Below are 137,956 nucleotides of genomic sequence, written 5' to 3'. Positions count from 1 at the left end.
GGGCTGAGGAATATTTTGGCACTTCCTATTGCTTCCACTAGATGTCACCAGCCTTTACAAAGTGTTTTGAGTCTTCTGGAGGGAGATCTGACCGAACAAGAGCCATGGAACGATGATGGCCCATTAGACACCTGGCGCGTGAGTTCATGTTGGGTACCCTCGTTCCAATACGTTATAAAAGAGAATGCATTCGTCCACCTTGAATATTATTCATGTTCTGGTTAAAAAGGCCCTAATGATTTATGCTATACAACGTTTGACATGTTTGAACGAACGTAAATATATTTTTTCCCCTCGTTCATGAAGTGAAGTCCGGCGGGCTTAGATCATGTGCTAACAAGACGGAGATTTTGGACATAAATGATGAGCTTTTTTGAACAAAACTACATTCGTTATGGACCTGTGATACCTGGAAGTGACATCTGATGAAGAGAATCAAAGGTAATGGATTATTTACATAGTATTTTCGATTTTAGATCTCCCCAACATGACGGCTAGTCTGTATCGCAACGCGTATTTTTCTGGGCGCAGTGCTCAGATTATTGCAAAGTGTGATTTCCCCAGTAAGGTTATTTTTAAATCTGGCAAATTGATTGCGTTCAAGAGATGTAAATCTATAATTCTTCAAATGACAATATAATATTTTACCAATGTTTTCTAATTTTAATTATTTAATTTGTGGTGCTGACTTGACTGCCGGTTATTGGAGGGAAACGATTTCCTGAACATCAACGCCACAGTAAAACGCTGTTTTTGGATATAAATATGAACTTGATAGAACTAAAAATGCATGCATTGTCTAACATAATGTCCTAGGAGTGTCATCTGATGGAGATTGTAAAAGGTTAGTGCATCATTTTAGCTGGTTTTATGGTTTTGGTGACCCTGTCTTTGAATTGACAAAACATTTACACACAACTCTTGTAAATGTACTGTCCTAACATACTCTAAATTTATGCTTTCGCCGTAAAACCTTTTTGAAATCGTAAAACGTGGTTAGATTAAGGAGATGTTTATCTTTCAAAGGGTGTAAAATAGTTGTATGTTTGAAAAATTTGAATTTTGACATTTATTTGGATTCAAATTTGCCGCTCTTGAAATGCACTTCCTGATGAACCCAGTCACTGAGTCAGTGTACTGTATACATCGATACTATTCCAAGAGGCGACCTGGGACATTTCCCAGTCAGTGTGATCAAAACAGTCCTGAAGAATAGATTCTGATTGGTCAGACCAACATTGAATTGACCTTACCACAGGTGCATCCTGTTTAAGTTCCTGCCTATAGGCAGGGAGGAGCAGGTGGAGGTGTGATCTGATTTGGTGAAGGGAGGGCAGGGGAGGGTCTTGTAGGCATCCCGGAAGAGAGAGTATCAACGGTCAAGTGTTTTCTCTCCGCATGTAGCACAGGAGAATTTCGGGGGCATTTTCCTGCAATTTCCTTTTTAAATCCCCAATTACAATAAATACAGCCTCAGGATATGCGGATTCCAGTTTGCACAATATCCAGTGTAGTTCCTTGAGAGCTGTCGAGGAGTCGGCTTGGGGGGAATATACACGGCAGTAACAATAACCAAAATTATATTATCTCGAGGTAATGCAGTTGGCATTTGGTGTTGAGGCATTCCAGATCGGGAGAACAAAAGGACTTTAGTTCCTGTAGGTTACCACAATCACAACATGAGATAATCATGAGACATACCCCTCCACCTCTGATTTTAACGGAGCGTTATTTCTTCCTGTTGGTGTGATGAATGGAGAACCCCGCTGGCTGTATGAATGGGGACAATATATCTGGAGAGCCATGACCGTTAAACATAGTATATTTCAATCTCTCTCTGAACAGAGATCCTCGCCCTGAGCTCGTCTACTTTATTGTCCAGGGTCTGAACTTAAGAAAGTAATATACTTGGATGTGGTGAACTGTTTTCTCGCCGCCTGAGCCCCACTTCTCCTCCCTCTTCTCCAGATTTAATGTTTTCGTCTGGCACCCGGCATGAATTTGGTTGCCTAGTGAAGTCCAAACAAAGGATCCAGGTCAGGGAAGTTTAATTTCTGGTCAAATTTCTGGTGAGTGACCACCGATCTAATATCCAAAAGTTATAACACTAGAAACGTTCTGAGCAAATATTGTAAGAAATAAAATAAAATAAATACTTCAACGTTGGCTAGGAGCTAGATCTTGTTTGTACCACAGAACAATAGAATCTATTTTATTCCAGAAGATAGCCATTACAGACATATTGACCAATCACAAATAAGACATGATCATAGCTCAATATAAAGTCCATAAGAATACAACTATAATTGTGTAGATCTTTTCAAATATATTTTTTAATAAATAAAAAAAACTGCAAAAAAAATATTGAAATGTGATAGGAAACAATATCCAAGCTCTTACATAAAAATTCTAGGCAAAAAAAACATCTGGGTAATAGAGAAAGAATTGGACAGACCAGCAAATGATGAAACCACATGACAACAGATTCATGCTGATCTCCTTGGACACGTAGAAGAGAAGTTCAATTCACTACAGACATGGAGAATGACTGGTCTCTCATAGAGAAGTTCAATTCACTAGAGACATGGAGAATGACTGGTCTCTGCTTCTTTTCTGGACTTCCCTCCTCTCCTTATGAACTTCTGGTTTTAACACAACAAAACACAACATGTAAAACCGGTTATCACATCACTGTAGTTGTTGAAAAATTAGGTTGATATGAGAAGCCATATGTCCTGACTGGGGTTTCCGTTAACCGATAATAGCTGGCTTTTGACCGATAAAAAATTTGAAAAGCAAATAAATAAAATTGAATACCGACCAATTGTCTCGGAGAAGAATAAAAAATCCTGGTTGTATGAATTTGGGATCTATCGTCCCACAACTGTCCCAGAGTCTGTTTGGAATAAGCTATTTCTTTTCTCTGCAAGCTGACCAATAGAATAGGTCAACTTTTCTACAACTCGTCTTGTTGGCTGAGGGAAAGTAAATGTCTTCAAAGTGCGTATCAGAATTAGGGAAGAAGGACCACACATTGTTGCATCCTTGACTTGCATGTTCTGTTGATATTAATTACCATAATATAAATATGATAGTCATTCTGAGCACCGTGTTTGGACACCCTAATCAGGTTACACACCCAATGCATATGGGTCAGGTAAATTTGCGAAATGTTCGGTAATTTCAAATGTGGATGTCAAATGTCTGCAGCCTAACAGAAACCCTGGTCTTGAGACACCGTGTGTGTTCCATGGCCCAGAAGGCAGCAGGAATGAGGAGCAGAAACAAAGCTTTGGAGGCCACCATCAGGACCCAGCTCAGACCACAGTCGGCAGACACACCACAGTCAGGACAGTCACATGATGTGATGGTGGGGGAGTCCTCTGTACAGTAGAGAGGAACAACATCACTACACAGCTTACTGTGTATGGTTAATATAACCTATCATCTAGTCCCCTGGATACAGTTACTACCAACTACGTGTTGTTTTAATATGAACTTTAAAAAGCTTCAGAACATGTTCACTACCAGAGGAACATGGACTTTACTGGATGTTCACACATGAAACAAGGAACACATTTTTACCAATTAAAATCCAAGTGGTGACCTTTCCATAGTGGTAGACCTGAATCTCCTCTTCATCATTCATCTCCTTAGTCCCACAGTAGTAGAGGCCCAGGTCATGACCCTTCGTTGGGAGGATGGTCAACAGTAGTAGACCACCTTTACTCCACACAAAGAGTTGCAAACAAATCTCTCCCTCGCCTTCCATTTGGCAAATTTGAACATAATTCTATCCTCCTGATTCCTGCTTACAAGCAAAAACTAAAGCAGGAAGCACGAGTGACTCGGTCAATAAAAAGTGGTCAGATGAAGCAGATGTTATTAACCTCTATGGGCAAGCGTCCCACCCGTGGTGCACTCCATCAACAGCAGGTGCATTTCAAGAGCGGCAAATTTGAATCCAAATAAATGTCAAAATTCAAATTTTTCAAACATACAACTATTTTACACCCTTTGAAAGATAAACATCTCCTTAATCTAACCACGTTTTACGATTTCAAAAAGGTTTTACGGCGAAAGCATAAATTTAGAGTATGTTAGGACAGTACATTTACAAGAGTTGTGTGTAATGTTGTGCCAATTCAAAGACAGGCGTCACCAAAACCATAAATCAGCTAAAATGATGCACTAACCTTTTACAATCTCCAACAGATGACACTCCTAGGACATTGTGTTAGACAATGCATGCATTTTTAGTTCTATCAAGTTCATATTTATATCCAAAAACAGCGTTTTACTGTGGCGTTGATGTTCAGGAAATCGTTTCCCTCCAATAACCGGCATTCAAGTCAGCACCACAAATTAAATAATTAAAATTAGAAAACATTGGTAAAATATTATATTGTCATTTAAAGAATTATAGATTTACATCTCTTGAACGCAATCAACTTGCCAGATTTAAAAATAACCTTACTGGGAAATCACACTTTGCAATAATCTGAGCAATGCGCCCAGAAAAATACGCGTTGCGATACAGACTAGCCGCCATGTTGGGGAGATCTAAAATCGAAAATACTATGTAAATAATCCATTACCTTTGATTCTCTTCATCAGATGTCACTTCCAGGTATCACAGGTCCATAACGAATGTAGTTTTGTTCAAAAAAGCTCATCATTTATGTCCAAAAATATCCGTCTTGTTAGCACATGATCTAAGCCCGCCGGACTTCACTTCATGAACGAGGGGAAAAAATATATTTACGTTCGTTCAAACATGTCAAACGTTGTATAGCATAAATCATTAGGGCCTTTTTTAACCAGAACATGAATAATATTCAAGGTGGACGAATGCATTCTCTTTTATAACGTATTGGAATGAGGGTACCCAACATGAACTCGCGCGCCAGGTGTCTAATGGGCCATTATCGTTCCATGGCTCTTGTTCGGTCAGATCTCCCTCCAGAAGACTCAAAACACTTTGTAAAGGCTGGTGACATCTAGTGGAAGCAATAGGAAGTGCCAAAATATTCCTCAGCCCCTGTGTTTTTCAATGGCATAGGTTTAAAGGTAATACAACACATCAGGTATCCACTTCCTGTCAGAAAATGTCTCAGGGTTTTGCCTGCCAAATGAGTTCTGTTATACTCACAGACACCATTCAAACAGTTTTAGAAACTTTAGGGTGTTTTCTATCCATATATAATAAGTATATGCATATTCTAGTTACTGGGTAGGATTAGTAACCAGATTAAATCGGGTACATTTTTTTATCCAGCCGTGCAAATACTGCCCCCTAGCCCCAACAGGTTAAGCTACAGGACTGTTTTGCACAGACTGGAATATGTTCTGGGATTCTTACGATGGCATTGAGGAGTACATCACATCAGTCACTGGATTCATCAATAAGTGCATCGATGGTGTCATCCCCACATTGACTGTACACACATACCCCAGCCAGTAGCCATGGATTACAGGCAACATCCGCACTGAGCTGAAGGGTAAGGCTGACGCTTTCAAGGACGGGACTCTAACCCTGACGCATATAATCAAATCAAATCAAATGTATTTATATAGCCCTTCTTACATCAGCTGATATCTCAAAGTGCTGTACAGAAACATATAAGACATCCCGCTATGCCCTCCGACAAACCATAAAACAGCCAAAGCATCAATACAGGACTAAGATCGAATCGTACTACACTGGCACCGATGCTCGTCGGATGTGACAAGACTTGCAAACTATTACAGACTACAAAAGGAAGCAAAGCTCTGAGCTGCCCAGTGACAGAAGCTTTCAAGACAAGCTAAATTACTTTTATGCTCGCTTCGAGGCAAGCAACACAGAAACATGCATGAGAGCATCAGCTGTTCAGGACGACTGTGTTCACGCTCTCTGTAGCCGATTTGAGTAAGACCTTTAAACAGGTCAACATTCAAAAGGCTGCAGGGCCAGACGGATTACCAGGAACTCGGAGCATGTGCTGACCAACTGGCAAGTGTCTTCACAGTCATGTTCAACCTGTCCCTGACTGAGACTGTAATACCAACATATTTCAAGCAGACTACCATCGCCTCTGTGCCCAAGAACACTAAGGTAACCTGCCTAAATGATTACCGACCCATAGCACTCACGCCTGTAGCCATGAAGGGCTTTGAAAGGGTGATCATGGCTCACATCAACACCATTTTCCCAGAAACCCTAGACCCATTCCAATTTGCATTCAACCCCATCGTGCCCTCAAAGCTCATCACTAAGCTAAGGACCCTGGGACTAAACACTTCCCTCTGCAACTGGATCCTGGACTTCCTGATGGGCCTACCCCAGGTGGTAATGGTAGGTAAAAACACATCTGCCACGCTGATCCTCAACACAGGGGGCCAGGCACAACTCCAACACCATCATTAAGTTTGCAAATGACACAACAGTAGAAGGCCTGATCACTGACAACGATTAGACAGCCTAAAAGGAAGAGGTCAGAGACCTGGCTGTGTGGTGGCAGGATAACAACCTCTCACTTAAACTTATCAAGCCAAAGAAGATGATTGTGGACTATAGGAAAAGGAGGACAAAGCACGCCCCCATTATCTTTGAAGCGGCCATATTGGAGCAGGTTGAGAGCTTCAAGTTCCTTGGTGTCCACATCAACAACAAGCTATCATGCTTCAAACACACCAACACAGTCTCTGAAGAGGGAACGACAAAGCCTATTCCCCCTCAGGAGACTGAAAAGATTTGGCATGGGTCTTCAGATCCTCAAGATGTTATACTGCTGCACCATCGAGAGCATCCTGACTGGTTGCATCACTCCCTGGTATGGCAACTGCTTGCCACTGTCATCACTGGGGCCACTCCTGCCATCCGGCCCACAGTTCAAAGACTCCAGCCACCCTAGTCATAGACTGTTCTCTCTGCTACCACATGGCAAGCGGTAACGGAGTGCCAAGTCTAGGTCCAAAAGGCTTCTTAACAGCTTCTACCCCCAAGCCAAAAGACTCCTGAACATCTAATCAAATGGTTGCCCATACTATTTGCATCGCCCCCCCTCCTACTCCCCCCTTTTGCGCTGCTGCTTTTCTCTGATTATAATCCATGCATAGTCACTTTAACTCTACCTACATGTACATTACACCTCAATTACCTCGACTAACCAGTGCCCCCTCACATTGACTCTCTACCGGTACCCCGTGTATATAGCCTCGCTAATGTAATTTCACTGCTGCTCTTTAATTATTTGTTATTTTCTACTTAAAGCTTATTTTTCTTAAAACTGCATTGTTGATTATGGGCTTATAAGTTAGCATTTCACTCTTATATTTGGGCATGTAACTGTTGAGGTAGGTTCCTTGTTCCTTGTCAATCATTGGCTTATTGTTGTTGCCGGGGTAAGTTCCATGTTCCATGTCAATCATTGGCTTATTGGTGAAATCAGCATTCTGACAATATCATCTTTAAGTAAATTAATCAAACCTTTATTAATGCAATTGCACACAGCTAACAGCTAACAATGGAAACACATAATGTATGTTTCAGAGTAAGTTCTGCACCCCACCTAAAGGCACAGCTGATTATATACATGTGATCACTACCTGGTGGTATAATCACCAACGTCAGTGTATGTGTGCAGCAGTAAACTGAGGTTACCTTATAAAGTAACCTAGTACAGTAGCTTCTCTGAATTCATTAGCATTGTCCACTGTCACACAAGATCAACATGTCAAAACCAGACAGTGGTTACTTCTCTTTATCTAGTTTCAGTCTGACTCAGACTCAGTCTGACTCAGACCCAGCCTGCAAGCACACTCTCACAACAGCCAGGGCTTAACCACAAAGACTAATATACATGCTTGTTCAACATATAGTGGCAGAGTTTTAGACACATAGCAACAGTATCTATTATAAGGCCTGCAGCAAAACATATGAATCTTAAAGTCCCTTTAATACATAATGGGGAGGGTCTCTGTATTTCCGTGTGAACGACTAGATGTACTTTACCATGAAAGGACATACAAGCAGCGATTGGTTCGATTGAGTGGAAAGTTTTCAGCTCGTGGTCCTTTTCTCTGAAACCCATGTTGTGTGACATGAAGTAGGATTGTCTAGCATCGAGGTAAACCGGTTTGGAAAATATTCAGCTTCTTTTCTGTGGTCGTTGTAGATAGCAACACCTAAATAGCAGCACCTGGTCAAGTCAACCTGCTGCAACATCATCAAACACAACATGAAGAACCAAATACTAATGTTGATGTAACTGTTGACCCTTGAAAGAGAAGACACTTCTGACAGAGACCTATCATGAGACAGAGACCTATCATGTGACAGAGACCTATCATGAGACAGAGAGCTATCATGTGACAGAGACCTATCATGAGACAGAGGCTTATTGTTGGCCTCTATAGCTGTAGCCTGCCTGTATTAATGTTTGATTTATCAAATTATGAACATCCAGTAATCATAACATTTAAATCTCAACATAATCTGTATGAGCTAATTGAGGCATCCCAAAATGTAGTATTTATCCACAAAAAATCTTGGCAACAAATATGACATTGAAAAAGTGAGAAATGCCCTCAGTGTGAAATGTGAGTTCATCATCAGGAGAATAGCTGCACCATGGCAACAGAAACAGGAATTAAGTGTGGGTTTCCAATGTGGTGAGTGTGTCTTCTCAGACAATCATGAGTTGTTCTTAAATGAGTACTGGAATTCCAACATCATAATATCAGACTTATCAACATTAGTAGTGGTCAATGTATGTACATGTTTACATGTGTTTATATATATATATGTATATATATATATATATAAGGACTATGCATGATATACAATCATATGGACACACCCCCATATACCCAACTCTCACACACACACACACACACACACACACACACACACACACACACACACACACACACACACACACACACACACACACACACACACACACACACACACACACACACACACACACACACATACACACAAATATATATCTGTATGTGTGATACTGTTAAAGGTGTGTCCATATGATTGTATATCATGCATAGTCCTTTTTGTGTTGTTGCTACTCTGATACTATTACTGACAGTCCCAGCTACTCTGATACTGTTACTGACAGACCCAGCTACTCTGATACTGTTACTGACAGACCCAGCTACTCTGACACTGTTACTGACAGACCCAGCTACTCTGATACTGTTACTGACAGACCCAGCTACTCTGATACTGTTACTGACAGACCCAGCTACTCTGATACTGTTACTGACAGACCCAGCTACTCTGATACTGTTACTGACAGACCCAGCTACTCTGATACTGTTACTGACAGACCCAGCTACTCTGATACTGCTCCTCAGACCTGAAACCCAGGCCCCCTTAACCCATCCCCTACAGAGCAGCAGCACTAGCTGAGTAAACCACAACAACACACATAGGACTATACATGATATGCAAATGTATGGACACACTACCATATACCCACATACATATATATAAACACATGTAAACATATACATACATTGACCACTACTAATGTTGTTAAGTCTGATATTATGATGTTGGTATTACAGTACTCATATAAGAGCTAGTCACTGATTGGCTGAGAAGACACTCTCAGTACACAGGAAACCCACACTGGCGTCCTGTTGTTGTTGCCATGGTGCTGTCATTCAGCCTGAGGACGAGAGACCAAACATTGTTATTACAAGTTCGTTTGTCACATATATCTCTCCCCTTCACACATATTGACCAGAGTGTGGATGTTAATTGATTGTCCACTGTTCATTGATAAACACAGAGATCATTCATCAAAGGGTATCACAAGAACTGTTTAACACTGGGTATATTGCACATCTTCCAATGCATCTTGGGTATTGTAGTTTAACTGTATTAAAACAGAACATTTAATGTTCAGTTAAGCGTGCATGAGGTCAAACATGATTTCTACTGCCTGACTACAGGATTAAAGTTCTATAGTTCAACTGAGCCTCTCTATAAGTGTATTTTCTTTAAGGTTTAAAGGTCAACTCTATCATCAAAATGTTTTTTGATTCTTCTTAATGTCTACACGTCTCTTAAGGTGTTGCTATCTAAGGTGAACACCTAAAATAAGCTGAATTTTTTCCATTGACGTCACGTTGGTTTGAAACCTGTTTACCTCGATGCTAGACCCTCCTCTTCCTGTCACAACATGGGTTTCAGAGAAAAGGACCACGAGCTGAAAACTTTCCACTCGAATGAACCAATCGCTGCTCGTATGTCCTTTCATGGTAATGTACATCAAGGCATGAACACAGAAATACGCAGCAAAGACCTTGTTACTTAAAGACCCAGCTACACTCTGACAGTCACCATCAGACCATCAGACCACCAGATGGACAGGCTGTGTGTCACTTTTTTTACTGTGCCTTATAGCTGGATGATAGATGATTTCTTGATGTGGTTTTATGGTTGACCAGATTCGTTATCTTGTTGTTGTGATACTGTGATGACTGTGGTAAAGACATGACGTTTATATTTTCAGGTGGAGAAGTTTATGATGTCAAACTGACATTCTGTGAATCATCCTAACACTGTTCCTCTGCTACCTGTAGGTGCTGTTTCCTCCAGTCAGTTCATCCTAACACTGTTCCTCTGCTACCTGTAGGTGCTGTTTCCTCCAGTCAGTTCATCCTAACACTGTTCCTCTGTTACCTGTAGGTGCTGTTTCCTCCAGTCAGGATGGGATCTCTGCAGCAGAGGTGGAGCTGAGAGTCAGACCAGGTGACAATGTCACTCTCTACTGTGACTGTATCATAACTACTGGAGTATACATTATGTGGTATAGGAACTGTTCTCACAAGTACCAGCCTCCTCTAGTTATTTCAACTAAGTTTTTAAGTTCCATCTCTCTCCCTGGATATAATGTGGTGTGGAACCCCTCTAACAACTCCTATGATCTACTGATTGAGAACATCACTGAATCTGATCTGGGACTCTACTACTGTGGGACTGTGGAGACGAACCTGGTTGGAGAAGGAAAACCATTTATACGTAAAGAGTTGTACCACTACGGAAACATCACCACTAGGATTTCATTTGGAAAGAACAGTTATTATTCTGTCTTTATCTTCCTGCTGTATCTTTGGTATTGGTTTCTTTGAATGAGAGTTATGAAAATGTATCTTATTTTGAATCAACCCTCTGAGACTTATCTCAACTCATAAAATGTCTCCTCAAATTCATTTTTAAACAACCAAGAGTCATGATTAACAACAGATTATTGAGAAGACCTTGATTGTTTCTAAGAGAGTAGTTCTGTTTTTATTTCATCTTTATTTAACCAGGTAGGCTAGTTGAGAACAAGTTCTCATTTACAACTGCGACCTGGCCAAGATAAAGCATAGCAATACGACACATACAACAACACAGATTTACACATGGAATAAACAAAACATTCAGTCAAAAATACAATAGAACAAAAGAAAACAATGTTTATGTTTAATGTTTTGTCCAGAAACCAGTCCTCCCGAGCACTCCTCTTCCCCTCCACCTCCTGAAGACTGTGATGATGTCAGAACACCTGTTGTTGACTGTGGGCTGTGTTGGATGTTGCTGTTCAGTCTGTGTCCTGTGTCTGCTCTCCTCTCCTCCCTCCTCTCCTCCACTTGCGTCTACTCCTTCTACAAACAACAGGTGCACTGACTCTCTCAGTCAGGAATAACTTAATAACTCATTCATGTTTTAAGTCTGGGTACCTACGTTTTTAACCTTCTTTATTTAAAGCATTTTGACCACAATATGTAAACATCTACTAACTATTAACTGAAATGTCCTAGTTTAACCTGAAACTTGGTGTTTTAATGGTGATAACTCTTCCTCTGCAGCTCCAGCTGAGACTCCACCAGGGGAAGTGACAGCAGAGAGCAGACTACTTTCAAAATGGGTGTTGTAGTTTTATTATGGGTAGCCATCTTGATTTGTAGTCCATGTATTAGGTAACCCTGCCCTTTTCAAATAGTTTTTTTGATGCCGATTATAGTCATTAATAACAGTAGATTAATATATATATATAAGTTGTAAAATATTAATGTTCACATATCACTAATATTAAAATATAACATATAATCTCTCACTCTGTCTTTCTCTCGGCCTCTTTCTCTCTCTCTCTCTGTCTCTGTCTCAGTCTTGGCCTATTTCTCTGTCTGTCTGTCTCTCTCTCTCACTCTCTCTATCTGTCTCTCAGGAAGAAGGACCTGTTTTATGCATTGTTGGATATCCGTCAGGAACAGAGGAGACCAAAGAAGAAGAAGAGAGTCCAGAACGCTGACTTCAGTACCTACTCAGCCATCAATACCAGCAGAGTGTGAGACCTATACCAGTCATCAATACCAGCAGAGTGCGACCTATACCATCCATCAATACCAGCAGAGTGTGAGACCTATACCAGCCATCAATACCAGCAGAGTGTGACCTATACCAGCCATCAATACCAGCAGAGTGTGAGACCTATACCAGCCATCAATACCAGCAGAGTGAGACCTATACCAGCCATCAACACCAGCAGAGTGTTAGACCTATACCAGCCGTCAATACCAGCAGAGTGTTAGACCTATACCATCCATCAATACCAGCAGAGTGAGACCTATACCAGTCATCAATACCAGCAGAGTGTGACCTGTACCAGCCGTCAATACCAGCAGAGTGTGAGACCTATACCATCCATCAATACCAGCAGAGAATGAAACTTACACCATCTGTCAATACCAGCAGAGATTGAGACCTTTACCATCCATCAATACCAGCAGAGAAGAAGACTTACACCATCTGTCAATACCAGCAGAGTGAGACCTATACCAGCCATCAATACCAGCAGAGTGAGACCTATACCAGCCATCAATACCAGCAGAGTGTGAGACCTATACCAACATTGCTGGGAGGACAAGGTGTAACAACAGTAATTTTGATATTTTTTAGATTTACTTAATTTTTAGGGGAAAATGTTTTGCTTTTTAAAAACCCTTTCATGCAAATTGTTTATGTTTTAACTTTTGTCTGTAACCTTTTCATAATAATAACAATATTGATTTAGAAAATGTTTTGAAACTCAAGGAATAATGTTTAAAAATCTCTTGTTTTAGTTTGTAATTCTAGGTGTTAAAGTTCATTGTTTTCCATTTGTAAGTGTATTGATATGTCTTAATGAGTCTGAATAATTATTGATTCAGTTTAATTAGATGTTATTTCATTATTTATTTGTCTCCCCCTAACTTCTCTTAGAGCACGAGGTCGTCGTATTTTGTTTGACAAATGCTTCAGCAAACCAATCAGAGCTATCTGGGGGTGTGAATTAGATGTGAAGGGGTGTGACTTACAGGTGAATAAGGTGTGGCTTAGAAATAAAGAGGGTGTGGCTTTAGAGGATGACAGAGATGCATATACAGAGCATGAAGGCTAAGGGGTGTGGTTTATATGTTAAGGGGTGTGGCTTATATGTTAAGGGGTGGGGTTTGTATGTTAAGGGGTGTGTTTAACCTCTTGACGTTCACCTAGGATAGGGTGCATTATATGCATATCACAGCGCATTTTGAAAAAAATTAATGCCCATTTTAAACGGCCTACTACTCAAACTCAGAAGCTAGGATATGCATATAATTAATACTTGTGGATAGAAAACACCCTAAAGTTTCTAAAACTGTTTGAATGGTGTCTGTGAGTATAACAGAACTCATATGGCAGTCAAAACCCCGAGACAGATCGAAACAGGAAGTGGAATTCTGAATTGCGAACTCAAATTCATCACGTTGCCTATTAATCACACCGTGAGCTATGGTTCATTGAGCACTTCCTATTGCTTCCACTAGATGTCCCCAGTCTTTACAAAGTGGTTTGAGTCTCCTACTGTGAAAACTGAATGAATGAGACGCTGTTGAAACTGGTCACACGAGGAGGGCCATCACCACTATGACGCCGGCGGCCCTGGCTTCCCTCCCCTTTCGAAACGTTTTGAAAGACAATGCAATCATCCTCCTTGAATCTTATTGGCTCTCTTGTTGAAAAACGCCCTGAAGATTTATGTTATACAACGTTTGACATGTTTGAACGAACCTAAATGGGAAAAAAATGCATTTTCTCGAAATGGCTGTCCCGTGGCCGACGGAGCATTTGAATCAGCTTTCAGATGCGCTAACAAGAACAAGCTCTTGGAACATAAAGGAGTAATTTTTTCGAACGAAAATACATTTGTTGTGGACCTGGGATTCCTGGAAGTGCTTTCTGATGAAGACAACCAAAGGTAAGGGATTATTGACAATAGTATACAAGACTAGATGTGATATCCAATTGTTCCAAGATGGCGCTGACCTGTAACGTTAGCCTATTTTTCAGAGTATCGCATCCCCTTTCATCGCAAAGTATGATTACCCAGTAAAGTTCATTTTAAATCTGGCATTGCAGGTGCTGTCAAGAGATATTCATCTATAAATCTTAGAATGACAATATTACATTTTAACCTCTTGACGGTCGCCTAGGATAGGGGCGCCACAGCGCATTTTGAAAGAAATTCGTGCCCATTTTAAACGGCCTACTACTCAAACTCAGAAGCTAGGATATGCATATAATTAATACTTGTGGATAGAAAACACCCTAAAGTTTCTGAAACTGTTTGAATGGTGTCTGTGAGTATAACAGAACTCATATGGCAGTCAAAACCCCGAGACAGATGGAAACAGGAAGTGGAATTCTGAATTGCGAACTCAACTTCATCACGTTGCCTATTAATCACACCGTGAGCTATGGTTCATTGAGCACTTCCTATTGCTTCCACTAGATGTCCCCAGTCTTTACAAAGTGATTTGAGACTCCTACTGTGAAAACTGAATGAATGAGACGCAGTGGAACGTGGTCACACGGAGAGGGCCATCACCATTATGACGCCGGCGCCCCTGGTTACCCTCCCCTTTCGAAACGTTTTGAAACACAATGCAATCATCCTCCTTGAATCTTATTGGCTCTCTTGTTGAAAAACGCCCTGAAGATTTATGTTATACAACGTTTGACATGTTTGAACGAACCTAAATGGGAAAAAAATGCATTTTCTCGAAATGGCTGTCCCGTGGCCGACGGAGCATTTGAATCAGCTTTCAGATGCGCTAACAAGAACAAGCTCTTGGAACATAAAGGAGTAATTTTTTCGAACGAAAATACATTTGTTGTGGACCTGGGATTTCTGGAAGTGCTTTCTGATGAAGACAACCAAAGGTAAGGGATTATTGACAATAGTATACAAGACTAGATGTGATATGCGATTGTTCCAAGATGGCGCTGACCTGTAACGTTAGCCTATTTTTCAGAGTATCGCATCCCCTTTCATCGCAAAGTATGATTACCCAGTAAAGTTAATTTTAAATCTGGCATTACAGGTGCTTTCAAGAGATATTCATCTATAAATCTTAGAATGACAATATTACATTTTAAAAATGTTTTCGAATAGTAATTTAGTAAATTGTAGCTCTGTTTCATCGGATGCATTTGAGGGAAAATAGTTAGTCAACGTTACGCACCGATGTAAAATGCTGTTTTTATATATATATATGAACTTTATCGAACAAAATAATGCATGTATTGTGTAACATGATGTTCTAGGTGTGTCATCTGATGAAGATTGTCAAAGGTTAGTGCTGCATTTAGCTGTTTTTTGGTTATTTGTGATGCATGTGGTTGGTCGGAAAATGGCTATGTGGCTACTTTTACGATATACTCCTCTAACATAATCTAATGTTTTGCTTTTGCTGTAAAGCCTTTTTGAAATCGGACAACGTGGTTCGATTCAGGAGAGGTGTCTCTATAAAATGATATAATTTGAAAAAAAAAATTAACCACCGTCCGCATACGGGACGGAGGCCGCACAGGGGTTAATATGTTAAGGGATGTGATTTATATGTTAAGTGGTGTCAATCATTGGCTTATTGGTGAATTGGCAATTGCACACAGCTAACAGCTAACAATGGAAACACATAATGTATGTTTCAGAGTAAGTTCTGCACCCCACCTAAAGGCACAGCTGATTATATACATTTGATCACTCCCTGGTGGTATAATCACCAACGTCAGTGTATGTGTGCAGCAGTAAACTGAGGTTACCTTATAAAGTAACCTAGTACAGTAGCTTCTCTGAATTCATTAGCATTGTCCACTGTCACACAAGATCAACATGTCAAAACCAGACAGTGGTTACTTCTCTTTATCTAGTTTCAGTCTGTCTCAGATCCAGCCTGCAGGTCACTCTCACAGCAGCCAGGGCTTAACCACAAAGACTAATATACATGCTATAGTATAGTGGCAGAGTTTTAGACACATAGCAACAGTATCTATTATAAGGCCTGCAGCAAAACATATGAATCTTAAAGTCCCCATAATACATAATGGGGAGGGTCTCTGTTTTTCCGTGTTAACGACTAGATGTACTTTACAATGAAAGGACATACAAGCAGCGATTAGTTCGATCGAGTGGAAAGTTTTCAGCTCGTGGTCCTTTTCTCTGAAACCCAAGTTGTGTAACATGAAGGAGGATTGTCTAGCATCGAGGTAAACAGGTTTGGAAAATATTCAGCTTCTTTGATGTGGTCGTTGTAGATAGCAACACCTAAATAGCAGCACCTGGTCAATTCAACCTGCTGCAACATCATCAAACACAACATGAAGAACCAAACACTAATGTTGATGTAACTGTTGACCTTTGAAAGAGAAGACACTTCTGACAGAGACCAATCATGAGACAGAGACCTATCATGAGACAGAGGCTTATTGTTGGCCTTTATACCTGTAACCTGCCAGTATTAATGTTTGATTTATCAAATGATGAATATCCAGTAATCATAACATTTAAATCTCAACATAATCTGTATGAGCTAATTGAGGTGTCACAAAATGTAGTATTTATCCACAAAACATCTTGGCAACAAATAGGACATAGAAAAAGTGAGAAACACACTCAGTGTGAAATGTGAGTTCATCATCAGGAGAATAGCTGCACCATGGCAACAGCATAAAGGAAGTAAGTCTGGGTTTCCTGTGTATTGAGTGTGTCTTCTCAGCCAATCAGTGACTAGCTCTTATATGAGTACTGGAATTCCAACATCATAATATCAGACTTATCAACATTAGTAGTGGTCAATGTATGTATATGTTTACATGTGTTTAGATATATATATGTATGTATATGTATGTATATATGTGTGTGTGTGTGTGGGGGGGGGGGTATATGGGGGTGTGTCCATATGATTGTATATCATGCATAGTCCTTTTTGTGTTGTTGCTACTCTGATACTGTTACTGACAGACCCAGCTACTCTGATACTGTTACTAACAGTCCCAGCAACTCTGATACACTCAAAAAATTTAGAACTAGTAATATATATATTCCTTGGTTCACTCCAGACCTGTCTGCCCTTGACCAGCACAAAAACATCCTGTGGCATTCTGCATTAGCATCGAATAGTAATAACTCTGATACTGTTACTGACAGACCCAGCTACTCTGATACTGTTACTGACAGACCCAGCTACTCTGATACTGTTACTCTGACCCAGCTTTCCCTGTGGCTCAGTTGGTAGAGCAAATCTAATCAAATCAAATGTTTTTATATAGCCCTTCTTACATCAGCTGATATATCAAAGTGCTGTACAGAAAACCAGCCTAAAACCCCAAACAGCAAGCAATCCAGGTGTAGAAGCACGGTGGCTAGGAAAAACTCCCTAGAAAGGCCAAAACCTAGGAAGAAACCTAGAGAGGAACCAGGCTCTGAGGGGTGGCCAGTCCTCTTCTGGCTGTGCCGGGTGGAGATTATAACAGCACATGGCCAAGATGTTCAAATGTTCATAAATGACCAGCATGGTCAAATAATAATATTCACAGTTGTCGAGGGTGTAACAAGTCAGCACCTCAAGAGTAAATGTCAGTTGGCTTTTCATAGCCGATCATTGAGAGTATCTCTACCGCTCCTGCTGTCTCTAGAGAGTTAAAAACTGCAGGTCTGGGACAGATAGCACGTCCATTGAACAGGTCAGGGTTCCATAGCCGCAGGCAGAACAGTTGAAACTGGAGCAGCAGCACGGTCAGGTGGGCTGGGGACAGCAAGGAGTCATCATGTCAGGTAGTCCTGAGACATGGTCCTAGGGCTCAGGTCCTCCGAGAGAGAGAAAGAGAGAAAGAGAGAATTAGAGAGCATACTTAAATTCACACAGGACACCAGATAAGACAAGAGAAATACTCCAGATATTACAGACTGACCCTAGCCCCCCGACACATAAACTACTGCAGCATAAATACTGGAGGCTGAGACAGGAGGGGGCCAAACAGGAAGGATATAACCCCACCCACTTTGCCAGAGCACAGCCCCCACACCACTAGAGGGACACTTCAACCACGAACTTACCATCCTGAGACAAGGCCGAGTATAGCCCACAAAGATCTCCGCCACGGCACAACCCAAGAGGGGGCGCCAACCCAGACAGGAAGACCAGGTCAGTGACTCAACCCACTCAAGTGACGCACCCCTCCTAGGGACGGCATGGAAGAACACCAATAAACCAGTGACTCAGCCCCTGTAATAGGGTTAGAGGCAGGGAATCCCAGTGGAGAGAGGGGAACCGGCCAGGCAGAGACAGCAAGGGCGGTTCGTTGCTCTAGAGCCTTTCCGTTCACCTTCACACTCCTGGGCCAGACTACACTCAATCATAGGACCCACTGAAGAGATGAGTCTTCAGTAAAGACTTAAAGGTTGAGACCGAGTCTGGATCTCTCACATGGGTAGGCAGACTATTCCATAAAAATGGAGCTCTATAGGAGAAAGCCCTGCCTCCAGCTGTTTGCTTAGAAATTCTAGGGACAATTAGGAGGCCTGCGTCTTGTGACCGTAGCGTACGTGTAGGTATGTACGGCAGGACCAAATCGGAAAGATAGGTAGGAGCAAGCCCATGTAATGCTTTGTAGGTTAGCAGTAAAACCTTGAAATCAGCCCTTGCCTTAACAGGAAGCCAGTGTAGGGAGGCTAACACTGGAGTAATATGATCACATTTTTTTGGTTCTAGTCAGGATTCTAGCAGCCGTATTTAGCACTAACTGAAGTTTATTTAGTCCTTTATCCGGGTAGCCAGAAAGTAGAGCATTGCAGTAGTCCAACCTAGAAGTAAAAAAAAGCATGGATTAATTTTTCTGCATCATTAGTGGACAGTAAGTTTCTGATTTTTGCAATGTTACGTAGATGGAAAAAAGCTGCCCTTGAAACAGTCTTGATATGTTCTTCAAAAGAGAGATCAGGGTCCAGAGTAACGCCGAGGTCCTTCACAGTTTTATTTGAGACGACTGTACAACCATCAAGATTAATTGTCAGATTTAACAGAAGATCTCTTTGTTTCTCGGGACCTAGAACAAGCATCTCTGTTTTGTCCGAGTTTAAAAGTATAACATTTGCTGCCATCCACTTCCTTATGTCTGAAACACAGGCTTCTAGCGAGGGCAATTTTGGAGCTTCACCATGTTTCATTGAAATGTACAGCTGTGTGTCATCCGCATAGCAGTGAAATTTAACATTCTGTTTTCGAATGACATCCCCAAGAGGTAAAAAAAAAATATATATATATATATATATATATATATATATATATATATATATATATATAGTGAAAACAATAGTGGTCCTAAAACGGAACCTTGAGGAAAACCAACATTTACAGTTGATTTGTCAGAGGACAAACCATTCACAGAGACAAACTGATATCTTTCCGACAGATAAGATCTAAACCAGGCCAGAACTTGTCCGTGTAGACCAATATGGGTTTCCAATCTCTCCAAAAGAATATGGTGATCGATGGTATCAAAGCAGCACTAAGATCTAGGAGCACGTGGACAGATGCAGAGCCTCGGTCTGACATCATTAAAAGGTCATTTACCACCTTCACAAGTGCAGTCTCAGTGCTATGATGGGGTCTAAAACGAGACTGAAGCGTTTCGTATACATTGTTTGTCTTCAGGAAGGCAGTGAGTTGCTGCGCAACAGCTTTTTCAAAACTTTTGAGAGGAATGGAAGATTCCATAGGTTTTTATATTTTCTGGGTCAAGGTTTGGCTTTTTCAAGAGAGGCTTTATTACTGCCACTTTTAGTGAGTGTAGTACACATCTGGTGGATAGAGAACCGTTTATTATGTTCAACATAGGAGGGCCAAGCACAGGAAGCAGCTCTTTCAGTAGTTTAGTTGGAATAGGGTCCAGTATGCAGCTTGAAGGTTTACATTTACATTTTAGTCATTTAGCAGACGCTCTTATCCAGAGCAACTTACAGTAGTGAATGCATACATTTTTTTTTTTTGTACTGGCCCCCCGTGGGAATTGAACCTACAACCCTGGCGTTGCACACACCATGCTGGTGAAGGGAAGGCTATGATTATTTTCATCATTGTGTCAAGAGATATAGTACTAAAACACTTTAGTATCTCCCTTCATCCTAGGTCCTGGCAGAGTTGTGCAGACTCAGGACAACGGAGTTTTGGAGGAATACGCAGATTTAAAGAGGAGTCCGTAATTTGCTTTCTAATGATCGTGATCTTTTCCTCAAAGAAGTTCATGAATTTATCACTTCTGAAGTGAAAGCCATCCTCTCTTGGGGAATGCTGCTTTTTAGTTAGCTTTGCGACAGTATCAAAAATAAATTTCGGATTGTTCTTATTTTCCTCAATTAAGTTGGAAAAATAGGATGATCGATTAGCAGTGGGGGCTCTTCGATAGTGCACGGTACTGTCTTTCCAAGCTAATCGGAAGACTTCCAGTTTGGTGTGGCGCCATTTCCGTTCCAATTTTCTGGAAGCTTGCTTCAGAGCTCGTGTATTTTCTGTATACCAGGGAGCTAGTTTCTTATGACATATGTTTTTAGTTTTTAGGGGAGCAACTGCATCTTGGGTATTGCGCAAATTTAAATTGAGTTCCTCAGGTGGTTAACTGGTTTTTGTCCTCTAATGTCCTTGGGTAGGCAGAGGGAGTCTGGAAGGGCATCAAGGAATCTTTGGGTTGTCTTAGAATTTATAGCACAACTTTTGATTCTCCTTGGTTGGGGTCTGAGCAGATTATTTGTTGCGATTGCAAACGTAATAAAATGGTGGTCCGATAGTCCAGAATTATGAGGAAAAACATTAAGATCCACAACATTTATTCCACAGGACAAAACTAGGTCCAGAGTATGACTGTGGCAGTGAGTAGGTCCAGAGACATGTTGGACAAAACCCACTGAGTCGATGATGGCTCCGAAAGCCTTTTGGAGTGTGTCTGTAGACTTTTCCATGTGAATATTAAAGTCACCAAAATTGTGAATATTATCTGCTATGACTACAATGTCCGATAGGAATTCAGGGAACTCAGTGAGGAACGCTGTATATGGCCCAGGAGGCCTGTAAACAGTAGCTATAAAAAGTGATTGAGTAGCTGCATAGATTTCATGACTAGAAGCTCAAAAGACGAAAACGTTGTTTTTTTTTGTAAATTGAAATTTGCTGTCGAAAATGTTAGCAACACCTCCGCCTTTGCGGGATGCACGGGGGATATGGTCACTAGTGTAACCAGGAGGTGAGGCCTCATTTAACACAGGAAATACATCAGGCTTAAGCCATGTTTCAGTCAGGCCAATCACATCAAGATTATGATCAGTGATTAGCTCATTGACTATAACTGCCTTGGAAGTGAGGGATCTAACATTAAGTAGTCCTATTTTGAGATGTGAGGTATCACGATCTCTTTCAATAATGGCAGGAATGGAGGAGGTCTTTATTCTAGTGAGATTGCTAAGGCGAACACCGCCATGTTTAGTTTTGCCCAACCTAGGTCAAGGCACAGACACGGTCTCAATGGACATGGTGTTTGCATGGTGTTTGCAACGCCAGCATGGTGTGTGCAATGCCAGGGTTGTGGGTTTGATTGCCACGGGGGGTAGTAGAAAAAATGCATTAAATGAAATGGATGAAATGTATGCATTCACTACTGTAAGTCGCTCTGGATAAGAGCGTCTGCTAAATGACTAAAATGTAAATGTAAATGACAGACCCCAGCTACTCTGATACTGTTACTGACAGACCCAGCTGCTCTGATACTGTTACTGACAGACCCAGCTACTCTGATACTGTTACTGACAGACCCAGCTACTCTGATACTGTTACTGACAGACCCAGCTACTCTGTTACTGACAGACCCAACTACTCTGATACTGTTACTGACAGACCCAGCTACTCTGATACTGTTACTGACAGACCCAGCTACTCTGATACTGTTACTGACAGACCCAGCTACTCTGATACTGTTACTGACAGACCCAGCTACTCTGACACTGCTCCTCAGACCTGAAACCCAGGCCCCCTTAACCCCTCCCCCACAGAGCAGCAGCACTAGCTGAGTAAACCATAACCACACACATAGGACTATACATGATATGCAAATGTATGGACACACTACCATATACCCACGTACATATATATAAACACATGTAAACATATACATACATTGACCACTACTAATGTTGATAAGTCTGATATTATGATGTTGGTATTACAGTACTCATATAAGAGCTAGTCACTGATTGGCTGAGAAGACACTCTCAGTACACAGGAAACCCACACTGGCGTCCTGTTGTTGTTGCCATGGTGCTGTCATTCAGCCTGAGGACGAGAGACCAAACATTGTTATTACAAGTTCGTTTGTCACATATATCTCTCCCCTTCACACATATTGACCAGAGTGTGGATGTTAATTGATTGTCCACTGTTCATTGATAAACACAGAGATCATTCATCAAAGGGTATCACAAGAACTGTTTAACACTGGGTATATTGCACATCTTCCAATGCATCTTGGGTATTGTAGTTTAACTGTATTAAAACAGAACATTTAATGTTCAGTTAAGCGTGCATGAGGTCAAACATGATGTCTACTGCCTGACTACAGGATTAAAGGTCTATAGTTCAACTGAGCCTCTCTATAAGTGTATTTTCTTTAAGGTTTAAAGGTCAACTCTATCATCAAAATGTGTGTTTGATTCTTCTTAGTGTCTACACGTCTCTTAAGGTGTTGCTATCTAAGGTGAACACCTAAAATAAGCTGAATATTTTCCATTGACGTCACGTTGGTTTGAAACCTGTTTACCTCGATGCTAGACCCTCCTCTTCCTGTCACAAGATGGGTTTCAGAGAAAAGGACCACGAGCTGAAAACTTTCCACTCGAATGAACCAATCGCTGCTCGTATGTCCTTTCATGGTAATGTCCAACAAGGCATGAACACAGAAATACGCAGCAAAGACCTTGTTACTCAAAGACCCAGCTACACTCTGACAGTACCTTCAGAACATCAGACCACCAGATGGACAGGCTGTGTGTCACTATTTTTACTGTGCCTTATAGCTGGATGATAGATGATTTCTTGATGTGGTTTTATGGTTGACCAGATTCGTTATCTTGTTGTTGTGATACTGTGATGACTGTGGTAAAGACATGACGTTTATATTTTCAGGTGGAGAAGTTTATGATGTCAAACTGACATTCTGTGAATCATCCTAACACTGTTCCTCTGCTACCTGTAGGTGCTGTTTCCTCCAGTCAGTTCATCCTAACACTGTTCCTCTGCTACCTGTAGGTGCTGTTTCCTCCAGTCAGGATGGGATCTCTGCAGCAGAGGTGGAGCTGAGAGTCAGACCAGGAGACAACATCACTCTCTACTGTGACTGTATCATAACTACTGGAGTATACATTATGTGGTATAGGAACTGTACTCACAAGTACCTGCCTCCTGTAGTTATTTCAACTAAGTTTTTAAGTTCCATCTCTCTCCCTGGATATCATGTGGTGTGGAACCCCTCTAACAACTCCTATGATCTACTGATTGAGAACATCACTGAATCTGACCTGGGACTCTACTACTGTGGGACTGTGGAGACTAACCTGGTGGAAGAATGAAAACCATTTATACGTAAAGAGTTGTACCACTATGGAAACATCACCACTAGGATTTCATTTGGATAGAACAGTTATTATTCTGTCTTCATCTTCCTGCTGTATCTTTGGTATTGGTTTCTTTGAATGAGAGTTATGAAAATGTATCTTATTTTGAATCAACCCTCTGAGACTTATCTCAACTCATAAAATGTCTCCTCAAATTCATTTTTAAACAACCAAGAGTCATGATTAACAACAGATTATTGAGAAGACCTTGATTGTTTCTAAGAGAGTAGTTCTGTTTTTATTTCATCTTTATTTAACCAGGTAGGCTAGTTGAGAACAAGTTCTCATTTACAACTGCGACCTGGCCAAGATAAAGCATAGCAATACGACACATACAACAACACAGAGTTACACATGGAATAAACAAAACATTCAGTCAAAAATACAATAGAACAAAAGAAAACAATGTTTATGTTTAATTTTTTGTCCAGAAACCAGTCCTCCCGAGCACTCCTCTTCCCCTCCACCTCCTGAAGACTGTGATGATGTCAGAACACCTGATGTCGACTGTGGGCTGTGTTGGATGTTGCTGTTCAGTCTGTGTCCTGTGTCTGCTCTCCTCTCCTCCCTCCTCTCCTCCACTTGCGTCTACTCCTTCTACAAACAACAGGTGCACTGACTCTCTCAGTCAGGAATAACTTAATAACTCATTCATGTTTTAAGTCTGGGTACCTACGTTTTTAACCTTCTTTATTTAAAGCATTTTGACCACAATATGTAAACATCTACTAACTATTAACTGAAATGTCCTAGTTTAACCTGAAACTTGGTGTTTTAATGGTGATAACTCTTCCTCTGCAGCTCCAGCTGAGACTCCACCAGGGGAAGTGACAGCAGAGAGCAGACTACAGTCAAAATGGGTGTTGTAGTTTTATTATGGGTAGCCATCTTGATTTGTAGTCCATGTATTAGATAACCCTGCCCTTTTCAAATAGTTTTTTTGATGCCGATTATAGTCATTAATAACAGTAGATTAATATATATATATATATATAAGTTGTAAAATATTAATGTTCACATATCACTAATATTAAAATATAACATATAATCTCTCACTCTGTCTTTCTCTCGGCCTCTTTCTCTCTCTCTCTCTGTCTCTGTCTCAGTCTTGGCCTATTTCTCTGTCTGTCTATCTTTCTCTCTGACTCTCTCTATCTGTCTCTTAGGAAAAAGGACCTGTTTTATGCATTGTTGGATATCCGTCAGGAACACAGGAGACCAAAGAAGAAGAAGAGAGTCCAGAACTCTGACTTCAGTACCTACTCAGCCATCAATACCAGCAGAGTGTGAGACCTATACCAGTCATCAATACCAGCAGAGTGTGAGACCTATACCAGTCATCAATACCAGCAGAGTGTGTCCTATACCAGTCATCAATACCAGCAGAGTGTGAGACCTATTCCATCCATCAATACCAGCAGAGTGAGACCTATACCAGCCATCAATACCAGCAGAGTGTTAGACCTATACCATCCATCAATACCAGCACAGTGTTAGACCTATACCATCCATCAATACCAGCAGAGTGAGACCTATACCAGTCATCAATACCAGCAGAGTGTGAGACCTATACCAGCCGTCAATACCAGCAGAGTGAGACCTATACCAGCCATCAATACCAGCAGAGTGTGACCTGTACCAGCCGTCGATACCAGCAGAGTGTGAGACCTATACCATCCATCAATACCAGCAGAGAGTGAGACTTACACCATCTGTCAATACCAGCAGAGTGAGACCTATACCAGCCATCAATACCAGCAGAGTGTGTCCTATACCAGTCATCAATACCAGCAGAGTGTGAGACCTATTCCATCCATCAATACCAGCAGAGTGAGACCTATACCAGCCATCAATACCAGCAGAGTGTTAGACCTATACCATCCATCAATACCAGCACAGTGTTAGACCTATACCATCCATCAATACCAGCAGAGTGAGACCTATACCAGTCATCAATACCAGCAGAGTGTGAGACCTATACCAGCCGTCAATATCAGCAGAGGGAGACCTATACCAGCCATCAATACCAGCAGAGTGTGACCTGTACCAGCCGTCGATACCAGCAGAGTGTGAGACCTATACCATCCATCAATACCAGCAGAGAGTGAGACTTACACCATCTGTCAATACCAGCAGAGTGAGACCTATACCAGCCATCAATACCAGCAGAGTGTGAGACCTATACCAACATTGCTGGGAGGACAAGGTGTAACAACAGTCATTTTGATATTTTTTAGATTTTCTTAATTTTTAGGGGAAAATGTTGTGCTTTTTAAAAACCCTTTCATGCAAATTGTTAATGTTTTAACTTTTGTCTGTAACCTTTTCATAATAATAACAATATTGATTTAGAAAATGTTTTGAAGCTCAGGGAATAATGTTTAAAAAGCTCTTGTTTTAGTTTGTAATTCTAGGTGTTAAAGTTCATTGTTTTCCATTTGTAAGTGTATTGATATGTCTTAATGAGTCTGAATAATTATTGATTCAGTTTAATTAGATATTATTTCATAATTTATTTGTCTCACCCTAACTTCTCTTAGAGCACGAGGTCGTCGTATTTTGTTTGACAAATGCTTCAGCAAACCAATCAGAGCTATCTGGGGGTGTGAATTAGATGTGAAGGGGTGTGACTTACAGGTGAATAAGGTGTGGCTTAGAAATAAAGAGGGTGTGGCTTTAGAGGATGACAGAGATGCATATACAGAGCATGAAGGCTAAGGGGTGTGGTTTATATGTTAAGGGGTGTGGTTTATATGTTAAGGGGTGTGGTTAACCTCTTGACGTTACCCTAGGATAGGGGGCGCCACAGCGCATTTTGAAAAAAATGTGTGCCCATTTTAAACGGCCTACTACTAAAACTCAGAAGCTAGGATATGCATATAATTAATTCTTGTGGATAGAAAACACCCTAAAGTTTCTAAAACTGTTTGAATGGTGTCTGTGAGTATAACAGAACTCATATGGCAGTCAAAACCCCGAGACAGATGGAAACAGGAAGTGGAATTCTGAATTGCGAACTCAACTTCATCACGTTGCCTATTAATCACACCGTGAGCTATGGTTCATGGAGCACTTCCTATTGCTTCCACTAGATGTCCCCAGTCTTTAAAAAGTGATTTGAGACTCCTACTGTGAAAACTGAATGAATGAGATGCAGTGGAACGTGGTCACACGGAGAGGGCCATCACCATTATGACGCCGACGCCCCTGGTTATCCTCCCCTTTCGAAACGTTTTGAAACACAATGCAATCATCCTCCTTGAATCTTATTGGCTCTCTTGTTGAAAAACGCCCTGAAGATTTATGTTATACAACGTTTGACATGTTTGAACAAACCTAAATGGGAAAAAAATGCATTTTCTCGAAATGGCTGTCCCGTGGCCGACGGAGCATTTGGATCAGCTTTCAGACGCGCTAACAAGAACAAGCTCTTGGAACATAAAGGAGTAATTTTTTCGAACGAAAATACATTTGTTGTGGACTTGGGATGCCTGGAAGTGCTTTCTGATGAAGACAACCAAAGGTAAGGGATTATTGACAATAGTATACAAGACTAGATGTGATATGTGATTGTTCAAAGATGGCGCTGACCTGTAACGTTAGCCTATTTTTCAGAGTATCGCATCCCCTTTCATCGCAAAGTATGATTACCCAGTAAAGTTAATTTTAAATCTGGCATTACAGGTGCTTTCAAGAGATATTCATCTATAAATCTTAGAATGACAATATTACATTTTAGAAATGTTTTCGAATAGTAATTTAGTAAATTGTAGCTCTGTTTCATCGGATGCATTTCAGGGAAAATAGTTAGTCAAAGTTACGCACCGATGTAAATGCTGTTTTTATATATAAATATGAACTTTATCGAACAAAAGAATGCATGTATTGTGTAACATGATGTCCTAGGTGTGTTATCTGATGAAGATTGTCAAAGGTTAGTGCTGCATTTAGCTGTTTTTTGGATATTTGTGATGCATGTGTTTGGTCGGAAAATGGCTATGTGGCTACTTTTACGATATACTCCTATAACATAAACTAATGTTTTGCTTTTGCTGTAAAGCCTTTTTTAAATCGGACAACGTGGTTCGATTCAGGAGAGGTGTATCTATAAAACGATATAATTTGAGAAAAAAAAATGAAAAAATGTTTTATTAAATTTTGTTATGCTAATGGCGATATGATTTTTCGCTGGATGTCCGTCCCGCATACGGGACGGAGGCCGCACAGGGGTTAATATGTTAACCTCTTAGGGCTAGGGGGCAGTATTTACACCACCGGATAAAAAACGTACCCGATTTAATCTGGTTACTATTCCTACCCATTAACTAGAATATGCATATACTTATTATATATGGATAGAAAACACCCTAAAGTTTCTAAAACTGTTTGAATGGTGTCTGTGAGTATAACAGAACTCATATGGCAGGCAAAAACCTGAGAGATTCCTTTACAGGAAGTGGCCTGTCTGACCATTTATTGGCTTTCTTTGACATCTCTTTCCAAAACAAAGGATCTCTGCGGTAACGTGACACTTCCCACGGGTCCAATAGGCTCTCAGAGCCCGGGAAAAAGCTGAATGTCGTCATTCCAGCCACAGGCTGAAACACATTATCGCCTTTGTCAAGTGGCCGATCAGGGGACAGTGGGCTTAGGCGCGTGCACTGCCTGCCCCGTCTTTCTGTTTTTTCCTCTGTTTACCGAAACGCAGATTCCCGGTTGGAATATTATCGCTTTTTTACGAGATAAATTGCATAAAAATTGATTTTAAAGAGCGGTTGACATGCTTCGAAGTACGGTAATGGAATATTTAGAATTTTTTTGTCACGAATTGCGCCATGCTCGTAACCCTGATTTATCATTTCGGATAGTGTCTAGAACGCACGAACAAAACGCCGCTATTTGGATATAACGATGGATTATTTTGGACCAAACCAACATTTGTTATTGAAGTAGAAGTCCTGGGAGTGCATTCTGACGAAGAACACCAAAGGTAATAACAATTTTGTTATAGTAAATCTGATTTTGGTGAAGGCTAAACTTGCTGGGTGTCTAAATAGCTAGCCCGTGATGGCTGGGCTATGTACTTAGAATATTGCAAAATGTGCTTTCACCAAAAAGCTATTTTAAAATCGGAAATATCGAGTGTATAGATGAGTTCTGTATCTATAATTCTTAAAATAATTGTTATGCTTTTTGTGAACGGAAGGGATACAATTCATCTGCTGTTAGTGTGTATGTATGTATGTGTGTATGTATGTGTGTAGTGTATCTATTGTTTGTGTGTCGATATGTCCGTAAGCGGGGAGTAAGCATAAAATGAACATCTTTTTGTATTGTACTTCAGAACGTTCTCTGAATAAACCGTACAAACCTTTTGCAGATGCTGAGTCTTCGCCTAATTATTATTAAGCTCTCTTGGCTAAGTGGCACCAAATCGTCCCACCTACGTAACAGCCAGTTGAATCCTGTGGCGCAATTTTTAAATACCTTAGAAATGATATTACTTCAATTTCTCAAACATATGACTATTTTACAGCTATTTAAAGACAAGACTCTCGTTAATCTAACCACACTGTCCGATTTCAAAAAGGCTTTACAACGAAAGCAAAACATTAGATTATGTCAGCAGAGTACCCAGCCAGAAATAATCAGACACCCATTTTTCAAGCTAGCATATAATGTCACAAAAACCCAGAAGACAGCTAAATGCAGCACTAACCTTTGATGATCTTCATCAGATGACACACCTAGGACATTATGTTATACAATACATGCATGTTTTGTTCAATCAAGTTCATATTTATATCAAAAACCAGCTTTTTACATTAGCATGTGACGTTCAGAACTAGCATACCCCCCGCAAACTTCCGGCGAATTCACTAACAATTTACTAAATTACTCACGATAAACGTTCACAAAAAGCATAACAATTATTTTAAGAATTATAGATACAGAACTCCTTTATGCAATCGCGGTGTCCGATTTAAAAATAGCTTTTCGGTGAAAGCACATTTTGCAATATTCTGAGTAGATAGCCCGGCCATCATGGCTAGCTATTTTGACACCCACCAAGTTTAGCACTCACCAAACTCAGATTTACTATAAGAAAAATTGGATTACCTTTGCTGTTCTTCGTCAGAATGCACTCCCAGGACTTCTACTTCAATAACAAATGTTGGTTTGGTTTCAAATAATCCATAGTTATATCCAAATAGCGGCGTTTTGTTGTGCGTTCAAGACACTATCCGAAGGGTAACGAAGGGTGACGCGCCTGGCGCGTATCGTGACAAAAAATGTCAAAATATTCCATTACCGTACTTCGAAGCATGTCAAACGCTGTTTATAATCAATTTTTATGCGATTTTTCTCGTAAAAAGCGATAATATTCCGACCGGGAGTAGTTGTTTTCATTCAAAGACTGAAAATGTAAACATGGAGTCGTCTCGTGCACGCGCGCACCAGTGTGATTGTTCTAAGATCGACCACTTACCAAATGCGCTACTGTTTTTCAGCCATGGCCTGCAAAGTCATCATTCAACGTTCTGGCGCCTTCTGAGAGCCTATGGGAGCATTAGAAAATGTCACATTACAGCAGAGATCCCCTGTTTTGAATAGAGATGGCAAAGAAGGCCAAGAAATTGTCAGACAGGGTACTTCCTGTACAGAATCTTCTCAGGTTTTGGCCTGCCATTTGAGTTCTGTTATACTCACAGACACCATTCAAACAGTTTTAGAAACTTTGGAGTGTTTTCTATCCAAAGCTAATAATTCTATGCATATTGTAGTTTCTGGGCAGGAGTAATAATCAGTTTAAATCGGGTACGTTTTTTATCAGGCCGTGAAAATACTGCCCCCTATCCATAAGAAGTTAACCACTCAAACCTGAAGCCCCCCCCTTAACCCCTCAGACCTGAAGCCAAACCCCTCGTAACCCCTCAGTCCTCCCCTCAGACCTGAAGCCCCCTCTTAACCCCTCAGTCCTCCCCTCAGACCTGACGCCAAGGCCCTCTTAACCCCTTAGACCTGAAGACCCTCTTAACCCCTCAGTCCTGCCCTCGTCCTCCCCTCAGACCTGAAACCCAGGCACCTCTTAACCCCTGAGTCCTCCCCTCCGACCTGAAGCCCCTCTTAACCCTTTTGTCCTCCCCTCGGACCTGAAGCCCAGGCCCCCCTTAAGCCCTCAGTCCTCCCCTCAGACCTGAAACCAAGGCCCTCTTATGCCCTCAGACCTCCCCTCAGACCTGAAACCCAGGCCCCCCTTAAGCCCTCAGTCCTCCCCTCAGACCTGAAACCCAGGCCCTCTTATGCCCTCAGTCCTCCCCTCAGATCTGAAACCCAGGCCCCCCTTAAGCCCTCAGTCCTCCCCTCAGACCTAAACACAAGGCCCTCTTAACCCCTTATACGTCCCCACAGACTTGAGGCCGAGAGCAGACTCAAGAAGCAGAATATACCATATACCCACATACATATTTATATATATGCACACATGTAAACACATGTAAACATATATATACATTGACCCATACTAATGTTGTTAAGTCTGATATTATGATGCTGGTATTACAGATCTCATATAAGAGCTAGTCACTGATTGCCTGAGAAGACACACCTCATACAGGAAACCACACTGACTTCCTGTTGCCATGGTGCTGTCTGTCTGTCAGCCATTTGGCCTGAGGATGAGAGTACATCCAAGTTATAACAAGTTGTATATGTTTATTTCTCACATATGTTATTTACATGCCCACTATTCATTGATATCAACAGAGCAGCATCAACCAGGATAAAAAGAACTACAACAGCTTAACATGGTTATACCAACACATCACCTAGTGCATCTTGGGTATTGTAATAGCAGAGTGTTAATAGCAGAGTGCAGAGTGTTATGGTCTAATACTTAGTGTTTAGTCTCCATGTTATCAGAGTGTTATGGTCTAATACTTAGTGTTTAGTCTCCATGTTATCAGAGTGTAATGGTTTAATACTTAGTGTTTAGTCTCCATGTTATCAGAGTGTTATGGTCTAATACTTAGTGTTTAGTCTCCATGTTATCAGAGTGTTATGGTCAACCACTGGACTGGGGTCAGTAGCGTCATCTGTGTGTCCCAGTTTAGAGACCTGTCTGACTGTCAGGTTACCTGAAATAATTCATAAATCAGGGGCAGGATTTGATTTATACATTTAACTGTATAAAAAAAGCAATACTCAATGTTCAAATAAGCAAACATGAGGTCAATCATGATGATCTAACTCAGTCATCAAAATCTGTGTTTGTTTCTTCATTGAGTGTTTATAGGTCTCTTGAGGTGTTGCTATTTAAGGAAAACACCTCAAAGCTGAATATTTTCCATTGACGTCACGTTGTTGTGAAACCTGTTTACCTCGATGCTAGACCTGTCACAACATGGGTTTTAGAGAAAAGGACCACGAGCTGAAAACTTTCCACTCGATCGAACCAATCGCTGCTCGCATGTCCTTTCATGGTAAAGTACATCTAGTCATGAACACGGAAATACGCAGCAAAACCTTGTTACTCAAAGACCCAGCTACTCTCTGACAGTCACCATCAGACCATCAGACCACCAGATGGACAGGCTGTGGGTCACTCTGATTGCATTCTTATGTGAGTAACTTTTTTGCTGAAGAATGCTGATTCCTTGATGTGGTTTTATGGTTGACTAGATGTGTTATTGAGATAGTGTGATGACTGTGATGTTTGTTATATTTCTGCATGTAGAGAAGTTTATGATGAACCAAATGACAATGTGTACTTCATCCTAACATTGTTCCTTCCTCTGCTACCTATAGGTGCTGTTTTTTCCAGTCAGTTTATCCTAACGCTGTTCCTCTGCTACCTGTAGGTGCTGTTTCCTCCAGTCAGTTCATCCTAACACTGTTCCTCTGCTACCTGTAGGTGCTGTTTCCTCCAGTCAGTTCATCCTAACACTGTTCCTCTGTTACCTGAAGGTGCTGTTTCCTCCAGTCAGTTCATCCTAACACTGTTCCTCTGCTACCTGTAGGTGCTGTTTCCTCCAGTCAGTTCATCCTAACACTGTTCCTCTGCTACCTGTAGGTGCTGTTTCCTCCAGTCAGTTCATCCTAACACTGTTCCTCTGCTACCTGTAGGTGCTGTTTCCTCCAGTCAGTTCATCCTAACACTGTTCCTCTGCTACCTGTAGGTGCTGTTTCCTTCAGTCAGTAAATCCTAACACTGTTCCTCTGTTACCTGTAGGTGCTGTTTCCTCCAGTCAGTTCATCCTAACACTGTTCCTCTGCTATCTGTAGGTGCTGTTTCCTCCAGTCAGTTCATCCTAACACTGTTCCTCTGCTACCTGTAGGTGCTGTTTCCTCCAGTCAGTAAATCCTAACACTGTTCCTCTGTTACCTGTAGGTGCTGTTTCCTCCAGTCAGTTCATCCTAACACTGTTCCTCTGCTACCTGTTGGTGCTGTTTCCTCCAGTCAAGATGGGATCTCGGTAGCAGAAGTGGAGCTGAGAGTCAGACCAGGAGACAACATCACTCTCTATAGTGACTGCAGAACAACAAATGAAATGTACACAGTCTGGTTCAGGAATTGGTCTCATGAGCACCAGCCTCCTCTTGTTATTACATATGTTATTACATATTATGAGAACATCACTGCATCTGACCTGGGACTCTACTACTGTGGTAATCTGACCTGGGACTCTACTACTGTGGTAATCTAACCTGGGACTCTACTACTGTGGTAATCTGACCTGGGACTCTTCTACTGTGGTAATCTGACCTGGGACTCTACTACTGTGGTAATCTGACCTGGGACTCTACTACTGTGGTAATCTGACCTGGGACTCTACTACTGTGGTAATCTGACCTGGGACTCTACTACTGTGGTAATCTGACCTGGGACTCTACTACTGTGGTAATCTGACCTGGGACTCTACTACTGTGGGACTATAGAGAGTAATATGGAAAAAGAAAAACGTATTGAAAAGAAAAATGTCTACCACTATGGACATGTCATGAGAAGGCTTTCATTTGGTAAGACCAATGCATTATTCTATATTTATTTAATGGCTGTATATTTGGTTTTGGTATAGCATGTCTGGTTTCCTTGAATAAGAGGAGAATGAGCTCTATGATCGTAGTCCCGCATTTTTTCCTGTGTGTTTTGTTCAGATGCCGGAACATCTGACGTAGACTGTGGTCTGTGTTGGATGTTGCTGTTCAGCCTGTGTCCTGTGTCTGTTCTCCTTTCCTCCCTCCTTTCCTCTGTCTGTTTCTACTCCTTCTGCAGAACAACAGGTAAACTCATTCTCACATTTGTAGTGAGGATTCCCTTTTTCACTTATTCATTTTTTATGTCTGGGTATTCCTAATGAGTCTTACTTATTATTATAATAATTACCTATGTTTTTAACCTTTGTGTTTTTACCACAATAAGTAAACATCTACCAACTTTTAACTGATATGTCCTAGTTTGACCTAAAACTGTTGTTTAATGGTGATAACTCTTCTTCTGCAGCTCCAACTGAGACTCAGGGGAGGTGACGGCAGAGAGCAGACTACAGTCAAAGTGGGTGTTGTAGTTTTATTTTAAGAAGTCATCTTAATTTGTAGTCCATGCGTTTGGTAACCCTGCCTTATTGAAACAGTATTTTCAATGGTAGATAGACACATTAAAAACAGAAGATAAAAAGCAACAATACATAATGTCAAATCCTAATGTGTGATGATATATCATTAAAATTAACAGATTATTAATAATCTCTCTCTCTCACACTCAGTCACTCACTCACTTCAGTACCTACACAGCCAGAAGACCTATACAAATGTAGCTGGTATGACGACAGTGTTGATATTTTTAAGTTACTTAATTTTGAAATAATTTAATACCAGTGATATTTTTTACAACTTTTGTATGTAACCTTTTAATAATAATAACAATAGTGATTTAGAAAATGTTTTAAAGCTCAGCGAATAATGGTTAAATATCTCTTGTTATTGTAACGGTTGTTGCAAGGAGAGGACCAAGGTGCAGCATGGTAGGTGTTCATCATGTTTATTAGTTCTGAACACTGAATCAAAAACAAAGTGGAACAAAGCGCAACAACTCTGTCAGGTGAAAAACACAATACAGAAAACAACTACCCACAAAAATCCTGTGGGAAAAGGCTACCTAAGTATGGCTCCCAATCAGAGACAACAATAGACAGCTGTCCCTGATTGAGAACCATACCCAGCCAAAACAAAGAAATACACAAAACATAGAAAAAGGGACATAGAATGCCCCCCTAGTCACACCCTGGCCTAACCAAAATAGAGAATAAAACCCTCTCTATGGCCAGGGCGGGACAGTTATAGTTTTAGTTTGTAATAGTAGTTGTGAAAGTTTATTGTATTTCATTTGTAGGTGTATTGATATGTGTTAATGAGGCTAAATAAATATTGATTCAGTTTAATTGATTTAATTTCATAATTTCTTTGTCTTCCTTTAACTTCTCTAGGGTAGGGGGCAGTATTTTGACGTCCGGATGAAAGGCATGCCAGTAGTAAACTGCCTGCTACTCAGACTCAGAATGTAGGACATGCATATAATAGTGGATTTGGATAGAAAACACTTTGAAGTTTCTAAAACTGTTTGAATGATGTCTGTGAGTATAACAGAACTCATATGGTAGCCAAAAACATGAGAAAAATCCAACCAGGAAGTGTGGAAATCTGAGGTTTGTAGTTTTTCAAGTGATTGCCAATACAGTATACAGTGACTTAGGGTTCATTTTGCACTTCCTACGGTTTCCACTAAATGTCAACAGTCTTTAGAACGTTGTTTCATGCTTCTACTGTGAATGGGGAGGGAATAAGAGCTCCTGGAAGTAGATGAGTGAAAAAATGACATGAGCTCAGAGGCGCGCACTCACGTGAGAGTTAGCTGTGTTCCTTTTCTTTTTTGAAGCCATTGGAATTGTCCGGTTGGAATATTACTGAAGATTTATGATTAAAACATCCTAAATATTGATACTATACATCGTTTGACATGTTTCTACCAACGTAAATATAACTTTTTTTGACTTTTCGTCGTGACATTTTGCGCGCGCTTCCTGCATTTGGAGTAGTGGACTAAACGCGTGAAAAAAATGAGATATTTGAACATAAATGATGGACTTTATCGAACAATACAAACATTTATTGTGGAACTGGGATACCTGGGAGTGCATTCTGATGAAGATCATCAAAGGTAAGTGAATATTTCTAACGTAATTTTTGTCATTTCTGTTGACTCCAAAATGGCGGGCATCTGTATGGCTTGTTTTGATATCTGAGTACTGTACTCAGATTATTGCAAAATTTGCTATCGCCGTAAAGCTTTTTTGAAATCTAAGAGAGCGGTTCCATTAACCTCTTACATCTAGACGTTCCGCTAGCGGAACACCTGCTCCAATATCCAATGATAGGCGTGGCGCGAATTACAAATTCCTCAAAAATACAAAAACTTCAATTTTTCAAACATATGACTATTTCACAGCATTTTAAAGACAAGACTCTCCTTTATCTAACCACACTGTCCGATTTCAAAAAGGCTTTACAGCGAAAGCAAAACATTAGATTTTGTCAGCAGAGTACCCAGCCAGAAATAATCAGACACCCATTTTTCAAGCTAGCATATAATGTCACAAAAACCCAGAAGACCAGCTAAATGCAGCACTAACCTTTGATGATCTTCATCAGATGACACACCTAGGACATTATGTTATAAAATACATGCATGTTTTGTTCAATCAAGTTCATATTTATATCAAAAAACAGCTTTTTACATTAGCATGTGACGTTCAGAACTAGCATACCCCCAGCAAACTTCCGGGGAATTTACTAACAATTTACTAAATTACTCACGATAAACGTTCACAAAAAGCATAACAATTATTTTAAGAATTATAGATACAGAACTCCTCTATGCACTCGATATGTCCGATTTTAAAATAGCTTTTTGGTGAAAGCACATTTTGCAATATTCTAAGTACATAGCCCAGCCATCACGGGCTAGCTATTTAGACACCTGGCAAGTTTAGCCTTCACCAAAATCAGATTTACTATTACAAAAATGTTATTACCTTTGTTGTCTTCGTCAGAATGCACTCCCAGGACTGCTACTTCAATAACAAATGTTGGTTTGGTCCCAAATAATCCATCGTTATATCCGAATAGCGGCGTTTTGTTCGTGCGTTCCAGAAACTATCCGAAATGGTATATCAGGGCGCAATTCGTGACAAAAAAAATCGAAATATTCTATTACCGTACTTCGAAGCATGTCAACCGCTGTTTAAAATCAATTTTTATGCAATTTATCTCGTAAAAAAGTGATAATATTCTGACCGGGAATCTCGTTTTCGGCAAACAGAGGAAAAATCACAAAGACGGGGGGCGGTCAGGGTATGCGCCTAAGCCCACAGTCCCTTGATCGGCCACTTGAGAAAGGCGATAATGTGTTTCAGTCTGGGGCTGGGATGACAACATTCTGTTTTTTCCCGGGCTCTGAGAGCCTATGGAAGACGTAGGAAGTGTCACGTTAGAGCAGAGATCCTTTGTAATTGAATGAGATGGCAAAGAATTTCAAGAAATGGTCAGACAGGCCACTTCCTGTAAAGGAATCTCTCAGGTTTTGACCTGCCATTTGAGTTCTGTTATACTCACAGACACCATTCAAACAGTTTTAGAAACTTTGGAGTGTTTTCTATCCAAAGCCAATAATTATATGCATATTCTAGTTACTGGGCAGGAGTAGTAACCAGATTAAATCGGGAACGTTTTTTATCCAGCCGTGAAAATACTGCCCCCTAGCCATAACAGGTTAAGGAGAAGTGTATCTGTAATTCTTTGAATAACTGTAGAATATTTTATCAACGTTTATGATGAGTATTTCTGTAAATTGATGTGCTCATTCACCGGAGGTTTTGGGAGGCAAAACATTTCTGAACATTACTTGCCAATGTAAAATGCTGTTTTTGGATATAAATATGAACTTTATCCAGCAAAACATACATGTATTGTGTAACATGAAGTCCTAGGAGTGCCATCTGATGAAGATCATCAAAGGTTAGTGATTCATTTTAGCTGTATTTCTGGTTTTTGTGACGCCTCTCCTTGCTTGGAAAATGGCTGTGTGGTTTTTCTTGTCTCGGCGCTGTCCTAACATAATCTAATGTTATGCTTTCGCCGTAAAGCCTTTTTGAAATCGGACAATGTGGTCGGATTAACGAGAAGTGTATCTTTAAAATGGAATATAATAGTTGTATGTTTGAGAAATGTGAATTATGAGATTTTTGTTGTTTTGAATTTGCCGCCCTGCTATTTCACTCGCTGTTGAATAGTGTGTTCCGCGGGTGGGATGCTAGCGTCCCACATACCCCAGAGAGGTTACAGTCTCTGAGTTTAACTTTTCTTAGAGCACGAGGTCATGGTATTTGGTTTGACAAATTCTCTGGCAAGTCATTCAGATGTATTTGAGGGTGTGGCTTAAAGAGCCCTGGGCTTCATGTTTATGAAACCATAGAAACTGCTGTGTTTCTACTCAACAACTCTGTCTTCCTCTAAAACCACACCCCATTAGCTTCTAAAACCACACCCCTTCCTTTAAAAGCCATTTAACCCTGTTCCTGGAAAGCTACCATCCTGTAGGTTTTCACTACAACCCTAATTTAGCACAATAATAATCAGCTTGTTGATAAGAAGAATCAGGTTAGTTACAACTGGGGATGGAGTGAAAACCTACTGGAGGGTAGCTTTCAATGAACAGGGTTGGAGGGCCCTGACCCAGCCTATGGTTGAACATTTTAAATGTTTTCAATGTTTCTCAGTAAAGCTTTCAGAAAAACTATATTATCAATAGAGTTACATAGTGAAATCAGGTTAATTATACCACATTATAAATAGAGTTACATAGTGAAATCAGGTTAATTATACCACATTATCAATAGAGTTACATAGTGAAATCAGGTTAATTATACCACAATATCAATAGAGTTACATAGTGAAATCAGATTAATTATACCACATTATCAATAGAGTTACATAGTGAAATCAGGTTAATTATACCAAATCAAAGCAAATCAATTTTTTTCGGTTGCATACATAGTTTTACAGATGTTATCACGTGCAGCTGAAATGCTTGTTTCTAGCTCCAACAGTGCAGCAATATCTGATGATATGACTAGAATACAGTATATATGTACATATGAAGTGGGTAAAACAGGATGGAAACATTATTGACTAGTATTCCATGACTATGTGCATAGGGCAGCAGTCACTAAGGTGCAGGGTAGTAAAAGTGTCTAAGGTGTAGGGTATAGTACTGAGTGGCTAGTGACAGACTCTAAGGTGCAGGGTAGAGTACCAGGTGGTAGCCGACTAGTAACAGTGTCTAAGATGCAGGGTAGAGTACCAGGTGGTAGCCGACTAGTAACAGTGTCTAAGGTGCAGGGTAGAGTATCGAATGGCTAGTAACAGTGTCTAAGGTGCAGGACATGGTACTGGGCGGAGGCCGGCTAGTGATAACTGTTTAACCTCTTACATCTAGACGTTCCCCTTGCGGAACACCTGCTCCAATATCCAATGATAGGCGTGGCGCGAATTACAAATTACTCAAAAATACAAAAACTTCAATTTTTCAAACATATGACTATTTCACAGCATTTTAAAGACAAGACTCTCCTTTATCTAACCACACTGTCCGATTTCAAAAAGGCTTTACAGCGAAAGCAAAACATTAGATTATGTCAGCAGAGTACCAAGAAAGAAATAATCAGACACCCATTTTTCAAGCTAGCATATAATGTCACAAAAACCCAGAAGACAGCTAAATGCAGCACTAACCTTTGATAATCTTCATCAGATGACACACCTAGGACATTATGTTATACAATACATGCGTGTTTTGTTCAATCAAGTTCATATTTATATCAAAAAACAGCTTTTTTAGTTTAGCATGTGACGTTCAGAACTAGCATACCCCCCGCAAACTTCCGGAGGAATTTGCTAACAATTTACTAAATTACTCACGATAAACGTTCACAAAAAGCATAACAATTATTTTAAGAATTATAGATACAGAACTCCTCTATGCACTCGATATGTCCGATTTTAAAATTGCTTTTTGGTGAAAGCACATTTTGCAATATTCTAAGTACATTGCCCAGCCATCACGGGCTAGCTATTTAGACACCCGGCAAGTTCAGCACTCACCAATATCAGATTTACTATTATAAAAGTTTGATTACCTTTTGTTGTCTTCGTCAGAATGCACTCCCAGGACTGCTACTTCAATAACAAATGTTGGTTTGGTCCAAAATAATCCATCGTTATATCCGAATAGCGGCGTTTTGTTCGTGCGTCCCAGACACTATCCGAAATGGTAAATCAAGGTCGCGCGCATGGCGCAATTCGTGACAAAAAAATCTAAATATTCCATTACCGTACTTCGAAGCATGTCAACTGCTGTTTCAAATCCATTTTTATGCCATTTTTCTCGTAAAAAAGAGATAATATTCCGACCGGGAATGTCCATTTAGCTAAACAGAGGAAAGTAAACAAAGCTTTCGGTCGACGCGGGCACGAGCCTGAGTCTCACAGTACTGTAACCAGCCACTACCCAAGCCGCTACTTTGTTTCAGCCAGAGCCTGCCAAGCCACGATCTGCATTTTGCCGCCTTCTGAGAGCCTATGGCAGCCGTAGGAAGTGTCACGGGACAGCTAAGATCCTCACTCTTCAATAAACAGAGACAAGAAGAACGACATCTTGTCAGACAGGCCACTTCCTGCATGAAATCTTCTCAGGCTTTGGCCTGCCAAATGAGTTCTGTTATACTCACAGACACCATTCAAACAGTTTTAGAAACTTTGGAGTCTTTTCTATCCAAAGCTAATAATTATATGCATATTCTAGTTTCTGGGCAGGAGTAATAATCAGATTAACCTCTTGGGGCTAGGTGGGACGCTAGCGTGCCACCTGTGGTACACTCCATCAACAGCAGGTGCATTTCAAGAGCGGCAAATTTGAATCCAAATAAACAAAAACTTCAATTTTTCAAAAATATGACTATTTTACAGCATTTTAAAGACAAGACTCTCCTTAATCTAACCACACTGTCCGATTTCAAAAAGGCTTTACGGCGAAAGCAAAAATTTAGATTATGTCAGCACAGTACCCAGCCAGAAATAATCAGACACCCATTTTTCAAGTCAAGCATATAATGTCACAAAAACCCAGAAGACCAGCTAAATGATACACTAACCTTTTATAATCTCCATCAGATGACACTCCTAGGACATTATGTTATACAATACATGCATTTTTTGTTCTATCAAGTTCATATTTATATACAAAAACAGCTTTTTACATATGCATGTGACGTTCAGGAACTCGTATCCCCCCAAAACCGGCAGTCAAGTCCGCGTCGAAATTACTAACAATTACTAAATTACTCACGAAAACGTTCGCAAAATATTATAATTTATTTAAAGAATTATAGATACACTCTTTTGAACGCACTCGACATGCCCGATTTAAAAATAGCCTTTGGTGAAAGCACATTTTGCAATATTCTAAGTACATTGCCCAGCCATCACGGCGTTGCTATTCAGACTACCGTCAAGTTTGAGCCTCACCAAAATCAGATTTACTATTACAAAAATGTATTACCTTTGTTGTCTTCGTCAGAATGCACTCCCAGGACTCACTTCAATAACAAATGTTGTTTTGTTCCCAAAAAATCCATCGTTATATCCGAAAATCTCCGTCTCGTTAGCACATGATGTAAGCCAGCCGGACTTCGCGTCATGAGCGATCGGGAAAAAATCGAAATATTCCGTTCCGTTCAAGCATGTCAACTGCGCTGTTTAAAATCATTATGGCCTTTTTAACCAGAACAGTGAGATAATATTCAAGGTGGACGAATGCATAGCCTTTTATAACGTATTGGAACGAGGGTACCCAACATGAAGTAAGCGCGCCAGGTGTCTAATGGGACATCACCGTTCCATGGCTCTTGTTCGGTCAGATCTCCCTCCAGAAGACTCAAAACACTTTGTAAAGGCTGGTGACATCTAGTGGAAGCAATAGGAAGTGCCAAAATATTCCTAAACCCCTTTGTATTTCAATGGGATGGCTTAAAGAAGTTCAAGACAATGGTCACATCAGGCCACTTCCTGTCATAAAATCTTCTCAGGCTTTTGCCTGCCAAATGAGTTCTGTTATACTCACAGACACCATTCAAACAGTTTTAGAAACTTTGGAGTCTTTTCTATCCAAAGCTAATAATTATATGCATATTCTAGTTTCTGGGCAGGAGTAATAATCAGATTAAATCGGGTACGTTTTTTATCCGGCCGTGAAAATACTGCCCCCTAGCCATAACAGGTTTTAATATGAGTAGCCTCATGTCCTGACTGGGGTTTCCGTTAACCGGTAATAGCTGGCTTTTGACCGATAAAACATTTGAAAAGCAAATAAATAAAATTGAATACCGGCCAATTGTCTCGGAGAAGAATAAAAAATCCCATTAAAAAATAATGCTTATTAGCCTCTTCATTGTAGCCTAGGTCTACTGGTTGTATGAATTTGGGATCTATCGTCCCACAACTGTCCCAGAGTCTGTTTGGAATAGGCTATTTATTTTCTCTGCAAGCTGACCAATAGAATAGGTCAACTTTTCTACAATGGGGGAAACTCGTCTTGTTGGCTGAGGGAAAGTAAATGTCTTCAAAGTGCGCATCAGAATTAGGGAAGAAGGACCACACATTGTTGCATCCTTGACTTGCATGTTCTGTTGATATTAATTACCATAATATAAATATGATAGTCATTCTGAGCACCGTGGGTGGACACCCTAATCAGGTTACACACCCAATGCGTATGGGTCAGGTAAATTTACCAAATGTTCAGTAATTTCAAGTGTGGATGTCAAATGTCTGCAGCCTACAGTAGAGAGGAACAACATCACTACACAGCTTACTGTGTATGGTTAATATAACCTATCATCTAGTCCCCTGGATACAGTTACTACCAACTACATGTTGTTTTAATATGAAGTTTAAAAAGCTTCAGAACATGTTTACTACGAGAGGAACATGGACTTTACTGGATGTTCACACATGAAACAAGGAACACATTTTTACCAATTAAAATCCAAGTGGTGACCTTTCCATAGTGGTAGACCTGAATATCCTCTTCATCATTCGTCTCCTTAGTCCCACCGTAGTAGAGTCCCAGGTCATGCCCCTTCGTTGGGAGGATGGTCAACAGTAGTAGACCAGCTTTACTCCACACACAGAGTTGCAAACAAATCTCTCCCTCGCCTTCCATTTGGCAAATTTGAACATAATTCTATCCTCCTGATTCCTGCTTACAAGCAAAACCTAAAGCAGGAAGCACGAGTGACTCGGTCAATAAAAAGTGGTCAGATGAAGCAGATGTTATTGAGCTACAGGACTGTTTTGCACAGACTGGAATATGTTCTGGGATTCTTACGATGGCATTGAGGAGTACATCACATCAGTCACTGGCTTCATCAATAAGTGCATCGATGGTGTCATCCCCACATTGACTGTACGCACATACCCCAGCCAGAAGCCATGGATTACAGGCAACATCCGCACTGAGCTGAAGGGTAGAGCTGACACTTTCAAGGACGGGACTCTAACCCTGACGCATATAATCAAATCAAATGAAATGTATTTATATAGCCCTTCTTACATCAGCTGATATCTCAAAGTGCTGTACAGAAACATATAAGACATCCCGCTATGCCCTCCGACAAACCATAAAAGAGCCAAAGCATCAATACAGGACTAAGATTGAGTCGTAATACACTGGCACCGATGCTCGTCAGATGTGTGTGTCTCCAGGTGTATCGAGGGGTTTCCTCCTGCCAGGGTTAAGGCTGTGTGTGTGTTCGGATTACCAGGAACTCTGAGCTTGTGCTGACCAACTCGCAAGTGTCTTCACTGACATGTTCAACCTGTCCCTGACTGAGACTGTAATACCAACATATTTCAAGCAGACCACCATAGTCCCTGTGCCCAAGAACACTAAGGTAACCTGCCTAAATGACTACCGACCCATAGCACTCACGCCTGTAGCCATGAAGGTCTTTGAAAGTATGGTCATGGCTCACATCAACACCATTATCCCAGAAACCCTAGACCCATTCCAAATGGCTAAGGACCCTGGGACTAAACACTTCCCTCTGCAACTGGATGCTGAACTTCCTGATGGGCAGACCCCAGGTGGTAATGGTAGGTAAAAACACATCTGCCACGCTGATCCACAACACGGGGGCCCCTCCTGTTCTCCCTGTGCACTCGTGTCTGGCCATGCAGTCATAACTCCAACACCATCATTACGTTTGCAGATGACACAACAGTGGAAGGCCTGATAACTGACAACGATTAGACAGCCTAAAAGGAAGAGGTCAGAGACCTGGCTGTGTGGTGCCAGGATAACAACCTCTCCCTTAAAGTTATCAAGCCAAAGGAGATTATTGTGGACTAAAGGAAAAGGAGGACCAAGCACGCCCCCATTATTTTTGAAGTGGCCAGAGTGGAGCAGGTTGAGAGCTTCAAGTTCCTTGGTGTCCACATCAACAACAAACTATCATGCTTCAAACACACCAAGACAGTCTCTGAAGAGGGAACGACAAAGCCTATTCCCCCCCAGGAGACTGAAAAGATTTGGCATGGGTCTTCAGATCATCAAAAAAGTTATACTGTTGCACCATCGAGAACATCCTGACTGGTTGCATCACATCCTGGTATGGCAACTGTTTGGCCCCCGACCGCAAGGCACTACAGAGGGCAATGCGTATGGCCCAGTACATCACTGGGGCCAAACTTCCTGCCATCCAGGACCTCTATACCAGGTGGTGTCAGATGAAGGCCCTAAAATGTTCAAAGACTCCAGACACCCTAGTCATAGACTGTTCTCTCTGCTACCACATGGCACGCGGTAACGGAGCGCCAAGTCTAGGTCCGAAAGACTTCTTAACAGCTTCTACCCCCAAGCCAAAAGACTCCTGAACATCTAATCAAATGGCTGCCCATACTATTTGCATTGCCCCCTCCCCCTCCCCTTTTTACGCTGCTGCTTCTCTCTGTTAATAATCTATGCATAGTCCCTTTAACTCTACCTACATGTACATTATACCTCAATTACCTTGACTAACCAGTGCCCCCTCACATTGACTCTCTACCGGTACCCCATGTACAGTATATAGCCTCGCTAATGTAATTTCACTGCTGCTCTTTTACTATTTGTTATTTTCTACTTAAAGCTTATTTTTCTTAAAACTGCATTGTTGATTATGGGCTTATAAGTAGGCATTTCACTGTTATATTTGGGCTTGTGACTGTTGGGTTAGGTTCCTTGTTCCTTGTCAATCATTGACTTATTGTTGTTGCCGGGGTAGGTTCCTTGTTCCTTGTCAATCATTGGCTTATTGGTGAAATCAACAGTCTGACAATATCATCATTAAGTAAATTAATCAAACCTTTATTAATGCAATTGCAGACAGCTAACAGCTAACAATGGAAACACATAATGTATGTTTCAGAGTAAGTTCTGCACCCAACCTAAAGGCACAGCTGATTATATACATTTGATCACTCCCTGGTGGTATAATCACCAACGTCAGTGTATGTGTGCAGCAGTAAACTGAGGTTACCTTATAAAGTAACCTAGTACAGTAGCTTCTCTGAATTCATTAGCATTGTCCACTGTCACACAAGATCAACATGTCAAAACCAGACAGTGGTTACTTCTCTTTATCTAGTTTCAGTCTGACTCAGATGCAGCCTGCAGCTCACTCTCACAGCAGCCAGGGCTTAACCACAAAGACTAATATAGATGCTTGTTCAACATATAGTGGCAGAGTTTTAGACACATAGCAACAGTATCTATTATAAGGCCTGCAGCAAAACATATGAATCTTAAAGTCCCTTTAATACATAATGGGGAGGGTCTCTGTATTTCCGTGTTAACGACTAGATGTACTTTACCATACATTTTACATTTCTTAAAACATTTTAGTCATTTAGCAGACGCTCTTATCTAGAGCGACTTACAGTAGTGAATGCATACATTTCATACATTTTATTATTTTTTTCGTACTGGCCCCCATGGGAATCAAACCCACAACCCTGGCCTTGCAAACACCATTGCAAACACCATGCTCTACCAACTGAGCCACAGGGAGCTACTGCAATGCTCTACTTTCTGGCTACCCGGATGAAGCACTGATTTCAAGGTTTTACTTCTAACCTACAAGGCATTACATGGGCTTGCTCCTACCTATCTTTCCGATTCGGTCCGGCCGTACATACCTACACGTACGCTACGGTCACAAGACGCAGGCCTCCTAACTGTCCCTAGAATGTCTAAGCAAACAGCTGGAGGCAGGGCTTTCTCCTATAGAGCTCCATTTTTATGGAATGGTCTGCCTATCCATGTGAGAGACGCAGACTCGGTCTCGACCTTTAAGTCTATACTGAAGACTCATCTCTTCAGTAGGCCCTATGATTGAATGTAGTCTGGCCCAGTAGTGTGAAGGTAAACGGAAAGGCACTGCAGCAAAGAACCAACATGCTATCTCTGTCTGGCCGGTTCCCCTCTCTCCACTGGGATTCTCTGCCTCAAACCCTATTACAGGGGCTGAGTCACTGGCTTACTGGTGCTCTTCCATGCCGTCCCTGGGAGGGGTGCGTCACTCGAGTGGGTTGAGTGGGCTATGGAACCCTGACCTGTTCACCGGACATGCTACCTTATTCCAGACCTGCTGTTTCCAGCTCTCTAGAGATAGCACGAGCGGTAGAGATACTCTGAATGATCATCTATGAAAAGCCAACTGACATTTACTCTTGAGATGCTGACCTGTTGCACCCTCTACAACCACTGTGATTATCATTATTTGACCCTGCTGGTCATCTATGAACATTTGAACATCTTGGCCATGTTCTGTTATAATCTCCACCCGGCACAGCCAGAAGAGGACTGGCCACCCCTCATAGCCTGGTTCCTCTCTAGGTTTCTTCCTAGGTTCTGGCCTTCCTAGGGAGTTTTTCCTAGCCACCGTGCTTATACACCTGCATTGCTTGCTGTTTGGGGTTTTAGGCTGGGTTTCTGTACAGCACTTTGTGACATCAGCTGATGTAAGAAGGGCTTTATAAATACATTTGATTGACTGATTGATGTACAGCAATTCAACACAAAACTGCTGCCGACATCTTTCTCAATGCTATCAGTCTCAAACACAGACTAAATCCTCGATCAAGTGAGCATATGATAGTTCCATCATTATATCGAAAGAGAGCCCTTACAACACACACTCTATTGAATTTAGACTCCAATATGTTGCATTTAACGTAACAGGCGTGTGGATCACTTCTATATTCTGCACAGCCAGATACGGCTTATCGCCCTTTCCAGTGGTTGACAAACTTTTTTTTTAAATGTAAGGAACTCAGTCCGGCTTTTAACTTACTCTTGAAAGTTGTAATAGTAGAATGCACAAATTGGGAAGTGCATCATCAGTTTTTTCTCGTCATGTCAGTCATTGCATACCTTTCCCCAATCCTGGAAGGGGGGCCTGAGTGAAAAAGTTTGGGAACACTTGACCCATTGTACAACATCAGGTCTTACCAACACAAGCCCCAGGATCTCTTTACACCATGATCACTCACTTTTCAAAACAAATGCCAGATGCACACAGAGGACATGTCTCAACTTTTCATTGAGAGGATTTTAGCATCTCAATTTTGTCTTTTCTTTAATGAAATTCCTGTACGGTTAAAATGTGTTTTGTACAGGAATCCTTATAGAATCCATTATGTTATTTTTCTTCTCATGTTTTCTTAATATAGTGTTATCCTGTTAGGTTGGCTCTGCATTCATAAACAAAATGTAATTGTTTGCTGTATATGTCATTGTTGAGTATTCAATCTTGTTCAAAGTAAATAGCCTACTTCCTGACCTTAAATAGAAACATTTTATAGAGAAGCCTAGACTTAACTATATCATTTTAATACCAACAACCATGACATGACTGTGCTAAGCACAGAAAGAAAAGTTAGACGCATAGAATGTGGGATTAGGGACATGATTGCAGTGGCGACCCGTCATTCAGGGCAGCTGAGGCTAAACCCCACCTGTTCTGAGACACCTGTTTAGCAAAAAAAATATATATATACAGTACCAGTCAAAAGTTTGGACACACCTCATCATTCAAGGGTTCTTCCCCACTCTCTACTATTTTCTACAATGCAGAACAACAGTGAAGACATCCAAACCATGAAACAACACATATGGAATCATGCTGCAACCCAAAAAGTGCTAAACAAATCAATATATATATATATTTTAGATTCTTCAAAGGAGCCACCCCCCGCCTTGACGACAGCCCCCCACACTCTTGGCATTCTCCCAACCAGCCCCATGAGGAATGCTTTTCCAACGCATATGCTGAGCACTTGTTGTCTACTTTTCCTTCACTCCGCGGTCCAACTCATCCAAAACCATCTCAATTGGGTTGAGTTCGGGTGATTGGGGAGGCCAGGTCATCTTATGCAGCACTCCATCACTCTCCTTAAGGGTTAAATAACCCTTAAACAGCCTGGAAGTGTGTTTTGGGTCATTGTACTGTTGAAAAACAAGTGATAGTCCCACTAAGCGCAAACCAGATTGGATGGCGTATCGCTGAAGAATGCTGTGGTAGCCATGCTGTTGTCCTTAAGCCATTTTACCACAACTTTGGAAGTATGCTTGGGGTAATTGTCCATTTGGAGGACCCATTTGCGACCAAGCTTTAACTTCCTGACTGATGTCTTGAGATGTTGCTTCAATATATCCACATAATTTTCCTACCTCATGATGCCATCTATTTTGTGATGTGCACCAGTCCCTTCTGCAGCAAAGCACCCACACAACATGATGCTGCCACCCCCGTGCTTCACGGTTGGGATTGTGTTCTTCGGCTTGCAAGCAGTTTTATTTTTGTTTCATCAGACCAGAGGACATTTCTCCAAAAAATACGATATTTGTCCCCATGTGCAGTTGCAAACCGTAGTCTGGCTTTTTATGTTTTTAAATAGCCCTTACACAGCCTGGAGGTGTGTTGGGTCATTGTCCTGTTGAATAACAAATGATAGTCCCACTAAGTGCAAACCAGATGGGATGGCGTGTCGCTGCAGAATGCTGTGGTAGCCATGCTTGTTAAGTGTGCCTTGAATTCTAAATAAATCACAGACAGTGTCACGAGCAAAGCACCCCACACCATCACACCTCCTCCTCCATGTTTCACGGTGGGAACCACACATGCAGAGATCATCCGTCCACCTACTCTGCGTCTCACAAAGACATGGCGGTTGGAACCAAAAATTTCACATTTTGACTCATCAAACCAAAAGACAGATTTCCACCGGTCTAAGTTCCATTGCACGTGTTTCTTGGCCCAAGCAAGTCTCTTCTTCTTATTGGTGTCCTTTGGTAGTGGTTTCTTTGCAGCAATTCGACCATGAAGGCCTGATTCACACAATCTCCTCTGAACAGTTGATGTTGAAATGTGTCTGTTACTTGAACTCTGTGAAGCATTTATTTGGGCTGCAATCTGAGGTGCAGTTAATTGCCGATTTCTGAGGCTGGTAACTCTAAAGAAAGTATCCTCTGCAGCAGAGGTAATTCTGGGTCTTTCTTTCCTGTGGCGGTCCTCATGAGAGCCAGTTTCATCATAGCGAATGATGGTTTTTGCGACTGCACTTGAAGAAACTTCTTGACATTTTCCGGATTGACTGACCTTCATGTCTTAAAGTAATTATGGACTGTTGTTTCTCTTTGCTTATTTAAGCTGTTCTTGCCATAATATGGACTTGGTCTTTTACCAACTGTACCTTGTCACAACACAACTGATTGGCTGAAACGCATTAAGAAGGAAATAAATTCCACCAATTACCATTTAAAAAGGCACACCTGCTAATTGAAATGCATTCCAGGTGACTACTTCATGAAGCTGGTTGAGAGAATGCCAAGAGTGTGCAAAGCGGTCCTCAAGGCAAAGGGCGGCTACCCCGAAGAATCCCAAACATAAAACACACTTAGAATTGTTAAACACGCCTCTGAAAGGACATACAAGCAGCGATTGGTTCGATCGAGTGGAAAGTTTTCAGCTCGTGGTCCTTTTCTCTGAAACCCATGTTGTGACATGAAGGAGGATTGTCTAGCATCGAGGTAAACCGGTTTGGAAAATATTCAGCTTCTTTTATGTGGTCGTTGTAGATAACAACACCTAACTAGCAGCACCTGGTCAAGTCAACCTGCTGCAACATCATCAAACACAACATGAAGAACCAAACACTAATGTTGATGTAGCTGTTGACCCTTGAAAGAGAAGACACTTCTGACAGAGTCCTATCATGAGACAGAGGCTTATTGTTGGCCTCTATAGCTGTAGCCTGCTGTATTAATGTTTGATTTATCAAATTATGAACATCCAGTAATCATAACGTTTAAATCTCAACATAATATGTATGAGCTAATTGAGGCATCCCAAAATGTAGTATTTATCCACAAAACATCTTGGCAACAAATAGGACATAGAAAAAGTGAGAAACGCCCTCAGTGTGAAATGTGAGTTCATCATCAGGAGAATAGCTGCACCATGGCAACAGAAACAGGAAGTAAGTGTTGGTTTCCAATGTGGCGAGTGTGTCTTCTCAGACAATCATGACTAGTTCTTAAATGAGTACTGGAATTCCAACACCATAATATCAGACTGATCAACATTAGTAGTGGTCAATGTATGTACATGTTTAAATGTGTTTATATGTATATATATATATAAGGACTATGCATGATATACAATCATATGGACACACCCCCATATACCCAACTCACACACACACACACACATACACACAAATATATATATGTATATACACACATACATATATGTATGTATGTGTGATACTGTTAAAGGTGTGTCCATATGATTGTATATCATGCATAGTCCTTTTTGTGTTGTTGCTACTCTGATACTGTTACTGACAGACCCAGCTACTCTGATACTGTTACTGACAGACCCAGCTACTCTGATACTGTTACTAACAGACCCAGCTACTCTGATACTGTTACTGACAGACCCAGATAATCTGATACTGTTACTGACAGATCCAGCTACTCTGATACTGTTACTAACAGACCCAGCTACTCTGATATTGTTACTGACAGACCCAGATAATCTGATACTGTTACTGACAGACCCTGCTACTCTGATACTGTTACTGACAGACCCAGCTACTCTGACACTGTTACTGACAGACCCAGCTACTCTGACACTGTTACTGACAGACCCAGCTACTCTGAAACTGTTACTGACAGACCCTGCTACTCTGATACTGTTACTGACAGACCCTGCTACTCTGATACTGTTACTGACAGACCCAGCTACTCTGACACTGTTACTGACAGACCCAGCTACTCTGATACTGTTACTGACAGACCCAGATAATCTGACACTGTTACTGACATACCCAGCTACTCTGATACTGTTACTGACAGACCCTGCTACTCTGATACTGCTACTGACAGACCCAGCTACTCTGATACTGTTACTGACAGACCCAGCTACTCTAATACTGTTACTGACAGACCCAGCTACTCTGAAACTGTTACTGACAGACCCAGCTACTCTGATACTGTTACTGACAGACCCTGCTTCTCTGATACTGTTACTGACAGACCCAGCTACTCTGATACTGTTACTGACAGACCCAGCTACTCTGATACTGTTACTGACAGACCCAGCTACTCTGATAGTGTTACTGACAGACCCAGCTACTCTGATAGTGTTACTGACTGACCCAGCTACTCTGATACTGTTACTAACAGACCCAGCTACTCTGATACTGTTACTGACAGACCCAGCTACTCTGATACTGTTACTGACAGACCCAGCTACTCTGATAGTGTTACTGACTGACCCAGCTACTCTGATACTGTTACTAACAGACCCAGCTACTCTGATACTGTTACTGACAGACCCAGATAGTCTGACACTGTTACTGACAGACCCAGCTACTCTGATAGTGTTACTGACTGACCCAGCTACTTTGATACTGTTACTAACAGACCCAGCTACTCTGATACTGTTACTGACAGACCCAACTACTCTGACACTACTCCTCAGACCTGAAACCCAGGCCCCACTTAACCTCTCCCCTACAGAGCAGCAGCACTAGCTGAGTAAACCACAACCACACACATAGTGATATATGAACCCACACATATGTTTTCACAAATGTGAACAGATCTACACACATGTAAACACATGTAAACATATACATACATTGACCACTACTGACGTTGATAAGTCTGATATTATGATGTTGGTGTTACAGTACTCATATAAGAGCTAGTCACTGATTGGCCAAGAGGACACACTCAGTACACAGGAATACCACACTGACTTCCTGTTGTTGTTGTCATGGTGCTGTCATTCAGCCTGAGGAAGAGAGTCCAAACATTGTTATTACAAGTTCATTTGTCACATATATCTCTCCCCTTCACACATATTGACTAGAGTGTGGATGTTAACTGATTGGCCACTATTCATTGATAAACACAGACATCATTCATCAGATGGGATAAAAACAACTGTTTAACACTGGGTATATAGCACATCCTCCAATGCATCTTGGGTATTGAAGTTTACTATTATCACCACCATAGTTTAGTGTTCCAAATAAAAAGGTCAACCATCAAAAATAACACTATCTCTATTCACTAATTAAAAGTCAGTTTTAAAACTCACTAGTTGAATGCTATATATTCATGAATGCTAATTGGCTATATATGAGACAATATACCACAGGTACAATGCAAACAACTTATTTACTGTTCTAATTATGTTGGTAACCTGTTTATAATAGCAATATGGCACCTTGGGTGGTTGTGGTATATGGCCAATATATCAAAGCTAATGGCTGTATCCAGGAATTCTGTGTTAAAGGTCTAAAGGTCTACTTTAGGTCTAACATTAGACCTACTTCCTGACTACAGGTATGAAGGTCTACTTTAGGTCTAACATTAGGACTACTTCCTGACTACAGATATAAAGGTCTACTTTAGGTCTAACATTAGGGCTACTGCCTGATTACAGTTATAAAGGATTATAGGTCTATTAGCCTATTTTTAGCCTCTGTATAAGTGTATTTTCTGGTTTAAAGGTTAACTCAGTCATCAAAATGTGTGTTTGTTTCTTCGTAATGTCTACAGGTCTCTTAAGGTGTTGCTATCTAAGGTGAACACCTCAAAGAAGCTGATTAATTTCCATTAAATTCACGTTATTGTGAAACCTGTTTACCTCGATGCTAGACCCCCCCTTCATGTCACACGAAAAGGTTTTCAGGGAAAAGGACCACAGGCTGAAAACTTTCCACTCGATCGAACCAATCGCTGCTCGTATGTCCTTTCTTGGTAAAGTACATCTAATCATGAACACAGAAATACACAGCAAAGACCTTTTTACTCAAAGACCCAGCTACTCTCTGACAGTCACCATCAGACCATCAGACCACCAGATGGACAAGCTGTGTGTCACCCTGATTGCATTCTTACGTGTGTAACTTTTTTACTGGGCCTTATAGCTGGATGATAGATGATTTCTTGATGTGGTTTTATGGTTGACCAGATTTGTTAACTTATTATTGTGATATTGTGATGACTGTGGAAAAGACATGACGTTTATATTTTCATATGAAGAAGTTTATGATGTTCTGTGATTCATCCTAACACTGTTCCTCTGCTACCTGTAGGCGCTGTTTCCTCCAGTCAGGATGGGATCTCTGCAGCAGAGGTGGAGCTGAGAGTCAGACCAGGAGACAACATCACTCTCTACTTTGACTGTAACATAACTACTGGAGTATACATTATGTGGTATAGGAACTGTTCTCACAAGTACCTGCCTCCTGTAGTTATTTCAACTACGTTTTTAAGTTCCATCTCTCTCCCTGGATATCATGTGGTGTGGAACCCTTCTAACAACTCCTATGATCTACTGATTGAGAACATCACTGAATCTGACCTGGGACTCTACTACTGTGGGACTATGGAGAACAAGGTAGTGGATGATGGAGGTAAAGGAGGAATTAAACAGAAAGAGTTGTACCACTATGGAAACATCAGCAATAGGATTTCACTTGGTAAGAACAGTTATAATTCTGTCTTTATCTTCTGGCTATATATTTAGTATTATTAATTTTGTATTAGTCTTGGTGTGTCTGGTTTCCATGAATGAGAGGAGGTTGAGTTATTCTACCTTTATTTCAACAAGGAACACAGACTGAGACCAAGGTCTCTTTTACAGCTGGGCTCTGCGTATACATGTTTACACAAACAGTTTAGGTACAATGATTAAGATACTACACAAGACAAACAAAATCATCACAGATGGTACAGCAACAGATTGTTACATTTACACATAGGTTATTCCCCTAACAGCACAAGAGCTTGCATTACCCGAAACAGTTACAAGCAATACAAAAATAAAAATCCTCCAATAAATATTTAAAATGGGCAAGGGGGACAAGAGTCTCAAGTTTAAGTTTAGTCTGCAGGCTATTCCATAGGCAAGGAGCGTAACAGGAAAAGGCAGACATACCCAACTCTGTGGAAATCACATGGGCCTCAAGTGTAATCCATGCTTGAGGTCTGGTTTTAGGAATTCTAATTCTAATATTGATGAGTGATGATAAATAAGAAGGTAGTTTATTCAGAGGTGCTTTATAGACAAACACGAGAGCATGTTGTTCTCGTCTCACGGACAGCGAAGTGCAACCCACATGTTGATATAAAACACAGTGGTGAGTTCTAGTTCTGTAGCTAGCACCTGTAATAAACCTAAGTGTGCAATGTTACATCTAGACGTTCCGCTAGCGGAACACCTGCTCCAATATCCAATGATAGGCGTGGTGCGAATTACAAATTCCTCCAAAATACAAAAACTTCAATTTTTCAAACATATGACTATTTCACAGCATTTTAAGACAAGACTCTCCATTATCTAACCACACTGTCCAATTTCAAAAAGGCTTTACAGCGAAAGCAAAACATTAGATTATGTCAGCAGAGTACCAAGCCAGAAATAATCAGACACCCATTTTTCAAGCTAGCATATAATGTCACAAAAACCCAGAAGACAGCTAAATGCAGCACTAACCTTTGATGATCTTCATCAGATGACAACCCTAGGACATTATGTTATACAATACATGCATGTTTTGTTCAATCAAGTTCATATTTATATCAAAAAACAGCTTTTTACATTAGCATGTGACGTTCAGAACTAGCATACCCCCCGCAAACTTCCGGGGAATTTGCTAACAATTTACTAAATTACTCACGATAAACGTTCACAAAAAACATAACAATTATTTTAAGAATTATAGATACAGAACTCCTCTATGCACTCGATATGTCCGATTTTAAAATAGCTTTTTGGTGAAAGCACATTTTGCAATATTCTAAGTACATAGCCCAGCCATCACGGGCTAGCTATTTAGACACCCGGCAAGTTTAGCACTCACCAATATCAGATTTACTATTATAAAAGTTTTATTACGTTTTGTTGTCTTCGTCAGAATGCACTCCCAGGACTGCTACTTCAATAACAAATGTTGGTTTGGTCCAAAATAATCCATCATTATATCCGAATAGCGGCGTTTTGTTCGTGCGTCCCAGACACTATCCGAATGGTAAAGAAGGGTCGTGCGCATGGCGCAATTCGTGACAAAAAAAATCTAAATATTTCATTACCGTACTTCGAAGCATGTCAACCGCTGTTTAAAATCAATTTTTATGCCATTTTTCTCGTAAAAAAAAGCGATAATATTCCGACCGGGAATGTCCATTTAGCTAAACAGAGGAAAGAAAAGAAAGCTTTCGGTCGACGCGGGCACGAGCCTGAGTCTCACAGTACTGTAACCAGCCACTACCCAAACGCGCTACTTTGTTTCAGCCAGAGCCTGCAAAGCCACGATTCAGCGTTTTGCCGCCTTCTGAGAACCTATGGCAGCCGTAGGAAGTGTCACGGGACAGCTAAGATCCTCACTCTTCAATAAACAGAGACAAGAAGAACGACACCTTGTCAGACAGGCCACTTCCTGCATGAAATCTTCTCAGGTTTTTGCCTGCCATATGAGTTCTGTTATACTCACAGACACCATTCAAACAGTTTTAGAAACTTTAGGGTGTTTTCTATCCAAAGCCAATAATTATATGCATATTCTAGTTACTGGGCAGGAGTAGTAACCAGATTAAATCGGGTACGTTTTTTATCCAGCCGTGAAAATACTGCCCCCTAGCCATAACAGGATAAGTAGCATCCAGCGATTTAAGTGTTGATGCCGTAGTATGTAGATAATATCCCCATAATCTATAACAGACATAAAAGTAGCACACCTGTTTCTATAGAGGAAGCCTAGCTTGACTTTTAGCCGTTTTCAAAGTTCGTCAATATGCATTTTAAAAGACAGTTTATCGTCCAACCATATCCCTAACTATTTATATGCAGAGGCCTGATTAATTCAAGAACCATCTAAGCTTGAAAGTACAAGTTTATTTTAATCCAACTTTTTTAACCTTTCAAAAATCATAAAATGTGTTTTCTTTGCATTTAAAAAAAATGTTTCAGCTGTACAAAAGACACTTGTAGTATCTTAAAATCTGTCTCCAATAGTGATAATGCTTGGTCAGCCGTTGACGCGTTAGAGCACATGACAGTGTCATCAGCATATAAATGAATTTGACCATTTCTTATCTCATCACCGATATTCTTTATGTAGAGAGTGAACAGTAATGGACCAAGTATAGAACCTTGTGGGACCCCTTTAACCAACTCCAATGGCTCCGACTGGAGGCAGTCGACTCTAACAGCCTGACTTCTATCCTTTAGATAGTCATGAAACCAACGACAGGCATCCAATCCCAGTCCTATTGACGACAGCTCACCCAAAAGTATTGCATGGTCTACAGGGTCAAAAGCTTTAGATAAATCTATGAACAAGGCGGCACAGTACTTTCTATTATCCAGGGCATTAGAAATATAAGTTACAACACGTACAGTGGCCGTAATAGTACTGTGTTTAGGTCTGAACCAAGATTGATTACTAGAAAGACTATTCTTAACAGTTAAAAAGATTGTAAGGAACACCAAAGAAACTGTATCTTATTTTGAATCAATCACCAGAGGCTGATCTAAGGTCATAAAACACAGCCTCCAGTTCATCTGTAAACATTCAATCAGCAGTAGATCATCTAAGAGTGTACTTCTGTTTGTGTTTAATGTTTTGTCCAGACACCAGTCCTCCTGAGTCCTCCCCTCCTCCTGTAGACTGTGGTCTGTGTTGGATGTTGCTGTTCAGTCTGTGTCCTGTGTCTGCTCTCCTCTCTCCTCTCCTCCACCTGTGTCTACTCCTTCTGCAGAACAACAGGTAAACTAACTTCATTATTAACAGCAGTATGTGCTCTTTCACTCTTTATAACATGAACTCACTCATTCAGTTTGTTGATGTGATGGATTTTAATTGAATAACTAACTATTAAAGTAAGGAACATCCTATAGCCTAATCTTCAGTTATTGACTACATCAGAAATATACAAAATGTATTATTTTACTTAAGTCTGTACACACTCACTCTCACTTAATCTGTTTTACTATCAACTCAATCAATCATTCAACCAGTCAAACCTTCTTTCTAATACTCTGGTAAACTAATGTAGACCATGTTAAATTGACAAATCAATATCAGATGTGTTCTTTATTTGGTGTTTTAATGGTGATAACTCTTCCTCTGCAGCTGCAACTGAGACTCAGGTTCCTCTGAACAAGTCCACCACCAGGGGAAGTGAGAGAAGGGAGAAGGTATAGTCAGATTGAGGTTTGTAGTTCTTTGACTGGTGGCCATCTTGCTTTGTAGTCCATGTTATTTGTAACCCAGTACTATTCAAAGTTCGTAGAAACACGTCAAACAATGTTTATAATCAATCCTCAGGTTGTTTTTAGTCATAATAATCAATAACATTTCAACCGGACAACAGCTTCGTCAATATAAAAGGAAAACAAGAAAGGAGTGCCCTCGGTCTCGCGCATGAAAAACCTCTGGGACACTGCAGTGTCCACTCATTCAAAGTGGTCTTACTCCCTCATTTTTCAGAGTACAAGCCTGAAACAATTTCTAAAGACTGTTGACATCTAGTGGAAGCCATTGGAAGTGCAATTTGAGTCCTACGTCAATGGATACTGTAATGGCATTCAATAGAAAACTACAAACATAAAAAAATCCCACTTCCTGGATGGATTTTACTCAGGTTTTCATCAGTTCTGTTATACTCACAGACATTATTTTAACGTATGCATATCCTAGCTTCTGGGCCTGAGTAGCAGGCAGTTTACTTTGGGCATGCTTTTCATCCGGACGTTAAAATACTGCCCCCTACCCTAGTGAGGTTTTAGCATGTTGTGTGTTGTGTTGTTGTATTAAAACCAGGAGTTCATAAGGAGAGGAGGGGAGTCCAGAAAAGAAGCAGAGACCAGTCATTCTCCATGTCTGTAGTGAATTGAACTTCTCTACCAGAGACCAGTCATTCTCCTTGTCTGTAGTGAATTGAACTTCTCTATCAGAGACCAGTCATTCTCCTTGTCTGTAGTGAATTGAACTTCTCTATCAGAGACCAGTCATGCTCCTTGTTTGTAATGAACTTCTCTTCCTCGTGTCCAACTAGATCATCATCAAACTTTTGCCATTTGTTATTTGCCTTTCTTTTTTTTGTGCATAGAGATTTTTTTAACACAAAGTTTCTACTTTTATCTGAACTTTTTTGTCGCTTCTTTTACAATGTGATATTTTTTTACAATTTGAAAATGTATCCAACATCTTATTGTTATGCATTTTCTATTTTGTATGGACATAATGATCATGTCTGATTTATAGTTCAAATTGAGATAATGTCTGATTTATAGCCTGTGTGTATCTTTCGTAAAGTAGCAGGTGTATATTGTCTCCACCCCTCCAGAGATCTGTATATTGTGACAAGATGCTCATGTCTATGTCTCTAACAATGGGAGTTGTTGTCCTGTGTAGTGATATTCAGAACACCTCCAGAGATCTGTTTATAGTGACAAGATTCTCATGTCTATGTCTCTAACAATAGGAGTTGTTGTCCTGTGTAGTGATATTCAGAACACCTCCAGAGATCTGTATATAGTGACAAGATGCTCATGTCTATGTCTCTAACAATGGGAGTTGTTGTCCTGTGTAGTGATATTCAGAACATCTCCAGAGATCTGTTTATAGTGACAAGATTCTCATGTCTATGTCTCTAACAATAGGAGTTGTTGTCCTGTGTAGTGATATTCAGAACACCTCCAGAGATCTGTATATAGTGACAAGATGCTCATGTCTATGTCTCTAACAATGGGAGTTGTTGTCCTGTGTAGTGATATTCAGAACATCTCCAGAGATCTGTATATAGTGACAAGATGCTCATGTCTATGTCTCTAACAATGGGAGTTGTTGTCCTGTGTAGTGATATTCAGAACACCTCCAGCTGCATTAGAAAGCTGTTATTGTGATATGAAGATGCAGAATTCTGCCTCCGTCTGTCCGTCTGTCTGTCTGTCTGTCTGTCTGGGGGAGAGGTCACTAAGGGTCAAGGTGCTGAGCTGGACCTCTGGGCTGAGCTGATGTCTGGTGTCACTGATGGAATCACTAATGATCAATAACTTCTTGACCACTGGGAAATAAAAAACTGGAGGGGAAATCTCACAAGACTGACAGCCTGTCAGTTTATTAAAAGCATTCAGTGATTACATGACAGTTTAGAGAGCAATATAACAATAATCTACTTCATAATCAATAATCAATATAACATTTATAATCAATAACATTATCTCTATATACTACTAACAACATCATAGCAATAATGTACATCATAATCAATATCATTACATTCATAATCAATCAATATCATAACATTTATAATCAATAATATAATTATCTCTATACTAATAACAACATAAGAATAATCTATATCATAATCAATATGATAACATTCATAATCAATAACATCATGAGGTAAACAACAGCAACAACAAAACAGACCACAACAACAAACCAAAATGACTTGAGAAAAAGATGACCCCTTTATTAAAACATGTTTCAAAATACAAAGAATGAACAGATGATTATAATAATACATGGACTAATAATGGAAACACTTCAAGATAAAGAATCTAAGAGACACTAAATAAGATGAAGAATCTAAGAGACACTAAATAAGATAAAGAATCTAAGAGACACTAAATAAGATAAAGAATCTAAGAGACACTAAATAAGATGAAGAATCTAAGAGACACTAAATAAGATAAAGAATCTAAGAGACACTAAATAAGATAAAGAATCTAAGAGACACTAAATAAGATAAAGAATCTAAGAGACACTAAATAAGATAAAGAATCTAAGAGACACTAAATAAGATAAAGAATCTAAGAGACACTAAATAAGACAAAGAATCTAAGAGACACTAAATAAGATAAAGAATCTAATAGACACTAAATAAGACAAAGAATCTAAGAGACACTAAATAAGATAAAGACAAAAATCTATAAATTCTGGAACACAAATCAAACGTATTTGAGCTACCCTCTTAAAATAATCAAAACCACATATTACCCAAAACCGCATGTTACCATGTTGGAGTCAGTCCTTTTAGATTTCTTCCAAGGTTGTAGAAAGATAAACTAATTCTGAACTTGTTATTAAAATTAGAACCACTTCAGGTTTGTCACAACATTTTAAACACCAGTCCATTGCTGACCATCGATTTAAAACACAAAACTGACCTAAGATCAGCATGTAGGGTCAGCTTCATTCTACTCCTACTCCGTCCCCTGGGCTGCTCTCTCCTCTCCCGGTCCAGCTTCAGCTCTGGAGCTCAGAGAGACCATCTCCATGGCATTGACATAAAGATCCATGCTGCTCACCCTGTTCACTGTCTTCTGCCTCCTGGTGGGCTAGGGAGTCACAGCACCAACAGTCAGACAATTACTGGTAATGTCTCTCTCTCTCTCTCTCGCTCTCTTGCTCTCTCGCTCTAAAAGATACAAAACTGGTTGATCACATAAAATAAAGTGAATGATACAGACCAATTCATTACCATACCATCAGATACAGACCAATTATCTACCATACCAATAGATACAGACCAATTCTCTACCATACCATCAGATACAGACCAATTCTCTACAATACCAACAGATACAGACCAATTCTCTACCATACCATCAGATACAGACCATACCAATAGATACAGACCAATTATGTACCATACCAAAAGACACAGACCAATTCTCTACCACACCATCAGATACAGACCAATTCTCTACCACACCATCAGATACAGACCAATTCTTTACCATACCAAGACACACAGACCAATTCTCTACGATACCAACAGATACAGACCATTTCTCTACCATACGAACAGATTCAGACCAATGTTATTGTTATTGTGAAGAGGAGACGTCTAGGAGCAACATAGAGCATAAAAATCGTCTCACTACCAATTTCCAAACGGCCTCTGGAAGCAACGTCAGCACGTGTACTGTTCGTTGAGAGCTTCATGAAATGGGTTTTTATAGCCAAGCAGCAACACACAAGCCTAAGATCACCATGCACAACGCTAAGGGTCAGCTGGAGAGATGTGAAGCTCGCCTCCATTGGACTCTGGAGAAAACACATTGTCTGGAGCGATGAAAACACTTTCTCTGGAGCGATGAAAACCAGTTCTCTGGAGCGATGAATCATACTTCAACATCCGGAAGACCAAGGAAAAATCTGGGTTTGGCAGATGCCAGGAGAACGCTACCTGCCACAATGAGTAGTGCCAACTGTAAAGTTTGGTGGGGAGGAATAATGGTCTAGGCCCCTTAGTTCCAGTGAAGGGAAATCTTAATGCTACAGCATACATTGACATGCTAGACGATTCTGTGCTTCCAACTTTGTGGCAACAGTTTTGGGAAAGCCCCTTTCCTGTTTCAGCATGACAGTTCCCCCGTGCACAAAGCGAGGTCCATACAGAAGTGGTTTGTCAAGATTGGTGTGGAAGACCTTGACTGGCCTGCACAGAGTCCTGAGCTCAAATGCCGACTTCGAGTCAGGTCTAATCGCACAACATCAGTGCCCAACCTCACTAATGCTCTTGTTGCTGAATGGAAGCAAGTCCCTGCAGCAATGTTCCAAAATCTAGTGGAAAGCCTTCCCAGAAGAGTGGAGGCTGTTATAGCAGCAAAGGGGGACCAACTCTATATTAATGCCCATGATTTTGGAATGAGATGTTAGATGAGCAGGTTTCCACATACTTTTGGTCATGTAGTGTACATTTCCCTTCCATGCAAATGTGTAACTCTCTTTGCAGAGGAGTTTAAATCTAATTTAATAAATTTGCTTTTGTCAGGGTCAAGCTGAGCCGGACCAAGAGTGGAAAAGGTTACTGGTTATGATGACATCACTGGTGAGAAGTCAGTTATGAAAAGATATTCAGTTGACTGCATGTTAGTCTATCAGCCCTATCTCTTTTGACATCTCCCTCTCTCCCCCCTTCCCTTATCTCTCTCTCTCTCTTCTTGACATATAGCATCAGGCCTGTTGATCTTGACTCAGGTAACAGACCTCTATCATCTACACCCCTCCCTTCTCCATCTGTAACATAAGACATATATAAAACATATTATACAATGAGTGGGTCTAATCCTGAATGCTGATTGGTTAAAACTGCATTCCAGCCGGTGTCTATTCCACAAGTTACCACCGGCTAAATCTATGTCATTTAAATGCCTATTTACTCTGTTCAATCTGATTGTACAATCCACTGTCTCATCAGGCCAGCCAGGCAACTTATAAACTTGATCTCTACTATAAAAAGCATCTAGACATTATCTCACATTTCTTTAAGACTAACATTTAGTTTTCAACATTAGAGATTTGCATAAACTGCTGTCTGTCTCTCCAGCATTTACAACATTGTTTCAATATTCAAATTCAAATCTCCAGCTGTCCCATAGTATTGAACATGTCGGGAGTCGGGACGAGACAGACACGCAGGCAGCGATTCTCAGCTTAAATCATGAATCAGCATCATGTTTATGGATATATACAAAGAAAGATCATTTGAAAACAGGTAAAACCAAACAAAGTGCAGCTAGTTTGCAGTCTTTAAAGCTTCAGTTTGAAGTGACTGTGTTAGCTGTGTCGTTGGCTAGCTCCTCTGAAAAACAGTGTCCTGACGAGTGAGAACATTTTCTATCCCAGGTGAAATCGTGCCTCATTAGCTCATTGTTATGGATGTGACCAATAAATGTCATTAGAAAACTGCTTAAACAAATGCAAATGCAGCTACTGTTGTTATTTTGGCTGCACTGTTTGATGTGACTATAAGTTAGCCATAGTTGGCTAGTTAGCGAGGAAGGGATAAGAACTTTGCCAGCCAGTATGGCAATGGAACATTCAGAACAAACGACTGGGTCCCGTCCATAGATACAGAACAAAAAGACTGAACGACTGGGTCGCGTCCATAGATACAGAACAAAAAGACTGAACGACTGGGTCGCGTCCATAGATACAGAACAAAAAGACTGAACGACTGGGTCGCGTCCATAGATACAGAAGAAAAAGACTGAACGACTGGGTCGCGTCCATAGATACAGAACAAAAAGACTGAATGACTGGGTCGCGTCCATAGATACAGAACAAAAAGACTGAACGACTGGGTCGCGTCCATAGATACAGAACAAAAAGACTGAACGACTGGGTCGCGTCCATAGATACAGAACAAAAAGACTGAACGACTGGGTCGCGTCTCTGGCAGCAACCGAACCAATAGAACGAACGACCAGCCAGCTTGGGTAGCAACCCTAGATTTGTGTCGGGACTATATCTTGTGAAAAGATGAAAAAGTATGAATAAATTAAGCAAAATAATATTGTTAATCATTATTTGAATATGTTGTTAACCCGTTATATAAAAGTGATAATGCCCTCGAAGCCGGTGACTGGAGGATATATTGACCCGGTTTTCCTGCCCTTGACGAATAACGGGGTGGCAGCTTAGTCTAGTGGTTAGAGTGTTGGACTTGTAACCGAAAGGTTGCAAGTTTGAATCCCCGAGCTGACAAGGTAAAAAGCTGTCGTTCTGCCCCTGAACAAGGCAGTTAACCCCCTGTTCCTAGGCCATCATTGAAAATAACAATTTGTTCTTAACTGACTTGCCTCGTTATAAAAAAGGTAAAAAAATAAAACCTGAGGGCATTATCAATTAAATATATACTTTCATTAATTTACATAGAGACATATGCAATCAGTCATTGACACTTAATATACAACAGTCAGATGCATGACACCATCACACCTTAACTGACATTAGTGTCTGTCCCCAGATGGACAGTGTTGGGTTCTAGTTTTAAATATTTTACTAGAAGTTAATGGTTACATGGATGAGAAAATGTATATGCTGGGATCAATGGAGGTTGTATAAGTGCCAGGGCCTGAAAAGGAACTAAGTAAGGGAAAAGGCAATCACATGCTTGCGGTCACTGATAAGGGTGGATAACTGTGGATTAGTTAGGAATTTATGGGCCGAGGTCAGGTCAGAGGTCAGGTCAGGTCAGAGGTCAGGTCAGGTCAGAGGTCAGGTCAGATGAAGAGAGAAAAGAACAGCTGTAATTAAAGTCCAGTCTAGCAACAGAGATGTATTGGCTGTCCAGATGTGTAAGGAGGATACTCAGCATGTTATAAATATGGGTTGGTGTAAACAGGTCTTTGTCTTATGAAGCTGTGTGACACAGTGGGTGAATAAACTTGGTTTGATATGACAAACTGTTAAGCGGATCAGATCAGTGGTTAAACCCACCTACCTACAGGAAACACTGACATTAGAAAAACTCCACAGGAAACTGCTGACAGAGCAGAAAAGTTACACATAGTGTGTGCTATAATATCACCTCTAACTTTCTACTGCTTGAGTTCACCTCTTATAGAATATTGGCTGAATGTTCTAGCACCTAAATATAAACAGTACCAGCACCCAAAATGAGTACTGATGAGGTCTCATGTTAGAGCAGGACAAGGGGGGGATGTGGTGTAGAAGCTAGAGGGGACAGAAGATGAGAGAAGAAGAGATGGGGGAGAAGAGGAGAGAAGAAGAGGAGAGGGAGGAGAAGAGGAGAGGAGGGAGAAGAGGAGAGGAGTGAGAAGAGGAGAGAAGAAGAGAGGGGGAGAAGAAGAGAGGAGGGAGGAGGAGAGGAGTGAGAAGGGGAGAGGGGGAGAAGGGGAGAGGAGTGAGAAGGGGAGCGGGTGAGAAGGGGAGAAGGGGGCAAAGAAGAGAGGGGGGAGAAAAGGAGATGAAGAGGAGAGGGGGGAGAAGGGGGGAGACGAAGAGGAGAGGGAGGAGAAGAGGAGACAAGAAGAGGAGAGGGGGAGAAAAAAATGTTTTTGCTTTGTAATTATTGGGTATTGTGATGTCATTATGGAGTATTGTGATGTCATTATGGGTTATTGTGATGTCATTATGTTGTATTGTGTGTAAATTGATGAGAAAAAAAACAATAGAATACATTTTAAAATAAGGCTGTAACGTAACACAATGTGAAAAAAGTTAAGGGGTCTGAATACTTTCTGAATGCACTATTTCCCATGCAAATAAAGCTCATTTGAACTGAATTGAGACGAGAAATGAAAATCAACATGACCTTTCATGACGTGAAGGGGTTGACAGGCTTATCGTTGGTATGGTGCAACAACACCCATGTGTACACACATTCCCCTTCCATGTGAACCTCTCTTTGCAGATGAGTTTACAGTATACCTAATTTAACACATTAGCTGTCGTCTGTTTGTTTTTTCAAACATTCATTTCCATAGGTCAGAGGTCAAGGTGAGCTGGACCAAAAGTGGAAGAGTGCAAAATATTACTGGTTATGATCACTGGTGAGAAGTCAGTTTTGAAAATATATTCTGTTGATGGACATCTCCCTCACTATCCCTTCCTTACTCTTTCTCTCTCCTCCACAAATCTCTCTCTCCCCTCCCCTCTTTCTCCACTACTCTCTTTCTCCCCTACTCTCTTTATCTACTACTCTCTCCTCTGCCCTACCCACCCCTCCTCTCTCCTCCATCTCTCTCTGCACATCTTTCTCTCTCTCTCTCTCTCGCGCGCCGTGTGCTCTGTCTCATTCTCTATTTCTCTATCTCTCTCTCTCTATCTCTTCCTGACATATAGCATCAGGCTTGTTGATCTTGACTCAAGTCATAGACCTCTAGGTTCTACAACCCCCCTCCCCCTTCTCCTACTCTAACATTAGACCAAAATAATGTATAATATATCATCTCATTCATTTAGATAGAGACATATAGATACAATCATTGACACACTGATTATACAACATTCAGATGCATGACACCATCACACCTTAACTGATGTTAGTGTCTGTCCCCATATGGACAGTGTTGGGTTCTAGTTTGAGGTACTTTCTATACTAGAAGTTAGGCTATATGACTTCTATGTCATTAGTTCAATAGATTTTTGATGTGAGATAAACTTCTTAGCAACATATCTTGGATCAGTGTCACGTCCTGACCATAGTAAGATGTTATTTTCTATGGTAGAGTAGGTCAGGGCGTGACAAGGAGTGTTTTTCTATGTTTTGTATTTCTGTGTTCATGTTCTAGTTTTGTATTTCTATGTTGCTTTTGTTTGGGATCATCTCCAATTAGAGGCAGCTGGTCCTCGTTGTCTCTAATTGGAGATCATACTTAAGTAGGGTTTTTTCCACCTGGGTTTGTGGGAGATTAATTTTGAGTAGTGTATGTTTCACCTCTGCGTTGTTTTTGTCATTCAGTTTATTTATGTATTGCATAGTTCACAGAGTAAATAAAATGTGGAACGACATATACGCTGCACTTTGGTCCGCTTTTCCTTTCGACAACCGTGGCAGAATCTCCCACCACCAAAGGACCAAGCAGCGTGCCCAGGAGGAGCAGGATCCTGGGCCCAGGAGAGGAAAGAATGGAGGACGTCCTGGACATGGGCGGAGGTAATGACAGGGGACAAGACCCTGCCATGGAAGCAGGGGGAGACAGCGAGGGAGGAATGGCAACGTTATGAGGAACTAGCACGGCAACGACGGAAGCTCGAGAGGCACACGGGGAGATTGGTAGAGTCAGGGTGGAGACCTGAGCCAACTCCCCGTGCTTACCATGGGGAGCGAGTGAAGATGCAAGCACCGTGTTATGCGGTGATGCGCACTGTGTCGCCAGTGCGCATTCACAGCCCGGTGAGATCTGCGCCTGCGCCCCGCATTTTCCGTTCTAGGTTGAGCATCCAGCCAGGACGGGTTGTGCCAGCCATAAGCTCCAGACCTCCAGTGCGCCTCCACAGCCCAGTATACCCTGTGCCTGCTCTGCGCACCCGGCCTCCAGCAATGTTCCCTAGTCCAGAGCTCTCAGCGAAGTTCCCCAGTCCGGAGCCTCCGGACTTAGTCCGGTAAGACCTGTTCCGGCTCCACTTACGAAGCCTCCAGTGATGATCCATGGCCCGGAGCCTGTAGAGATAATCCATGGCAAGAAGCCTGTAGGGATGATCCATGGCCCGGAGCCTGTAGAGATGATCCATGGCACAAAGCCTCCAGTGATAATCCATGGCCCGGAGCCTCCAAGGATTATCCATGACACAAAGCCTCCAGTGGTGATCCATGGCACGGAGCCTGCAGTGATAATCCATGGCATGGAGCCTGTAGCGACGGTCCCCGGTCCGGAACCTCCTGAGATGGCCTGCAGTCCGGAACCTCCTGAGACGGCCTGCAGTCCGGAACCTCCTAACGGCCTGCAGTCCGGAACCTCCTTAGACGGCCTGCAATCCGGAACCTCCTGAGACGGCCTGCAGCCCGGAGTCTTTGGCAGTGGCCTGCATCCCAGAACCTCCGGCGATGATCCGCAGCCCAGAACCTCCGGCGATGATCCACGGTCCGGTGGCACAGAAGCAGAGGGATCAGCGGGCGGAGCGGGGATTACGCCCCGTACTAGAGCCGCCGCCTCTGTTGGAGGATCCGCGGGATAAGAAGGTTATGTGTACTGCACCAGAGCCGCCATAGACAGAAGTTACCCACCCTACCCTCCCTTTTTTTTGGGGGGGGGGGCGGGGGATTTTGGTGTTTTGTTTAGGTGCGGTCGGAGTCCGCACCTTTGGGGGGGGGGTACTGTCACGTCCTGACCGCAGTAAAATGTTATTTTCTATTGAAGAGTAGGTCAGGGCGTGACAGGGGGTGTTTTTCTATGTTTTGTATTTCTATTTCATGTTCTAGTTTTGTATTTCTATGTTGGTTTTGTTTGGGATGATCTCCAATTAGAGGCAGCTGGTTCTCGTTGTCTCTAATTGGAGATCATACTTAAGTAGGTTTTTTTTCCACCTGGGTTTGTGGGAGATTCATTTTGAGTTGTGTATGTTTCACCTCTGTGTCACGGTTTGTTTTGTTTATTTATGTATTGCATAGTTTCACAGAGTAAATAAAATGTGGAACGACATACACGCTGCACTTTGGTCCGCTTCTCCTTTCGACAACCGTGACAATCAGTGGTTGAACACACTACAGCAAACTGAAAAACTCCACAGGAAACTGCTGACAGAGCAGCGACGTTTCACATAGTGTGTGGTATAATATCACCTCTATCTTTCTGCTGAGTTCACCTCTTATAGAATATTGGCTTAATGTTCCAGCACCTAAATATAAACAGTACCAGCACCCAAAATGAGTACTGATGAGGTCAAGTGTTAGAGCAGGAGAAGGGGGGGATGTGGTGTAGAAGCTAGAGGTCTGTCACCCAAGTCAACTCAACAGGTCTAATGCTACAGTGAGGGAAAAAAGTATTTGATCCTGCTGATTTTGTACATTTGCCCACTGACAAAGAAATCATCAGTCTATAATTGGTAGGTTTATTTGAACAGTGAGAGACAGAATAACAACAAAAAATCCAGAAAAACGCATGTCAAAAATGTTATAAATTGATTTGCATTTTAATGAGGGAAATAAGTATTTGACCCCCTCTCAATCAGAAACATTTCTGGCTCCCAGGTGTCTTTTATACAGGTAACGAGCTGAGAGATCACCTCCTCCCTATAAGCTGTCTCATCAATGTTTGTAATCAGGCCTACTACTGTAGTGTCGTCTGCAAACTTGATGATTGAGTTGGAGACGTGCTTGGCCACGTAGTGGTGGGTGAACAGGGAGCACAGGAGGGGACTGAGCACGCACTCTTCTGGGGCCCCTGTGTTGAGGATCAGAGAAGTGGAGGTGTTGTTTCCAACTTCCACCACCTGGGGGCGGCCCATCAGGAAGCCCAGGACCCAGTTGCACAGGGCGGGATTCAGACCCAGCTTGGAGGATATTATGGTGTTGATAGTCAATGAACGGCATTCTTACATAGGTATTACTCTTGACCAGATGGGATAGGGCAGTGTGCAGTGCGAACGCGATTGCATCGTCTGTTGAACTTTTCAGCAGTATGCAAATTGAACTGGATCTAGGGTGTCAGGTAAGGTAGAGGTGATATGATCCTTAACTAGCCTCTCAAAGCACTTCATGATGACAGATGTGAGTGCTACGGGGCAATAGTCATTTAGTTCAGTTGTCTTTTTTTTCTTGGGTAGAGGAACGAGTGGGGACTACAGACTGGGATAGGGAGAGATTGAATATGTCCGTAAAAACTCCAGCCAGCTGGACTGCGCATGCTCTGACGACGCGGCCACGTTGGTGGTACTGTGTTATCCTCAAAGAAGCTGAAGTAGGAGTTTAGCTTGTCCGGGAGCAAGATGTCGGTAGTTTTCCCTTTGTAATCCGTGATTGTCTGTACACCCTGTCACATATGTCTCGTATCTGAGCCGTTAATTTGTGACTTCATTTTGTCTCTGTACTGACGTTTTGCCTATTTGATTTCCTAACAGAGGGAATAACTGCACTGTTTGTATTCAAACATATTTCCAGTCACCTTGTCATGGTTAAATGCGATGGTTCGCGCTTTCAGTTTTCCCCGAATGCTTCCATCTATACAGTGTTTCTGGTTTGGGTAGGTTTTAATAGTCAAAGTGGGAACAACATCCCCTATACTCTTCCTGATAAACTCAGTCACCGTGTCCGTGTATATGTCAAGGTTATTGTCAGAGGCAACCCGGAATATATCCCAGTCCACGTGATCATAACATTCTTGAAGCATGGATTCCGATTGCTCAGACCAGCATTGAATAGACCTCAGCACCGGTACTTCCTGTTTGAGTTTCTGCCTATAGCAATATAGAGTTGAGATATGATTTTCCGAAGGGAGGGTGGGCCTTGAAGGCATCCATTAACCTGTTTAGGATAGGGGGCAGTATTGACACGGCTGGATAAAAAACGTACCCGATTTAATCTGGTTACCACTCCTACCCAGTAACTAGAATATGCATATACTTATTTCACATGGATAGAAAACACCCTAAAGTTTCTAAAACTGTTTGAATGGTGTCTGTGAGTATAACAGAACTCATTTGGCAGGCAAAAACCTGACAAGGTTTCAGGCAGGAAGTGGCCTGTCTGACAAGGTGTCGTTCTTCTTGTCTCTGTTTATTGAAGAGTGAGGATCTTAGCTGTCCCGTGCCACTTCCTACGGCTGCCATAGGGTCTCAGAAGGCGGCAAAAAGCTGAATCGTGGCTTTGCAGGCTCTGGCTGAAAAAAAGTAGCGCGTTTGGGTAGTGGCTGGTTACAGTACTGTGAGACTCAGGCGAGTGCCCGCGTCGACCGAAAGCTTTGTTTACTTTCCTCAGTTTAGCTAAATGGACATTCCCGGTCGGAATATTATCGCTTTTCTACGAGAAAAATGGCATAAAAATGGATTTTAAAGAGCGGTTGACATGCTTCGAAGTACGGTAATGGAATATTTAGATTTTTTTTGTCACGAATTGCGCCATGCGCGCGACCCTGATTTACCATTTCAGATAGTGTCTGGGACGCATGAACAAAACGCCGCTATTCGGATATAACGCTGGATTATTTTGGACCAAACCAACATTTGTTATTGAAGTAGCAGTCCTGGGAGTGCATTCTGACGAAGACAACAAAAGGTAATCAAACTTTTATAATAGTAAAGCTGATATTGGTGAGTGCTAAACTTGCCGGGTGTCTAAATGGCTAGCCGTGATGGCTGGGCTATGTACTTAGAATATTGCAAAATGTGCTTTCACCAAAAAGCTATTATAAAATCGGACATATCGAGTGCATAGAGGAGTTCTGTATCTATAATTCTTAAAATAATTGTTATGCTTTTTGTGAACGTTTATCGTGAGTAATTTAGTAAAATGTTAGCGAATTCCCCGGAAGTTTGCGGGGTTAGTTCTGAACGTCACATGCTAATGTAAAAAGCTGGTTTTTGATATAAATATGAACTTGATTGAACAAAACATGCATGTATTGTATAACATAATGTCCTAGGGTTGTCATCTGATGAAGATCAGCAAAGGTTAGTGCTGCATTTAGCTGTCTTCTGGGTTTTTGTGACATTATATGCTAGCTTGAAAAATGGGTGTCTGATTATTTCTGGCTTGGTACTCTGCTGACATAATCTAATGTTTTGCTTTCGTTGTAAAGCCTTTTTGAAATCGGACAGTGTGGTTAGATTAACGAGAGTCTTGTCTTTAAATAGCTGTAAAATAGTCATATCTTTGAGAAATTGAAGTAATAGGATTTTTAAGGTTTTGAAAATCGCGCCACAGGCTTCAAGTGGCTGTTACGTAGGTGGGACGAATTCGTCCCGCCTAGCCCATAGAGGTTAAGGGGGAGTAAAAGTGGTCGAGCGCTTTAGCAGCGCGAGTACTACAGTCAATGTGTTGATAGAACTTCGGTAACATTTTCCTCGAATTTGCTTTGTTAAAATCCCCAGCGACAATAAGTGTGCCCTTAGGATATGTGGTTTCCAGTTTGCACAAAGTCCAGTGTAGTTCCTTGATGGCCGTCATGGTTTCTGCTTGAGGGAGAATATACACAGCTGTGACTATATCCCAGCATTCTCTTGGGAGGTTTTGATTAATTGTGAAGTATTCTAGGTCATGTGAACTAAAGGACTTGAGCTTCTGTATGTTATCACAATCACACCGTGCGTAACCATAACATCATGACATCATGAAACATACACCATAACATCATGAAACATACAGCAGCACCTTTCTTCTTCCTGGAGAAAGTTCTTTATTCCTGTCTGCGCAATGTACTGAGAACCCAGCTGGCTGTATGGACGGGGACAGTATATCAGGAGAGAACCATGATTCCGTGAAACACGGTATGTTACAGTCCTTGATGTCTCTCTGGAAGGAGATCCTCGCCCTAAGCTTGTCTACTTTATTGTCCAACAACTGAACATTAGCGAGTAATATACTCGGAGCGGTGGATGGTGTGCACGCCTGTAACGCGGTGAGTGACTGGTTGCCGGGAAGTCAGGCGCAGGAGAGCAGAGATGGGTGATAACAGGAGAACTTAAATATACACCCTGGCCCAAAGGCACAGGCGAGGCAGCACAAAGCACTACCACAGTAACATGAACTGGATTAACCTCTTACATCTAGACGTTCCGCTAGCGGAACACCTGCTCCAATATCCAATGATGGGCGTGGCGCGAAATACAAAGTCCTCGAAAATCCGAAAACTTCCATTTTTCAAACATATGACTATTTTACACCATTTTAAAGACAAGACTCTCCTTTATCTAACCACACTGTCCGATTTCAAAAAGGCTTTACAGCGAAAGCAAAACATTAGATTTTGTCAGCAGAGTACCCAGCCAGAAATAATCAGACACCCATTTTTCAAGCTAGCATATAATGTCACATAGTTACAACTGGGGTTGGAATGAAAACCTACTGGAGGGTAGCTCTCAATGAACAGGGTTGGAGGGCCCTGACCCAGCCTATGGTTGAACATTTTAAATGTTTTCAATGTTTCTCAGTAAAGCTTTCAGAAAAACCATATTATCAATAGAGTTACATAGTGAAATCAGGTTAATTATACCACATTATCAATAGAGTTACATAGTGAAATCAGGTTAATTATTCCAAATCAAAGTTTTTCGGTTGCATACATAGTTTAACAGATGTTATCACGTGCAGCTGAAATGCTTGTTTCTAGCTCCAACAGTACAGCAATATCTGATGATATGACTAGAATACAGTATATATGTACATATGAAGTGGGTAAAACAGGATGGAAACATTATTGACTAGTATTCCATGACTATGTACATAGGGCAGCAGTCACTAAGGTGCAGGGTAGTAAAATTGTCTAAGGTGTAGGGTATAGTACTGAGTGGCTAGTGACAGTCTCTAAGGTGCAGGGTAGAGTACCAGGTGGTAGCCGACTACTAACAGTGTCTAAGGTGCAGGGTAGAGTACCGAATGGCTAGTAACAGTGTCTAAGGTGCAGGACATGGTACTGGGTGGAGGCCGGCTAGTGATAACTGTTTAACAATCTGATGACCTGGAGATTGAGAAACAGTTTCTGTATATTGGTCCCAGCTTTGATTCCTCTATACTGTCTCTGCCTTCTAGGTGGTGGTATGGTAAACAGGCCGTGGCTCGGGTGGCTGAGGTCCTTGATGATCTTCTAGATCGTAGCGGGGTGAACAGGCCGTGGCTCGGGTGGCTGAGGTCCTTGATGATTTTCTAGATGGTAGCGGGGTGAACAGGCCGTGGCTCGGGTGGCTGAGGTCCTTGATGATCTTCTAGATGGTAGCGGGGTGAACAGGCCGTGGCTCGGGTGGCTGAGGTCCTTGATGATCTTCTAGATGGTAGCGGGGTGAACAGGCCGTGGCTCGGGTGGCTGAGGTTCTTGATGATCTTCTAGATGGTAGCGGGGCGAACAGGCCGTCGCTCGGGTGGCTGAGGTCCATGATAATCTTCTAGATGGTAGCGGGGTGAACAGGCCGTGGCTCGGGTGGCTGAGGTCCTTGATGATCTTCTAGATGGTAGCGGGTTGAACAAGCCGTGGCTCAGGTGGCTGAGGTCCTTCATGATCTTCTTGGCCGCCCTGTGACACCGGGTGCTGTAGATGTCCTGAAGGGCAGGCAGTATGACCCCGATGATGCGTTGGGCTGACCACACCACCCTCTGGACAGCCCTGTGGTTACCATCAGTGCAGTTGTCGTACCAGGTGGTGATACAGCCAGACAGAATGCTCTCGATGGTGCATCTGTAGAAATTTGTGAGGGCCTTAGGGGCTAAGCTACATTTCTTCAGGACCTATTGCGCCTTCTTCACTACGCTGTCGGTGTGAAAGGACCGTTTTAGGTCCTCAGAGAGGTACACGCAGAGGAACTTGCAGCTTTTGACCCTCTCCACTGTGGCCTTGTCGATGTGGATGGGGGCGTGCGCCCTCTGCAATCTTCTATAGTCCACTATCAACTCTTCATTTTATTGACATTGAAGGATATTTTTTTTTCCTGGCACCACTGTTCCAGGGCTCTCACCTCCTCTCTGTAAGCTGGCATTGTGCAGTGCATTCGTCCGTGGATCTGTTGGAGCGGTATGGTGGAGGTGATATGATCCTTCACTTGCCTCTCAAAGCTCTTCATGATGACAGAAGTGAGTGTGTGTTACGAGGCGATAGTCATTTAGTTCAGTTACCTTTACTTTCTTGGGTACAGGAACAATGGTGGACATCTTGATGCAAGTGAGGAGAACAGATTTTGATAGGGAGAGATTGACTTTGTCTGTAAACACTCCAGCCAGCTGGTCTGCCTATACTCTGAGGACGTGGCTTGGGATGCTATCTGGGCCAGCAGCCTTGTGAGGGTTAATAACCTGTTAGGGCTAGGGGGCAGTATTTGCACGGCTGGATAAAAAAATGTACCCGATTTAATCTGGTTACTAATCCTACCCAGTAACTAGAATATGCATATACTTATTATATATGGATAGAAAACACTCTAAAGTTTCTAAAACTGTTTGAATGGTGTCTGTGAGTATAACAGAACTCATTTGGCAGGCAAAACCCTGAGACATTTTCTGACAGGAAGTGGATACCTGATGTGTTGTATTACCTTTAAACCTATACCATTGAAAAACACAGGGGCTGAGGAATATTTTGGCACTTCCTATTGCTTCCACTAGATGTCACCAGCCTTTACAAAGTGTTTTGAGTCTTCTGGAGGGAGATCTGACCGAACAAGAGCCATGGAACGATGATGGCCCATTAGACACCTGGCGCGCGAGTTCATGTTGGGTACCCTCGTTCCAATACGTTATAAAAGAGAATGCATTCGTCCACCTTGAATATTATTCATGTTCTGGTTAAAAAAGGCCCTAATGATTTATGCTATACAACGTTTGACATGTTTGAACGAACGTAAATATATTTTTTCCCCTCGTTCATGAAGTGAAGTCCGGCGGGCTTAGATCATGTGCTAACAAGACGGAGATTTTGGACATAAATGATGAGCTTTTTTGAACAAAACTACATTCGTTATGGACCTGTGATACCTGGAAGTGACATCTGATGAAGAGAATCAAAGGTAATGGATTATTTACATAGTATTTTCGATTTTAGATCTCCCCAACATGACGGCTAGTCTGTATCGCAACGCGTATTTTTCTGGGCGCAGTGCTCAGATTATTGCAAAGTGTGATTTCCCAGTAAGGTTATTTTTAAATCTGCCAAATTGATTGCGTTCAAGAGATGTAAATCTATAATTCTTCAAATGACAATATAATATTTTACCAATGTTTTCTAATTTTAATTATTTAATTTGTGGTGCTGACTTGACTGCCGGTTATTGGAGGGAAACGATTTCCTGAACATCAACGCCACAGTAAAACGCTGTTTTTGGATATAAATATGAACTTGATAGAACTAAAAATGCATGCATTGTCTAACATAATGTCCTAGGAGTGTCATCTGATGGAGATTGTAAAAGGTTAGTGCATCATTTTAGCTGGTTTTATGGTTTTGGTGACCCTTTTCAAATATATTTTTTAATAAATAAAAAAAACTGCAAAAAAAATATTGAAATGTGATAGGAAACAATATCCAAGCTCTTACATAAAAATTCTAGGCAAAAAAAACATCTGGGTAATAGAGAAAGAATTGGACAGACCAGCAAATGATGAAACTACATGACAACAGATTCATGCTGATCTCCTTGGACACGTAGAAGAGAAGTTCAATTCACTACAGACATGGAGAATGACTGGTCTCTCATAGAGAAGTTCAATTCACTAGAGACATGGAGAATGACTGGTCTCTGCTTCTTTTCTGGACTTCCCTCCTCTCCTTATGAACTTCTGGTTTTAACACAACAAAACACAACATGTAAAACCGGTTATCACATCACTGTAGTTGTTGAAAAATTAGGTTGATATGAGAAGCCATATGTCCTGACTGGGGTTTCCGTTAACCGATAATAGCTGGCTTTTGACCGATAAAAAATTTGAAAAGCAAATAAATAAAATTGAATACCGACCAATTGTCTCGGAGAAGAATAAAAAATCCCATTAAGAAATAATGCTTATTAGCCTCTTCATTGTAGCCTAGGTCTACTGGTTGTATGAATTTGGGATCTATCGTCCCACAACTGTCCCAGAGTCTGTTTGGAATAAGCTATTTCTTTTCTCTGCAAGCTGACCAATAGAATAGGTCAACTTTTCTACAACTCGTCTTGTTGGCTGAGGGAAAGTAAATGTCTTCAAAGTGCGCATCAGAATTAGGGAAGAAGGACCACACATTGTTGCATCCTTGACTTGCATGTCCTGTTGATATTAATTACCATAATATAAATATGATAGTCATTCTGAGCACCGTGTTTGGACACCCTAATCAGGTTACACACCCAATGCATATGGGTCAGGTAAATTTGCGAAATGTTCGGTAATTTCAAATGTGGATGTCAAATGTCTGCAGCCTAACAGAAACCCTGGTCTTGAGACACCGTGTGTGTTCCATGGCCCAGAAGGCAGCAGGAATGAGGAGCAGAAACAAAGCTTTGGAGGCCACCATCAGGACCCAGCTCAGACCACAGTCGGCAGACACACCACAGTCAGGACAGTCACATGATGTGATGGTGGGGGAGTCCTCTGTACAGTAGAGAGGAACAACATCACTACACAGCTTACTGTGTATGGTTAATATAACCTATCATCTAGTCCCCTGGATACAGTTACTACAAACTACGTGTTGTTTTAATATGAACTTTAAAAAGCTTCAGAACATGTTCACTACCAGAGGAACATGGACTTTACTGGATGTTCACACATGAAACAAGGAACACATTTTTACCAATTAAAATCCAAGTGGTGACCTTTCCATAGTGGTAGACCTGAATCTCCTCTTCATCATTCATCTCCTTAGTCCCACAGTAGTAGAGGCCCAGGTCATGACCCTTCATTGGGAGGATGGTCAACAGTAGTAGACCACCTTTACTCCACACAAAGAGTTGCAAACAAATCTCTCCCTCGCCTTCCATTTGGCAAATTTGAACATAATTCTATCCTCCTGATTCCTGCTTACAAGCAAAAACTAAAGCAGGAAGCACGAGTGACTCGGTCAATAAAAAGTGGTCAGATGAAGCAGATGTTATTAAGCTACAGGACTGTTTTGCACAGACTGGAATATGTTCTGGGATTCTTATGATGGCATTGAGGAGTACATCACATCAGTCACTGGATTCATCAATAAGTGCATCGATGGTGTCATCCCCACATTGACTGTACACACATACCCCAGCCAGTAGCCATGGATTACAGGCAACATCCGCACTGAGCTGAAGGGTAAGGCTGACGCTTTCAAGGACGGGACTCTAACCCTGACGCATATAATCAAATCAAATCAAATGTATTTATATAGCCCTTCTTACATCAGCTGATATCTCAAAGTGCTGTACAGAAACATATAAGACATCCGGCTATGCCCTCCAACAAACCATGAAACAGCCAAAGCATCAATACAGGACTAAAATCGAATCGTACTACACTGGCACCGATGCTCGTCGGATGTGACAAGACTTGCAAACTATTACAGACTACAAAAGGAAGCAAAGCTCTGAGCTGCCCAGTGACAGAAGCTTTCAAGACAAGCTAAATTACTTTTATGCTCGCTTCGAGGCAAGCAACACAGAAACATGCATGAGAGCATCAGCTGTTCAGGACGACTGTGTTCACGCTCTCTGTAGCCGATTTGAGTAAGACCTTTAAACAGGTCAACATTCAAAAGGCTGCAGGGCCAGACGGATTACCAGGAACTCGGAGCATGTGCTGACCAACTGGCAAGTGTCTTCACTGACATGTTCAACCTGTCCCTGACTGAGACTGTAATACCAACATATTTCAAGCAGACTACCATCGCCTCTGTGCCCAAGAACACTAAGGTAACCTGCCTAAATGATTACCGACCCATAGCACTCACGCCTGTAGCCATGAAGGGCTTTGAAAGGGTGATCATGGCTCACATCAACACCATTTTCCCAGAAACCCAAGACCCATTCCAATTTGCATTCAACCCCATCGTGCCCTCAAAGCTCATCACTAAGCTAAGGACCCTGGGACTAAACACTTCCCTCTGCAACTGGATCCTGGACTTCCTGATGGGCCTACCCCAGGTGGTAATGGTAGGTAAAAACACATCTGCCACGCTGATCCTCAACACAGGGGGCCAGGCACAACTCCAACACCATCATTAAGTTTGCAAATGACACAACAGTAGAAGGCCAGATCACTGACAACGATTAGACAGCCTAAAAGGAAGAGGTCAGAGACCTGGCTGTGTGGTGGCAGGATAACAACCTCTCCCTTAAAGTTATCAAGCCAAAGAAGATGATTGTGGACTATAGGAAAAGGAGGACAAAGCACGCCCCCATTATCTTTGAAGCGGCCATATTGGAGCAGGTTGAGAGCTTCAAGTTCCTTGGTGTCCACATCAACAACAAGCTATCATGCTTCAAACACACCAACACAGTCTCTGAAGAGGGAACGACAAAGCCTATTCCCCCTCAGGAGACTGAAAAGATTTGGCATGGGTCTTCAGATCCTCAAGATGTTATACTGCTGCACCATCGAGAGCATCCTGACTGGTTGCATCACTCCCTGGTATGGCAACTGCTTGGCCCCCGACCGCAAGGCACTACAGAGGGCAATGCGTATGGCCCAGTACATCACTGGGGCCAAACTTCCTGCCATCCAGGACCTCTTTACCAGGTGGTGTCAGAGGAAGGCCCTAAAATGTTCAAAGACTCCAGCCACCCTAGTCATAGACTGTTCTCTCTGCTACCACATGGCAAGCGGTAACGGAGTGCCAAGTCTAGGTCCAAAAGGCTTCTTAACAGCTTCTACCCGCCAAGCCAAAAGACTCCTGAACATCTAATCAAATGGTTGCCCATACTATTTTCATCGCCCCCCCTCCCCCTTTTACGCTGCTGCTTTTCTCTGATTATAATCCATGCATAGTCACTTTAACTCTACCTACATGTACATTACACCTCAATTACCTCGACTAACCAGTGCCCCCTCACATTGACTCTCTACCGGTACCCCGTGTATATAGCCTCGCTAATATAATTTCACTGCTGCTCTTTAATTATTTGTTATTTTCTACTTAAAGCTTATTTTTCTTAAAACTGCATTGTTGATTATGGGCTTATAAGTTAGCATTTCACTCTTATATTTGGGCATGTAACTGTTGAGGTAGGTTCCTTGTTCCTTGTCAATCATTGGCTTATTGTTGTTGCCGGGGTAAGTTCCATGTTCCTTGTCAATCATTGGCTTATTGGTGAAATCAGCATTCTGACAATATCATCTTTAAGTAAATTAATCAAACCTTTATTAATGCAATTGCACACAGCTAACAGCTAACAATGGAAACACATAATGTATGTTTCAGAGTAAGTTCTGCACCCCACCTAAAGGCACAGCTGATTATATACATGTGATCACTCCCTGGTGGTATAATCACCAACGTCAGTGTATGTGTGCAGCAGTAAACTGAGGTTACCTTATAAAGTAACCTAGTACAGTAGCTTCTCTGAATTCATTAGCATTGTCCACTGTCACACAAGATCAACATGTCAAAACCAGACAGTGGTTACTTCTCTTTATCTAGTTTCAGTCTGACTCAGACCCAGCCTGCAAGCACACTCTCACAGCAGCCAGGGCTTAACCACAAAGACTAATATACATGCTTGTACAAATTATAGTGGCAGAGTTTTAGACACATAGCAACAGTATCTATTATAAGGCCTGCAGCAAAACATATGAATCTTAAAGTCCCTTTAATACATAATGGGGAGGGTCTCAGTATTTCCGTGTTAACGACTAGATGTACTTTACCATGAAAGGACATACGAGCAGCGATTGGTTCGATCGAGTGGAAAGTTTTCAGCTCGTGGTCCTTTTCTCTGAAACCCATGTTGTGACAGGAAGAGGAGGGTCTAGCATCGAGGTAAACAGGTTTGACTTTTCTGTGGTCGTTGTAGATAGCAACACCTAAATAGCAGCACCTGGTCAAGTCAACCTGCTGCAACATCATCAAACACAACATGAAGAACCAAACACTAATGTTGATGTAACTGTTGACCCTTGAAAGAGAAGACACTTCTGACAGAGACCTATCATGAGACAGAGACCTATCATGTGACAGAGGCTTATTGTTGGCCTCTATAGCTGTAGCCTGCCAGTATTAATGTTTGATTTATCAAATTATGAACATCCAGTAATCATAACATTTAAATCTCAACATAATATGTATGAGCTAATTAAGGCATCCCAAAATGTAGTATTCATCCACAAAACATCTTGGCAACAAATAGGACATAGAAAAAGTGAGAAACGCCCTCAGTGTGAAATGTGAGTTCATCATCAGGAGAATAGCTGCACCATGGCAACAGAAACAGGAAGTAAGTGTGGGTTTCCAATGTGGTGAGTGTGTCTTCTCAGACAATTGAGACTAGTTCTTAATGAGTACTGGAATTCCAACATCATAATATCAGACTGATCAACATTAGTAGTGGTCAATGTATGTACATGTTTACATGTGTTTATATATATATATATATATATATAAGGACTATGCATGATATACAATCATATGGACACACCCCCATATATCCAACTCACACACACACGCACACACACACAAAATCACACACACACATCACACACACAACACACACTACTGACACACACACTACTGATACTGTACACACATATACTACACCAGCTACTTACTACACATACACAGTACGTATGTATCTGTACTGTGACTGATACTGTTACTGACAGCCCGTTGTGTACGCGCCCAGTACTTGATACTGTTACTCATGCATAGTCCCTTTTGACACTGTTGTTCCCGCTACTCTGATACTGTTACTGACAGACCCAGCTACTCTGATACTGTTACTGACAGACCCAGCTACTCTGATACTGTTACTGACAGACCCAGCTACTCTGATACTGTTACTGACAGACCCAGCTACTCTGATACTGTTACTGACAGACCCAGCTACTCTGATACTGTTACTGACAGACCCAGCTACTCTGATACTGTTACTGACAGACCCAGCTACTCTCATACTGTTACTGACAGACCCAGCTACTCTCATACTGTTACTGACAGACCCAGCTACTCTGATACTGCTCCTCAGACCTGAAACCCAGGCCCCCTTAACCCCTCCCCTACAGAGCAGCAGCGCTAGCTGAGTAAACCACAACCACACACATAGGACTATAAATGATATGCAAATGTATGGACACACTACCATATACCCACATACATATATATAAACGCATGTAAACATATACATATATTGACCACTACTAATGTTGTTAAGTCTGATATTATGATGTTGGTATTACAGTACTCATATAAGAGCTAGTCACTGATTGGCTGAGAAGACACTCTCAGTACACAGGAAACCCACACTGGCGTCCTGTTGTTGTTGCCATGGTGCTGTCATTCAGCCTGAGGACGAGAGACCAAACATTGTTATTACAAGTTCGTTTGTCACATATTTCTCTCCCCTTCACAGATATTGACCAGAGTTTGGATGTTAATTGATTGTCCACTGTTCATTGATAAACACAGAGATCATTCATCAAAGGGTATCACAAGAACTGTTTAACACTGGGTATATTGCACATCTTCCAATGCATCTTGGGTATTGTAGTTTAACTGTATTAAAACAGAACATTCAATGTTCAGTTAAGCGTGCATGAGGTCAAACATGATTTCTACTGCCTGACTACAGGATTAAAGGTCTATAGTTCAACTGAGTCTCTCTATAAGTGTATTTTCTTTAAGGTTTAAAGGTCAACTCTATCATCAAAATGTGTGTTTGATTCTTATTAGTGTCTACAGGTCTCTTAAGGTGTTGCTATCTAAGGTGAACACCTAAAATAAGCTGAATATTTTCCATTGACGTCACGTTGGTTTGAAACCTGTTTACCTCGATGCTAGACCCTCCTCTTCCTGTCACAAGATGGGTTTCAGAGAAAAGGACCACGAGCTGAAAACTTTCCACTCGAATGAACCAATCGCTGCTCGTATGTCCTTTCATGGTAATGTACATCAAGGCATGAACACAGAAATACGCAGCAAAGACCTTGTTACTCAAAGACCCAGCTACTCTCTGACAGTACCTTCAGAACATCAGACCACCAGATGGACAGGCTGTGTGTCACTTTTTTTACTGTGCCTTATAGCTGGATGATAGATGATTTCTTGATGTGGTTTTATGGTTGACCAGATTTCTTATCTTATTATTGTGATATTGTGATGACTGTGGTAAAGACATGACGTTTATATTTTCAGGGGGAGAAGTTTATGATGTCAAACTGACATTCTGTGAATCATCCTAACACTGTTCCTCTGCTACCTGTAGGTGCTGTTTCCTCCAGTCAGTTCATCCTAACACTGTTCCTCTGTTACCTGTAGGTGCTGTTTCCTCCAGTCAGTTCATCCTAACACTGTTCCTCTGCTACCTGTAGGTGCTGTTTCCTCCAGTCAGGATGGGATCTCTGCAGCAGAGGTGGAGCTGAGAGTCAGACCAGGAGACAATGTCACTCTCTACTGTGACTGTATCATAACTACTGGAGTATACATTATGTGGTATAGGAACTGTTCTCACAAGTACCAGCCTCCTCTAGTTATTTCAACTAAGTTTTTAAGTTCCATCTCTCTCCCTGGATATAATGTGGTGTGGAACCCCTCTAACAACTCATATGATCTACTGATTGAGATCATCACTGAATCTGATCTGGGACTCTACTACTGTGGGACTGTGGAGACGAACCTGGTTGGAGAAGGAAAACCATTTTTACGTAAAGAGTTGTACCACTACGGAAACATCACCACTAGGATTTCACCTGGAAAGAACAGTTATTATTCTGTCTTCATCTTCCTGCCGTATCTTTGGTATTGGTTTCTTTGAATGAGAGTTACGCCAATGAAAATGTATCTTATTTTGTATCAACCCTCTGAGACTAATCTAAACTCATAAAATGTCTCCTGAAATTCATGTTTAAACAACCAAGAGTCATGATTAACAATAGATTATTGAGAAGACCTTGATTGTTTCTAAGAGAGTAGTTCGGTTTTTATTTCATCTTTATTTAACCAGGTAGGCTAGTTGAGAACAAGTTCTCATTTACAACTGCGACCTGGCCAAGATAAAGCATAGCAATACGACACATACAACAACACAGAGTTACACATGGAATAAACAAAACATTCAGTCAAAAATACAACAGAACAGAAGAAAACAATGTTTATGTTTAATGTTTTGTCCAGAAACCAGTCCTCCCGAGCACTCCTCTTCCCCTCCACCTCCTGAAGACTGTGATGATGTCAGAACACCTGTTGTTGACTGTGGGCTGTGTTGGATGTTGCTGTTCAGTCTGTGTCCTGTGTCTGCTCTCCTCTCCTCCCTCCTCTCCTCCACTTGCGTCTACTCCTTCTACAAACAACAGGTGCACTGACTCTCTCAGTCAGGAATAACTTAATAACTCATTCATGTTTTAAGTCTGGGTACCTACGTTTTTAACCTTCTTTTTTTAAAGCATTTTGACCACAATATGTAAACATCTACTAACTATTAACTGAAATGTCCTAGTTTAACCTGAAACTTGGTCTTTTAATGGTGATAACTCTTCCTCTGCAGCTCCAGCTGAGACTCCACCAGGGGAAGTGACAGCAGAGAGCAGACTACAGTCAAAATGGGTGTTGTAGTTTTATTATGGGTAGCCATCTTGATTTGTAGTCCATGTATTAGGTAACCCTGCCCTTTTCAAAAAGTTTTTTTGATGCCGATTATAGTCATTAATAACAGTAGATTAATATATATATATAAGTTGTAAAATATTAATGTTCACATATCACTAATATTAAAATATAACATATAATCTCTCGCTCTGTCTTTCTCTCGGCCTCTTTCTCTCTCTCTCTCTTCTGTCTCTGTCTCAGTCTTGGCCTATTTCTCTGTCTGTCTGTCTCTCTCTCTATCTGTCTCTCAGGAAGAAGGACCTGTTTTATGCATTGTTGGATATCCGTCAGGAACAGAGGAGACCAAAGAAGAAGAAGAGAGTCCAGAACGCTGACTTCAGTACCTACTCAGCCATCAATACCAGCAGAGTGTGAGACCTATACCAGTCATCAATACCAGCAGAGTGCGACCTATACCATCCATCAATACCAGCAGAGTGTGAGACCTATACCAGCCATCAATACCAGCAGAGTGTGACCTATACCAGCCATCAATACCAGCAGAGTGTGAGACCTATACCAGCCATCAATACCAGCAGAGTGAGACCTATACCAGCCATCAATACCAGCAGAGTGTTAGACCTATACCAGCCGTCAATACCAGCAGAGTGTTAGACCTATACCATCCATCAATACCAGCAGAGTGAGACCTATACCAGTCATCAATACCAGCAGAGTGTGACCTGTACCAGCCGTCAATACCAGCAGAGTGTGAGACCTATACCATCCATCAATACCAGCAGAGAATGAAACTTACACCATCTGTCAATACCAGCAGAGAGTGAGACCTTTACCATCCATCAATACCAGCAGAGAAGAAGACTTACACCATCTGTCAATACCAGCAGAGTGAGACCTATACCAGCCATCAATACCAGCAGAGTGTGAGACCTATACCAACATTGCTGGGAGGACAAGGTGTAACAACAGTAATTTTGATATTTTTTAGATTTACTTAATTTTTAGGGGAAAATGTTTTGCTTTTTAAAAACCCTTTCATGCAAATTGTTTATGTTTTAACTTTTGTCTGTAACCTTTTCATAATAATAACAATATTGATTTAGAAAATGTTTTGAAACTCAAGGAATAATGTTTAAAAATCTCTTGTTTTAGTTTGTAATTCTAGGTGTTAAAGTTCATTGTTTTCCATTTGTAAGTGTATTGATATGTCTTAATGAGTCTGAATAATTATTGATTCAGTTTAATTAGATGTTATTTCATTATTTATTTGTCTCCCCCTAACTTCTCTTAGAGCACGAGGTCGTCGTATTTTGTTTGACAAATGCTTCAGCAAACCAATCAGAGCTATCTGGGGGTGTGAATTAGATGTGAAGGGGTGTGACTTACAGGTGAATAAGGTGTGGCTTAGAAATAAAGAGGGTGTGGCTTTAGAGGATGACAGAGATGCATATACAGAGCATGAAGGCTAAGGGGTGTGGTTTATATGTTAAGGGGTGTGGCTTATATGTTAAGGGGTGGGGTTTGTATGTTAAGGGGTGTGGTTTATATGTTAAGGGGTGTGTTTAACCTCTTGACTTTCGCCTAGGATAGGGGGCGCCACAGCGCATTTAGAAAAAATGAATGCCCATTTTAAACGGCCTACTACCCAAACTCAGAAGCTAGGATATGCATATAATGAATACTTGTGGATAGAAAACACCCTAAAGTTTCTAAAACTGTTTGAATGGTGTCTGTGAGTATAACAGAACTCATATGGCAGTCAAAACCCCGAGACAGATCGAAACAGGAAGTGGAATTCTGAATTGCGAACTCAAATTCATCACGTTGCCTATTAATCACACCGTGAGCTATGGTTCATTGAGCACTTCCTATTCCTTCCACTAGATGTCCCCAGTCTTTACAAAGTGGTTTGAGTCTCCTACTGTGAAAACTGAATGAATGAGACGCTGTTGAAATTGGTCACATGAGGAGGGCCATCACCATTATGACGCCGGCGGCCCTGGCTTCCCTCCCCTTTCGAAACGTTTTGAAAGACAATGCAATCATCCTCCTTGAATCTTATTGGCTCTCTTGTTGAAAAACGCCCTGAAGATTTATGTTATACAACGTTTGACATGTTTGAACGAACCTAAATGGGAAAAAAATGCATTTTCTCGAAATGGCTGTCCCGCGGCCGACGGAGCATTTTAATCAGCCTTCAGACGCGCTAACAAGAACAAGCTCTTGGAACATAAAGGAGTAATTTTTTCGAACGAAAATTCATTTGTTGTGGACCTGGGATTCCTGGAAGTGCTTTCTGATGAAGACAACCAAAGGTAAGGGATTATTGACAATAGTATACAAGACTAGATGTGATATGCAATTGTTCCAAGATGGCGCTGACCTGTAACGTTAGCCTATTTTTCAGAGTATCGCATCCCCTTTCATCGCAAAGTATGATTACCCAGTAAAGTTCATTTTAAATCTGGCATTGCAGGTGCTGTCAAGAGATATTCATCTATAAATCTTAGAATGACAATATTACATTTTAACCTCTTGACGGTCGCCTAGGATAGGGGGCGCCACAGCGCATTTTGAAAGAAATTCGTGCCCATTTTAAACGGCCTACTACTCAAACTCAGAAGCTAGGATATGCATATAATTAATACTTGTGGATAGAAAACACCCTAAAGTTTCTGAAACTGTTTGAATGGTGTCTGTGAGTATAACAGAACTCATATGGCAGTCAAAACCCCGAGACAGATGGAAACAGGAAGTGGAATTCTGAATTGCGAACTCAACTTCATCACGTTGCCTATTAATCACACCGTGAGCTATGGTTCATTGAGCACTTCCTATTGCTTCCACTAGATGTCCCCAGTCTTTACAAAGTGATTTGAGACTCCTACTGTGAAAACTGAATGAATGAGACGCAGTGGAACGTGGTCACACGGAGAGGGCCATCACCACTATGACGCAGGCGCCCCTGGTTACCCTCCCCTTTCGAAACGTTTTGAAACACAATGCAATCATCCTCCTTGAATCTTATTGGCTCTCTTGTTGAAAAACGCCCTGAAGATTTATGTTATACAACGTTTGACATGTTTGAACGAACCTAAATGGGAAAAAAATGCATTTTCTCGAAATGGCTGTCCCGTGGCCGACGGAGCATTTGAATCAGCTTTCAGATGCGCTAACAAGAACAAGCTCTTGGAACATAAAGGAGTAATTTTTTCGAACGAAAATACATTTGTTGTGGACCTGGGATTTCTGGAAGTGCTTTCTGATGAAGACAACCAAAGGTAAGGGATTATTGACAATAGTATACAAGACTAGATGTGATATGCGATTGTTCCAAGATGGCGCTGACCTGTAACGTTAGCCTATTTTTCAGAGTATCGCATCCCCTTTCATCGCAAAGTATGATTACCCAGTAAAGTTAATTTTAAATCTGGCATTACAGGTGCTTTCAAGAGATATTCATCTATAAATCTTAGAATGACAATATTACATTTTAAAAATGTTTTCGAATAGTAATTTAGTAAATTGTAGCTCTGTTTCATCGGATGCATTTGAGGGAAAATAGTTAGTCAACGTTACGCACCGATGTAAAATGCTGTTTTTATATATATATATGAACTTTATCGAACAAAATAATGCATGTATTGTGTAACATGATGTTCTAGGTGTGTCATCTGATGAAGATTGTCAAAGGTTAGTGCTGCATTTAGCTGTTTTTTGGTTATTTGTGATGCATGTGGTTGGTCGGAAAATGGCTATGTGGCTACTTTTACGATATACTCCTCTAACATAATCTAATGTTTTGCTTTTGCTGTAAAGCCTTTTTGAAATCGGACAACGTGGTTCGATTCAGGAGAGGTGTCTCTATAAAATGATATAATTTGAAAAAAAATTAACCACCGTCCGCATACGGCGACGGAGGCCGCACAGGGGTTAATATGTTAAGGGATGTAATTTATATGTTACGTGGTGTCAATCATTGGCTTATTGGTGAATTGGCAATTGCACACAGCTAACAGCTAACAATGGAAACACATAATGTATGTTTCAGAGTAAGTTCTGCACCCCACCTAAAGGCACAGCTGATTATATACATTTGATCACTCCCTGGTGGTATAATCACCAACGTCAGTGTATGTGTGCAGCAGTAAACTGAGGTTACCTTATAAAGTAACCTAGTACAGTAGCTTCTCTGAATTCATTAGCATTGTCCACTGTCACACAAGATCAACATGTCAAAACCAGACAGTGGTTACTTCTCTTTATCTAGTTTCAGTCTGTCTCAGATCCAGCCTGCAGGTCACTCTCACAGCAGCCAGGGCTTAACCACAAAGACTAATATACATGCTATAGTATAGTGGCAGAGTTTTAGACACATAGCAACAGTATCTATTATAAGGCCTGCAGCAAAACATATGAATCTTAAAGTCCCCATAATACATAATGGGGAGGGTCTCTGTTTTTCCGTGTTAACGACTAGATGTACTTTACCATGAAAGGACATACAAGCAGTGATTAGTTCGATCGAGTGGAAAGTTTTCAGCTCGTGGTCCTTTTCTCTGAAACCCATGTTGTGTGACATGAAGGAGGATTGTCTAGCATCGAGGTAAACAGGTTTGGAAAATATTCAGCTTCTTTGATGTGGTCGTTGTAGATAGCAACACCTAAATAGCAGCACCTGGTCAAGTCAACCTGCTGCAACATCATCAAACACAACATGAAGAACCAAACACTAATGTTGATGTAACTGTTGACCTTTGAAAGAGAAGACACTTCTGACAGAGACCAATCATGAGACAGAGACCTATCATGAGACAGAGGCTTATTGTTGGCCTTTATACCTGTAACCTGCCAGTATTAATGTTTGATTTATCAAATGATGAATATCCAGTAATCATAACATTTAAATCTCAACATAATCTGTATGAGCTAATTGAGGTGTCACAAAATGTAGTATTTATCCACAAAACATCTTGGCAACAAATAGGACATAGAAAAAGTGAGAAACACACTCAGTGTGAAATGTGAGTTCATCATCAGGAGAATAGCTGCACCATGGCAACAGCATAAAGGAAGTAAGTCTGGGTTTCCTGTGTATTGAGTGTGTCTTCTCAGCCAATCAGTGACTAGCTCTTATATGAGTACTGGAATTCCAACATCATAATATCAGACTTATCAACATTAGTAGTGGTCAATGTATGTATATGTTTACATGTGTTTAGATATATATATGTATGTATATGTATGTATATATGTGTGTGTGTGTGTGGGGGGGGTATATGGGGGTGTGTCCATATGATTGTATATCATGCATAGTCCTTTTTGTGTTGTTGCTACTCTGATACTGTTACTGACAGACCCAGCTACTCTGATACTGTTACTGACAGTCCCAGCAACTCTGATACACTCAAAAAATTTAGAACTAGTAATATATATATTCCTTGGTTCACTCCAGACCTGTCTGCCCTTGACCAGCACAAAAACATCCTGTGGCATTCTGCATTAGCATCGAATAGTAATAACTCTGATACTGTTACTGACAGACCCAGCTACTCTGATACTGTTACTGACAGACCCAGCTACTCTGATACTGTTACTCTGACCCAGCTTTCCCTGTGGCTCAGTTGGTAGAGCAAATCTAATCAAATCAAATGTTTTTATATAGCCCTTCTTACATCAGCTGATATATCAAAGTGCTGTACAGAAAACCAGCCTAAAACCCCAAACAGCAAGCAATCCAGGTGTAGAAGCACGGTGGCTAGGAAAAACTCCCTAGAAAGGCCAAAACCTAGGAAGAAACCTAGAGAGGAACCAGGCTCTGAGGGGTGGCCAGTCCTCTTCTGGCTGTGCCGGGTGGAGATTATAACAGCACATGGCCAAGATGTTCAAATGTTCATAAATGACCAGCATGGTCAAATAATAATATTCACAGTTGTCGAGGGTGTAACAAGTCAGCACCTCAAGAGTAAATGTCAGTTGGCTTTTCATAGCCGATCATTGAGAGTATCTCTACCGCTCCTGCTGTCTCTAGAGAGTTAAAAACTGCAGGTCTGGGACAGATAGCACGTCCATTGAACAGGTCAGGGTTCCATAGCCGCAGGCAGAACAGTTGAAACTGGAGCAGCAGCACGGTCAGGTGGACTGGGGACAGCAAGGAGTCATCATGTCAGGTAGTCCTGAGACATGGTCCTAGGGCTCAGGTCCTCCGAGAGAGAGAAAGAGAGAAAGAGAGAATTAGAGAGCATACTTAAATTCACACAGGACACCAGATAAGACAGGAGAAATACTCCAGATATTACAGACTGACCCTAGCCCCCCGACACATAAACTACTGCAGCATAAATACTGGAGGCTGAGACAGGAGGGGGCCAAACAGGAAGGATATAACCCCACCCACTTTGCCAGAGCACAGCCCCCACACCACTAGAGGGACACTTCAACCACGAACTTACCATCCTGAGACAAGGCCGAGTATAGCCCACAAAGATCTCCGCCACGGCACAACCCAAGAGGGGGCGCCAACCCAGACAGGAAGACCAGGTCAGTGACTCAACCCACTCAAGTGACGCACCCCTCCTAGGGACGGCATGGAAGAACACCAATAAACCAGTGACTCAGCCCCTGTAATAGGGTTAGAGGCAGGGAATCCCAGTGGAGAGAGGGGAACCGGCCAGGCAGAGACAGCAAGGGCGGTTCGTTGCTCTAGAGCCTTTCCGTTCACCTTCACACTCCTGGGCCAGACTACACTCAATCATAGGACCCACTGAAGAGATGAGTCTTCAGTAAAGACTTAAAGGTTGAGACCGAGTCTGGATCTCTCACATGGGTAGGCAGACTATTCCATAAAAATGGAGCTCTATAGGAGAAAGCCCTGCCTCCAGCTGTTTGCTTAGAAATTCTAGGGACAATTAGGAGGCCTGCGTCTTGTGACCGTAGCGTACGTGTAGGTATGTACGGCAGGACCAAATCGGAAAGATAGGTAGGAGCAAGCCCATGTAATGCTTTGTAGGTTAGCAGTAAAACCTTGAAATCAGCCCTTGCCTTAACAGGAAGCCAGTGTAGGGAGGCTAACACTGGAGTAATATGATCACATTTTTTGGTTCTAGTCAGGATTCTAGCAGCCGTATTTAGCACTAACTGAAGTTTATTTAGTCCTTTATCCGGGTAGCCAGAAAGTAGAGCATTGCAGTAGTCCAACCTAGAAGTAAAAAAAGCATGGATTAATTTTTCTGCATCATTAGTGGACAGTAAGTTTCTGATTTTTGCAATGTTACGTAGATGGAAAAAAGCTGCCCTTGAAACAGTCTTGATATGTTCTTCAAAAGAGAGATCAGGGTCCAGAGTAACGCCGAGGTCCTTCACAGTTTTATTTGAGACGACTGTACAACCATCAAGATTAATTGTCAGATTTAACAGAAGATCTCTTTGTTTCTCGGGACCTAGAACAAGCATCTCTGTTTTGTCCGAGTTTAAAAGTATAACATTTGCTGCCATCCACTTCCTTATGTCTGAAACACAGGCTTCTAGCGAGGGCAATTTTGGAGCTTCACCATGTTTCATTGAAATGTACAGCTGTGTGTCATCCGCATAGCAGTGAAATTTAACATTCTGTTTTCGAATGACATCCCCAAGAGGTAAAAAAAAAAATATATATATATATATATATAGTGAAAACAATAGTGGTCCTAAAACGGAACCTTGAGGAACACCAACATTTACAGTTGATTTGTCAGAGGACAAACCATTCACAGAGACAAACTGATATCTTTCCGACAGATAAGATCTAAACCAGGCCAGAACTTGTCCGTGTAGACCAATATGGGTTTCCAATCTCTCCAAAAGAATATGGTGATCGATGGTATCAAAGCAGCACTAAGATCTAGGAGCACGTGGACAGATGCAGAGCCTCGGTCTGACATCATTAAAAGGTCATTTACCACCTTCACAAGTGCAGTCTCAGTGCTATGATGGGGTCTAAAACGAGACTGAAGCGTTTCGTATACATTGTTTGTCTTCAGGAAGGCAGTGAGTTGCTGCGCAACAGCTTTTTCAAAACTTTTGAGAGGAATGGAAGATTCGATAGGTTTTTATATTTTCTGGGTCAAGGTTTGGCTTTTTCAAGAGAGGCTTTATTACTGCCACTTTTAGTGAGTGTAGTACACATCTGGTGGATAGAGAACCATTTATTATGTTCAGCATAGGAGGGCCAAGCACAGGAAGCAGCTCTTTCAGTAGTTTAGTTGGAATAGGGTCCAGTATGCAGCTTGAAGGTTTACATTTACATTTTAGTCATTTAGCAGACGCTCTTATCCAGAGCAACTTACAGTAGTGAATGCATACATTTTTTTTTTTTGTACTGGCCCCCCGTGGGAATTGAACCTACAACCCTGGCGTTGCACACACCATGCTGGCATTGCAAACACCATGCTCTACCAACTGTGCCACAGGGAAGGCTATGATTATTTTCATCATTGTGTCAAGAGATATAGTACTAAAACACTTTAGTATCTCCCTTCATCCTAGGTCCTGGCAGAGTTGTGCAGACTCAGGACAACGGAGTTTTGGAGGAATACGCAGATTTAAAGAGGAGTCCGTAATTTGCTTTCTAATGATCGTGATCTTTTCCTCAAAGAAGTTCATGAATTTATCACTTCTGAAGTGAAAGCCATCCTCTCTTGGGGAATGCTGCTTTTTAGTTAGCTTTGCGACAGTATCAAAAAGAAATTTCGGATTGTTCTTATTTTCCTCAATTAAGTTGGAAAAATAGGATGATCGATTAGCAGTGGGGGCTCTTCGATAGTGCACGGTACTGTCTTTCCAAGCTAATCGGAAGACTTCCAGTTTGGTGTGGCGCCATTTCCGTTACAATTTTCTGGAAGCTTGCTTCAGAGCTCGTGTATTTTCTGTATACCAGGGAGCTAGTTTCTTATGACATATGTTTTTAGTTTTTAGGGGAGCAACTGCATCTTGGGTATTGCGCAAATTTAAATTGAGTTCCTCAGTTAGGTGGTTAACTGGTTTTTGTCCTCTGATGTCCTTGGGTAGGCAGAGGGAGTCTGGAAGGGCATCAAGGAATCTTTGGGTTGTCTTAGAATTTATAGCACAACTTTTGATTCTCCTTGGTTGGGGTCTGAGCAGATTATTTGTTGCGATTGCAAACGTAATAAAATGGTGGTCCGATAGTCCAGAATTATGAGGAAAAACATTAAGATCCACAACATTTATTCCACAGGACAAAACTAGGTCCAGAGTATGACTGTGGCAGTGAGTAGGTCCAGAGACATGTTGGACAAAACCCACTGAGTCGATGATGGCTCCGAAAGCCTTTTGGAGTGTGTCTGTAGACTTTTCCATGTGAATATTAAAGTCACCAAAATTGTGAATATTATCTGCTATGACTACAATGTCCGATAGGAATTCAGGGAACTCAGTGAGGAACGCTGTATATGGCCCAGGAGGCCTGTAAACAGTAGCTATAAAAAGTGATTGAGTAGCTGCATAGATTTCATGACTAGAAGCTCAAAAGACGAAAACGTTGTTTTTTTTGTAAATTGAAATTTGCTGTCGAAAATGTTAGCAACACCTCCGCCTTTGCGGGATGCACGGGGGATATGGTCACTAGTGTAACCAGGAGGTGAGGCCTCATTTAACACAGGAAATACATCAGGCTTAAGCCATGTTTCAGTCAGGCCAATCACATCAAGATTATGATCAGTGATTAGCTCATTGACTATAACTGCCTTGGAAGTGAGGGATCTAACATTAAGTAGTCCTATTTTGAGATGTGAGGTATCACGATCTCTTTCAATAATGGCAGGAATGGAGGAGGTCTTTATTCTAGTGAGATTGCTAAGGCGAACACCGCCATGTTTAGTTTTGCCCAACCTAGGTCAAGGCACAGACACGGTCTCAATGGACATGGTGTTTGCATGGTGTTTGCAACGCCAGCATGGTGTGTGCAATGCCAGGGTTGTGGGTTTGATTGCCACGGGGGGTAGTAGAAAAAATGCATGAAATGAAATGGATGAAATGTATGCATTCACTACTGTAAGTCGCTCTGGATAAGAGCGTCTGCTAAATGACTAAAATGTAAATGTAAATGACAGACCCCAGCTACTCTGATACTGTTACTGACAGACCCAGCTGCTCTGATACTGTTACTGACAGACCCAGCTACTCTGATACTGTTACTGACAGACCCAGCTACTCTGATACTGTTACTGACAGACCCAGCTACTCTGTTACTGACAGACCCAACTACTCTGATACTGTTACTGACAGACCCAGCTACTCTGATACTGTTACTGACAGACCCAGCTACTCTGATACTGTTACTGACAGACCCAGCTACTCTGATACTGTTACTGACAGACCCAGCTACTCTGATACTGCTCCTCAGACCTGAAACCCAGGCCCCCTTAACCCCTCCCCCACAGAGCAGCAGCACTAGCTGAGTAAACCATAACCACACACATAGGACTATACATGATATGCAAATGTATGGACACACTACCATATACCCACGTACATATATATAAACACATGTAAACATATACATACATTGACCACTACTAATGTTGATAAGTCTGATATTATGATGTTGGTATTACAGTACTCATATAAGAGCTAGTCACTGATTGGCTGAGAAGACACTCTCAGTACACAGGAAACCCACACTGGCGTCCTGTTGTTGTTGCCATGGTGCTGTCATTCAGCCTGAGGACGAGAGACCAAACATTGTTATTACAAGTTCGTTTGTCACATATATCTCTCCCCTTCACACATATTGACCAGAGTGTGGATGTTAATTGATTGTCCACTGTTCATTGATAAACACAGAGATCATTCATCAAAGGGTATCACAAGAACTGTTTAACACTGGGTTTAACACTGGGTATATTGCACATCTTCCAATCATCTTGGGTATTGTAGTTTAACTTATTAAAACAGAACATTTAATTTCATTAAGCGTGCATATAACATGATGTCTACTGCCTACTACAGGATTAAATTCTATAGTTCAACTATCTCTATATTATTTTCTTTTTTAAGTCAACTCTATCATCAAAATTTTTTGATTCTTCTTAGTGTCTACACGTCTCTTAAGGTGTTGCTATCTAAGGTGAACACCTAAAATAAGCTGAATATTTTCCATTGACGTCACGTTGGTTTGAAACCTGTTTACCTCGATGCTAGACCCTCCTCTTCCTGTCACAACATGGGTTTCAGAGAAAAGGACCACGAACTGAAAACTTTCCACTCGAATGAACCAATCGCTGCTCGTATGTCCTTTCATGGTAATGTACAACAAGGCATGAACACAGAAATACGCAGCAAATACCTTGTTACTCAAAGACCCAGCTACACTCTGACAGTACCTTCAGAACATCAGACCACCAGATGGACAGGCTGTGTGTCACTATTTTTACTGTGCCTTATAGCTGGATGATAGATGATTTCTTGATGTGGTTTTATGGTTGACCAGATTCGTTATCTTGTTGTTGTGATACTGTGATGACTGTGGTAAAGACATGACGTTTATATTTTCAGGTGGGGAAGTTTATGATGTCAAACTGACATTCTGTGAATCATCCTAACACTGTTCCTCTGCTACCTGTAGGTGCTGTTTCCTCCAGTCAGTTCATCCTAACACTGTTCCTCTGCTACCTGTAGGTGCTGTTTCCTCCAGTCAGGATGGGATCTCTGCAGCAGAGGTGGAGCTGAGAGTCAGACCAGGAGACAATGTCACTCTCTACTGTGACTGTATCATAACTACTGGAGTATACATTATGTGGTATAGGAACTGTACTCACAAGTACCTGCCTCCTGTAGTTATTTCAACTAAGTTTTTAAGTTCCATCTCTCTCCCTGGATATCATGTGGTGTGGAACCCCTCTAACAACTCCTTTGATCTACTGATTGAGAACATCACTGAATCTGACCTGGGACTCTACTACTGTGGGACTGTGGAGACTAACCTGGTGGAAGAATGAAAACCATTTATACGTAAAGAGTTGTACCACTATGGAAACATCACCACTAGGATTTCATTTGGAAAGAACAGTTATTATTCTGTCTTTATCTTCCTGCTGTATCTTTGGTATTGGTTTCTTTGAATGAGAGTTATGAAAATGTATCTTATTTTGAATCAACCCTCTGAGACTTATCTCAACTCATAAAATGTCTCCTCAAATTCATTTTTAAACAACCAAGAGTCATGATTAACAACAGATTATTGAGAAGACCTTGATTGTTTCTAAGAGAGTAGTTCTGTTTTTATTTCATCTTTATTTAACCAGGTAGGCTAGTTGAGAACAAGTTCTCATTTACAACTGCGACCTGGCCAAGATAAAGCATAGCAATACGACACATACAACAACACAGAGTTACACATGGAATAAACAAAACATACAGTCAAAAATACAATAGAACAAAAGAAAACAATGTTTATGTTTAATGTTTTGTCCAGAAACCAGTCCTCCCGAGCACTCCTTTTCCCCTCCACCTCCTGAAGACTGTGATGATGCCAGAACACCTGATGTCGACTGTGGGCTGTGTTGGATGTTGCTGTTCAGTCTGTGTCCTGTGTCTGCTCTCCTCCCTCCTCTCCTCCACTTGCGTCTACTCCTTCTACAAACAACAGGTGCACTGACTCTCTCAGTCAGGAATAACTTAATAACTCATTCATGTTTTAAGTCTGGGTACCTACGTTTTTAACCTTCTTTATTTAAAGCATTTTGACCACAATATGTAAACATCTACTAACTATTAACTGAAATGTCCTAGTTTAACCTGAAACTTGGTGTTTTAATGGTGATAACTCTTCCTCTGCAGCTCCAGCTGAGACTCCACCAGGGGAAGTGACAGCAGAGAGCAGACTACAGTCAAAATGGGTGTTGTCGTTTTATTATGGGTAGCCATCTTGATTTGTAGTCCATGTATTAGATAACCCTGCCCTTTTCAAATAGTTTTTTTGATGCCGATTATAGTCATTAATAACAGTAGATTAATATATATATATATATATATAAGTTGTAAAATATTAATGTTCACATATCACTAATATTAAAATATAACATATAATCTCTCACTCTGTCTTTCTCTCGGCCTCTTTCTCTCTCTCTCTCTGTCTCTGTCTCAGTCTTGGCCTATTTCTCTGTCTGTCTATCTTTCTCTCTGACTCTCTCTATCTGTCTCTTAGGAAAAAGGACCTGTTTTATGCATTGTTGGATATCCGTCAGGAACAGAGGAGACCAAAGAAGAAGAAGAGAGTCCAGAACTCTGACTTCAGTACCTACTCAGCCATCAATACCAGCAGAGTGTGAGACCTATACCAGCCATCAATACCAGCAGAGTGTGACCTATACCAGCCATTAATACCAGCAGAGTGAGAGACCTATACCAGCCATCAATACCAGCAGAGTGTGAGACCTATACCAGTCATCAATACCAGCAGAGTGTGAGACCTATACCAGTCATCAATACCAGCAGAGTGTGAGACCTATACCAGTCATCAATACCAGCAGAGTGTGTCCTATACCAGTCATCAATACCAGCAGAGTGTGAGACCTATTCCATCCATCAATACCAGCAGAGTGAGACCTATACCAGCCATCAATACCAGCAGAGTGTTAGACCTATACCATCCATCAATACCAGCAGAGTGTTAGACCTATACCATCCATCAATACCAGCAGAGTGTTAGACCTATACCATCCATCAATACCAGCAGAGTGTGAGACCTATACCAGTCATCAATACCAGCAGAGTGTGAGACCTATACCATCCATCAATACCAGCAGAGTGTGACCTATACCATCCATCAATACCAGCAGAGTGTGAGACCTATACCATCCATCAATACCAGCAGAGTGTGAGACCTATACCATTCATCAATACCAGCAGAGTGTGAGACCTATACCAGCCATCAATACCAGCAGAGTGTGAGACCTATACCATCCATCAATACCAGCAGAGTGTGACCTATACCAGCCATCAATACCAGCAGAGTGAGACCTATACCAGCCGTCAATATCAGCAGAGGGAGACCTATACCAGCCATCAATACCAGCAGAGTGTGACCTGTACCAGCCGTCGATACCAGCAGAGTGTGAGACCTATACCATCCATCAATACCAGCAGAGAGTGAGACTTACACCATCTGTCAATACCAGCAGAGTGAGACCTATACCAGCCATCAATACCAGCAGAGTGTGAGACCTATACCAACATTGCTGGGAGGACAAGGTGTAACAACAGTAATTTTGATATTTTTTTGATTTTCTTAATTTTTAGGGTAAAATGTTGTGCTTTTTAAAAACCCTTTCATGCAAATTGTTTATGTTTTAACTTTTGTCTGTAACCTTTTCATAATAATAACAATATTGATTTAGAAAATGTTTTGAAGCTCAGGGAATAATGTTTAAAAAGCTCTTGTTTTAGTTTGTAATTCTAGGTGTTAAAGTTCATTGTTTTCCATTTGTAAGTGTATTGATATGTCTTAATGAGTCTGAATAATTATTGATTCAGTTTAATTAGATATTATTTCATTATTTATTTGTCTCCCCCTAACTTCTCTTAGAGCACGAGGTCGTCGTATTTTGTTTGACAAATGCTTCAGCAAACCAATCAGAGCTATCTGGGGGTGTGAATTAGATGTGAAGGGGTGTGACTTACAGGTGAATAAGGTGTGGCTTAGAAATAAAGAGGGTGTGGCTTTAGAGGATGACAGAGATGCATATACAGAGCATGAAGGCTAAGGGGTGTGGTTTATATGTTAAGGGGTGTGGTTTATATGTTAAGGGGTTACCCTAGGATAGGGGGCGCCACAGCGCATTTTGAAAAAAATGTGTGCCCATTTTAAACGGCCTACTACTAAAACTCAGAAGCTAGGATATGCATATAATTAATTCTTGTGGATAGAAAACACCCTAAAGTTTCTAAAACTGTTTGAATGGTGTCTGTGAGTATAACAGAACTCATATGGCAGTCAAAACCCCGAGACAGATGGAAACAGGAAGTGGAATTCTGAATTGCGAACTCAACTTCATCACGTTGCCTATTAATCACACCGTGAGCTATGGTTCATGGAGCACTTCCTATTGCTTCCACTAGATGTCCCCAGTCTTTAAAAAGTGATTTGAGACTCCTACTGTGAAAACTGAATGAATGAGATGCAGTGGAACGTGGTCACACGGAGAGGGCCATCACCATTATGACGCCGACGCCCCTGGTTATCCTCCCCTTTCGAAACGTTTTGAAACACAATGCAATCATCCTCCTTGAATCTTATTGGCTCTCTTGTTGAAAAACGCCCTGAAGATTTATGTTATACAACGTTTGACATGTTTGAACAAACCTAAATGGGAAAAAAATGCATTTTCTCGAAATGGCTGTCCCGTGGCCGACGGAGCATTTGGATCAGCTTTCAGACGCGCTAACAAGAACAAGCTCTTGGAACATAAAGGAGTAATTTTTTCGAACGAAAATACATTTGTTGTGGACCTGGGATGCCTGGAAGTGCTTTCTGATGAAGACAACCAAAGGTAAGGGATTATTGACAATTGTATACAAGACTAGATGTGATATTTGATTGTTCCAAGATGGCGCTGACCTGTAACGTTAGCCTATTTTTCAGAGTATCGCATCCCCTTTCATCGCAAAGTATGATTACCCAGTAAAGTTCATTTTAAATCTGGCATTACAGGTGCTTTCAAGAGATATTCATCTATAAATCTTAGAATGACAATATTACATTTTAAAAATGTTTTCGAATAGTAATTTAGTAAATTGTAGCTCTGTTTCATCGGATGCATTTCAGGGAAAATAGTTAGTCAAAGTTACGCACCGATGTAAATGCTGTTTTTATATATAAATATGAACTTTATCGAACAAAAGAATGCATGTATTGTGTAACATGATGTCCTAGGTGTGTTATCTGATGAAGATTGTCAAAGGTTAGTGCTGCATTTAGCTGTTTTTTGGATATTTGTGATGCATGTGGTTGGTCGGAAAATGGCTATGTGGCTACTTTTACGATATACTCCTCTAACATAATCTAATGTTTTGCTTTTGCTGTAAAGCCTTTTTTAAATCGGACAACGTGGTTCGATTCAGGAGAGGTGTCTCTATAAAACGATATAATTTGAGAAAAAAAAAAGAAAAAATGTTTTATTAAATTTTGTTATGCTAATGGCGATATGATTTTTCGCTGGATGTCCGTCCCGCATACGGGACGGAGGCCGCACAGGGGTTAATATGTTAACCTCTTAGGGCTAGGGGGCAGTATTTACACCACCGGATAAAAAACGTACCCGATTTAATCTGGTTACTATTCCTACCCATTAACTAGAATATGCATATACTTATTATATATGGATAGAAAACACCCTAAAGTTTCTAAAACTGTTTGAATGGTGTCTGTGAGTATAACAGAACTCATATGGCAGGCAAAAACCTGAGAGATTCCTTTACAGGAAGTGGCCTGTCTGACCATTTATTGGCTTTCTTTGACATCTCTTTCCAAAACAAAGGATCTCTGCGGTAACGTGACACTTCCCACGGGTCCAATAGGCTCTCAGAGCCCGGGAAAAAGCTGAATGTCGTCATTCCAGCCACAGGCTGAAACACATTATCGCCTTTGTCAAGTGGCCGATCAGGGGACAGTGGGCTTAGGCGCGTGCACTGCCTGCCCCGTCTTTCTGTTTTTTCCTCTGTTTACCGAAACGCAGATTCCCGGTTGGAATATTATCGCTTTTTTACGAGATAAATTGCATAAAAATTGATTTTAAAGAGCGGTTGACATGCTTCGAAGTACGGTAATGGAATATTTAGAATTTTTTTGTCACGAATTGCGCCATGCTCGTAACCCTGATTTATCATTTCGGATAGTGTCTAGAACGCACGAACAAAACGCCGCTATTTGGATATAACGATGGATTATTTTGGACCAAAACAACATTTGTTATTGAAGTAGAAGTCCTGGGAGTGCATTCTGACGAAGAACACCAAAGGTAATAACAATTTTGTTATAGTAAATCTGATTTTGGTGAAGGCTAAACTTGCTGGGTGTCTAAATAGCTAGCCCGTGATGGCTGGGCTATGTACTTAGAATATTGCAAAATGTGCTTTCACCAAAAAGCTATTTTAAAATCGGACATATCGAGTGTATAGATGAGTTCTGTATCTATAATTCTTAAAATAATTGTTATGCTTTTTGTGAACGGAAGGGATACAATTCATCTGCTGTTAGTGTGTATGTATGTATGTGTGTATGTATGTGTGTAGTGTATCTATTGTTTGTGTGTCGATATGTCCGTAAGCGGGGAGTAAGCATAAAATGAACATCTTTTTGTATTGTACTTCAGAACGTTCTCTGAATAAACCGTACAAACCTTTTGCAGATGCTGAGTCTTTGCCTAATTATTATTAAGCTCTCTGGGCTAGGTGGCACCAAATCGTCCCACCTACGTAACAGCCAGTTGAATCCTGTGGCGCGATTTTTAAATACCTTAGAAATGCTATTACTTCAATTTCTCAAACATATGACTATTTTACAGCTATTTAAAGACAAGACTCTCGTTAATCTAACCACACTGTCCGATTTCAAAAAGGCTTTACAACGAAAGCAAAACATTAGATTATGTCAGCAGAGTACCCAGCCAGAAATAATCAGACACCCATTTTTCAAGCTAGCATATAATGTCACAAAAACCCAGAAGACAGCTAAATGCAGCACTAACCTTTGATGATCTTCATCAGATGACACACCTAGGACATTATGTTATACAATACATGCATGTTTTGTTCAATCAAGTTCATATTTATATCAAAAACCAGCTTTTTACATTAGCATGTGACGTTCAGAACTAGCTTACCCCCGCAAACTTCCGGCGAATTCACTAACAATTTACTAAATTACTCACGATAAACGTTCACAAAAAGCATAACAATTATTTTAAGAATTATAGATACAGAACTCCTTTATGCAATCGCGGTGTCCGATTTAAAAATAGCTTTTCGGTGAAAGCACATTTTGCAATATTCTGAGTAGATAGCCCGGCCATCATGGCTAGCTATTTTGACACCCACCAAGTTTAGCACTCACCAAACTCAGATTTACTATAAGAAAAATTGGATTACCTTTGCTGTTCTTCGTCAGAATGCACTCCCAGGACTTCTACTTCAACAACAAATGTTGGTTTGGTTTCAAATAATCCATAGTTATATCCAAATAGCGGCGTTTTGTTGTGCGTTCAAGACACTATCCGAAGGGTAACGAAGGGTGACGCGCCTGGCGCGTATCGTGACAAAAAATGTCAAAATATTCCATTACCGTACTTCGAAGCATGTCAAACGCTGTTTATAATCAATTTTTATGCGATTTTTCTCGTAAAAAAGCGATAATATTCCGACCGGGAGTAGTTGTTTTCATTCAAAGACTGAAAATGTAAACATGGAGTCGTCTCGTGCACGCGCGCACCAGTGTCATTGTTCTCAGATCGACCACTTACCAAATGCGCTACTGTTTTTTAGCCATGGCCTGCAAAGTCATCATTCAACGTTCTGGCGCCTTCTGAGAGCCTATGGGAGCATTAGAAAATGTCACATTACAGCAGAGATCCCCTGTTTTGAATAGAGATGGCAAAGAAGGCCAAGAAATTGTCAGACAGGGTACTTCCTGTACAGAATCTTCTCAGGTTTTGGCCTGCCATTTGAGTTCTGTTATACTCACAGACACCATTCAAACAGTTTTAGAAACTTTGGAGTGTTTTCTATCCAAAGCTAATAATTATATGCATATTGTAGTTTCTGGGCAGGAGTAATAATCAGTTTAAATCGGGTACGTTTTTTATCAGGCCGTGAAAATACTGCCCCCTATCCATAAGAAGTTAACCACTCAAACCTGAAGCCCCCCCCTTAACCCCTCAGACCTGAAGCCAAACCCCTCGTAACCCCTCAGTCCTCCCCTCAGACCTGAAGCCCCCTCTTAACCCCTCAGTCCTCCCCTCAGACCTGACGCCAAGGCCCTCTTAACCCCTTAGACCTGAAGACCCTCTTAACCCCTCAGTCCTGCCCTCGTCCTCCCCTCAGACCTGAAACCCAGGCACCTCTTAACCCCTGAGTCCTCCCCTCCGACCTGAAGCCCCTCTTAACCCTTTTGTCCTCCCCTCGGACCTGAAGCCCAGGCCCCCTTAAGCCCTCAGTCCTCCCTAGAGACAAGGCCCTCTTATGCCCTCAGTCCTCCCCTCAGATCTGAAACCCAGGCCCCCCTTAAGCCCTCAGTCCTCCCCTCAGACCTAAACACAAGGCCCTCTTAACCCCTTATACGTCCCCACAGACTTGAGGCCGAGAGCAGACTCAAGAAGCAGAATATACCATATACCCACATACATATTTATATATATGCACACATGTAAACACATGTAAACATATATATACATTGACCCATACTAATGTTGTTAAGTCTGATATTATGATGCTGGTATTACAGATCTCATATAAGAGCTAGTCACTGATTGCCTGAGAAGACACACCTCATACAGGAAACCACACTGACTTCCTGTTGCCATGGTGCTGTCTGTCTGTCAGCCATTTGGCCTGAGGATGAGAGTACATCCAAGTTATAACAAGTTGTATATGTTTATTTCTCACATATGTTATTTACATGCCCACTATTCATTGATATCAACAGAGCAGCATCAACCAGGATAAAAAGAACTACAACAGCTTAACATGGTTATACCAACACATCACCTAGTGCATCTTGGGTATTGTAATAGCTCATTTTAATAGCAGAGTGTTATGGTCTAATACTTAGTGTTTAGTCTCCATGTTATCAGAGTGTTATGGTCTAATACTTAGTGTTTAGTCTCCATGTTATCAGAGTGTTATGGTTTAATACTTAGTGTTTAGTCTCCATGTTATCAGAGTGTTATGGTCTAATACTTAGTGTTTAGTCTCCATGTTATCAGAGTGTTATGGTCAACCACTGGACTGGGGTCAGTAGCGTCATCTGTGTGTCCCAGTTTAGAGACCTGTCTGACTGTCAGGTTACCTAAAATAATTCATAAATCAGGGGCAGGATTTGATTTATACATTTAACTGTATAAAAAAAGCAATACTCAATGTTCAAATAAGCAAACATGAGGTCAATCATGATGATCTAACTCAGTCATCAAAATCTGTGTTTGTTTCTTCATTGAGTGTTTATAGGTCTCTTAAGGTGTTGCTATTTAAGGAAAACACCTCAAAGCTGAATATTTTCCATTGACGTCACGTTGTTGTGAAACCTGTTTACCTCGATGCTAGACCTGTCACAACATGGGTTTTAGAGAAAAGGACCACGAGCTGAAAACTTTCCACTCGATCGAACCAATCGCTGCTCGCATGTCCTTTCATGGTAAAGTACATCTAGTCATGAACACGGAAATACGCAGCAAAACCTTGTTACTCAAAGACCCAGCTACTCTCTGACAGTCACCATCAGACCATCAGACCACCAGATGGACAGGCTGTGGGTCACTCTGATTGCATTCTTATGTGAGTAACTTTTTTGCTGAAGATAGCTGATTCCTTGATGTGGTTTTATGGTTGACTAGATGTGTTATTGAGATAGTGTGATGACTGTGATGTTTGTTATATTTCTGCATGTAGAGAAGTTTATGATGAACCAAATGACAATGTGTACTTCATCCTAACATTGTTCCTTCCTCTGCTACCTATAGGTGCTGTTTTTTCCAGTCAGTTTATCCTAACACTGTTCCTCTGCTACATGTAGGTGCTGTTTCCTCCAGTCAGTTCATCCTAACACTGTTCCTCTGCTACCTGTAGGTGCTGTTTCCTCCAGTCAGTTCATCCTAACACTGTTCCTCTGTTACCTGAAGGTGCTGTTTCCTCCAGTCAGTTCATCCTAACACTGTTCCTCTGCTACCTGTAGGTGCTGTTTCCTCCAGTCAGTTCATCCTAACACTGTTCCTCTGCTACCTGTAGGTGCTGTTTCCTCCAGTCAGTTCATCCTAACACTGTTCCTCTGCTACCTGTAGGTGCTGTTTCCTCCAGTCAGTTCATCCTAACACTGTTCCTCTGCTACCTGTAGGTGCTGTTTCCTCCAGTCAGTAAATCCTAACACTGTTCCTCTGTTACCTGTAGGTGCTGTTTCCTCCAGTCAGTTCATCCTAACACTGTTCCTCTGATACCTGTAGGTGCTGTTTCCTCCAGTCAGTTCATCCTAACACTGTTCCTTCCTCTGCTACCTATAGGTGCTGTTTTTTCCAGTCAGTTCATCCTAACACTGTTCCTCTGCTACCTGTAGGTGCTGTTTCCTCCACTCAGTTCATCCTAACACTGTTCCTCTGTTACCTGTTGGTGCTGTTTCCTCCAGTCAACAGTCTAGTCAGTCACCTCTATAGTGACTGTAGAACAACAAATGCAATGTACACAGTCTGGTTCAGGAATTGGTCTCATGAGCACCATCCTCCTCTTGTTATTACATATGTTATTACATATTATGAGAACATCACTGCATCTGACCTGGGACTCTACTACTGTGGTAATCTGACCTGGGACTCTACTACTGTGGTAATCTGACCTGGGACTCTACTACTGTGGTAATCTGACCTGGGACTCTACTACTGTGGTAATCTAACCTGGGACTCTACTACTGTGGTAATCTAACCTGGGACTCTACTACTGTGGTAATCTGACCTGGGACTCTACTACTGTGGTAATCTGACCTGGGACTCTACTACTGTGGTAATCTGACCTGGGACTCTACTACTGTGGTAATCTGACCTGGGACTCTACTACTGTGGGACTATAGAGAGTAATATGGAAAAAGAAAAACGTATTGAACAGAAAAATGTCTACCACAATGGACATGTCATGAGAAGGCTTTCATTTGGTAAGACCTATGCATTATTCTTTATTTATTTAATGGCTGTATATTTGGTTTTGGTATAGCATGTCTGGTTCCTTGAATGAGAGGAGAATGAGCTCTATGATCGTAGTCCCGCATTTTTTCCTGTGTGTTTTGTTCAGATGCCGGAACATCTGACGTAGACTGTGGTCTGTGTTGGATGTTGCTGTTCAGCCTGTGTCCTGTGTCTGTTCTCCTTTCCTCCCTCCTTTCCTCCGTCTGTTTCTACTCCTTCTGCAGAACAACAGGTAAACTCATTCTCACCTTTTTAGTGAGGATTCCCTTTTTCACTTATTCATTTTTTATGTCTGGGTATTCCTAATGAGTCTTACTTATTATTATAATAATTACCTATTTTTTTAACCTTTGTGTTTTTACCACAATAAGTAAACATCTACCAACTTTTAACTGATATGTCCTAGTTTGACCTAAAACTGTTGTTTAATGGTGATAACTCTTCTTCTGCAGCTCCAACTGAGACTCAGGGGAGGTGACGGCAGAGAGCAGACTACAGTCAAAGTGGGTGTTGTAGTTTTATTTTAAGAAGTCATCTTAATTTGTAGTCCATGCGCTTGGTAACCCTGCCTTATTGAAATAGTATTTTCAATGGTAGATAGACACATAAAAAACAGAAGATAAAAAGCAACAATACATAATGTCAAATCCTAATGTGTGATGATATATCATTAAAATTAACAGATTATTAATAATCTCTCTCTCTCACACTCAGTCACTCACTCACTTCAGTACCTACACAGCCAGAAGACCTATACAAATGTAGCTGGTATGACGACAGTGTTGATATTTTTAAGTTACTTAATTTTGAAATAATTTAATACCAGTGATATTTTTTACAACTTTTGTATGTAACCTTTTAATAATAATAACAATAGTGATTTAGAAAATGTTTTAAAGCTCAGCGAATAATGGTTAAATATCTCTTGTTATTGTAACGGTTGTTGCAAGGAGAGGACCAAGGTGCAGCGTGGTAGGTGTTCATCATGTTTATTAGTTCTGAACACTGAATCAAAAACAAAGTGGAACAAAGCGCAACAAATCTGTCAGGTGAAAAACACAATACAGAAAACAACTACCCACAAAAACACTGTGGGAAAAGGCTACCTAAGTATGGCTCCCAATCAGAGACAACAATAGACAGCTGTCCCTGATTGAGAACCATACCCAGCCAAAACAAAGAAATACACAAAACATAGAAAAAGGGACATAGAATGCCCCCCCCCTAGTCACACCCTGGCCTAACCAAAATAGAGAATAAAACCCTCTCTATGGCCAGGGTGTGGCAGTTATAGTTTTAGTTTGTAATAGTAGTTATGAAAGTTTATTGTATTTCATTTGTAGGTGTATTGATATGTGTTAATGAGGCTAAATAAATATTGATTCGGTTTAATTGATTTAATTTCATAATTTCTTTGTCTTCCTTTAACTTCTCTAGGGTAGGGGGCAGTATTTTGACGTCCGGATGAAAGGCATGCCAGTAGTAAACTGCCTGCTACTCAGACTCAGAAGGTAGGATATGCATATAATAGTGGATTTGGATAGAAAACACTTTGAAGTTTCTAAAACTGTTTGAATGATGTCTGTGAGTATAACAGAACTCATATGGCAGGCAAAAACATGAGAAAAATCCAACCAGGAAGTGTGGAAATCTGAGGTTTGTAGTTTTTCAAGTGATTGCCAATACAGTATACAGTGACTTAGGGCTCATTTTGCACTTCCTACGGTTTCCACTAAATGTCAACAGTCTTTAGAACGTTGTTTCATGCTTCTACTGTGAATGGGGAGGGAATAAGAGCTCCTGGAAGTAGATGAGTGAAAAAATGACATGAGCTCAGAGGCGCGCACTCACGTGAGAGTTAGCTGTGTTCCTTTTCTTTTTTGAAGCCATTGGAATTGTCCGGTTGGAATATTACTGAAGATTTATGATTAAAACATCCTATATATTGATACTATACATCGTTTGACATGTTTCTACGAACGTAAATATAACTTTTTTTGACTTTTCGTCGTGACATTTTGCGCGCGCTTCCTGCATTTGGAGTAGTGGACTAAACGCGTGAAAAAAATGAGATATTTGAACATAAATGATGGACTTTATCGAACAATACAAACATTTATTGTGGAACTGGGATACCTGGGAGTGCATTCTGATGAAGATCATCAAAGGTAAGTGAATATTTCTAACGTAATTTTTGTCATTTCTGTTGACTCCAAAATGGCGGGTATCTGTATGGCTTGTTTTGATATCTGAGGACTGTACTCAGATTATTGCAAAATTTGCTATCGCCGTAAAGCTTTTTTGAAATCTAAGAGAGCGGTTCCATTAACACCAAACTCAACATCTAGACGTTATCACGACTGTAGCGGAACACCTGCTTCAATATCCAATGTTAGGCGTGGCGCAGTATTACAAATTCCTCAAAAATACAAAAACTTCAATTTTTAACATATGGTTACTATTTCTACAGCATTTTAAAGACATAGACTCCCTTTATCTAACCCACTGCCGATTTCAAAAAGGCTTTACACCGAAAGTTTCAAAACTTTTGATTATGTCTGCGAGTACCATAATCAGACACCCATTTTGGCATAGTCACAAAAACCCAGAAGACACAGCTAAATGCAGCACTAACCTTTGATGATCTTCATCAGATGACACACCTAGGACATTATGTTATACAATACATGCATGTTTTGTTCAATCAAGTTCATATTTATATCAAAAAACAGCTTTTTACATTAGCATGTGACGTTCAGAACTAGCATACCCCCCGCAAACTTCCGGTGAATTTACTAAATTACTCACGATAAACGTTCACAAAAAACATAACAATTATTTTAAGAATTATAGATACAGAACTCCTCTATGCACTCGATATGTCCGATTTTAAAATAGCTTTTCGGTGAAAGCACATTTTGCAATATTCTCAGTACATAGCCCAGCCATCACAGGGCTAGCTATTTAGAAACCCGGCAAGTTTAGCCTTCACCAAACTCCGATTTACTATTAGAAAATGTTTGATTACCTTTGGTGTTCTTCGTCAGAATGCACTCCCAGGACTTCTACTTCAATAACAAATGTTGGTTTGGTCCCAAATAATCCATCGTTATATCCGAACAGCGGCGTTTTGTTCGTATGCGTTCAAGACACTATCCGAAATGGTATAAGTCAGGGCGCAATTCGTGACAAAAAATTTCTAAATATTTCATTACCGTACTTCGAAGCATGTCAACCGCTGTTTAAAATCAATTTTTAGGCCATTTTTCTCGTAAAAAAGCGATAATATTCCGATCGGGAATCGCGTTTACGGCAAACAGAGGAAAAATCACAAAGACGGGGCCGGTCGGGTACGCGCCTGAAGCTCATAGTCCTGTTACTGGCCACTAGCCAAAGGCGCTAATGTTTTTCAGCCAGAGCCTGCAAAGACAACATTCAGCTTTTTCCCGGGCCTTCTGAGATCCCATGGGAGCCGTAGTAAGTGTCACGTTACAGCAGAGATGCCCTCTGTAATTGATTGAGATCAATCAGAATTTCAAGAAATGGTCAGACAGGGTACTTCCTGTAAAGGAATCTTCTCAGGTTTTGGCCTGCCATTTGAGTTCTGTTATACTCACAGACACCATTCAAACAGTTTTAGAAACTTTGGAGTGTTTTCTATCCAAAGCCAATAATTATATGCATATTCTAGTTTCTGGGCAGGAGTAGTAACCAGATTAAATCGGGAACGTTTTTTATCCAGCCGTGAAAATACTGCCCCCTAGCCATAACAGGTTAAGGAGAAGTGTATCTGTAATTCTTTGAATAACTGTAGAATATTTTATCAACGTTTATGATGAGTATTTCTGTAAATTGATGTGCTCATTCACCGGAGGTTTTGGGAGGCAAAACATTTCTGAACATTACTTGCCAATGTAAAATGCTGTTTTTGGATATAAATATGAACTTTATCCAGCAAAACATACATGTATTGTGTAACATGAAGTCCTAGGAGTGCCATCTGATGAAGATCATCAAAGGTTAGTGATTCATTTTAGCTGTATTTCTGGTTTTTGTGACGCCTCTCCTTGCTTGGAAAATGGCTGTGTGGTTTTTCTTGTCTCGGCGCTGTCCTAACATAATCTAATGTTATGCTTTCGCCGTAAAGCCTTTTTGAAATCGGACAATGTGGTCGGATTAACGAGAAGTGTATCTTTAAAATGGGATATAATAGTTGTATGTTTGAGAAATGTGAATTATGAGATTTTTGTTGTTTTGAATTTGCCGCCCTGCTATTTCACTCGCTGTTGAATAGTGTGTTCCGCGGGTGGGATGCTAGCGTCCCACATACCCCAGAGAGGTTACAGTCTCTGAGTTTAACTTTTCTTAGAGCACGAGGTCATGGTATTTGGTTTGACAAATTCTCTGGCAAGTCATTCAGATGTATTTGAGGGTGTGGCTTAAAGAGCCCTGGGCTTCATGTTTATGAAACCATAGAAACTGCTGTGTTTCTACTCAACAACTCTGTCTTCCTCTAAAACCACACCCCATTAGCTTCTAAAACCACACCCCTTCCTTTAAAAGCCATTTAACCCTGTTCCTGAAAGCTACCATCCTGTAGGTTTTCACTACAACCCTAATTTAGCACAATAATAATCAGCTTGTTGATAAGAAGAATCAGGTTAGTTACAACTGGGGATGGAGTGAAAACCTACTGGAGGGTAGCTTTCAATGAACAGGGTTGGAGGGCCCTGACCCAGCCTATGGTTGAACATTTTAAATGTTTTCAATGTTTCTCAGTAAAGCTTTCAGAAAAACTATATTATCAATAGAGTTACATAGTGAAATCAGGTTAATTATACCACATTATAAATAGAGTTACATAGTGAAATCAGGTTAATTATACCACATTATCAATAGAGTTACATAGTGAAACATTATACCACATTATCAATAGAGTTACATAGTGAAATCAGGTTAATTATACCAAATCAAAGCAAATCAATTTTTTTCGGTTGCATACATAGTTTTACAGATGTTATCACGTGCAGCTGAAATGCTTGTTTCTAGCTCCAACAGTGCAGCAATATCTGATGATATGACTAGAATACAGTATATATGTACATATGAAGTGGGTAAAACAGGATGGAAACATTATTGACTAGTATTCCATGACTATGTGCATAGGGCAGCAGTCACTAAGGTGCAGGGTAGTAAAAGTGTCTAAGGTGTAGGGTATAGTACTGAGTGGCTAGTGACAGACTCTAAGGTGCAGGGTAGAGTACCAGGTGGTAGCCGACTAGTAACAGTGTCTAAGATGCAGGGTAGAGTACCAGGTGGTAGCCGACTAGTAACAGTGTCTAAGGTGCAGGGTAGAGTATCGAATGGCTAGTAACAGTGTCTAAGGTGCAGGACATGGTACTGGGCGGAGGCCGGCTAGTGATAACTGTTTAACCTCTTACATCTAGACGTTCCCCTTGCGGAACACCTGCTCCAATATCCAATGATAGGCGTGGCGCGAATTACAAATTACTCAAAAATACAAAAACTTCAATTTTTCAAACATATGACTATTTCACAGCATTTTAAAGACAAGACTCTCCTTTATCTAACCACACTGTCCGATTTCAAAAAGGCTTTACAGCGAAAGCAAAACATTAGATTATGTCAGCAGAGTACCAAGAAAGAAATAATCAGACACCCATTTTTCAAGCTAGCATATAATGTCACAAAAACCCAGAAGACAGCTAAATGCAGCACTAACCTTTGATAATCTTCATCAGATGACACACCTAGGACATTATGTTATACAATACATGCGTGTTTTGTTCAATCAAGTTCATATTTATATCAAAAAACAGCTTTTTTAGTTTAGCATGTGACGTTCAGAACTAGCATACCCCCCGCAAACTTCCGGAGGAATTTGCTAACAATTTACTAAATTACTCACGATAAACGTTCACAAAAAGCATAACAATTATTTTAAGAATTATAGATACAGAACTCCTCTATGCACTCGATATGTCCGATTTTAAAATTGCTTTTGGTGAAAGCACATTTTGCAATATTCTAAGTACATTGCCCAGCCATCACGGGCTAGCTATTTAGACACCCGGCAAGTTCAGCACTCACCAATATCAGATTTACTATTATAAAAGTTTGATTACCTTTTGTTGTCTTCGTCAGAATGCACTCCCAGGACTGCTACTTCAATAACAAATGTTGGTTTGGTCCAAAATAATCCATCGTTATATCCGAATAGCGGCGTTTTGTTCGTGCGTCCCAGACACTATCCGAAATGGTAAATCAAGGTCGCGCTCATGGCGCAATTCGTGACAAAAAAATCTAAATATTCCATTACCGTACTTCGAAGCATGTCAACTGCTGTTTCAAATCCATTTTTATGCCATTTTTCTCGTAAAAAAGAGATAATATTCCGACCGGGAATGTCCATTTAGCTAAACAGAGGAAAGTAAACAAAGCTTTCGGTCGACGCGGGCACGAGCCTGAGTCTCACAGTACTGTAACCAGCCACTACCCAAACGCGCTACTTTGTTTCAGCCAGAGCCTGCCAAGCCACGATCTGCATTTTGCCGCCTTCTGAGAGCCTATGGCAGCCGTAGGAAGTGTCACGGGACAGCTAAGATCCTCACTCTTCAATAAACAGAGACAAGAAGAACGACATCTTGTCAGACAGGCCACTTCCTGCATGAAATCTCTCAGGCTTTGGCCTGCCAAATGAGTTCTGTTATACTCACAGACACCATTCAAACAGTTTTAGAAACTTTGGAGTCTTTTCTATCCAAAGCTAATAATTATATGCATATTCTAGTTTCTGGGCAGGAGTAATAATCAGATTAACCCCTTGGGGCTAGGTGGGACGCTAGCGGACACCTGTGGTGCACTCCATCAACAGCAGGTGCATTTCAAGAGCGGCAAATTTGAATCCAAATAAATGTCAAAATTCAAATTTTTCAAAAATACAACTATGTTACACCATTTGAAAGATAAACATCTCCTAATCTAACCACGCTTTTACGATTTCAAAAAGGTTTTACGCGTAAAGCATAAATTTAGAGTATGTTAGGACAGTACATTTACAAGAGTTGTGTGTAATGTTTTGTCAAGTCAAAGACAGGGTCACCAAAACCATAAAACCAGCTAAAATGATACACTAACCTTTTACAATCTCCATCAGATGACACTTCTAGGACATTATGTTAGACAATGCATGCATTTTTAGTTCTATCAAGTTATATTTATATACAAAAACAGCGCTTTACTATGGCATTGATGTTGAGGAAATCGCTTCCTCCAATAACCGCAGTCAAGTCAGCGCCAGAAATTAAATAATTAAAATTAGAAAACATTGTTAAAATATTATATTGTCATTTAAAGAATTATAGATTTACATCTTTTGAACGCAATCAACTTGCCAGATTTAAAAATAACCTTACTGGGAAATCACACTTTGCAATAATCTGGAGCACTGTGCCCAGAAAAATACGCTGCATACAGACTAGACGCCATGTTGGGGAGATCTAAAATCGAAAATACTATGTAAATAATCCATTACCTTTGATTCTCTTCATCAGATGTCACTCCCAGGTCTCTACAGGTCCATAACGAATGTTGTTTTGTTCAAAAAGCTCATCATCTTATGTCCAAAAATCTGCGTTTTGTTAGCACATGATGTAAGCCAGTCGACTTCGCGTCATGAACGAGGGGAAAAATATATTTCCGTACTCGCCAAGCATGTCAACCGCTGTTTCAAATCCATTTTTATGCCATTTTTAACCAGAAAAAGAGATAATATTCCGACCGAATGTCCTTTATAACGAAACAGAGGAAAGTAAACAAAGTCGTTAGCGCGCCAGGTGTCCTAACGGTACTGTAACCAGCCACTACCCAAACGGCTCTTGTTCTCAGCCAGAAGCCTCAAGCCACTTTGCAAAGCCTTCTGACATCTAGTGGCAGCAGTAGGAAGTGTCACGGACAGCTAATATCCTAAACCCTCTTCAATACAGAAAGACAAGACAACGACATCGTCAGGTCCACTTCCTGCAGAAAATCTCTCAGGCTTTGGCCTGCCAAATGAGTTCTGTTATACTCACAGACACCATTCAAACAGTTTTAGAAACTTTGGAGTCTTTTCTATCCAAAGCTAATAATTATATGCATATTCTAGTTTCTGGGCAGGAGTAATAATCAGATTAAATCGGGTACGTTTTTTATCCGGCCGTGAAAATACTGCCCCCTAGCCATAACAGGTTTTAATATGAGTAGCCTCATGTCCTGACTGGGGTTTTCGTTAACCGGTAATAGCTGGCTTTTGACCGATAAAACATTTGAAAAGCAAATAAATAAAATTGAATACCGGCCAATTGTCTCGGAGAAGAATAAAAAATCCCATTAAAAAATAATGCTTATTAGCCTCTTCATTGTAGCCTAGGTCTACTGGTTGTATGAATTTGGGATCTATCGTCCCACAACTGTCCCAGAGTCTGTTTGGAATAGGCTATTTATTTTCTCTGCAAGCTGACCAATAGAATAGGTCAACTTTTCTACAATGGGGGAAACTCGTCTTGTTGGCTGAGGGAAAGTAAATGTCTTCAAAGTGCGCATCAGAATTAGGGAAGAAGGACCACACATTGTTGCATCCTTGACTTGCATGTTCTGTTGATATTAATTACCATAATATAAATATGATAGTCATTCTGAGCACCGTGGGTGGACACCCTAATCAGGTTACACACCCAATGCGTATGGGTCAGGTAAATTTACCAAATGTTCAGTAATTTCAAGTGTGGATGTCAAATGTCTGCAGCCTACAGTAGAGAGGAACAACATCACTACACAGCTTACTGTGTATGGTTAATATAACCTATCATCTAGTCCCCTGGATACAGTTACTACCAACTACATGTTGTTTTAATATGAAGTTTAAAAAGCTTCAGAACATGTTTACTACGAGAGGAACATGGACTTTACTGGATGTTCACACATGAAACAAGGAACACATTTTTACCAATTAAAATCCAAGTGGTGACCTTTCCATAGTGGTAGACCTGAATATCCTCTTCATCATTCGTCTCCTTAGTCCCACCGTAGTAGAGTCCCAGGTCATGCCCCTTCGTTGGGAGGATGGTCAACAGTAGTAGACCAGCTTTACTCCACACACAGAGTTGCAAACAAATCTCTCCCTCGCCTTCCATTTGGCAAATTTGAACATAATTCTATCCTCCTGATTCCTGCTTACAAGCAAAACCTAAAGCAGGAAGCACGAGTGACTCGGTCAATAAAAAGTGGTCAGATGAAGCAGATGTTATTGAGCTACAGGACTGTTTTGCACAGACTGGAATATGTTCTGGGATTCTTACGATGGCATTGAGGAGTACATCACATCAGTCACTGGCTTCATCAATAAGTGCATCGATGGTGTCATCCCCACATTGACTGTACGCACATACCCCAGCCAGAAGCCATGGATTACAGGCAACATCCGCACTGAGCTGAAGGGTAGAGCTGACACTTTCAAGGACGGGACTCTAACCCTGACGCATATAATCAAATCAAATGAAATGTATTTATATAGCCCTTCTTACATCAGCTGATATCTCAAAGTGCTGTACAGAAACATATAAGACATCCCGCTATGCCCTCCGACAAACCATAAAAGAGCCAAAGCATCAATACAGGACTAAGATTGAGTCGTAATACACTGGCACCGATGCTCGTCAGATGTGTGTGTCTCCAGGTGTATCGAGGGGTTTCCTCCTGCCAGGGTTAAGGCTGTGTGTGTGTTCGGATTACCAGGAACTCTGAGCTTGTGCTGACCAACTCGCAAGTGTCTTCACTGACATGTTCAACCTGTCCCTGACTGAGACTGTAATACCAACATATTTCAAGCAGACCACCATAGTCCCTGTGCCCAAGAACACTAAGGTAACCTGCCTAAATGACTACCGACCCATAGCACTCACGCCTGTAGCCATGAAGGTCTTTGAAAGTATGGTCATGGCTCACATCAACACCATTATCCCAGAAACCCTAGACCCATTCCAAATGGCTAAGGACCCTGGGACTAAACACTTCCCTCTGCAACTGGATGCTGAACTTCCTGATGGGCAGACCCCAGGTGGTAATGGTAGGTAAAAACACATCTGCCACGCTGATCCACAACACGGGGGCCCCTCCTGTTCTCCCTGTGCACTCGTGTCTGGCCATGCAGTCATAACTCCAACACCATCATTACGTTTGCAGATGACACAACAGTGGAAGGCCTGATAACTGACAACGATTAGACAGCCTAAAAGGAAGAGGTCAGAGACCTGGCTGTGTGGTGCCAGGATAACAACCTCTCCCTTAAAGTTATCAAGCCAAAGGAGATTATTGTGGACTAAAGGAAAAGGAGGACCAAGCACGCCCCCATTATTTTTGAAGTGGCCAGAGTGGAGCAGGTTGAGAGCTTCAAGTTCCTTGGTGTCCACATCAACAACAAACTATCATGCTTCAAACACACCAAGACAGTCTCTGAAGAGGGAACGACAAAGCCTATTCCCCCAGGAGACTGAAAAGATTTGGCATGGGTCTTCAGATCATCAAAAAAGTTATACTGTTGCACCATCGAGAACATCCTGACTGGTTGCATCACATCCTGGTATGGCAACTGTTTGGCCCCCGACCGCAAGGCACTACAGAGGGCAATGCGTATGGCCCAGTACATCACTGGGGCCAAACTTCCTGCCATCCAGGACCTCTATACCAGGTGGTGTCAGATGAAGGCCCTAAAATGTTCAAAGACTCCAGACACCCTAGTCATAGACTGTTCTCTCTGCTACCACATGGCACGCGGTAACGGAGCGCCAAGTCTAGGTCCGAAAGACTTCTTAACAGCTTCTACCCCCAAGCCAAAAGACTCCTGAACATCTAATCAAATGGCTGCCCATACTATTTGCATTGCCCCCTCCCCCTCCCCTTTTTACGCTGCTGCTTCTCTCTGTTAATAATCTATGCATAGTCCCTTTAACTCTACCTACATGTACATTATACCTCAATTACCTTGACTAACCAGTGCCCCCTCACATTGACTCTCTACCGGTACCCCATGTACAGTATATAGCCTCGCTAATGTAATTTCACTGCTGCTCTTTTACTATTTGTTATTTTCTACTTAAAGCTTATTTTTCTTAAAACTGCATTGTTGATTATGGGCTTATAAGTAGGCATTTCACTGTTATATTTGGGCTTGTGACTGTTGGGTTAGGTTCCTTGTTCCTTGTCAATCATTGACTTATTGTTGTTGCCGGGGTAGGTTCCTTGTTCCTTGTCAATCATTGGCTTATTGGTGAAATCAACAGTCTGACAATATCATCATTAAGTAAATTAATCAAACCTTTATTAATGCAATTGCAGACAGCTAACAGCTAACAATGGAAACACATAATGTATGTTTCAGAGTAAGTTCTGCACCCAACCTAAAGGCACAGCTGATTATATACATTTGATCACTCCCTGGTGGTATAATCACCAACGTCAGTGTATGTGTGCAGCAGTAAACTGAGGTTACCTTATAAAGTAACCTAGTACAGTAGCTTCTCTGAATTCATTAGCATTGTCCACTGTCACACAAGATCAACATGTCAAAACCAGACAGTGGTTACTTCTCTTTATCTAGTTTCAGTCTGACTCAGATGCAGCCTGCAGCTCACTCTCACAGCAGCCAGGGCTTAACCACAAAGACTAATATAGATGCTTGTTCAACATATAGTGGCAGAGTTTTAGACACATAGCAACAGTATCTATTATAAGGCCTGCAGCAAAACATATGAATCTTAAAGTCCCTTTAATACATAATGGGGAGGGTCTCTGTATTTCCGTGTTAACGACTAGATGTACTTTACCATACATTTTACATTTCTTAAAACATTTTAGTCATTTAGCAGACGCTCTTATCTAGAGCGACTTACAGTAGTGAATGCATACATTTCATACATTTTATTATTTTTTTCGTACTGGCCCCCATGGGAATCAAACCCACAACCCTGGCCTTGCAAACACCATTGCAAACACCATGCTCTACCAACTGAGCCACAGGGAGCTACTGCAATGCTCTACTTTCTGGCTACCCGGATGAAGCACTGATTTCAAGGTTTTACTTCTAACCTACAAGGCATTACATGGGCTTGCTCCTACCTATCTTTCCGATTCGGTCCGGCCGTACATACCTACACGTACGCTACGGTCACAAGACGCAGGCCTCCTAACTGTCCCTAGAATGTCTAAGCAAACAGCTGGAGGCAGGGCTTTCTCCTATAGAGCTCCATTTTTATGGAATGGTCTGCCTATCCATGTGAGAGACGCAGACTCGGTCTCGACCTTTAAGTCTATACTGAAGACTCATCTCTTCAGTAGGCCCTATGATTGAATGTAGTCTGGCCCAGTAGTGTGAAGGTAAACGGAAAGGCACTGCAGCAAAGAACCAACATGCTATCTCTGTCTGGCCGGTTCCCCTCTCTCCACTGGGATTCTCTGCCTCAAACCCTATTACAGGGGCTGAGTCACTGGCTTACTGGTGCTCTTCCATGCCGTCCCTGGGAGGGGTGCGTCACTCGAGTGGGTTGAGTGGGCTATGGAACCCTGACCTGTTCACCGGACATGCTACCTTATTCCAGACCTGCTGTTTCCAGCTCTCTAGAGATAGCACGAGCGGTAGAGATACTCTGAATGATCATCTATGAAAAGCCAACTGACATTTACTCTTGAGATGCTGACCTGTTGCACCCTCTACAACCACTGTGATTATCATTATTTGACCCTGCTGGTCATCTATGAACATTTGAACATCTTGGCCATGTTCTGTTATAATCTCCACCCGGCACAGCCAGAAGAGGACTGGCCACCCCTCATAGCCTGGTTCCTCTCTAGGTTTCTTCCTAGGTTCTGGCCTTCCTATGGAGTTTTTCCTAGCCACCGTGCTTATACACCTGCATTGCTTGCTGTTTGGGGTTTTAGGCTGGGTTTCTGTACAGCACTTTGTGACATCAGCTGATGTAAGAAGGGCTTTATAAATACATTTGATTGACTGATTGATGTACAGCAATTCAACACAAAACTGCTGCCGACATCTTTCTCAATGCTATCAGTCTCAAACACAGACTAAATCCTCGATCAAGTGAGCATATGATAGTTCCATCATTATATCGAAAGAGAGCCCTTACAACACACACTCTATTGAATTTAGACTCCAATATGTTGCATTTAACGTAACAGGCGTGTGGATCACTTCTATATTCTGCACAGCCAGATACGGCTTATCGCCCTTTCCAGTGGTTGACAAACTTTTTTTTTAAATGTAAGGAACTCAGTCCGGCTTTTAACTTACTCTTGAAAGTTGTAATAGTAGAATGCACAAATTGGGAAGTGCATCATCAGTTTTTTCTCGTCATGTCAGTCATTGCATACCTTTCCCCAATCCTGGAAGGGGGGCCTGAGTGAAAAAGTTTGGGAACACTTGACCCATTGTACAACATCAGGTCTTACCAACACAAGCCCCAGGATCTCTTTACACCATGATCACTCACTTTTCAAAACAAATGCCAGATGCACACAGAGGACATGTCTCAACTTTTCATTGAGAGGATTTTAGCATCTCAATTTTGTCTTTTCTTTAATGAAATTCCTGTACGGTTAAAATGTGTTTTGTACAGGAATCCTTATAGAATCCATTATGTTATTTTTCTTCTCATGTTTTCTTAATATAGTGTTATCCTGTTAGGTTGGCTCTGCATTCATAAACAAAATGTAATTGTTTGCTGTATATGTCATTGTTGAGTATTCAATCTTGTTCAAAGTAAATAGCCTACTTCCTGACCTTAAATAGAAACATTTTATAGAGAAGCCTAGACTTAACTATATCATTTTAATACCAACAACCATGACATGACTGTGCTAAGCACAGAAAGAAAAGTTAGACGCATAGAATGTGGGATTAGGGACATGATTGCAGTGGCGACCCGTCATTCAGGGCAGCTGAGGCTAAACCCCACCTGTTCTGAGACACCTGTTTAGCAAAAAAAATATATATATACAGTACCAGTCAAAAGTTTGGACACACCTCATCATTCAAGGGTTCTTCCCCACTCTCTACTATTTTCTACAATGCAGAACAACAGTGAAGACATCCAAACCATGAAACAACACATATGGAATCATGCTGCAACCCAAAAAGTGCTAAACAAATCAATATATATATATATATTTTAGATTCTTCAAAGGAGCCACCCCCCGCCTTGACGACAGCCCCCCACACTCTTGGCATTCTCCCAACCAGCCCCATGAGGAATGCTTTTCCAACGCATATGCTGAGCACTTGTTGTCTACTTTTCCTTCACTCCGCGGTCCAACTCATCCAAAACCATCTCAATTGGGTTGAGTTCGGGTGATTGGGGAGGCCAGGTCATCTTATGCAGCACTCCATCACTCTCCTTAAGGGTTAAATAACCCTTAAACAGCCTGGAAGTGTGTTTTGGGTCATTGTACTGTTGAAAAACAAGTGATAGTCCCACTAAGCGCAAACCAGATTGGATGGCGTATCGCTGAAGAATGCTGTGGTAGCCATGCTGTTGTCCTTAAGCCATTTTACCACAACTTTGGAAGTATGCTTGGGGTAATTGTCCATTTGGAGGACCCATTTGCGACCAAGCTTTAACTTCCTGACTGATGTCTTGAGATGTTGCTTCAATATATCCACATAATTTTCCTACCTCATGATGCCATCTATTTTGTGATGTGCACCAGTCCCTTCTGCAGCAAAGCACCCACACAACATGATGCTGCCACCCCCGTGCTTCACGGTTGGGATTGTGTTCTTCGGCTTGCAAGCAGTTTTATTTTTGTTTCATCAGACCAGAGGACATTTCTCCAAAAAATACGATATTTGTCCCCATGTGCAGTTGCAAACCGTAGTCTGGCTTTTTATGTTTTTAAATAGCCCTTACACAGCCTGGAGGTGTGTTGGGTCATTGTCCTGTTGAATAACAAATGATAGTCCCATTAAGTGCAAACCAGATGGGATGGCGTGTCGCTGCAGAATGCTGTGGTAGCCATGCTTGTTAAGTGTGCCTTGAATTCTAAATAAATCACAGACAGTGTCACGAGCAAAGCACCCCACACCATCACACCTCCTCCTCCATGTTTCACGGTGGGAACCACACATGCAGAGATCATCCGTCCACCTACTCTGCGTCTCACAAAGACATGGCGGTTGGAACCAAAAATTTCACATTTTGACTCATCAAACCAAAAGACAGATTTCCACCGGTCTAAGTTCCATTGCACGTGTTTCTTGGCCCAAGCAAGTCTCTTCTTCTTATTGGTGTCCTTTGGTAGTGGTTTCTTTGCAGCAATTCGACCATGAAGGCCTGATTCACACAATCTCCTCTGAACAGTTGATGTTGAAATGTGTCTGTTACTTGAACTCTGTGAAGCATTTATTTGGGCTGCAATCTGAGGTGCAGTTAATTGCCGATTTCTGAGGCTGGTAACTCTAAAGAAAGTATCCTCTGCAGCAGAGGTAATTCTGGGTCTTTCTTTCCTGTGGCGGTCCTCATGAGAGCCAGTTTCATCATAGCGAATGATGGTTTTTGCGACTGCACTTGAAGAAACTTCTTGACATTTTCCGGATTGACTGACCTTCATGTCTTAAAGTAATTATGGACTGTTGTTTCTCTTTGCTTATTTAAGCTGTTCTTGCCATAATATGGACTTGGTCTTTTACCAACTGTACCTTGTCACAACACAACTGATTGGCTGAAACGCATTAAGAAGGAAATAAATTCCACCAATTACCATTTAAAAAGGCACACCTGCTAATTGAAATGCATTCCAGGTGACTACTTCATGAAGCTGGTTGAGAGAATGCCAAGAGTGTGCAAAGCGGTCCTCAAGGCAAAGGGCGGCTACCCCGAAGAATCCCAAACATAAAACACACTTAGAATTGTTAAACACGCCTCTGAAAGGACATACAAGCAGCGATTGGTTCGATCGAGTGGAAAGTTTTCAGCTCGTGGTCCTTTTCTCTGAAACCCATGTTGTGACATGAAGGAGGATTGTCTAGCATCGAGGTAAACCGGTTTGGAAAATATTCAGCTTCTTTTATGTGGTCGTTGTAGATAACAACACCTAACTAGCAGCACCTGGTCAAGTCAACCTGCTGCAACATCATCAAACACAACATGAAGAACCAAACACTAATGTTGATGTAGCTGTTGACCCTTGAAAGAGAAGACACTTCTGACAGAGTCCTATCATGAGACAGAGGCTTATTGTTGGCCTCTATAGCTGTAGCCTGCTGTATTAATGTTTGATTTATCAAATTATGAACATCCAGTAATCATAACGTTTAAATCTCAACATAATATGTATGAGCTAATTGAGGCATCCCAAAATGTAGTATTTATCCACAAAACATCTTGGCAACAAATAGGACATAGAAAAAGTGAGAAACGCCCTCAGTGTGAAATGTGAGTTCATCATCAGGAGAATAGCTGCACCATGGCAACAGAAACAGGAAGTAAGTGTTGGTTTCCAATGTGGCGAGTGTGTCTTCTCAGACAATCATGACTAGTTCTTAAATGAGTACTGGAATTCCAACACCATAATATCAGACTGATCAACATTAGTAGTGGTCAATGTATGTACATGTTTAAATGTGTTTATATGTATATATATATATATAAGGACTATGCATGATATACAATCATATGGACACACCCCCATATACCCAACTCACACACACACACACACATACACACAAATATATATATGTATATACACACATACATATATGTATGTATGTGTGATACTGTTAAAGGTGTGTCCATATGATTGTATATCATGCACAGTCCTTTTTGTGTTGTTGCTACTCTGATACTGTTACTGACAGACCCAGCTACTCTGATACTGTTACTGACAGACCCAGCTACTCTGATACTGTTACTAACAGACCCAGCTACTCTGATACTGTTACTGACAGACCCAGATAATCTGATACTGTTACTGACAGATCCAGCTACTCTGATACTGTTACTAACAGACCCAGCTACTCTGATATTGTTACTGACAGACCCAGATAATCTGATACTGTTACTGACAGACCCTGCTACTCTGATACTGTTACCGACAGACCCAGCTACTCTGACACTGTTACTGACAGACCCAGCTACTCTGACACTGTTACCGACAGACCCAGCTACTCTGAAACTGTTACTGACAGACCCTGCTACTCTGATACTGTTACCGACAGACCCTGCTACTCTGATACTGTTACCGACAGACCCAGCTACTCTGACACTGTTACCGACAGACCCAGCTACTCTGATACTGTTACTGACAGACCCAGATAATCTGACACTGTTACTGACATACCCAGCTACTCTGATACTGTTACTGACAGACCCTGCTACTCTGATACTGCTACCGACAGACCCAGCTACTCTGATACTGTTACCGACAGACCCAGCTACTCTAATACTGTTACTGACAGACCCAGCTACTCTGAAACTGTTACTGACAGACCCAGCTACTCTGATACTGTTACTGACAGACCCTGCTTCTCTGATACTGTTACTGACAGACCCAGCTACTCTGATACTGTTACTGACAGACCCAGCTACTCTGATACTGTTACTGACAGACCCAGCTACTCTGATAGTGTTACTGACAGACCCAGCTACTCTGATAGTGTTACTGACTGACCCAGCTACTCTGATACTGTTACTAACAGACCCAGCTACTCTGATACTGTTACTGACAGACCCAGCTACTCTGATACTGTTACTGACAGACCCAGCTACTCTGATAGTGTTACTGACTGACCCAGCTACTCTGATACTGTTACTAACAGACCCAGCTACTCTGATACTGTTACTGACAGACCCAGATAGTCTGACACTGTTACTGACAGACCCAGCTACTCTGATAGTGTTACTGACTGACCCAGCTACTTTGATACTGTTACTAACAGACCCAGCTACTCTGATACTGTTACTGACAGACCCAACTACTCTGACACTACTCCTCAGACCTGAAATCCAGGCCACCCTTAACCTCTCCCCTACAGAGCAGCAGCACTAGCTGAGTAAACCACAACCACACACATAGTGATATATGAACCCACACATATGTTTTCACAAATGTGAACAGATCTACACACATGTAAACACATGTAAACATATACATACATTGACCACTACTGACGTTGATAAGTCTGATATTATGATGTTGGTGTTACAGTACTCATATAAGAGCTAGTCACTGATTGGCCAAGAGGACACACTCAGTACACAGGAATACCACACTGACTTCCTGTTGTTGTTGTCATGGTGCTGTCATTCAGCCTGAGGAAGAGAGTCCAAACATTGTTATTACAAGTTCATTTGTCACATATATCTCTCCCCTTCACACATATTGACTAGAGTGTGGATGTTAACTGATTGGCCACTATTCATTGATAAACACAGACATCATTCATCAGATGGGATAAAAACAACTGTTTAACACTGGGTATATAGCACATCCTCCAATGCATCTTGGGTATTGAAGTTTACTATTATCACCACCATAGTTTAGTGTTCCAAATAAAAAGGTCAACCATCAAAAATAACACTATCTCTATTCACTAATTAAAAGTCAGTTTTAAAACTCACTAGTTGAATGCTATATATTCATGAATGCTAATTGGCTATATATGAGACAATATACCACAGGTACAATGCAAACAACTTATTTACTGTTCTAATTATGTTGGTAACCTGTTTATAATAGCAATATGGCACCTTGGGTGGTTGTGGTATATGGCCAATATATCAAAGCTAATGGCTGTATCCAGGAATTCTGTGTTAAAGGTCTAAAGGTCTACTTTAGGTCTAACATTAGACCTACTTCCTGACTACAGGTATGAAGGTCTACTTTAGGTCTAACATTAGGACTACTTCCTGACTACAGATATAAAGGTCTACTTTAGGTCTAACATTAGGGCTACTGCCTGATTACAGTTATAAAGGATTATAGGTCTATTAGCCTATTTTTAGCCTCTGTATAAGTGTATTTTCTGGTTTAAAGGTTAACTCAGTCATCAAAATGTGTGTTTGTTTCTTCGTAATGTCTACAGGTCTCTTAAGGTGTTGCTATCTAAGGTGAACACCTCAAAGAAGCTGATTAATTTCCATTAAATTCACGTTATTGTGAAACCTGTTTACCTCGATGCTAGACCCCCCCTTCATGTCACACGAAAAGGTTTTCAGGGAAAAGGACCACAGGCTGAAAACTTTCCACTCGATCGAACCAATCGCTGCTCGTATGTCCTTTCATGGTAAAGTACATCTAATCATGAACACAGAAATACACAGCAAAGACCTTTTTACTCAAAGACCCAGCTACTCTCTGACAGTCACCATCAGACCATCAGACCACCAGATGGACAAGTTGTGTGTCACCCTGATTGCATTCATACGTGTGTAACTTTTTTACTGGGCCTTATAGCTGGATGATAGATGATTTCTTGATGTGGTTTTATGGTTGACCAGATTTGTTAACTTATTATTGTGATATTGTGATGACTGTGGTAAAGACATGACGTTTATATTTTCATGTGAAGAAGTTTATGATGTTCTGTGATTCATCCTAACACTGTTCCTCTGCTACCTGTTGGTGCTGTTTCCTCCAGTCAGTTCATCCTAACACTGTTCCTCTGCTACCTGTAGGCGCTGTTTCCTCCAGTCAGGATGGGATCTCTGCAGCAGAGGTGGAGCTGAGAGTCAGACCAGGAGACAACATCACTCTCTACTGTGACTGTATCATAACTACTGGAGTATACATTATGTGGTATAGGAACTGTACTCACAAGTACCTGCCTCCTGTAGTTATTTCAACTAAGTTTTTAAGTTCCATCTCTCTCCCTGGATATCATGTGGTGTGGAACCCTTCTAACAACTCCTATGATCTACTGATTGAGAACATCACTGAATCTGACCTGGGACTCTACTACTGTGGGACTATGGAGAACAAGGTAGTGGATGATGGAGGTAAAGGAGGAATTAAACAGAAAGAGTTGTACCACTATGGAAACATCAGCAATAGGATTTCACTTGGTAAGAACAGTTATAATTCTGTCTTTATCTTCTGGCTATATATTTAGTATTATTAATTTTGTATTAGTCTTGGTGTGTCTGGTTTCCATGAATGAGAGGAGGTTGAGTTATTCTACCTTTATTTCAACAAGGAACACAGACTGAGACCAAGGTCTCTTTTACAGCTGGGCTCTGCGTATACATGTTTACACATACAGTTTAGGTACAATGATTAAGATACTACACAAGACAAACAAAATCATCACAGATGGTACAGCAACAGATTGTTACATTTACACATAGGTTATTCCCCTAACAGCACAAGAGCTTGCATTACCCGAAACAGTTACAAGCAATACAAAAATAAAAATCCTCCAATAAATATTTAAAATGGGCAAGGGGGACAAGAGTCTCAAGTTTAAGTTTAGTCTGCAGGCTATTCCATAGGCAAGGAGCGTAACAGGAAAAGGCAGACATACCCAACTCTGTGGAAATCACATGGGCCTCAAGTGTAATCCATGCTTGAGGTCTGGTTTTAGGAATTCTAATTCTAATATTGATGAGTGATGATAAATAAGAAGGTAGTTTATTCAGAGGTGCTTTATAGACAAACACGAGAGCATGTTGTTCTCGTCTCACGGACAGCGAAGTGCAACCCACATGTTGATATAAAACACAGTGGTGAGTTCTAGTTCTGTAGCTAGCACCTGTAATAAACCTAAGTGTGCAATGTTACATCTAGACGTTCCGCTAGCGGAACACCTGCTCCAATATCCAATGATAGGCGTGGTGCGAATTACAAATTCCTCCAAAATACAAAAACTTCAATTTTTCAAACATATGACTATTTCACAGCATTTTAAGACAAGACTCTCCATTATCTAACCACACTGTCCGATTTCAAAAAGGCTTTACAGCGAAAGCAAAACATTAGATTATGTCAGCAGAGTACCAGCCAGAAATAATCAGACACCCATTTTTCAAGCTAGCATATAATGTCACAAAAACCCAGAAGACAGCTAAATGCAGCACTAACCTTTGATGATCTTCATCAGATGACAACCCTAGGACATTATGTTATACAATACATGCATGTTTTGTTCAATCAAGTTCATATTTATATCAAAAAACAGCTTTTTACATTAGCATGTGACGTTCAGAACTAGCATACCCCCCGCAAACTTCCGGGGAATTTGCTAACAATTTACTAAATTACTCACGATAAACGTTCACAAAAAACATAACAATTATTTTAAGAATTATAGATACAGAACTCCTCTATGCACTCGATATGTCCAATTTTAAAATTGCTTTTTGGTGAAAGCACATTTTGCAATATTCTAAGTACATAGCCCAGCCATCACGAGCTAGCTATTTAGACACCCGGCAAGTTTAGCACTCACCAATATCAGATTTACTATTATAAAAGTTTTATTACGTTTTGTTGTCTTCGTCAGAATGCACTCCCAGGACTGCTACTTCAATAACAAATGTTGGTTTGGTCCAAAATAATCCATCATTATATCCGAATAGCGGCGTTTTGTTCGTGCGTCCCAGACACTATCCGAATGGTAAAGAAGGGTCGTGCGCATGGCGCAATTCGTGACAAAAAAAATCTAAATATTCCATTACCGTACTTCGAAGCATGTCAACCGCTGTTTAAAATCCATTTTTATGCCATTTTTCTTGTAAAAAAAGCGATAATATTCCGACCGGGAATGTCCATTTAGCTAAACAGAGGAAAGAAAAGAAAGCTTTCGGTCGACGCGGGCACGAGCCTGAGTCTCACAGTACTGTAACCAGCCACTACCCAAACGCGCTACTTTGTTTCAGCCAGAGCCTGCAAAGCCACGATTCAGCGTTTTGCCGCCTTCTGAGAACCTATGGCAGCCGTAGGAAGTGTCACGGGACAGCTAAGATCCTCACTCTTCAATAAACAGAGACAAGAAGAACGACACCTTGTCAGACAGGCCACTTCCTGCATGAAATCTTCTCAGGTTTTTGCCTGCCATATGAGTTCTGTTATACTCACAGACACCATTCAAACAGTTTTAGAAACTTTAGGGTGTTTTCTATCCAAAGCCAATAATTATATGCATATTCTAGTTACTGGGCAGGAGTAGTAACCAGATTAAATCGGGTACGTTTTTTATCCAGCCGTGAAAATACTGCCCCCTAGCCATAACAGGATAAGTAGCATCCAGCGATTTAAGTGTTGATGCCGTAGTATGTAGATAATATCCCCATAATCTATAACAGACATAAAAGTAGCACACCTGTTTCTATAGAGGAAGCCTAGCTTGACTTTTAGCCGTTTTCAAAGTTCGTCAATATGCATTTTAAAAGACAGTTTATCGTCCAACCATATCCCTAACTATTTATATGCAGAGGCCTGATTAATTCAAGAACCATCTAAGCTTGAAAGTACAAGTTTATTTTAATCCAACTTTTTTAACCTTTCAAAAATCATAAAATGTGTTTTCTTTGCATTTAAAAAAATTTTTTCAGCTGTACAAAAGACACTTGTAGTATCTTAAAATCTGTCTCCAATAGTGATAATGCTTGGTCAGCCGTTGACGCGTTAGAGCACATGACAGTGTCATCAGCATATAAATGAATTTGACCATTTCTTATCTCATCACCGATATTCTTTATGTAGAGAGTGAACAGTAATGGACCAAGTATAGAACCTTGTGGGACCCCTTTAACCAACTCCAATGGCTCCGACTGGAGGCAGTCGACTCTAACAGCCTGACTTCTATCCTTTAGATAGTCATGAAACCAACGACAGGCATCCAATCCCAGTCCTATTGACGACAGCTCACCCAAAAGTATTGCATGGTCTACAGGGTCAAAAGCTTTAGATAAATCTATGAACAAGGCGGCACAGTACTTTCTATTATCCAGGGCATTAGAAATATAATTTACAACACGTACAGTGGCCGTAATAGTACTGTGTTTAGGTCTGAACCAAGATTGATTACTAGAAAGACTATTGTTAACAGTTAAAAAGATGGTAAGGAACACCAAAGAAACTGTATCTTATTTTGAATCAATCACCAGAGGCTGATCTAAGGTCATAAAACACAGCCTCCAGTTCATCTGTAAACATTCAATCAGCAGTAGATCATCTAAGAGTGAACTTCTGTTTGTGTTTAATGTTTTGTCCAGACACCAGTCCTCCTGAGTCCTCCCCTCCTCCTGTAGACTGTGGTCTGTGTTGGATGTTGCTGTTCAGTCTGTGTCCTGTGTCTGCTCTCCTCTCTCCTCTCCTCCACCTGTGTCTACTCCTTCTGCAGAACAACAGGTAAACTAACTTCATTATTAACAGCAGTATGTGCTCTTTCACTCTTTATAACATGAACTCACTCATTCAGTTTGTTGATGTGATGGATTTTAATTGAATAACTAACTATTAAAGTAAGGAACATCCTATAGCCTAATCTTCAGTTATTGACTACATCAGAAATATACAAAATGTATTATTTTACTTAAGTCTGTACACACTCACTCTCACTTAATCTGTTTTACTATCAACTCAATCAATCATTCAACCAGTCAAACCTTCTTTCTAATACTCTGGTAAACTAATGTAGACCATGTTAAATTGACAAATCAATATCAGATGTGTTCTTTATTTGGTGTTTTAATGGTGATAACTCTTCCTCTGCAGCTGCAACTGAGACTCAGGTTCCTCTGAACAAGTCCACCACCAGGGGAAGTGAGAGAAGGGAGAAGGTATAGTCAGATTGAGGTTTGTAGTTCTTTGACTGGTGGCCATCTTGCTTTGTAGTCCATGTTATTTGTAACCCAGTACTATTCAAAGTTCGTAGAAACACGTCAAACAATGTTTATAATCAATCCTCAGGTTGTTTTTAGTCATAATAATCAATAACATTTCAACCGGACAACAGCTTCGTCAATATAAAAGGAAAACAAGAAAGGAGTGCCCTCGGTCTCGCGCATGAAAAACCTCTGGGACACTGCAGTGTCCACTCATTCCAAGTGGTCTTACTCCCTCATTTTTTAGAGTACAAGCCTGAAACAATTTCTAAAGACTGTTGACATCTAGTGGAAGCCATAGGAAGTGCAATTTGAGTCCTAAGTCAATGGATACTGTAATGGCATTCAATAGAAAACTACAAACATGAAAAAATCCCACTTCCTGGATGGATTTTACTCAGGTTTTCATCAGTTCTGTTATACTCACAGACATTATTTTAACGTATGCATATCCTAGCTTCTGGGCCTGAGTAGCAGGCAGTTTACTTTGGGCATGCTTTTCATCCGGACGTTAAAATACTGCCCCCTACCCTAGTGAGGTTTTAGCATGTTGTGTGTTGTGTTGTTGTATTAAAACCAGGAGTTCATAAGGAGAGGAGGGGAGTCCAGAAAAGAAGCAGAGACCAGTCATTCTCCATGTCTGTAGTGAATTGAACTTCTCTACCAGAGACCAGTCATTCTCCTTGTCTGTAGTGAATTGAACTTCTCTATCAGAGACCAGTCATTCTCCTTGTCTGTAGTGAATTGAACTTCTCTATCAGAGACCAGTCATGCTCCTTGTTTGTAATGAACTTCTCTTCCTCGTGTCCAACTAGATCAGCATCAAACTTTTGCCATTTGTTATTTGCCTTTCTTTTTTTTGTGCATAGAGATTTTTTTAACACAAAGTTTCTACTTTTATCTGAACTTTTTTGTCGCTTCTTTTACAATGTGATATTTTTTTTCAATTTGAAAATGTATCCAACATCTTATTGTTATGCATTTTCTATTTTGTATGGACATAATGATCATGTCTGATTTATAGTTCAAATTGAGATAATGTCTGATTTATAGCCTGTGTGTATCTTTCGTAAAGTAGCAGGTGTATATTGTCTCCACCCCTCCAGAGATCTGTATATTGTGACAAGATGCTCATGTCTATGTCTCTAACAATGGGAGTTGTTGTCCTGTGTAGTGATATTCAGAACACCTCCAGAGATCTGTTTATAGTGACAAGATTCTCATGTCTATGTCTCTAACAATAGGAGTTGTTGTCCTGTGTAGTGATATTCAGAACACCTCCAGAGATCTGTATATAGTGACAAGATGCTCATGTCTATGTCTCTAACAATGGGAGTTGTTGTCCTGTTAGTATATTGAACACCTCCAGAGATCTGTTTATAGTGACAAGATTCTCATGTCTATGTCTCTAACAATAGGAGTTGTTGTCCTGTGTAGTGATATTCAGAACACCTCCAGAGATCTGTATATAGTGACAAGATGCTCATGTCTATGTCTCTAACAATGGGAGTTGTTGTCCTGTGTAGTGATATTCAGAACATCTCCAGAGATCTGTATATAGTGACAAGATGCTCATGTCTATGTCTCTAACAATGGGAGTTGTTGTCCTGTGTAGTGATATTCAGAACACCTCCAGCTGCATTAGAAAGCTGTTATTGTGATATGAAGATGCAGAATTCTGCCTCCGTCTGTCCGTCTGTCTGTCTGTCTGTCTGTCTGTCTGTCTGGGGGAGAGGTCACTAAGGGTCAAGGTGCTGAGCTGGACCTCTGGGCTGAGCTGATGTCTGGTGTCACTGATGGAATCACTAATGATCAATAACTTCTTGACCACTGGGAAATAAAAAACTGGAGGGGAAATCTCACAAGACTGACAGCCTGTCAGTTTATTAAAAGCATTCAGTGATTATATGACAGTTTAGAGAGCAATATAACAATAATCTACTTCATAATCAATAATCAATATAACATTTATAATCAATAACATTATCTCTATATACTACTAACAACATCATAGCAATAATGTACATCATAATCAATATCATTACATTCATAATCAATCAATATCATAACATTTATAATCAATAATATAATTATCTCTATACTAATAACAACATCATAAGAATAATCTATATCATAATCAATATGATAACATTCATAATCAATAACATCATGAGGTAAACAACAGCAACAACAAAACAGACCACAACAACAAACCAAAATGACTTGAGGAAAAGATGACCCCTTTATTAAAACATGTTTCAAAATACAAAGAATGAACAGATGATTATAATAATACATGGACTAATAATGGAAACACTTCAAGATAAAGAATCTAAGAGACACTAAATAAGATGAAGAATCTAAGAGACACTAAATAAGATAAAAATCTAAAGACACTAAATAATAAAATCTAAAACACTATAAATAAATTAAAACACTATAGATAAAAATCTAAAACACTAATAATAAAGAATCTAAGAGACACTAAATATAAAGAATCTAAGAGACACTAATAAATAATCTAAGAGACACTAAATAAGACAAAGAATCTAAGAGACACTAAATAAGATAAAGAATCTAATAGACACTAAATAAGACAAAGAATCTAAGAGACACTAAATAAGATAAAGACAAAAATCTATAAATTCTGGAACACAAATCAAACGTATTTGAGCTACCCTCTTAAAATAATCAAAACCACATATTACCCAAAACCGCATGTTACCATGTTGGAGTCAGTCCTTTTAGATTTCTTCCAAGGTTGTAGAAAGATAAACTAATTCTGAACTTGTTATTAAAATTAGAACCACTTCAGGTTTGTCACAACATTTTAAACACCAGTCCATTGCTGACCATCGATTTAAAACACAAAACTGACCTAAGATCAGCATGTAGGGTCAGCTTCATTCTACTCCTACTCCGTCCCCTGGGCTGCTCTCTCCTCTCCCGGTCCAGCTTCAGCTCTGGAGCTCAGAGAGACCATCTCCATGGCATTGACATAAAGATCCATGCTGCTCACCCTGTTCACTGTCTTCTGCCTCCTGGTGGGCTAGGGAGTCACAGCACCAACAGTCAGACAATTACTGGTAATGTCTCTCTCTCTCTCTCGCTCTCTTGCTCTCTCGCTCTAAAAGATACAAAACTGGTTGATCACATAAAATAAAGTGAATGATACAGACCAATTCATTACCATACCATCAGATACAGACCAATTATCTACCATACCAATAGATACAGACCAATTCTCTACCATACCATCAGATACAGACCAATTCTCTACAATACCAACAGATACAGACCAATTCTCTACCATACCATCAGATACAGACCATACCAATAGATACAGACCAATTATGTACCATACCAAAAGACACAGACCAATTCTCTACCACACCATCAGATACAGACCAATTCTCTACCACACCATCAGATACAGACCAATTCTTTACCATACCAAGATACACAGACCAATTCTCTACGATACCAACAGATACAGACCATTTCTCTACCATACGAACAGATTCAGACCAATGTTATTGTTATTGTGAAGAGGAGACGTCTAGGAGCAACATAGAGCATAAAAATCGTCTCACTACCAATTTCCAAACGGCCTCTGGAAGCAACGTCAGCACGTGAACTGTTCGTTGAGAGCTTCATGAAATGGGTTTTTATAGCCAAGCAGCAACACACAAGCCTAAGATCACCATGCACAACGCTAAGGGTCAGCTGGAGAGATGTAAAGCTCGCCTCCATTGGACTCTGGAGAAAACACGTTGTCTGGAGCGATGAAAACACTTTCTCTGGAGCGATGAAAACCAGTTCTCTGGAGCGATGAATCATACTTCAACATCCGGAAGACCAAGGAAAAATCTGGGTTTGGCAGATGCCAGGAGAACGCTACCTGCCACAATGAGTAGTGCCAACTGTAAAGTTTGGTGGGGGAGGAATAATGGTCTAGGCCCCTTAGTTCCAGTGAAGGGAAATCTTAATGCTACAGCATACATTGACATGCTAGACGATTCTGTGCTTCCAACTTTGTGGCAACAGTTTTGGGAAAGCCCCTTTCCTGTTTCAGCATGACAGTTCCCCCGTGCACAAAGCGAGGTCCATACAGAAGTGGTTTGTCAAGATTGGTGTGGAAGACCTTGACTGGCCTGCACAGAGTCCTGAGCTCAAATGCCGACTTCGAGTCAGGTCTAATCGCACAACATCAGTGCCCAACCTCACTAATGCTCTTGTTGCTGAATGGAAGCAAGTCCCTGCAGCAATGTTCCAAAATCTAGTGGAAAGCCTTCCCAGAAGAGTGGAGGCTGTTATAGCAGCAAAGGGGGACCAACTCTATATTAATGCCCATGATTTTGGAATGAGATGTTAGATGAGCAGGTTTCCACATACTTTTGGTCATGTAGTGTACATTTCCCTTCCATGCAAATGTGTAACTCTCTTTGCAGAGGAGTTTAAATCTAATTTAATAAATTTGCTTTTGTCAGGGTCAAGCTGAGCCGGACCAAGAGTGGAAAAGGTTACTGGTTATGATGACATCACTGGTGAGAAGTCAGTTATGAAAAGATATTCAGTTGACTGCATGTTAGTCTATCAGCCCTATCTCTTTTGACATCTCCCTCTCTCCCCCCTTCCCTTATCTCTCTCTCTCTCTTCTTGACATATAGCATCAGGCCTGTTGATCTTGACTCAGGTAACAGACCTCTATCATCTACACCCCTCCCTTCTCCATCTGTAACATAAGACATATATAAAACATATTATACAATGAGTGGGTCTAATCCTGAATGCTGATTGGTTAAAACTGCATTCCAGCCGGTGTCTATTCCACAAGTTACCACCGGCTAAATCTATGTCATTTAAATGCCTATTTACTCTGTTCAATCTGATTGTACAATCCACTGTCTCATCAGGCCAGCCAGGCAACTTATAAACTTGATCTCTACTATAAAAAGCATCTAGACATTATCTCACATTTCTTTAAGACTAACATTTAGTTTTCAACATTAGAGATTTGCATAAACTGCTGTCTGTCTCTCCAGCATTTACAACATTGTTTCAATATTCAAATTCAAATCTCCAGCTGTCCCATAGTATTGAACATGTCGGGAGTCGGGACGAGACAGACACGCAGGCAGCGATTCTCAGCTTAAATCATGAATCAGCATCATGTTTATGGATATATACAAAGAAAGATCATTTGAAAACAGGTAAAACCAAACAAAGTGCAGCTAGTTTGCAGTCTTTAAAGCTTCAGTTTGAAGTGACTGTGTTAGCTGTGTCGTTGGCTAGCTCCTCTGAAAAACAGTGTCCTGACGAGTGAGAACATTTTCTATCCCAAGTGAAATCGTGCCTCATTAGCTCATTGTTATGGATGTGACCAATAAATGTCATTAGAAAACTGCTTAAACAAATGCAAATGCAGCTACTGTTGTTATTTTGGCTGCACTGTTTGATGTGACTATAAGTTAGCCATAGTTGGCTAGTTAGCGAGGAAGGGATAAGAACTTTGCCAGCCAGTATGGCAATGGAACATTCAGAACAAACGACTGGGTCCCGTCCATAGATACAGAACAAAAAGACTGAACGACTGGGTCGCGTCCATAGATACAGAACAAAAAGACTGAACGACTGGGTCGCGTCCATAGATACAGAACAAAAAGACTGAACGACTGGGTCGCGTCCATAGATACAGAAGAAAAAGACTGAACGACTGGGTCGCGTCCATAGATACAGAACAAAAAGACTGAATGACTGGGTCGCGTCCATAGATACAGAACAAAAAGACTGAACGACTGGGTCGCGTCCATAGATACAGAACAAAAAGACTGAACGACTGGGTCGCGTCCATAGATACAGAACAAAAAGACTGAACGACTGGGTCGCGTCTCTGGCAGCAACCGAACCAATAGAACGAACGACCAGCCAGCTTGGGTAGCAACCCTAGATTTGTGTCGGGACTATATCTTGTGAAAAGATGAAAAAGTATGAATAAATTAAGCAAAATAATATTGTTAATCATTATTTGAATATGTTGTTAACCCGTTATATAAAAGTGATAATGCCCTCGAAGCCGGTGACTGGAGGATATATTGACCCGGTTTTCCTGCCCTTGACGAATAACGGGGTGGCAGCTTAGTCTAGTGGTTAGAGTGTTGGACTTGTAACCGAAAGGTTGCAAGTTTGAATCCCCGAGCTGACAAGGTAAAAAGCTGTCGTTCTGCCCCTGAACAAGGCAGTTAACCCCCTGTTCCTAGGCCATCATTGAAAATAAGAATTTGTTCTTAACTGACTTGCCTCGTTATAAAAAAGGTAAAAAAATAAAACCTGAGGGCATTATCAATTAAATATATACTTTCATTAATTTACATAGAGACATATGCAATCAGTCATTGACACTTAATATACAACAGTCAGATGCATGACACCATCACACCTTAACTGACATTAGTGTCTGTCCCCAGATGGACAGTGTTGGGTTCTAGTTTGAAATATTTTACTAGAAGTTAATGGTTACATGGATGAGAAAATGTATATGCTGGGATCAATGGAGGTTGTATAAGTGCCAGGGCCTGAAAAGGAACTAAGTAAGGGAAAAGGCAATCACATGCTTGCGGTCACTGATAAGGGTGGATAACTGTGGATTAGTTAGGAATTTATGGGCCGAGGTCAGGTCAGAGGTCAGGTCAGGTCAGAGGTCAGGTCAGGTCAGAGGTCAGGTCAGATGAAGAGAGAAAAGAACAGCTGTAATTAAAGTCCAGTCTAGCAACAGAGATGTATTGGCTGTCCAGATGTGTAAGGAGGATACTCAGCATGTTATAAATATGGGTTGGTGTAAACAGGTCTTTGTCTTATGAAGCTGTGTGACACAGTGGGTGAATAAACTTGGTTTGATATGACAAACTGTTAAGCGGATCAGATCAGTGGTTAAACCCACCTACCTACAGGAAACACTGACATTAGAAAAACTCCACAGGAAACTGCTGACAGAGCAGAAAAGTTACACATAGTGTGTGCTATAATATCACCTCTAACTTTCTACTGCTTGAGTTCACCTCTTATAGAATATTGGCTGAATGTTCTAGCACCTAAATATAAACAGTACCAGCACCCAAAATGAGTACTGATGAGGTCTCATGTTAGAGCAGGACAAGGGGGGATGTGGTGTAGAAGCTAGAGGGGACAGAAGATGAGAGAAGAAGAGATGGGGGAGAAGAGGAGAGAAGAAGAGGAGAGGGAGGAGAAGAGGAGAGGAGGGAGAAGAGGAGAGGAGTGAGAAGAGGAGAGAAGAAGAGAGGGGGGGAGAAGAAGAGAGGAGGGAGGAGGAGAGGAGTGAGAAGGGGAGAGGGGGAGAAGGGGAGAGGAGTGAGAAGGGGAGCGGGTGAGAAGGGGAGAAGGGGGCAAAGAAGAGAGGGGGGAGAAAAGGAGATGAAGAGGAGAGGGGGGAGAAGGGGGAGACGAAGAGGAGAGGGAGGAGAAGAGGAGACAAGAAGAGGAGAGGGGGAGAAAAAAATGTTTTTGCTTTGTAATTATTGGGTATTGTGATGTCATTATGGAGTATTGTGATGTCATTATGGGTTATTGTGATGTCATTATGTTGTATTGTGTGTAAATTGATGAGAAAAAAAACAATAGAATACATTTTAAAATAAGGCTGTAACGTAACACAATGTGAAAAAAAGTTAAGGGGTCTGAATACTTTCTGAATGCACTATTTCCCATGCAAATAAAGCTCATTTGAACTGAATTGAGACGAGAAATGAAAATCAACATGACCTTTC

The 137,956-nt window shown here is 41.1% G+C and overlaps 2 long non-coding RNA genes across 2 annotated transcripts; both read left to right on the top strand.

The window, feature by feature from the left end:
* Nucleotides 1–43,874: 43,874 nt before the first annotated feature.
* LOC123733160 (uncharacterized) lies at nucleotides 43,875–116,299 on the top strand. Its single transcript, XR_006763632.1, has 3 exons — nucleotides 43,875–43,934; nucleotides 73,492–73,497; nucleotides 116,018–116,299. It is a non-coding gene; the product is annotated as an uncharacterized lncRNA (long non-coding RNA).
* On the top strand, nucleotides 83,867–84,822 carry LOC123733159 (uncharacterized). Its single transcript, XR_006763631.1, has 3 exons — nucleotides 83,867–84,096; nucleotides 84,288–84,398; nucleotides 84,590–84,822. It is a non-coding gene; the product is annotated as an uncharacterized lncRNA (long non-coding RNA).
* Nucleotides 116,300–137,956: the final 21,657 nt, after the last annotated feature.

Source organism: Salmo salar, unplaced genomic scaffold (genome assembly GCF_905237065.1).
Source record: "Salmo salar unplaced genomic scaffold, Ssal_v3.1, whole genome shotgun sequence".
NCBI lineage: Eukaryota > Metazoa > Chordata > Actinopteri > Salmoniformes > Salmonidae > Salmo > Salmo salar.
Note: the sequence above shows the minus strand (reverse complement) of the source record. Positions and strands in the feature narration are given on the sequence as shown.